A 141076-nucleotide genomic window follows, 5' to 3' on the forward strand; every position below is an offset into this window, starting at 1 on the left:
AACCTCTTCCTCCTGTAGACAAATTCATCTTAAATTATGGGATCATAGGACCACGTAAAGCCATGCTGGACTCACCATTTAAGGCAAAAAAGTATAAAGGCCTGTGGGACCTTTTATTTGTGTATACGGTGGCATTTAATCTGTTAAGAACTCACTAACCCAAACAACCTAGAAACCAGAATCCTATAAAGCTTAATAGAAATAAATACAACAATATATGTGGCTTTCTATTTTATTACAAAATCAACATTTGACAAAACTTGACTTACATCTCAAAATCATCACGCTGCAAAAAAAAAGAAAAACATTTAGTAACTTTTTTGATAAAACCAAATAGTATACTTACAAGTCCATTATATTCCAATACATGTCGTTTGATCTTAGAACTATCTACCCATGTAACAAAATCTTCAAGTGTCCTAGTAACTAGAAATGCAGGATCTTTAATTAATTCTGGTCCTACCCTTACATGACCTTGTTCTATTAATTTCGTAGCTCCTTTTATATTTTCTGACATTTTATCTAAAACAGGTAAAGCGTGAACAAATGTGAACTGAATATAATGCAATTACATAACTGTATTATTGTGGCATAGTCCACAAATCAATAAAAAATAGAGTAACCAATGCTACAAGGAAAATATCTAAGAGGAGGCCTTAAAGGAGAAATGCTAGAGTATGGAAACTTCAACGATTATAATATATAACTTTTGTGTACTGTTAAGATATTCTAACAAATTCTGTAGTCTCTGTACTTCCATATAGATATAAAACAGTAGACATGTATACAGGTGATATCTTATAATAATAATATATTAATATGAAAAATATACTTACTTCTTACCATTACTACTGCCAATCTGCGTCTGCAAAAGCAAGAAGCTGTTACTTTTTCTGCCAAACTTAAATCCCACCTGGTAGGAATGAGTCCCATAAGATACCTATAAAAACTATGTGAATACAAAGAAAATATTAAATCTATAAACTTACAATTTTTCCAACAATTGTGCACTACTTTCTGTCCTATATGGATGTTTGGGGTCTATTTCTTTTATTTTTCTAGCCACTTCTCTAATATTTCTTGATAATTTATTGTATCTAAAAAAATGATTTACGTATATTTAGTTCGCATTTTATTTCGACAACACTTACTTGGTATAATCTTCCCGTTTTTGAATGTGATATCTTTTTAGAACCTTTACTTCATGTAGATTGTTGTCAACTTCCCATGAAATAAAATCTACTTTCTTCAATAATTTCTGTTCATGATATTTAAGTTTTCGCACCATTTTTCTCTTGCAATTAAAAAATATTAAAAATGTGTTTTGCTCTAAATTAATCTAAACAAGTTGATAATTTATCTTAACATAACCTCATATTCTCTTCTTCCTTCAGTCCTTCAGTGTATTGATGGACCCTTTCTGCTTAGGGTTTGTATAATATATTTTACTCAGTACTGCATACGCGTTCAAAGGTACGTAAAAATTACATACGGTTGTTAGTTATTTTTTATTATGATATATTTATCATAGTTTTATTCTAAATAAAATAGCTTTTTAAAGCTATTTAATACTGTCTAAAGTATCTATTTTACTGCGTCCATCTGTTCTGGAAGCTTTATTCACCTAAAGATCTTTTATCACTGATGCAAGCTGATGGGAAAATATAGAAATCTACGTTTATATGAAATTAAGTGATATTGAGAAAGTATATAATGGGGTACCAGTGAGTATATGTAGATTATGAGATATACTTATGGCGAATAACAAATATAGATAAAGGTAGTGTTAGGACAGTGGAAGAGACTTATAAATCCATGTCAAATAAGGATTCTCTAAAAGTTGAGTGCTTAATCTTAATTTATTTTCATTAGTTCTGGATCAGATAACAGGGAAATATCTGTGTAACATTCCCTGGTGCTTAATTTATGCTGATTATCTGGTGTTAGTACGAAATTCTGAAAAGAAATAGTGCAACGGCTATAATAGTGTATGTAAGCTTTTAAAGAAAGTTTCATTCTATAGTAACTCATATTTTATAGTGCGCTTTTTTTAGCAATAATCTTCTTCAGTAATTGTTTCGAATATTTTTCCTCACGTCTAGTTCGCCGAGTATTCACTGCACCAATTTTTCTGTGTTGGTATTATTGATTTTTTCCTACCTATTTGTTAATGTTGGTACCCATGCGTAACAAATCTAATCCCTCCCACTAGCCGAAAAGAGGTTATTACCTTTTTTCTCAGCTAGCAAAACAGTTATTTGCTAAATATTTTAACGTTTTTTTAAATTAGTTTTGCTACCGCTGTACTAGTGCGCTGTATTAATTTTTGTACCGAATGAAAGTGTAGTGTTATTCTGTGATATTTTTGACTGATATAAGTTTTAGTTGACAGCTGTGGATATGACTAATAGGCGGTGTACCTATATAAAATTTATGTAGAAAATACCATAAATTATATAGTCCAATCAGATAGCAAACATTTTAGTAACTGAGTCATTTAGAGGTAAAAGTTTGATAATTATATAAAGAGTAATTGTCATAGCAGCTTCTAAGAAATGTGTTATTGGTGCTCTAGTTATACTTACCTTTTTAATTATGGCACTTGAAACAGGTTTTATGGTTTAGGAAAGAATATACAAATTGTCAAATAAATTTGAGTATAAAAGACAGTTTTAGCAAAAGAGCTTTTACTTCATTTGTTACTTATGTTACTAATTTGTTTTGTCAATCTTAGTGCAAAATGTTGATGTGAAGAAGCATAATAAAACACTGCAAAATGTCAAAAAATAACCTCAACGAGAATGGGTCTAGAAGTGTCTCCTCCAACAGTTTTAACAGCTTTTTATCTGATGGAGAGATCATAGAAAGTGGTTTAGAAGATATTCACATCTCAAGTAAAAATAACAGACCATCTTCTACATCCAAAGCTCATAAAGCCAAAAGAATTAGGTTCTACCACAATGGCAACAAATTCTTCAGTGGAGTTGTTATCCCTGTGGCCCCTGAAAGATATAGATCTTTTGATAGTTTAACAAATGAGTTGACAAACATTCTAACAAAAAGTGTCACTCTACCTAATGGGGTTAGAAATGTGTATTCCATGGAAGGAAAGAAGGTAAGTCACATTTTTTAGTACTATTATTGGTAACAGCATTGTATAGAGAACGAACAATATTTTGTCAACAAAAGTGAGTAGGTCAGTTATATACTGGTCAAAGAACTCTCTCAATAGAGAAATTACTATAATAAATAAAATGATTAACTTGATGTAGATATTTAAAATGTTTTGATTTCCTCTTTAATATAATCAAAAGTGATTTTTTAAAAAGAATATTTTAATAAAATTATCAATATTAATTTAACTAATTTGACAGTAATTTGAGTTGTTTGTTATGTATACTTCTTTTTTAAATGTGGTCACTTCATTTTGGTTTGCTATTATCAAAAAGCTTTTTAGTTCATCTGTTCAGCTACTACTGGGTTAGTTCTCTATAGTTAACCCTCACATTCCTCTTAAATTAGTAGTCCTGATCTATATTCTGTTTATTTTAAATTTTTCTCCAAGTTATAGCTGCAGTAGACTTTATTTTAGACTTGCCATCTTCTATTTTAATGATACCAATATTGATGATATTTATTCTGTTTAGTCCCTGCTGGTTATTAATTTTTTAAATTCTCACTGACCACTTCTCAAGTGCTGCCAACTTATATTATACAGAGATCAATAATTATGGAGCACCATAATTATAACTGATTATGTACATAGTAGCTCAGTCAGGATCACTTTAAGATTGTAATAATTCAGAGCTTAGATTTTTGTAGAAATATTTCCTGAGATGATTATAACTATATTTTAAACATGATACAGCTGAAAAACTTGTAGACAATTATTAGAAGAATATTTAGGGAATTAGTTAATTTTACAGCAGAGTTGAATGATACCTTTAAAATCATTTACAAAAGATGACCATTTTCTAGCTATTTACAAAAGCATTAAAAATGATCTTTTAGACACTACACTACAAGTTTGCAGAGATCAAATTTAATGTTATGTTTAAGCAAATCCCAAATCTAATAAAGGAAGAATTTGTGATAATGCAGTCAGTCATTATTAAGGAACTTTTTAATATGGAGGTGTACTAGACATCATTGGAGAAGCAAATAATTGGTGCTATGAATTTGTTTTAAGCACAATAACAATATTATACTGTTGACATAACAGCTGATTTTGTATAATGTCAGTGAAATTCATTGTAAAGCTGTCTACTACCATAATTAAATATAAGGAAATTTCATTAATGAAACAATTAATGTGATTAATGTCAGGTATATTCGTTTAGATATTGGGCGTTACACAAATATACCTTCACAGAGCATATTATACTGATCTGATTCCATGAAAATTTCTAGACTCTGTACCAGCTGTTAAAAGTCTGTCTGGGAATCCCACAGTATTGATTTATTTAAATACTTTAATTATAATATATACATAAATCACTCTGGAAATCCCACAATAATTATTTACTTAAAATTTAATATTTTCCTCAATATTTTATAATTAAAAAATGTAAAACAATATAACTCAACATAACTTAAAATCAGACTGGAAAGCTGACAATTTGTATTATCTGAACAATTTCATATTTTTCTTTACATGTTATTATTAAACCAATGATAGTTAACCTAACATAACCAAATCTAACCTAACTCTTGTAAAAAGCAGTAATTTTCTGTTAAAAGGAGGTAAGAATAAAATGTTAAAATGAATAAATTAAAAATCATAATTTTTCATAAGAAAACATATTTTGTATAACTATGGCAACACTGGTTAGAATTACCCTTCTTGACCATAAGAAACAGTTGTCATTCCTGTCATTTCTTGTAGTTTCATGGTAAATAATGGCAGTGGCTTTTAAAAATAAGACATTTTAAATGGAAATTACATAAAAAAGAATATTCACTATTACATTTTTTGGTATAGATATGTGCTCTCACCGCTTACATTACTAGTTTTACAATTGCCCTCGTATGTCCCCATTATGGGAACATCACATTTCTGTTATTCTTGTTTGTCACAGCTTTGCACCAAATATTTCCTATTTTATCTTTTTTAGGTATGTATGTATCTATCATCAAGTGGATAAATTAGGTGTGGGATAGTTTGGTTTATAAATCCCATCCTAGGTTAAGGCTGTATTCAGGGAGTATTTTTAAATTTCCGATTTAAGGTTGGTGAACCTTCTAGTTAACTCATGCTTTGGAACATATTTCCATAAAAACTTCTTGGTTGAACATTAAAAAAATCTGAGTTATTTGCTAACTTTTTAAAGCATGATTACCAGTGCAAAGGGTTTTGTACTAATCACTGTAAATAATGCAAATAGCATTTAAATGACAGCAAGTTCTAGATACTGGTGTCAAATTTGACTTGTCTATACTTGTTTTGCCCATCTTAGTGTTTCAAAACCTATAAATCAGCATAGCATTAATTACCAAGAAATTTACAATCAATTAAGATAAATTTTATGTGCAATTAAAACAGAATCATAAAATGTGTATCTTTCAAAACGAAATTTTCTAATTAAATTGCTTAATGAGAGAGCAAAACCACTAAAAATATTATGCAAACATTTATGTTTCAAATCTACAAGGTTACTGCTAAGTGAACACCTACTTAAAATAAATAAAAAGGAGATTTGCGATTAGGAATTTTATGAGTTAATTTTGCAAGGTACTCAGTAGTTTATGAAGCATGTAAATAAATAAAGAAAATCTAATCTCAAAGTGGAATGATGTTGAAAGCACTGCATCTTGGTGTATATACAACAAAAACTTGTTTTTATCAGATAAAACTAGTTTATTTACTTCTAGTAGGTTATATTTATGTGTAAACTTCTGTAAATATAATATCAATGACTTAATAGAATTCTAAAAAAGATGAAAAGATAAAAAATATTTCAAAAATAATTCAATTGTGGCTTAATACCATATAAACACAATTTAAAAAAAAAATTACTTAAAATCCAATAGCTGTTCATCATATTGAGTCTGGGGAGTACAAATACTAATGAAAAATTGTTTTTAATGCAAATTTGATTTGTTTTTATGTATTTTAGTGTACTATTTTTATATATTTTCTGGGTTTACTGCAATTTCTTGTTTATGATTGATCCATCTGTGTTCCAGGAATTGGGTTCATAAAATGATTTGCTTGTTAGTTCAGTTTAAGCTTCCACAACTTCCCCCTTTCAGCCAGTCCCTCAATTCATTGTTTCTTTACTTATAGTGCAGTGTACCACTGTTTTTAACTCAAATTTCCATCAAGACACATTGATTTTGATGAAATTTTGGAAGTAACCTCTATTTAAGCTTAACTTCAAAAGCTACCTTATGCCAAAGCATGCTTTTACCTTGGGGGGAGGGGGAATCCACCACAACTGTAAAAATGGTGAAAAAACACAATCCTAAAAAAAGTGATACAGTAGGCGGTACTGTAGAATAGCGCGAAGCTTCATACAGTACAGTATGAAGTTCGTACAGTTTTTTTCAGACGACATTGAACTTTTTTTTTTGTGAAATTTCATTCCAATTTTTTCCAATGATTTTCACTACATCTAAAACATTGGAATTGTTTCCAAAAGTCTTTAACAGAGAGTTCCTTGTTTTTTCTCTTAGCTTTACGCCAGCATGCAAATGATCGTCTGGTTTTGAACATTTTGATAAACTTTGAATGTTTAAATGACTTCTTGATTTCTTGGTTGAAATAAGCTGGTTGTATTAGGTAAAAATTCAACTTCACATGTCAAAACTAGTTAAAGTTGCAGAAGTATGATCTGGTAGGTTAAAAAGGGAAGCTGTCACACAATCTGGCAATTGAGCAATAAACTAATAGAGGTTTTAACTTATAATCACCAGTTGAATTGGCACCAACCATAACTGGCAAAGCCTGGAAAGGTTTTCTCCTCACATGCTATAAAAAAGTTCTTTTATGTATTTTCTTCCAAAAGAGGCCAGTCTCATCTACATTGAATACGGTTTGCTACCTTCATCTATCATTACTTTTAATTTCTCTGGATAAGAAGATGTAGCCTTTTTATCAGTACCTGCCGGCTCACCGCTTTCTGCAATGCTATGCCAATTACGATGACTTTTGAATCGGCTGAACCAACAGTTACTAGCTTTATACGCTTCATCTCAATCGATCTCCCCAGCATCTTCTTTCAATCTGTGTGTAATCGATTATCGAGAGATAACTCTCTCAAACAAGAGACGAATCGAGGAGATTTGAAAATCGCGTAACTCCGGGTTCGCGTAATTCGGCTGTACAAAGCAAAATCAGCTGTATGTCTTTAAAGATCTGTCATCAGCTATCACTCATATACCTCTTAGAATTTTAAAAAACTTGTATAAGATTTTTATGTGAAATCGATAATTTTTGCTCATATAGACTGGGATATTATGAGTTTACAGAAAACAGGCGACAGGAATGGGGTTGCTAAGAAGAGTTAAATGAGCTAAATATGTACGCTATAAACGGCAAGATAGCTGTCGAATAAAGATAAATGGAGACATACACATATTTACAGTATGGACAGTGAAAGATTACTCAAAAAATATTTACTTAATTACAATGAAAAAACTAAGTCGTGATATCCTTGTGAAGACGAAACAGACAAAGCTTAACCCTTAACTGGTCCGGCGTCGTCTGACAGACGATTCCATATTTTTAATTATATTTTATTGGAAATTGACACCGTCCACAGGCAAGTCCTTCTATCTAATCGTTAAACTATTGGAGCTTGACAAGTGGGTGTATTTGCCACAAGTTTCTCTCAGTTCCTAAAAAGTTATCGCAACAATTAGGTCGAGAGTAGTTCCTTAGACGACGCCGGACTGTTGGTGTGACTTTTTTGTGTGTCGTGCATTTTTAATAATTATGGCCAGGCCATCAAAACGAGTGCGTTTCGGCGATGACGATTATGAGACAACTCTTTTAAAGTGGCACAATGAGGAATGTGACAGTGACAGTGATGTAGACGATATTTCGGAAGACCATAACATTGAATCTGAACACGATACATGTTCGGAATTTTCTGATTCTGACGAGCCTGCAGATTGTGATGAATTAGCAGTAAGTGATAGTGACAAAACCTGTTTATGGTAAAAATCGACACAGGTAGTGTACGTCAGAAGTTATCCCCTCATCTAGAACACGTAAACACAACATTGTCATAAAAGTGCCAATTCTAAAAACAAAGGCAAAAATGCTCGGCGAGGCTGCGATACCCTTGTCTGTTTGGAATATGTTGTTTAGTAATAACATTCTACAACATATTGAGCATAATACAAACACAAAATTACGATCAATGCGTGAGAAATGTTCTGCTAGTTCTATCCATCATCTTAGAGAAATGGATGTTATTGAGTTAAGAGCATTTTTGGGACTCCTTGTTTACACTGCCATTTTCAACTCCAGTCACGAAAATATAGACAAAAGATGATCCAACTGCAGCTATTTCATTTATATTCAATACTTAAAATTGTCAAAGTGTATACGAACTTGGTCAATCTGCCACAATTGATGAAATTCTTGTAAGTTTTCGAGGTAAATGCCGGTTTAAAATGTACATGCCTAACAAACCGGCTAAATACGGACTCAAAATACAATGTCTTACGGATGCACCCAATGGTTATTTGTATAATGCTTATATCTACAGCGGAAAACACTCAGATGGATTTGGTATCAACGACGAGTACAAAAAATTCCTAAAGCCTACACAAGCTGTGTTGCGCTTAGCTGAACCGCTCTTTGGCAGCAACCGAAATATCACAGCTGATAATTGGTACTCTTCTATTCAATTAATGGATATTTTACGAACTAAAAACTTGACTTATGTGGGCACACTGAAAAAAAAAATAAGGCTGAAATACCTCCAACTTTTCTGCCCAACAGAAACAGCAGGTCAACAATTTATGCATTTAGGGAAAAATGTACCTTAATTTCTCATGTAGGAAAAGTGGGAACGGCTACAGTACTTATATCTTCAATGCATAGTAGACGTTATAGTGATCCCTCTACTGAAAAACCAGAAATTATTTCTTATTATAACGAGAATAAGGAAGGTGTAGATTCCCTAGATGAGAAATGCTCCAAAAGCACCTCAAGCCGTCGAACCCGAAGATGGCCCTTAACAACTTTTTTTTCGCATATTGGACATTTCTATAGCAAATTCATATATTCTACATAAGCGTTAAAAAAACAATCCAGTAATAAAAGAAAAAAGTGTTTTTGCTTTGGATTTGGCTATGCAGTTAGTGCAAGATCACATGAAAAGACGAATGACAATGACGAACATTCCGCGTCAATTACGTCTTACAATTAGCCAGATACTTGGAGTTCAAGAAGAACAAGAGGACAATCAGACGGATGTTCATATTTTAGAAAAACGCAAGATTTGCAGATTGTGTCCTAGTAGAAATCGCAGCATGATAAAATACCTGTCTTGCGTTGCAAAAAGCCTGTTTGTTTGGGATGTACAAAACCACTATGTAAAAATTGCATATAAAATTGGTAAAGTTTCACTGATGCTGGAAACAAACATTTTTGATCGATTTTTATTTTACCTAGTTTTTTGTTTAGTGTGCAGGTTGACCATTAATCCTAGGAATACATTTTTTTTCATAGTGTTTTTTATATATTTTTTTAATTACTTTACAAAACTATGTACCTTTTCACAAATATTTGTATGGATGTCAGTTTTATTTTAATATTTTTTTCATAACCCAAATAATGCCCAAATCTAATACGTTCACTTTTATATAAATATATCAGGGTATGTTTGTAACATTTTTTCTTAATAAAAAAATTATTTTTGAGTGTTGTTTTGCTTTCTTAAAAACAGTAGTTTCGCAGACTACGCCGGACCAGTTACGCTACTGCTACAGTACCGGACCAGTTAAGGGTTAACTCTATAGTGACGAACAAGAAGAAAAAGCAACAAACGATTTTTACACTTATATTTCTAGTCCTACATATAAACAAAATTGTCATAAAAATAGATTTATTTTAACAAACCATTTATAATTTTCCGCCAATTCGTTCCGCAGCAAACAATTTGTTCAGCTGTATATGCCCCCGTTAAAAATTTTGGTGAACCAGAGCACAAAACAATTACGGAGCACAAAAGAAAATATTTAATTAGAAAAACTCCAATATCATTTCTACAAAAACTATGTAGGTGAATGTCAAGCCGATTCTAATAATCGAGACAAATACTTTTTACTAGGTCAACTTTGGACGACGATCCTGCAATAACGAGCACTAATAATAATAGAAAAGGTTAGTTGAATATTCTTACAGGTTTTGGTTTTATTATGTGGAGAAAGTTGTAAACAACTTCATCGAATTTTTATTTGCGGTTTAAAAGAAGTAAACAATGCAATTATGTTGAAACTGTCGTTTTTATGAGTCTAAAACTTTCAGATTCAGACATGTTATATTTGTATAAACTAAAATGATAGCGAATAAAGTATTTAAGTACACATTAATTATTAAAATGCAACTGCATAAAAAGTCCTTGTACACAATATACTACAAAAACACGAAAAAGCCTGTATTTTTTAGTCAATTTCGATAAAGCCCCTCGTTTGTAAGGATCGCTTTATAACATTGTTTCAGATTGGAAACAAAAAGTGCAACAACACCAAAATAATTAAGTCGAGAAACCATAACTTCATCACTAGTTAAAAAATGTACAAATTCTACGAGATATCTGTTCAAGAAAATAAATCGGAAAGACATTTTTCAGTAATAAAACGTTTCTAGTCTCATATTTTTTATTACAGAGTATAATATATTTTTTAAATAGCCAATTAGAGTTTTGGAGTATACACCACCTGTGCCAGACATGCCAGATACGCCAGGCGCCAATGTCGGTAAGCATTGGATTTCAGAAACAGTTCTCAGAACTTCAGAACCAAATTTAGTCAGGATCAGAACTATCTGTCAGTTTTCATCTATCAACTGTCCAATTGTCTCCTTCGTCTGTTAAATCTTCTTCTTTTCCGTCTGCCAAATCGTCTTTTTTTCCGTAAAATTATCTCCGTTTGACAAAATGGTCTTCTTTTTCGTCCATAAAATCGTGTCTCGTCGGTCAAGTAGTTTTCTTTGCGTGTTACCTGTCATCTTTATACTTCCGTTATGACCAAACTATCGAGCAGACATCTTGTCGCGTCGGTTATATCTTTTAATATGCTTTACTTGTGGATGTGCCATGTTCATCATAATTTCATCATTTATCATAAACAGTGCGTATGACTTGGGAGGTCTATATAAACGCATAGGAGCAGCTGGAATGATGGGAGGGTATAAATAATGATCAACAATTAAGAAAAAGAATCAACCAGGAAGTCTACAAAGAAAACAAAGAGTCATACAATTAGATGGCTAGAGTATATTCAACGTACGATAGGAAAAAGATGTCCTGCCAAGTAGCATTAAAATGAACGTCTTTTCTCTACGCAAAGAGTTCAAAAGATAATTATTTAAACGGTGAATTGTAGATGTATTGTCGGAATAAAATTGTATTCCTAACATCCTCCAATAACTTTCAGTAAGTTTTGGATTTGAGGTTAATCTATTTTGCTATCGAAGAGAAGTCTCCTTACTTCTTGTTGCTTCATATACACCCACACACGCGCACGCATACACGTATACCATTTTCAATAAGCACTTTAATTATATAAACATTATATAACACACAATTATATTTTATGTCTGCACATAGTTTACCATGGAATGCAAAAGTGGTATCACCCTAAATACATATGGCAGTTACTTCAAAATTCGAGTGTTTCAGGGTTGTATTTTAAAAATCTGCCAATGGTGCATTTAAAAGACAACTCAATTTAGTAAATTGTGATACCTTTTGGAAATATCTTTGATATCAGATGTCTTATTGGTGTCTTATTATTGATAGATTTTGATTTTTTTTATGCGAATCATTTAGTTTTGCCCTTTTTCTTTTTCGAGATTTTCTGCAGAATGCTTGACTAAGACTGTAGAGTTTAGTTTGTTGGGTTTTACACTATGTTTGTGTGCAACAACCCTTCTATGTAGATATTGGTGTGTTTGCCCAATATATGTTGAATTGCAGTCTTTACAATTTATTTTATATGCTAAATTTTGAAAAATACTTACAAATCTTACTTTACTTTTACAAATCTCTCTCGGTCATCTTTCACTGTTTTAACCTATCAGCCAAACTGCTAAATCGTTAATGTCCTTGAGTACTACAGGAACAGACCAATAAAGAAGTCATCTTCATTTTAAAAGGAAATAAAAACTTAATTAGATGTGCCAAATACTAAGTCTGAAACATTAATATGAAAGATTTTATATTTCCTATTTAAATATAATTCTATAAAATGTAGGAAACGACTTTTTTAATATTGAGGCCATCATTTCAATCCCCCTTCTCAACTATTAAACAACCTATACCATAAACATGGTGTGAACACTGGATAAAAAAGGTCAATAACGTTAATACTCACTCGTTGTTATATACCTCAATTTTACTTGACAACTATAACGAGCGAGCTATTTTTATACCAAATGAGCGGAAACTAAAAATTGCGAAAATGAAAAACTTTAATTTAGGAAACGATCACAACACGTAAAATACATGTTACTTTTGCAGTACAGAACAACCTTGAGGGAACACGTTAGCTATTAATTGTTTAGTCAAATACCAAGGATATGAATCATGCATACCTAGAGCGAATATTTTTTAAACAAGAACTCTTCTACTTATTTCTGTTTCTAGGAATCAAAATTCGACCTTACAATAAAAAAACAAACGTTTTTAAATGAATAGGTATATTATTGTTTTTGTTTTGAATGCAACGATCGTGTCAGCTATTAAAATTTTAATTTACAGACAAACTATGTACGGATAAGTTAAATATTGTGTTTATATGGGATTAAGCCACAATTAATTGTAATGATCATTACATTTTTAACTAAAAAAATTTGACCTCCGGAAATCGTTAACGATTCCGGAGCATTCCTGTTCTTTTGATTTTGTTAAAGTCGATTTTTTGCTTCACTGACCAGGTTTGCTGTTGTATATCTCTTAATTACTCATACAAAACTTTTCAAAACACACAACATTTAACAGTTTGGTCCCCAGTTGATAATATATCAGGACCCTAGAAGTAAAGGGGTAGGTATAAGTGACAAAAAATAAATTTTGAGTAAACGGTGTTTAAAGTTGAGCCTTCACTGTAATTGCCATGATTTTTTAATTCTTAGTTTTTCTTCTTCAATTTAGAAACTGTAGGCATTATTATTTGTAACAAAGAATCATAACTTTATTGACTTTACTCATTTTGAAGCTATTTTTTGGTTGCTAAATAACACTTGTACCCTTTTACTTCTAAGAAATGTAGCACAAAGGTGAAAAATGTAAAAAGATCAAATTTATTTTTCACCATAACACTAAAGCTGGATTTATAGTATCGAAGAATTATAACTCAATTATGTATAAAGCTGGATTTATAGGTTGACGGACTGTAGATGTAGACGCACTGGAGACGTAACAAACGGGCTGTAAATATTATTTCAATTTATAAATCGACATCGACGGAGTGGAATTTTTGCGCATGAGTAGAAACAATGGCTAGAGTTGGTGACCATGATACTATAATATCCTTTTATTATTTATTATTATTTTATAAATTCTTAACGTCAATTGTAACAAATAATCAACAAAATCAAAATTCGAATATGTTGATAAACAATTTTACAAAATGGTGGGCGGGAGAGACAGTTCACTTTGGTTGACAGCACAAAATTCTTCCTTTTGATTGGCCAGACGCAAGTAACGCACTGTAAAAGATGAAAGTTGGCCAACTCTTCCGTTGCAGTGCGTTTCACTTACGTTCCGTCATGCGTTTACGTTCATTTATAAATAAGAGTGCACAAATGTCTATGTTGATCTTTTTCCAGTGCGTCTACGTTTACAGTCCGTCAAACTATAAATCCAGCTTTATACATAATTGAGTTATAATTCTTCGACATAGTGTCGTAATGGTGATCCAAATCGTCATTTTTGACCTCTGCTTCTTCTGTTTGCTAGTTTTCCAACTTGTTGATCATCATGTCGCAGATTTGTGAAAAGATTTGAATATTTAGCATACTTAATGAGAGGCCTTTTGTCAATTGGTACTGGCAAAAGATCGGGCAGAGTTTTTGCCAGCTCGAATGGGTTTCATACGTCATTTAGTCAAATTTCTTTAGGCCATAACACACATCTTTTGTTGTTCTTACGGCTTCTGCCTTACGCAAGTGAAAGAGTTTTTCTCTCTGAGCGTTTTCTTCTGCCGAATCATGATTTATTTTTATCTGAAATTTTTGACATTTATCACAGATGTCTGTACTTTACCTTTTGAAACTAAGGTTGAACTAAGTATTAAAAATATTCCTGTAAAAGCTTTCAGTTACAGGTTCTTCCTGTTTTTCTCTATTACAGAAATCACAATCAAGTTAGTACATTATTTTCAAATTACACTCCTGAGGAAGACTCTTTCGGAGTCTTATTTCTAGTGTAGTGGATTGTGTATCTAGGAAACTTATTAATATGCTCTTTTATGATTTCAATTACCCTTTCAGAAATTTTATTCGGGAGTGATTTTTTTCCTCTTTTGTTTATTCATGACACACCTGAGGAGACTTTTTTGCTTTCAACTACATTTTGTAAACGTTTAGTTTTTTTCTTTTTATAGGCTTATAATCGATCATGGATCGATTTAGAAAAGCTGTTTGGGAGATTCCAGTGCCCAATGCTAAATATTCTTTTAAAATTGAAATTATTTGTTATTGTGAAATAATATTGATACATTGTTTATTCCAACAATGATGATTTTCAATTTCTCGTAACTTTTTAGCTTTATGAGTATTGTTTTTTGTACATGTAAGCTTCACCTGAGTTTCTTGTTATTTTAGCCCTGTTTTTTTTCACTTATCTGGCCTCCGAATCCTTTTCTTGCCAGTCTGCTTTGGCGGTGGAAACGCATTAGCAGGTAAATCATCTATCACTGCATCTACCGCAAAAAAAACAAAGCGAACTCTTCTTAAAAACACTGTAGTTTATAATAACGTAAAAAGCAAGTGCATTTGTATCTCTTCTCTTCCAAGCACTACTCATAGTTGGCTTGGAGGCTAAGTAACTTGCCGCTAGAAAGTAGCACCTGTTAGACTTATCACTTAGATCTCTTTACCTCCAAATAGAATTAAAAATTTCCAGTTCAGCGATGCAGTTTTCTCAATATTTACAAAAATGATCTAGGATCCAGCCTGGATGTTTATTAGTCGATGTTGTTTGACTAGCAGATTGAGGACTTTTATTTATTTTGACGTTTGTGATGACTAGTCTGCATGACACATGACAAACACACAATTCGGCTTCAGGGATGCATTGGGTACTCGAGAGGCACTTTTTGCAATACATGTTCTCTTTCAAAGATATAGAGACGTGAATTGTGATATATATGTGTGTTTTGTTGATTACCAGAAAACGTTCGATAGAATAAAACATGACGAACTGATGAAAATATTAAATTCAATTGGTCTAGACAGCAGAGATCGCCGTATAATAAACAATATCTATTACGAACAAACTGCAGCTGTTAGAGTTGGGGATCAGTTAACAGACGACATAAAGATAAAAAGATGTGTGCGATAGGGATGTATATTGTCCCCATTATTGTTCAATACATATTCAGAGCACATTATGAACCTAGCGCTAACGGACATAGACGAGGGAATACTTATAAACGGAGAACGATTGAACAACATAAGATACGCTGATGATACTGTCATTTTTGCAGACAGTCTTGAAGGTCTGCAGACACTTGTCTCCAGGGTGGCAGAAGTAAGTAGCAGGTTTGGGCTTAATTTTAACATAAAAGAAACCAAATACATGATTATAAGCAAAAATAGGATACCAGCTGGTCAATTACTAGTTAACCAACAACCTATAACACAAATCACCAACTTTTGTTATCTGGGTGTAAACTTAAATGAACAGTGGGACCAATCGACGGAAATTAAGATAAGGATCGGGTAGACAAGATCAGCTTTCGTCAAAATGAAAAAAATGTTTAACAGCTACGATATAAAATTGGAAATAAAAGTTCGTTTACTAAAATGCTACGTATTCTCCGTTCTTTGGCGTGGAGTCATATACCTTAACTGCAGCATCACTGAAGAGACTCGCAGCATTTGAGATGTGGTGCTATAGACGCATGTTGGGGATTTCCTGGATAGACAGAGTTACCAACGAAGAAGTACTACATAGAATGGGTAAAGGGCGCGAACTAGTCGTAACCATAAAACGTCGCAATGGGCCATATAATGCGCAATGAACAACGATATGACCTACTTCGGACCATACTTCAAGGTAAAGTGCATGGGGAAAGAGGTCCAGGACGAAGAAGAATATCCTGGCTGCATAACCTGCGAAAATGGTTTAACTTAACCACTACCGGACTTTTCAGGGCAGCAGTCAACAAAGTCAGAATAGCCATGTTAGTGTCCAAAATCCGTAACGGATAGGTACCATAAGAAAAAGAAGTCTGCATCTTCATGGGCTACTGTTGTTGTTTGTGTGCTAGTTCAATATCAGCTTTTTAACTCCGAAATAGGCATATTCGGGTAGTACCCCAGGATGAAACAGGCTAATACCTGTTGCCCTAAATGCAGAAATGTCTTTAGCCATCTAAACATTACTAATGTACTCAGAGATCTCATTTTTATAAACAATCTACCCTAGAGGCATGCCACCTTCAAATTAACTTTATTTTTATTCTTCACTTTAAAAATTCATGCTATTAGACGTAAATAACCCAAGGATCGCAGCAGGAAACTAACGTTATCGTCTTCTCTTTTTCTGACGATGTGACGATACCTTGCAGCTTGATGCTAATTGGCCACACTATCATTCTTATACACACCATTCCTCCATCTCAATCTTTATCCATTTGTCCCTACAATTCTCTCAGATTTCTCTAATAGAATATGTCTACTGTCATAGACGCCAGTTCCATTATCCTTTATCCCAGTATTTTTTGGGGAACATTCATGTCTCATACTCAGATATTATATACAGGATGAGTCATAACTATTGGGACATAGACTAAGGACAGGTTATTTGGACCAAAATATGGCTATTGGGCCAAATATGCCTTAATAAAATTTTGCTGAGAAAAAAGATACAGGGTGTTAAAGTTAATTTTAGTTTTTCGTTTTTTGCTAATAGTTTCCCTGTATATTTATAAATTGCTATCAAAATTGGCACAGAGGCATAATCTTAGACAAGAAATAGTATTTTATTTACAATTTTACGTTTTGTCATAGAGGGCGCCACGTGGATCATTCCTAATGATCAAATTGGGTCTAAACTTTTTCTAATGAAACTTTTTAGTAATTTTTATTAGAAAATATGACGTAAACAACATTTTTACGTAAAATTGGTACTCTTGTTTAAACATGATAATTTCAACGGTTTTCGATAAAAACGCAGTCGAACTGCTTAGAGTCTTAAAAAAGGATTTCAAATATTATTTCATTTATGAAAAGTATGCTTTGGACTGTCAGATAATTGTTGTTGGTAAATGTCATTTGTTCAGAGTAAATTATTTTTGATGTGACAGTGTAGTGTAATGTTGCATTTTTTAAAAGTAATCATTACTTTTTTTTATTGAAATGCCCCGTTACAATCATTTTACTAATGAAGAAATGCGAGATATGATTTGCGTATACGCACAAGAAAATTTTTGCGGTCGCTCGGCAGCCAGAAGGTATGGAATGTTATACGCAAACAGAAGGCAACCAAATCACAAAACTTTTGCGAGATTATATCGTAGTTTAGGTGAAACTGGGTCATTTCACACTAAAAATCGGGGTGGTCGACCGAAACAAATCACACCTAATCAAGAAGACGAACTTTTAGTTCGAGTAGATGAAAATCCTGAAATAAGTTCACGACATCTATCAGCAGCAACAGGAGTACGTCAGTCGTCTATTGTTAGGATTCTAAAAAAAGAGAACCTCCATCCTTATCACTTCACTCCTGTTCAAAATTTACTTCCAACAGATCTTCCACGACGGTTACAGTTTTGCCAACGTATTCTGAATAAACATCGCAATGACAGACACTTTATTAAGAATATTATGTTCACCGACGAAACAACTTTTACCAGACGAGGGGTTTTTAATTGGCGAAATAGTGATTATTGGGAAGGAGAAAACCCGCATGCTATTAAAGCTAGACATTTTCAGCATGAGTTTAAATTGAATATTTGGTGTGGCATTATAGGCGACCAACTACTAGGGCCTTATGTTCTTCCTCCGAATTTAAATGGAGATTCTTATTTATTCTTTTTGGAAAATACTCTTAGTGATATTTTAGATGATCTGTCACTGGATGTAAGAAGAAAAATGTGGTTTATGCAGGATGGAGCGCCAACCTCATTTTTCATTAGCTGTTAGAAGTCATCTTAATAACGTATTTCCTCAACGATGGATTATCAGAGGCAGTGATTTTCAATGGCCACCAAGAAGTCCTGAGTACAACCCGCTAGATTTTTATTTTTGGGGACATATGAAGTCCTTAGTTTATGCCAATGAAATTAATACACGAGACGAACTTTGGAGATACATTCAAAATGCAGCTAATCTTATAAGGGGACAGAATAATATTTTTTTAACGTCCGAAAATCCTTTATAAAAAGAATTAGAAAAGGCATAGAAATCGGAGGAGACCAGAACATTTAGTTTGAGTTTTTGTGAGTTCTTTTAAGTTAAAGTGTGTTTAGTTTTGATTTTATCGGCAAAACGGAAACCTTACGTTAGTTGCAACTTTGTTTATTAGTTTGGTATTTGATAGTGGAATTGTAAATAAAATACTATTTCTTGTCTAAGATCATGCCTCTGTGCCAATTTTGATAGCAATTTATAAATATACAGGGAAACTATTATCAAAAAACGAAAAACAAAAATTATGTATCTTTTTTCTCAGCAACATTTTATTAAGGCATATTTGGCCCAATAGCCATATTTTGGTCCAAATAACCTGTCCTTAGTCTATGTCCCAATAGTTATGACTCACCCTGTATAGTGATTATAATAGTGTTCATCTAGCCTTTATTATTTTTCCTTAATTGATTTTTTTAATGACTTTATTGATTTTATGGAAAATGGCGATCCAGCATGCTTCTACAAAATCATCTTTCATTCTAATTCTAATTGTTAAAATTTTATTGCATATTTCACACATTCTATTAGGTATTCTTGTTATTACATGACTCAGTCGCCACTCCTATGATAAGAATTCCTGTTACTTTTATTTTGTATCCAGAAAAACTGAGGGGCATCCTTTAATAATTGTAATTAAAATTTTGATTTAACGATCAACGATGAACACCCAAACAATATAACATGAATTTAAAACAAACATAAATTAGGTAGCCATGCATACACTTGCCTTGAACTTGTATGTTTGTAATACCTTGAAAAATGTAGGTGTATGTGTTCTCGTATTTCTCTGACAATATTGATTCAACAATGTGGTCGTTGAACTGTGCCTATTGCTACAAATAAATCGAGAAAAAAAATAAATATGGGTAGGAAGGGTATTTACCGCTACGAAACATGACTGGAAGATAAGGGATTTACGCTCTAATGATTTGATCTGAAATTTTTTAACAGTTTCTGTTTTAGACGACTGGCTTGTGATATCAAAAAGTAGATATAATTTTATAAAAAGTTCAAATTTTAATGCCTCTCATTGCGGAACGTATTAAACTTGTTAAATTGAAAAAAGTGTAAGTACGCATTTCAAAGAAAATAGTAGAAAAATAGTACTTTGGCAACAGAAAAACATCTTCTTAAAGTGCCTATCCGTTCCGGATGTTGGCGATCATCACGGCTATCTTTACTTTGTTTATTGCAGCGCGGAACAGTTCAGTGGTAGTCGTGTTATACCACTTTCGTAAATTTTGAAGCCAGGAAATGCGTATTCTTCCCGGTCCTCTCTTACCATTTACCTTCCCTTGGAGAATCAGCTGGAGAAGGCCGTAACGTTCTTGATTTCTCATTACGTGTCCTAGATATTCCAACTTTTTAGTTTTGACGGTCATGAGAATTTCACATTCTTTCTCCATTCTACGCAGGACCTCCACATTAGTAACTCTGTCAACCCAGGATATACGTAAGATGCGCCTATAACACCACATTTCGAAAGCTTCGAGCCGATTCATAGATGCAACAGTCAGTGTCCACGCTTCCATTCCGTAGAGTAGAACTGTGAATATGTAGCAGTTTAATAGACGGCATTTTGTTTTTAAAACAGAAAAACATAAAAATAGTAAACAGTCTTGATGAAAACCTAAACAAAAGTTATAAATCTTCTTTTTCTTGTGGTCTTTCTCAGTAGTCTTCCTACTGATCGTGCTTCTATTAGGAACCGTCTCTTGCCGTCTTTACTACTCTATTTGTTGTCATTCGGCTTATATGATCGTTCCATTCTACTCTTCTATTTCTTACTCAGTTCTTGAAGTTCTCCACCTCGAATCTACGTCGTATATCTGTACTTCTGGCTCTCTCCCATAGTGTCCTATCATAAATTTTGACGTGACAACGTCTTAAATTAGGTTGTGGCTCGGAGTCACTCATGAAAAAGTGTAACGCCCGCTCACGTCTGTTACGATGAGTCACCGAACGAGAGAGAGGCCCGCCGGACCGGCGAATGCCTTGCGTCTCTCTCCCACTCAAACATGATCGGTCCGCTGGTGCGATGCTATTTCTCCTATCATCGTCCTATCCTCAACAAAATTACTCAAATAGAAATTAGTTAAGTTTAAGTTTACATGTACAATGTTTTAGTAAACAAAATATATTTCTATAGTTAAAATTTGTGCAATTCTTATTTTCATTCAATTCCTTGTTCCTATTGTGCAATTTAATAATATTTATATCAATAAATATTCTACCGAGAAAAAGACGTTGTCACGTAAAATCTTCGCCCGTAAAACTGACTTTACAGGCAAACCGATTTTTCTAAGTGTTTTTATCTCTTTGTAAATTCTGTCCCGATATTTTTATTTCTCGATATTGTTTCATTTAGGTAACATTTGTTAGATTTGTAAAGTCACAAAGACTAAACTGGCTTGGTCACCTAGAAAGAATGCCAGATAATCGAGATGTAAAAGTAGTTCAGAGATGGAAGCCCCAAGGAAACAGAACAAAAGGAAGGCCCCCTAAAAGATGGATAGACGTCGTAGGGAGGGATCTTAAAACCATGAACATCAGGCAGTGGCGAAGGAAAGTATCACAGGCCAAGAGTCACAAAGGGTTGTAGCGCCATTAGAAGAAGAAGAAGGGGGTAACATTTGCTCTATTCAGTTGATTTTCCACTTCTGTTTCGAGCTTTCCGTAGCTAGATAATGTGATGCCTAGATATTTTAACTCCATCACTTTTTCTGTTATCTGACCTTCCAGCTCCAATTTACATCTTAGTAAATTTGCTGTTATAACTATGCATGTTTTGTTGTTGTTGTGGTAAATATATAAATCTGTGGAATAGAAACAGGCCTGGAATCTGTGTATTCTAATACAAGCAGAAATTGAGGAGAGTGAAGCATATATGTAACAGAATTTACTGATGTTACGAGGTTATCATCGTATGCTAATATCGATGTCAATACATCGTTTACTAATAAGAAAATCAAAATAATATGGGTCCATAACATCATAAAAGTTCCCCTTACATTTCAATAAGTAATATGCGGTCCTTTACACTGAACCAGCTGTAACAATAGACATAATCACGATGTGTTTTATCGTATATAATACCATAAGAGAGAAAATTTTGCCGGCAATATTTTCGACTGGTATGAAAGTTTGTCGCCTGGCAATTTTGGCGAATTAAATTTTGACAGTTAAATCACGAGACGTCAGTCGAGGCGTGGATTTAAAAGAAACTGATAATAATGATGATGTGTTACCTGTACTCACTTATGGAGCGGGACTATTAATACTTACAAAAAGGTATTAAATAAGATTCGCGTGGCTCAGAGGGCTATGGAACGCCAGATGTTGGGTGTCTCTCTGAAAGATTGAATCCCAAACGAAGAAGTGCGTCGTAGAACAAAAATAACAGATGCTATCGAAAAAATCGCGTCGCTAAAGTGAAATTGGACAAGATATGTTGCCAGATTATCAGACAACCGATGGACAAAACCTATTGTCCAAGAGACCAAGACAAGAAACACTACAGAGCATAGGACGCCCATCAACAACCAGCTGGACTGACGATCTGAATCGTGTTAGCGGTAACTAGATGCAAGCTGCACACGATAGAGACATATGGAAAGAGCTGAGAGAGACCTATGTCCAGAAGTGGACGCATGCAGGTTAATGATGATCGTGATTGCGTTTTCAAATGATGCATAGATTTCGAAAACATGTGAAACAAGTAATATGGCATTTTTAAAGTTACTCTCTTTGTTTTCATATTATATTAAAAACTATAATAAATCAATCTTCTACAGCATTCTACACTATGATTTCTATGTAATATAATAAATTGTGAGACATCACAAAGTAAATGTATATCACATAAATAAATTCTTTGGTATTGTGTTACTGACTGGTTGAAACAGAGAAATCAGACAGGTTTTAAATTTCGCACAACTTCTGAACGAGCCAGACGGTTTAGTTCGGTTTTATTGTATGTATGTATTTATTTGATCTACTTACAATGTGAGATGCAAGTGACTCATCGTCATGGGTAGGCAGGTTGTTATACCCACGTTATTGCTGCTCGTTTGCGTGGTGATTTTTTTTTCGTATCGATATTTTTTAACTGTTAGTCCAATCAATAAGATCAAAAATAGGATGTTACCTCCGATTTCTATCTTTATCTTAATGCATCAATTTTGATGAAATTTTGGGAATATGCTCTACTGATCTCCTAATTATTCAAAGTCTACTGTATGCTTATTATTTTTTAGGCGTGAAAACTAACCCTTATACATATTGCCAAAATTGAATAAAACTATAATTGGTTTCAAATGAGTGTAGAGTAATAAATCATGAAGTGTCATAAAATTTGCCTGAATTTCGGTGTCGTCATGGGCGTAGGCAAATGGACGGATGTCAACTTCGTCGTCAAAAATTGATGTACCTCAAAATATCATATTTTGGATATTTTGTGATAACCAATTTTATTTAATTTTTCGATTAACTTATTCTTCAAACTCGTATTCCATTATATGGTCATTAAAGCTAATTACATTTTTATTTATAAAAACAAATTCACTTCCTTACTGAACGAATAAAAGCATTAGAAGAAACTGATAAGGGTATGACGCACCTCCTAATATTACTAAGAACTAAAATAAATCAACATGAAGACTAATAACGCGTAATGAGGTTTTACTTACACTTTCATTATAATCCCTCTTTTATTTTATTATTATCATTCGACATTCGAGTTAGTAATTGTTACTACACCAATTAAACGTACAGTAATATTGTGATATAGAAATAGTGAAAAAGTTATAAAATGGCGACATTTACTTCAAAGAAAAGAGGTGTAAAAAATTCTCCGCTATCTGTTTGTGAAAAAGTTATAATTTTAAATGTATATGATTGCATAAAACACGATCACCCTAGTTTGTCTGTGCAAGAAAGTGTTGAGCGATGTGCCCGAATGACTGGAATTGGACAGTCCACGATTTTTAAATTATTGCGAGAAAGAAAGATATCAGGCCAGTTAAGTCCATGCAAGAGAAAATCAGGAAGACCAATAAAAATCTTAGGTGAAGACACCAAACGTGACATTCGAAGAAAAGTTCATTCGTTTTATTTTAAAAAGGAAATACCCACCCTTGACAAAATACTAATGGAGATAAGCCAAGATAACGATATTCCTTTGATATCCAGAAAACTTTTATGGAAAACTTTAAAAAGTATGAATTTTTCCTGGGAAAAGCACAATCGAAAGGCACTATTACTGGAAAGTGATGAAATCATTTGCTGGAGACGAAAATATTTGAGAACTATAAAACAGTACCGCAGAGAGCACAAGAAAATTTTTTATCTTGATGAGACGTGGATAAACGAAGGTTATATAGTCCAAAAAATGTGGCAAGATAAAAATGTAACAAGTGCTCGCCAAGCTTTCATAGAAGGCCTTTCGACGGGTATTAAAGTGCCTTCGGGAAAAGGGAAGAGGCTTATAATTGCTCACATTGGAAGCGAAGAAGGATTTTTAAAAGAAGGTTTGTTAAGCTTTGAGTCGTGTCGGACGGGAGATTATCATGAGGACATGAATTCGGATGTCTTCGAAGACTACTTCGGGGAAATGTTAAAATTTCTTCCAGCTGATTCGGTCGTGGTTATGGATAATGCACGCTACCATTCAAGGCGCATAGAGAAGGTACCAACTTCAGCTTGGAGAAAGTAAGAAATTATTAACTGGCTGTCAAATAAAGGTATTCAGTTTGAGACGAATTCAATAAAGAAGGAACTACTAGCCGTAGTAAAACAACATAAATCTCGCTTCATAAAATATGCCGTAGAAGATGTAGCAGAAAAGTATAAAGTAACTGTGCTACGCCTACCGCCATATCATTGCGAATTAAATCCCATAGAACTTATATGGGCACAAGTTAAAGGATATGTTGCAAGGCACAATACCACATTTAAAATGAAAGATGTCAAGGTATTGTTTGATCAAGCCATTATGGAAATCACATCAGAAAACTGGCAAAAAGCAATCCAGCATGTTTTAAAAGAGGAAGATAAAATGTGGGAACTGGACAACTTGGTCGATCAGGTGGTTGACCCTATAATTATAACACCAGGGGATGATGACAGTTCTTCGGATGAAGACTATAGTGATGTAGAATTGTAATAACGTATCCAGTAAAGTTTTTGTAGTTTTTGTGAATAAATTGATTTAAACTCCCCACAAGTGTTTCAATATGTAAAGTTCATTCGTGTGTGTTTGTGAGTATTTCCCGATTTCGGTTCGTATATATTTTATTGTTACATTTTATATTTTTTTAATAACACTGTTCTGCTGTATTACATTTTTATTTCCTTTAATATGATTTTTAAGAATGCATATTCTTTTGTCAATTAACCCACTAGCGCGCCTCTGGCTCAGTGTTTATCTGTCGATAACAATGGACTAATCCCTTAAAACAGGGTGATACCTACCTGCTCTTTATGAAACGACAGAATTTTGCAATGCGGACGGAATTTATTGACGGATTATTGACGGATTACCCTGTAGCGCTTTTGAATACTTCATGAGATTTTATTACTCTACACTCATTAGAAATAGATTATAGTTGTAACGTAAATCAAAGTACTTTTTAGGCTTCAATAGCGTTTGATGAAGTTAAATAAAGGTCGTCTTTTCATTCTTTAACACGTTATTGTTATTGTTATTGATATTTTGTTGATATTGACATCAATTATCAACAAAAACATAATGCCGTAGAAAAAAATGTTTCTAAATGGCTTTAAAACTATTATAGTCCAGGGTGTGAGGCCGCTCCCGTAGGAAAAATGTTTCTGATTCGGTTTCTTTGTCTTTTCCTTTTTGTCATTTACAATAAAAATATCTTTTTGTAATTTTACATCCCTTAAAACTAAGCCCTTATGATGGACAATACACAAGTAGAGGAAAAAATGGTCTTTGCAGAAAAAAAAAATAAAATTTATACAAAAGATGTATAGAAAAATATGTTTGGTTTTTTACAATAACTCGTTTTTTTTGTTATATTACGTAATATTTGAACGACGCCTAAAGGCACATGTAATTCGGTTTGTTACGGCGACGTGACATCACGATTAATCTGGTGCATTAAAGAAATCATAAAGATTATTACATTTTTATCGGTTTGCCACACACTTTCAATATTAAACAATAATTACATAGGTTTTTAGCGGTTTCAGAAATCGTTGATCTAATTTATATTGGGTGACTACCATTTCCTGTTACACGAGATTTATATCTAATCAGTTACACTTTATCTAAACCATGCTATTATAAGGTTGTTAGATACGAAATCTGTTATATGATTCCGTTTTATAATTATCTTTACAAAACAACAAGTAAATACATATTTAAAAAATAAATCAACAAACCAATTCAACGGGGAAATGAAAGACCCAAAATAATTCTTGAATAAAACAAAAACCTGCAGAATACTATCAATTTTTACAACTGTTTGATTTCGGAAGTATTTTTCTCATTGTATACGAGGCTTGTTCAATCGAAACCCATGTGGTGCAGAAACAAATTATTGGCAAATATATCTACAAATAATTACTCCTACAATTAAGGCACATATCCCATTGTTTCACCAATCGATGTCTAGTCTGCTTAAAGAATTTTAGCTGTTGCTCGAAAAATTCTTTTACGGCATTTTGAATTTCTTCGTCCGACTGAAAACGATTGCTTTTTAACGCCTTCTCAGTGCCCGAAAATGTGAAAATGTTGAGAGTGGAGACACTAGTCTAACATAATGATGAATTATTGAAATTTCCATCCGTTTACCCCTCTTTCGGAGGATTTTACCAATTCCAATATTCTCACTCTTGCGCATTTTTTGATTGGCTACCCATTGGTGGCTTTACAGCAAAGGAGTATTCGAGATTTCAATCTAGGTCCTACTCAAAAGTTTCACTTAGTAACACAGATGATGCAATATTTTTTTAGTCAGTGATACAAAGGTGCTAACTGTAGATTCTATATATTAATAGGTGATGGATTCGACCGTGACTTAACCCGAGATGTCATTTTATTCCGAGCGCTCTATTTTGAAACTGTATTAGATTTTTTGAAGATCGCTGCTGGCCCTTCAGTGGCTATCATATCACTCCTTTTATTCTAGTCGAAACGCAAAGTACTTTTTGTTTGCAACACTCCTGTTTAAACAATTGTCAACAATTTGATTTGCTAAAAAGTGTTTGTTTTTAAAACTTCGACTTTTCTTATAAAAGAACTTGATTGGTGTATGTAGTGTCAAGAGCAACATGAAAAGCAGACATTTAGTGCTTACTTTTTTATATAGTTTCTACTTATTGCCTTGCTTGTACGTTTAGTAAACGACTAAAAGATTTCAGAGGAGAAAATAGCCTAATAACTCGCGACGCCCTTGTTTACTCTCCACGGCATTCTAGGGCGCCCCGACAAACACTTACGGAATCGATGATTATAAGAAGATAAGGCACATCCCTTTTCAGTGTCCTTATAGATATTCGATTTTCTGGAGAGTTAAAAATATAGCAAAAAAAAGAACAATATTTAGAAAGCTTTCTTTATACTTTCCACCGAAAATATCAATAATTATAATAACAAGGATCTGAAACGGTTTTCTTGTGGCATGTCTTAGTTAACTACTATGTTTATATGGGATTAAGCCACCATTGATTGCAATGAAAATTGCATTTTAACTACGTTTCGATTTCATTTTCAAAAAAGATTTTTTTTAAATGTGAAAAAAACGTATGTAACTAAACAACTTGTTAGCGGGTTATGTTTTTCCAAAACAGCCATGCTTTTGAACAGCCAGTTGAAAATCCTTTAATAGTACATTGGTGGTCGTAATCATCACACAATAACATGGAAATTTGACAACAGTGAGTAGAAGACCTTTTAAGATCTCTGTGTGTGTTGGTTTATATATGCATTCTGTTGATAGTGTGTGAAAAACTTCTCCAAAAAAGACCTACTCTAGAGAAAGATAGATAGATACGTTTATTGACAATTTTTACATAGTAAACACTACATATGTCATGTCACTATATAAATAAATCACTTATGTATACATAGGAAATAACTAAGAAATAATACAAGAACACATATAATATAACATATACAATGAAAAATAGAAATATAAAAATATAAAAGAAAAAACAATTCAGTTAGGTGTACAATAGTTTTCATAAAAACGACCATACTAGGAGCTCAAACACACAAATTCCTGTTTACTATTCGCTCCGTGCGTGACCATGGTAGGGGTACTTTGAAACGATGCCAGCGTGCGTAGCGGCGAAATATGACAAAATTGGACCTACATTTTTACGCATAAATTTTATCAAAAATGTGTGCAATAATAGCAAAAATAGTAAGTGTAGTTTTTATAGGTTCCCAAAGATTACATATAAATTAGAGAAAAGAAAAAGATGGATCCGTGCTATTAATATGAAAAAGTAAATATCACATAACCTCATTTTTATGCAATTGAAAAATTTAAATAATTTACCTTAAATGATATTTTATAAGGCTTCAAGCTAACTGCAGAGTGCCTGATGACTTTAGCTTTTATATCATAAATTTTACTATTACTGTTTTTAAATATATGCTCTTTCACGTGAAAAACTTGATTTGCCAGTACTAGATTTTTCCCTTTCTTTTCCGTTTATGGTTGAAAAGATATATTATGATGAATTTTGAGAAACCCAGTTTTTAATACTACATTTATTTTGTACATAAACTGAAAAAATATAATTAAAAAGTTAATTATTAATAATTGTCAATTTCGCATGTATTTAATAATGTCAAACATATGTCATATATTTAACCTGAAAATTGGCAGGTCCAAAACTGTCAGATGAAGGCGGTAGGTGTCGCGTCAGTCACGCACGGAGCGAATAGAAACAGTGTTCCAGCAAAAGAAATGTTTTGATAATTTATAAAATTGTAGAATTTATTGTCTTAATATCAATATTTTTGTTCGGGTTAACAAACAATTATACAGATTATAATCTATAGTATTATGTTGTGTAACACACAATCTGGAATATGGTATAATGATATGACTTTTGTTTCTTGTATTGTACTAATGTTGATCAGCATGTGTTTTTACATCTTCTATATATATTACAGTAGACTCTCTCTATAACGAGAACTGAAATGACAGACTAATTACCTCGTTATAAGCCGATCTCGTTATATCAAACAATCATAATACTGTGTATACATATGAATCTGTAGTTTTCTAAACCATTAACTTCCTATAGTGAAGCCATTCGGAGCAATATAAGATGCTAATAAATATTGTTTGAATGGCGTTTTTGAAAAAAAGTTATTTACTTTTATTGTCAATGAAATATATTAAAACAAAAGAGTTGTTTACTTTTATTATCAACGATATACCTACGTTAAACCAAAAAAGCTGTACCTATATTTTTTTCCAACTACATAATGTATAAATCGTATTTTCAAGGATAACATAAACTATTGCTTCTGCAATTTTAAAAACTCTGTTATTTTTAACTGCTTTAAATGGTCCAGTATCATTCTATCATATATTTTCTAAAGATGTGAAACAGTTGTATTTATTCATTGTAAAGAAGTATATTGCGGGCTGCAGTTAAGTTTATTGAGGGGCTGTTTGAAAAGGTATTTATTTATAGCCACGACCGGACTAAAAACGTAAAAAACACGTTTTTGGATCTTATTTTCTCTCGTTATAACCAAATTTGCCTCGCTATAGACGGTTATAGTTCAATAGAAATTTCACGGGGCATCTAATGTATCTCGTTATAAGCGATACCTCGTAATAACCGTGTTCGTTATAGAGGGAGTATACTGTATTATAAACAGTTAACAAACTTTCAAATATATTTATTGAAAGTAAAGGAAGAATACCATACTTTTTAAACAAGGGTTTGCAGCTGGCGCGATATTCTGCTGAGTCAATAATTCGGATTGCTGCTTTTTGGAAAGTGAACATTTTATATGCATAGGACGAGTTTCCCCAAAGAATTATGCAATATGTTAGGATACTATGAACTCTTCTATAATAAAGTGACCTAAGAATATCTCGACTCACAGAAGTAGCCAATCTGCGCATGGTAAAAATCTGTGAGGCGAACCTCTTACACAATCCTTCAATATGGTGCGACCAGTTCAACCTTGTATCCATAGTAACACCTAGTAACTTTACTGGTTCTGATGGTTTAACCCATCTATCGAAACTAAATACTATTGTCTTGGTTTTTGCTCCTTTAACTTAAGTTTGTTACAGTTAGGTTAGGGAGGCACAAATTATGGAAGGCACTGGGGAAAACAAATATAAATATAGAATTGATTGAAGCAGTAAAAATGTTGTACTACCAACAAACAACAAGAAATAAAACAGGAAATCTGATAACACCGGGATTCAAAGTGACTAAAGGACTAAGACAAGGATGCTGTATATCCCCAACATTATTCAAAATGTACCTCGAAGCAGCACTCAACAAATGGAAGAAAAAATGTACGAATATGGGCATACCTCTAATAGACTTAACTTTGTACACTCTCTGCTTTGCGGATGACCAGGTCATCATCGCACAGAGAGATGCCTTATTACTGTAAAAATTATAGTAGTCAACACATGAGAAATTTTTTAATTTGTGTATGCATTCTTTCACATCAGATGCTACTATTTGGACCATAAAGAACGAACTGGACCTTCTATTATAGGTAGCCTGGTAAGATAGTAGTTTATGTCATGCTCAGAGTTTCCTATTGATTTCGATATAATATCTACTATATTCGTAAAATATTGGTTAATCTCTTTTGGTGTTAAGTTCAGATTGAACGTAGTATTTTCCTTATAGGTTTCTTTTTTAACAATACTCCATATTGTCTTACTTTTGTTAGTGGATTTGTTTATTATGTTAGCATAAGCAGTACGTTTTTCAGCTTTTATTGCTTGCTTGTATTTTTGAAAATGCTAAAAGTGTTTGAAAGTGCTGTTCCAAAAATGTTCAAGAACTTCCTAAATATTTGACAAAGCAAGAAGAATTTGCTACAATTCCATTCGTGAAAGTTGTAGATAAAAATTTAATAGAAATATCTCAAGAAATACATAATTCTGCAGTACAGTATGTATATGGATATGGCAGTTAAGTTTTAACAAAGCTATCATGTACAAATTGCATAAATGTTATTGTTAATAATAATAGGCGAACGGTTTAGCCCTATAAACAGCATAAAGCGACTAATTTTTTTACATTTCTACATCACTAAACCTTTTTTATTCGATTCTATATATTTTTTCAAGTTCAAATGTATTTTTTTACATTTTTCCAAGAATGCCGGAAATTGTTATTAACAAATAACTCATAACAAAAAAACAATTTCCCGAATTGCTTTGATTAAAATTTTTATAAGTCGTTCTCATCGAAATAAATACTTTCTATCTTGGTAATTTTTCGAAAAAATTGTAAATGTAAATAAAAAAAATGTAAATATCATCGGTTATCAGGTATATTAATTAAAATCGTCAAAGAATATTTAAATCAGAATAAAGATAAAATCTATTTTAGAGATATGTTCATGTAATCAAAGTTTTTATTGATTTAATGTTACTTATCTTGGCTAATATTTTTATTAATAATCATACCTAATTAAAATCATGAATGTTTTCATGAAATCATTTTTTTCATACCTAATTAATTCAAGATAAAATACAATCTGATTTCAACGTGCCCGATTTCTTTCATGAGTTTAATTTTGATCACCTACCTTTTCGTAAAAAATATTTTTAATATATTACATTTATAATAAGTGTATTTTTCGTACTAATAACTATGTCTACGAGCCCCTTCCCATATCAGTTGGTCCAACGTTAGATTGATAAGAAAATTAAATTTTAGAAAACAAAAATAAAAGCGCAGCGTAAATTTTAGAAGTTTTAATGCATCCAACAATATTTTTGAATTTCCTAATTATAGAAAATATTTTATAACGTAATGAAAACTATCGATTAAACAGAATATAATAATAATAAATGAAAAAAAAACGCATAGAATATGTAATATTAAAAAAAAAGTACGTCAGGGCTGCATTTTATTTTATTTTTATTGAAAAAACATAACCCTGCTAACAACTCGTGTGGTTATATATATATATATATATATATATATATATATATATATATATATATATATAGTAAACTCTTAAATATTGGGGAAATCTGCAAGAAATACTCTAATGTGTATCAATTGTTTCGCCGAACGTTTTCGCCAAAGAGAATTAATTTGGCTTCTTCAGGGCTGAAAGAGAATAAATTATAATTAGCTACCATATATTATCTATTAAACATTATTGATCTTACCGTAACTTAGAATTGTAGAGTTAGAATATTAAAAAACTTTGCTAGTAACATAGTGGTGTTTTTTGTTACTATGTGCAAAAAAAGTTTTTTATAAGGATTGAAATGTATGGTAGCTTCGAACTTGACACGTAAAGGCTTACCCAAGGTTAATCGAAAAACCCAATGCAACTACATTTAAAAGGAGGTAATTCTTTGAATTGTCGGCAATAACTAAATTTTTGATTTTTAGATAGTTAAAAGTGAGGTTCTGTTTAAGCCAGAACGCAAGCGCTGACAACTCCATTATTAGTTCGTATGAATCTTTATGTCGTTAAGGTTCATTGGTAAAAAACGAATGAATTTAAATCCCAGTAAAGGGAAATATTATTTTGATTTTCTTTATTTAATTATATTATATTGTTCATGTATTATTGAATCTTATTGAGACGTATCTAAGAAAAGCAAGGGAATGTTATATATTTTTTGTTAATGAAAATTAATTATAAAGGTATGTTAGTTGTTAATGGATATATCAGTCAAGTTAGTAATCTGTGATATAGTATTGTTCTTGGTATCTGATTTAAGTAACAGGTGGTATATATCGCTTAGATTCTTGATGTCACTCTTAACATTAATGGAGAAATCGTTAAGGAAAATATAAGACATTTCAATGAACTCTCTTTTAGATTTATTGTTCTCACGGTGGAGAATTGTGGTGTTAGTATAGTCCATGAGATGACCAGTGGAATGGACATGTTTGGCTAATGCACAACGGTCAGGGTGAAGTCGAGAATCACTTTTGTGTAGTGTAATACGTGATTTCAATAATTGAGATGTTTGACCGATGTAGGAATTGTTGCAAGAGAGACATGGAATGTTGTAGACAATATTACTAAGCCTATCTATGGGAGTCTTATCTTTTATCTTAGAATAAAGATTATTAATTGTTAGGGCTGATCTACAAGCTACATTAAGTTTAATGTTGTTATTATTATTGCCAAAGCTATTTTCAACACTTTTCAGAATCCTTGTTAACCCCGGAGTGATATCTCTGAAATATGTATATGTATATGAAATATATAAAATATTTGTTTATAGGAGTATCCGAGACTGGGTTCCCATCCTATCTAAAAATCAAAATTTTAGTTATTGCCGACAATTCAAAGAATTACCTCCTTTTAAATGTAGTTGCATTGGGTTTTTCGATTAACCTTGGGTAAGCCTTTACGTGTCAAGTTCGAAGCATACATTTCAATCCTTATAAAAAACTTTTTTTGCACATAGTAACAAAAAACACCACTATGTTACTAGCAAAGTTTTTTAATATTCTAACTCTACAATTCTAAGTTACGGTAAGATCAATAATGTTTAATAGATAATATATGGTAGCTAATTATAATTTATTCTCTTTCAGCCCTGAAGAAGCCAAATTAATTCTCTTTGGCGAAAACGTTCGGTGAAACAATTGATACACATTAGAGTATTTCTTGCAGATTTCCCCAATATTTAAGAGTTTACTATTTAACTAATCTGCAAAGATTAAATTTCTTTTCTATATATATATATATATATATATATATATATATATATATATATATATATATATATTTAAATATATATTTTCCACATTATTTAAAATATTCTTTTTTGAGAACTACGTATTTCCGAAGTGAATGCATTTAAGATTTAAAATTCCATCGGAAAATTAACACGAATTAGTTCTATTCTTATTAATACAAATTTTAATTAAAACTGAATCCTAAGATACGATGAAATGTATTTTTGAACTAAATTTTTAAAGTCTTAAAACTTCGCTATAACGTCTGTTAAATCCCTTCTTACTGAATTTTTAACCAAATGCAGCTGGTTGCAGCCAACCGGCTCTCTGGGGAAATTTACAATTTGATAGTGCTCCAAATTGTCCAAGTCTCTAGTTACGTTTGAGAATTGTAAGTAATTCTGAGAAATATATTTGATATCTGTTATTGGATTTGATTTTAAATTCGTCCTTACATATATGGGCGTTTCTCTGCTATTTGGAAATTGTCTATACAAAACTGTCCTAAGCAAATTTTATTAAATGTTGAGAATGTTTGTTAATAAAATGAAGGGCAATAATAAATTAAATAGGTATATATGTATCCTTAAGAAGCCCACACATTTTCCTCTTGGTTTTTGAGTTATGGATAATTTTATGCGACAGGGGACTGTTGTAGCGATCCAGGAGAATGTTTTTATGGACAAAAACAATTATTTTACACAAGTTTATGACACTAAAGTCAGTTATAATTAAATTTAAAAAACAAAAAAACATTACTTCTGCTAATTATCACAACCTATAGTTTAGGTTGACATAATACTTTAAAAAATTTGTACTTTTGAATTAACTAAAGTAATTAATATTAATTATACGATGCCTTACAAAAAAAATCAGTGTTCACATTGTACTTCAGGAAAAAGCTTTAAATTAACTTCTTTCTCAAAAACCGGTACAGATATAGGAGAATAATAAAATAATCTTAGTCTTTTTAACCATAAATCTGGGTCTGGTAACTTTTGCAATATTTGGTTAAAACTGACATCAGAAATCTGCCGTAGAACTAAGAGGCAACCGCTATTTTGTTTAGTGCTACTACTGCGTCTGCTGGAGAACCCCGCGTCTTAGCCATTAGTTAAAACAGTCCCCTGGTAAGATTTTTTTGACTATTTTCAGAGTTTTAATAACGAAAATTTGTTTAAAATAAAATTGATTATTTAGTATGTAGCCACAGCTGTTTCTTTAATCTGATATATTTAAATTATTTTATTTTATTAAACAATAAAACAAAGTTATTTAAACATATCAGATTAAAGAAACAGCCGTGGTTACATACTAGATAATCAAATATTTTAAACAAATTGGCGTTATTAAAACTCTTAAAATAGTAAAAAAAAAGCTTCCAGTTCCACAATAGAACAAACTTCACACCCATTGGGTTCCGTTTCACGATCTAAATGTCCCGCTCCAATACAAAATCTAACTCAGCGCGCTTTTCAAATTTTAACAGATGACTGTTTGAAAATTTGAGGACAGCATTTGCACCTAGATCTTTTGATTTTAAAAATATAATGGTGATGTCTAAAGGTGCTTACCCGTTTTTTTATGTATCTGAGTATTTTTATGTATTTTTTATTCAGTTATTAACGACAAAAAAATAAATATAACAAGATTTGTAATTCTGTAAAAAGTACTAGGGGACTGTTTTGAGGTGTTTGAAGTTCATTTATTTAAATATTCCATTATTAAATTACTAAATATGCTGTAACGTACCAAGAATACCTAATAATACATCGTTATTGATACAAAAAATTTTAAAAATATTAACATTTATTACATAAAATTAGCTTGGGACAGGGATTTTCCATTTAGTGGAGAATTACCGACATTTAAACAGAGAGGGCTTGTAAATCGATTATAATCCATACTTAATTTTAAATATTTATGTTTAGGATAAAATAACGCGAAAAGGATATCAAAACGTGTTGTAGGAAATTCATGCTTTTATAGTTTACTAAGCGAAGAATTTGACAGAACATCACTACAAGTTACTGGCACAATAACAGCAATTGTGATCAAAAGTACAGCTGGTTCATAAAAAAACTGATACGACTCTAAGGCTCCAGTACATACCACTGAGGGAGGTGACAGTGAAGAGAACAAGCACTTTCTACCACCAGGCTAACGAAGATCCTTACGACCAGAGATATCCTCATCAAAAACAGGATACAGTGATTATACAGAGAGAAACATAGACTCATTGATCATCTAGTCAATCCAGGGGCTCTAGCCAGGTGGTTGATGAAGACAACTAAGCAGGGATGTAGGACTGCTTCCTAAAAAAAACTGATACGACTCTAAGGCTCCAGTACATACCACTGAGGGAGGTGACAGTAAAGAGAACAAGCACTTTCTACCACCAGGCTAACGAAGATCCTTCCGACCAGAGATATCCTCATCAAAAACAGGATCCAGTGATTATACAGAGAGAAACATAGACTCATTGATCATCTAGTCAATCCAGGGGGTCTAGCCAGGTGGTTGATGAAGACAACTAAGCAGGGATGTAGGGCTGCTTCCTAAAAAAAACTGATACGACTCTAAGGCTCCAGTACATACCACTGAGGGAGGTGACAGTAAAGAGAACAAGCACTTTCTACCACCAGGCTAACGAAGATCCTTCCGACCAGAGATATCCTCATCAAAAACAGGATACAGTGATTATACAGACAGAAACATAGATTCATTGATCATCTAGTCAATCCAGGGGGTCTAGCCAGGTGGTTGATGAAGACAACTAAGCAGGAATGTAGGGCTGCTTCCTAAAAAAAAACTGATACGACTCTAAGGCTCCAGTACATACCACTGAGGGAGGTGACAGTAAAGAGAACAAGCACTTTCTACCACCAGGCTAACGAAGATCCTTCCGACCAGAGATATCCTCATCAAAAACAGGATACAGTGATTATACAGAGAGAAACATAGACTCATTGATCATCTAGTCAATCCAGGGGGTCTAGCCAGGTGGTTGATGAAGACAACTAAGCAGGAATGTAGGGCTGCTTCCTAAAAAAAACTGATACCACTCTAAGGCTCCAGTACATACCACTGAGGAGGTGACAGTAAAGAGAACAAGCACTTTCTACCACCAGGCTAACGAAGATCCTTCCGACCAGAGATATCCTCATCAAAAATAGGATACAGTGATTATACAGAGAGAAACATAGACTCATTGATCATCTAGTCAATCCAGAGGGTCTAGCCAGGTGGTAGATGAAGACAACTAAGCAGGGATGTAGGGCTGCTTCCTAAAAAAACTGATACGACTCTTAAAGCGTATTTTGTAGAAAATTGAGCAGTGTATTTTGAAGGATAAATATTTATTATTTTTATACTGTCACTGCCAAATCTTAAAATTTGTCAGATAACTTATTCTGTTCAATCTCAAAAAATGGCTCCACATGTTAGCAAAGAACTAAAAGCAAGAATTGTAACGAAATTAGAAGATGGTTGGTCACTATCTGCCGTAGCGAACCATTTTAACGTAAGCAGAACAACAGTTTTTAATATTAATAAAAGATGGAGACAACAAGAAACTTTCGAAAGAAAGCAAAGCTCTTACACCACAACAGAAGCAATCAAGACTTATATTTGCTTTAAACCATCAGCTACAAAATCAAGATTTTTGGGACAGGGCAAGATTTACAGATGAGAACATTTTTCAATCTTCTAAAAAGGGCAAAATTTAGGTGTATAGACCAGATAATAATTGATTTAATCCCATATACGTTGGTCATTTTAGCGCCAATATATGGGAATGGCATGGCGTATTGATGACAGGTTTGTTGGGCAGACTTATCTGAATATTCTAGAAAACATCATGTTTCCCAGTGTAGAACAGTTGTATCCAGAAAATAATTTTATCCTCCAACAAGATAATTAATTGTCCTGTTCACACTGCAAATATAATAAACCAGTGGCTCAAGAATAACAACATCGAAACCTTACCATGGCCCAGCTACAGACCAGATTTAAACCCAATCGAGAATGTGTGGGGGGTTATTATAAAACGGTTGTATCGGCGTAATTTTATATCTCAAAACGCTGAAGAGCTGTGGCACGGTATACAACAGGTTTGGGAAGAGCTCTCTGAAGAAGACAATTTCATAGTTCCTTTCACGCAGATGGACCGAAGACTACAAGCTGTTATCAATGCTGATGGAGATACATATTACAAAATATTAATTTTATTTTTACATACCTAAATTTAGTATAGTTTTGGTCTTCCAGACCCCCGCGTTCTTTCGAGAGTTTCTTGTTCCCCCCATTTTTTATTAATAGAAAAACTGTGGTTTTTGCTTATGTTAAAATGTTTTGCTGCCTCTGATAGGGCCCAGTTATATTTTAATTTGGTTACAATTCTTGCTTTAATATATTGTTGAGTTAAGTCGTTTGTTTTATTCCTTAATAATAATAGAAATAATAACAATATATAATGTAATGTCAGATTAATTAAATACACTGCTTAAAATGATCAAATCTTACTAAGAGTCGTATCAGATTTTTCGGAACCAGCTGTACATATGAGAAAGTTGCTCAAACAATACAAAAATAGGGGAAGAGCCAATGGTATCTTTGGAAATATAGGCCAGTAAAAAAAAACTGAAAAAATCTTATACAGGTTTTGAAGATTTCCGAAGTGAAAATCGAAACGACAAAATGAACTTATTTTAAAGTACAATTTTGGCTTATTCCCAATAAAAATAGTAAATTAAAATAGTTTTATCATAAAAAAATAAACAACATTTTTTTGAAAGTTATATCTAATATTTATAATAAGTAGTTACAATCTTTTTTAATTGAATATTGTCGACATTTTAAAGCTGAGGAATGTGTTTTCGTTTGATTTAACAATATTATTAATTACAGTCAGTTGTTCGTATCGTTAATCATACGAATCGTATACAAAACAAACAAGTTTTCAATTTTAAAGTCAATTGTGCGTGTATTCTTGATATAATATGGTTTTCTAATAAAAATGAACAAAACACTTTATTTGTCAATAAAAAACATACAGGTTTAAAAATTGTCCCCCTACTGGTTCATATTGAAATATATTTTTCTACAATCGCCTGGAAAAACAGGATAGGAAAAAGGTAAACCCTGAGATCGACAAGTGTGATATTACTGTACTGAAGACTCTAGAAAAACTGCTCGTTAGATACATTAGGGGTGTTACATTGAATAAAATTTTTGATATATCAGGGACAGTATGCGTATAGAGCAGGATTTTCTATAGAAACCGCTCAGCAGCATCTCGAACAGAGGGTGGAGTACGTTCTGGAAAGCTAAGAGGTAATCCTGTGTGTATTTATCGATGTACTGTGAGCATTCGATACATTTTAGAAGCAATCACAAGAGTAATTAGGTTGACAGGAATATACGGAGCAAATGCTTATATGGCAAATCTAATGGCACGGTCAAAAGGATAACGCAACAGACTCTGACTGTAGTCACAGAAAGGATAAATCTAGGGCTTAATATACTATACTGTTCGAATAAATTGGGACAAACGAAAAAAAAAAACATTTTTGTCTAAAACCTTAGTTTTTAATCAGTACGTACCATAAGTAGACTGAAAAATCTATATATTAGTACGAAGTATTACCTCCTTTTAGCAGAAATGACCTCTCCAACACGTCTTGGCATTGACTCCACTAGTTTAGAGCACATCGCACATATTCTTAACTTCACCTTCACTTCATCTAACAAATCTTGATTTAAATCGCTGCACAAATAAAATGATTCATCAATGAAAATCTCCTTTTTCCAGTCCTCCATCATCGGTATTTTTTGTACTATACTAATCGTTTTTATCATTTTCTGTGTTAGAAATTGTTTTTTCTCCGCTTTTTTTTTCCTTCCGGCAATAAAATTGAGGTACTTACTTCAACACCATAATCCAATAAATCCCTTCTAAGGTCTGTGCTTGTCTTTCTTGGGTTTTATTTGCTATTTCATATTACAATTTTATCAGTTATTGGCGTCAGTGTTTTTCGTTTGCGCCCACATTTTCCTTTTCTTTTTGGAGACGACGATCGGGATTCGTAACATTCTTGAAACACTTGATTTTTTCACACCAAATGTAAAGCTATATTTCCTACAGTCATAGACGTATGTTCATTAAGAGTGAATATTTTATTACGCTAATAGGAGTAAGATCTACCTTGCACACAACTGAACTACTGACTCTAAAACCAATCAAATAAGTATAGGCGGTATAGGATAGTCAGTCCAGTTTGAGGTAGTTCGGGACATCACCGGTAATCACATACTAACTCGATCAGAAAAAATGTTTGTTCCGATTAATTCTGAACAGAAGTCCAAAATCATGAAATGTATCAAACTGAAGAATTTAGAGGGATTAGGTCATCTAAACCTGGATGGTACAAGTTTTATCCGATTAACCCCACACTAGCCCTCCTATATTAGCCTTACAATTATTGAGTGAATTTCTTCAAATGTTTTTAAAAAATGTTAACTACCTTCAGTTTTCTTAGAAATCGACAACATATTGATTTTTGGAGAAACATATATTTTTTTTCTTTTCAGGTGTGTAACATCGACGATCTCGAAGATGGAAAGGAGTACGTGGTGTGCGGCAAGGGCGAGATGTTCAAGAAAATCGAGTACACCAAAACGGACACCCTCCGATCCAAACGTCTTTCCAACACCAAGTTCACATTGAACAGTTATTCTAGTGTGCCTAGGATAGTGGTACCCGATTGTGTACGGCCGAAAATCGTCAATATTATACGAAATGGAATTAAACCCAGAAAGGTAAGTCTAGTTGACTATCTACTGTCTTAATCATTTCAGTTTTGTTTAACTTTTTTACTTGAAAAATATTATTTGCCTCAAACATAATTCAAATTATTTGCTTAAAACTTTTTTCGATCTGCTCTTGTCTAGTTTTTGTATATTTTAGCTTTTCTCTTATTGCTTATTATTTCTTTTATTAGTTACTTTGGCATACTTCTTCTATTTTCTACATTAATTCTTTTCTGAACTCTCGTTTTCTCGTATCATTGCTTTGAACCTACAATGTTTATTTGCACATTATATAGGATGTGGCAAAAGAAGCGGGACGGTCGAATATTTCGCAATATTTACATCGGATTAAAAAACAAAAACACGTGTTCAATATTTTACAAAAGTCTATTGAATGGCAGAAAACACAACTTTGAAATCTTAAATAGAAACCACCATTTTTTTATGTCAGATTTGGATTCCTTGTGCAAAAATAAGTAACTTTTATTTGAGACATTTTTTCGAATTATTGATAGATGGCGCTATAATAGGAAAAATACGATTTATCCTAATACCATAGGAAACTTATACAGAGTAGCGATAAAGTATGGAAACACGTTAATTTCTGTGAAACCGATGAATATATATTTATGAAATTGTAGGATCATAAATGATATGATCTGCATTTTTTTGAGAACATTTCAAATTTATGTGACGTCAGCGTTTAGCGTATCGCCGCCATCTTGATTTTTTTTTAAATAGCAATCTAGGCCGACTGATATATCACAGAAAAGCTTATTTTTTCCTCGTTTCAGCAATACCAAAAAAGTACCATATTATGAAACATTCTATTACATTGCAATTTTATTATTACATTTTTATTTTTCACTATTCTTAGTACACCACTGATAGATAGATAATCTAAAATTAAGTAGGCGTTGAAAAAATGTCAAAAAACATTTTGTATACAATAAAATGTCAAGTTTTAAATTAGTCTTACTTATATTTGATATCTGCAGTGTTTAAAAGTGATTTAAGAATAATGCGAAAATGATCAGAAAGAGGATGAATCAAGATATTAATGTTAATTGGTTATGGTGATAGAAAACGTACTTATGAAAAAGTAAGTCAACTCTTTAACAATTTAAATCTTGAAAGACCTCCTATAAATAGATAAACAGCTTCTAAAATTTTTAATAAATTTATCGAAACCGGTAATGTACGGGATCGCGCAAAATCTGGTAGACCAAAAACTACAACTAATGAAGATACCACTGTAAATGTCATTCTAGAGGTTCAAGAAAATTCTAAAACATCTACGTATGAACTATACAGAACACATAGTATTAGCAGGAAGACATTACAAACCATTTTACAGAAAAATAAGTTCCACCCTTATAAAATTCAAAACCACCAAGAATTAACAGAAGATGATTTTAATCGGAGATTAGAATTTTTCTGAAACCGTTTTAGAGAAAATTGATAGACAAAACGATTTTTTTAGATTATTTTGTATTTAGTGATGAAGCGTCATTCGTACCGCTTGAACGGTACTGTTAACAGACACAATTGCCGATATTGGTCAGATTCCAATCCACACTGGATGGATGAGACTCACCCACAACATCCACAAAAGGATAATGTGTGGGCTGGTTTAGTAAAAACCATTTGATAGGTACAGGCAATATTTGAATATCGTTTTTCCCCAAAGATGGATTGGGGGAAGAGGTGCAATAGAATGTCCGGCAAGATCTCCCGACTTAACACGTTCACGACGGCATTAAATTTGTCAGTAACATTTATTGACGTTACCAGATCCCTGTATCTGGTAACACTGTCTACTGTTCGGACGATACCAGACCTATGGGTCTGGTAAACATATCTATAAATAAATGGTTTCTGTGACTTTGTATTTGAAATTACCTTGAATCTAACACTGCCATCTCATAGTAAACACTCTAATCCATTTCTGGCAGACATAGCACCAGATTCCGATGTCCGGTAAAGTATTTACGGTATATAAAAAATATACTGATACTTATGTGGCAATTTGAAATATTTTACTTTTAAAAAATAAATAAAATGATCAATTTTTATTTGAAGTAATATTAAAGTGTACAAAAATATATAATAATTAAAATAGTAATTAATAATTAGATATGTCTATCATTAAAACAAGTTAAGCACAAAGCTGGTTTCTTTTCGCAATTTTCACAAAAAGTGTTTACTTTGGTCACCTTCTTGTCAGCTTCCTTACTTTTCATAGTCTGTCTCAACTTCTTGTAACAATCAACGCAATTTCGTCTACGTTTTCTACCAGGACCTTCTTCTCGTTGCAGACAATGTTTTCGTTTTGATAAGTTGGTTTCAGAAATACACTCATTTTGATTTGAAAGTTGTAATGCTAACTGTTCACGAAATGTTAGCATTGGTATCTTTTTTTCGATGTTTGTTTTATTATAGATAATCCAGCTGTTGATTATTGTAGCACCAAAGATTAGTTCGAAGACTACCTTACGATACCACTTAAGACCTTTTCGTAAGGAAGAATAATAAGCTGCCATTTGGTCACTGTAATCTACACCTTTTTTAGCTTTGTTGTAGTCTTGGATAACTTGCGGTTTAAAAATATATTCCACTGGTTCCTCCCTTGGTTTTGATCTCTTTTTCTTGCCCGTAGTGCAGAAATTTAGGGTATGCTCAGGTTTACTGGATAACATTAATACCGATCTCTTGTCTTGCCAACGGATTACCTTTATATTGTCCTTATTTTTGATGCCAATTATTTAATTTTTCTTTAGTTTCTTTTGAACTATTCCCTTTGGAATAACTTTCCGATTGCTTCTAAGAGTCCCACAATAAAAAGTTTGGCGATCTAATAGATCTTTTGCAAGAGGAATGCCCGAATAAAAGTTATCAGCATATAAAGTTCGTCTGGCATCTAACAAGCTATTCATTAAGGTCAGCACAACTTTCTGAGAATGGCTTTTGTTTATCATATTGTTTTCTTTTCCACAGTAAACCATCACTTTATATGTATATCCACTGACGGTACACAGTTTATATAATTTAACGCCATATTTATGGCGTTGTTTTTTATATATTGCCGCATACTCAAACGACCACGCCATGGTACCATACTTTCGTCTATGACTACATTCCGTCCTGGAGTCATGATTTTCATAAATCTGTCATTAAGTAAGTCTAAAACATGTCTGATTTTGTATAATTTATCGTTGCTTTCTAGTATACCGTCGTTATTTTGAAAATGTAGATACCGTAGAATTAACAAAAATCTGTCCCTAGTCATAACTGAGGAGATAAACTTATTGTTATAAAGGTCATTTTTGGACCAATATAATCGAATATTAGGCACCTTCACGAATCCCATGCAGATCACGATACTAAAGAATTTTTTAATTTCTTCTTTATTAGTCGGAACCCACTTACTGTTAGATTTTTGTTTGATACTATGTACACCAATTTCTTGTTCTGCATATCTATTGGTTTCTTGAACAATTAATTCCAAAATTTCATCTGTGACAAATAGACAAAAAATATCCAACGGGCTCATATTTTCACATTGAATATTTATTTTAGAATCTGTAGGATATTCATCAAAATCTAATTTATCTGTTTCCTGAATGTCAGTCCATACATCTTCCTCAGCATCACCTAAAAATAAAGATAATGAGAATCAAATTATAAGATTCATTTTTCTTCTTACCAATTTCTTTTTCCGATTCATAATTATCAGTTTCTATATCACTGGATACTTCTTCGTTCAAATATATGGATTCGTCCCCATCAGAATTGTCGCTATCTTCACTAGGAATGTATTCAGGATCTTCATCAGACAAGTTTTCAAATGGATCAGTATCAGATTCACTTTCAGTTTGTATCCAAGCATTTTGGTGCTTGTTTAGCACCATTTTAACCATTTTTTCGCCTCTAGACGACATTTTTATGGATTTTAATAAAAAAACAACAGACTTGTACAATGTTTACTATAACACTAATAACCAGATACGGAGTTCTGGTAAATCCCATAGCGTAAAAAATTTCTTTGTGGGACGTTACCAGGTGCTGGCATCTGGTAACTTAAAACAGAACTAAAATATAAAGCACATCATGACGATTCCGTAGGTACCTATATCATAGATCTCCAAATTTCAGTGCCGGTTGAACGTAAAGTTTATACCAGACCCATGTATCTGGTAGCGGCGTGAACGTGTTAACTCCACTTGATTGTTTTTATGGGGCTATCTTGAGGACCGGGTCTATGTAAACAGAGCAACTAATTTAAATGATTTTAATTATCGCATACGTCTTGAAATGTGGCAGTTTCTCCAGAAATGATCAATGATTATATTCGAAACAATGCAATGCAAAGATGGGTTGCATTGCATTGTTGCCGTGAAACAGACACTTTGGGCACTTTTTGTAAAAAAATGCATTTTTTTCCATTTTATTGTTACTTTTCAAAATTAATATAAATTGTTCAACAATTTCATATATTACGTTTTTTTAAGACTTGTTAAATACTACGCTAAAACTTAGAACTAATTTTTTTTTTCAACAACAGGGTTTTCGTAGTGAAAGATCGTGTACAGATGCAATATTCGTTATAAAGCAAATTACTGAGAAATCACTAGAGTATAATAGACCAGCATTTCTGTGTCTGATTGACCTAAAGAAAGCGTTTGACAGAGTAAGACTCAAAGATGTAATCCATCTTCTGTATAATAGAGAAGTTCCCCTAAATATTATAAAAACTATCGAAAACATCTACCAAAACAACAAAATGGAAGTCAGAATAGATGGACAACTTACAGAACCTCTAGCGGAATAGGCAGCGGAATAAGACAAGGGGATTCATTGAGCCCCATGCTCTTCAATTTGATCATGGATGAAATCATCAAAAGCGTTAACAAAGGAAGGGGATACAGAATGGGAAACAAAGAAATAAAAATACTCTGTCTGCCGCAATATTGATAGCCGAAGATGAAGATAGTCTGCAACGACTGGTCCACAGTTTTAACATAAGAGCAAAATAATTTAATATGACAATCTCAGAAAACTAAAACAATAGTAGTCAGCAAAGAACCAACCAGATGTAAAATAGAAATTGATTGCATCAGTATTGAATAAGTAATGGAAATAAAATACCTGGGAATTACACTGTCTAGTTATGCAGACCTGGACAAAGAAGTGAGGGATCAAGTACAAAAAGCAAATAGACTGGTAGAATGCTTTAATAACACTATATGGCGAAACAGAGACATTAAAACTGAGATGAAGTCAAGAATTTATAAAGCCAGTATAAGACCAATAATGACATATGCCTCAGAAACAAGACCCGATACAGCCACAACGCAAAGGTTACTGGAAACGGCAGAGATGAGATTACTGAGAAGAATTACAGTAAATACGCTAAGAGATCGAAAGAGAAGTGAAGACATTAGAAGAAAATGTAACGTACAGTGTATAAATGAATGGACACAAAATAGAAAATAAGAATAGAATAACCACATAAGCAGAATGGAGGAGACCCGTGTAGTCAAAAATAGCATAGCTGTGCTTTGTGCTCTCCAAATAAATTGGCAGGACCCTGATCTACCTAGCCTTTCGGCATACGACCGTTAGCGACTCCACTGCCCCTACGAGTCCGACACCAAAATGGAGGTGGCACGATGCATGCGCATCGCGGGGCTCCATCTCCCCCGTAGTACTTGTGTTGCGATTACCTCACCCATCCTTTATCCTGTCCCACGGGCGGACAGGTGACGCAGGCAGAGGAATTTCCACCTCGCACGTAGACAGGTCGCCGCCGAGGATCTCTCCTCTACCACTCTTAAATGTCCAGGCGGGTACGTGCCGAGACACCGACATCACGATTGGTGGTGTAAGGCCAAAAGAGGTGTGTACGGGCCCAGCTTGTTCAACCTCTCCTGGTTCTCTTGGAATGAGAGTAGAGTGGTCCCCGAGAGTCTCGTCTCGGATACTAGGAATGCATGATACTATAACTAACATAATAATGTTTGTTATAGTATCATGCTAGGAATGTAGACCGGTGACCGTGACGCCTAAACGTCTCGAGTGCGTTTCTACAGACCCGACACCTCAAGTGACGGCTCTCCACCTCTCAATTCCTACCCATTAGTCGCCTCTTACGACAGGCAGGGCCTTCTGACCTCGGCCGTATTCTTATCTCCGCGAGCCGAACGAAGAGTCAAAATAGCAAGAGATAAGTCACCAATCGGCACAAGAAGTATCAGACGACCGCGCAAAAGATGGAGTCACAACCTTCCATAGAGGTACTAATTCGCTAATGAACAAGCAGAATTGCTTATAAAGATAAAGAAGAAGATAGTTTTTTAAAATAATAAAAAAACAATTAAAAAGTATTGTAGAGTTTTTACACTTAGTGATTTTGTTAAACCTTTACACTTAGTGATTTTTTTGTTTTATTTTTGTTTAAAAAATAATTCGTAGAAAAAATATATTCCGCAATTTGTGTATCGAGACAATTACGAACTCTCAAATTACGGAACCTATTCATTCATTCATTGCCATAATTTTCTCACTTTTGGGACAGACTTTTTACCACACTTAGTGTCTCATATACTATTTTTTGTATCTCATATACTTCTAAATTCCTTTTTGATTATTTGAAATCTAGTTTAAAAGACCACTAACATTGAATTGACTCGAATCATTTTTAAAGAATCTTGTTATAGCATCCGCTAAGAAAATCTGAGTAACGGAATTCCCCTTGTGTCGGCGTTGTGATTTAGTTCAGTGGAAGATCGGCACTATTAATAGAAAACGAGATCATAGGAAGGTAAATAGATAATGAGATGGTTTCAGCGTTGATTTGGCCTAATTATCGATTATTTTTGTATACGAGGCGAAGGACACGAACGAGATGCTAAGAAGTTACATAAGACACTAAGAAGTTTTGAGAAACTTCATTTATGTTTTCGTTATGGTTAATTCTCAAGTAATCTCAGTTTACTAATGTAAAACTAATTATTTTTTTCGTTACTTTATCTAGATTTCCTGTTTTCTTTATTATTTTGTCAGTCTTTTTATTCTTATCTTATTTTTGTTATTTGCATATCTTTAATCAGATCAACAGCTGTATTAATTCCCTACTAGTATTACGATAGTTATATGCTTATTATACTTATAGTAATATCAACTCTTGAACGCTAATTGATTTCTGTCTAGACACGTATAGTATGTATAATTTTACTAAGTATATACCGTGTATGAAGACCGGTTTTCCATTTAATTCTGATAACTTTATTACTAGTGGATCAAGTAAGCGAAGATATCTATTACAACATTTTACTGCTCTATTGTGTCAATTTACTGCAATTTAACCTGTAATTTAACCTTGAACTTACATCTCCCACTCAAAATCCTTAATTGTTATGTGTTTTCTGTTCTTATGTATGGAGCAGAGGCATGGACACTCACTGATGCGTCTTGCAGACGGTTGCAGTCTTTCGAGATGTGGTGGTATCGTCGCATGCTCAGAATATCATATGTACGTCATATCACTAACGACGCAGTAATGCAACGTTTACAAAAAGAACCTGAAGTCTTGAAATCCATTAAAGAAAGAAAGTTAACATACTTCGGACATATAGTGAGAAATGAAAATAAATACAGAATACTACTATTGATATTAGAAGGGAAAATAGAAGGACATAGAGGACCAGGACGCCGCCGAATATCCTGGCTTAAGAATTTGAGACAGTGGACAGGTATGACCACCACAGACCTATTTCGAACAGCTGCTAATAAAATACGATGGGCCATTGTGGTAGCCAACATCCATAGAGGATAGGCACTAGAAGAAGAAGAAGATTGTGTCAATCAGCGCTGCTCGACAAGTTTAATTAAAAAAACAATTTGTTTAATTTCGTGTGATGCGTGAAAGTTATGCCATTACAAGAACATATTATTATTAAAAAAATAAGGTTCCATCCCATAAATATCATTGAAAAATGATTCATGTTATCTAAAAACTGTTATCGACAAAGAAATATGTACGAAGTCGGCGATATATGTGCAGATCTTATTACCATCAAAAATGAATACTTGCCATCAGATGTTACATTTTTGTTGATGGTTAAAAATTAAATTATCTGGCATTATATAATATCTTAGTGGGAATTACATAGTAGGTGAATGGTCAATCGGCATCTTATGTAAAATGTTATTTAAACTCAAACATCACCTGAAATATTAGTAAATAAAACTGATTATATTATGTTTATTTTTCTTTAGTAATCTTACTAAGACTTGTTTACACGAATAGAGTTGTGAGGAGAGTAGAGTAGCGAGTAGAGTCGACTCTACTCGCTACTCTACCAAAAATGGCTTGATACCGTTCACACGAGAAGAGTTACAAGTATAGTACTTATGCTAGTATACTGTGGAGTAGGTGTTTGTTTAGTACAAAATGAATTCAAGAAAAAGAAAATAGATTCAAAATTGTTTAGCTACTGTTGCAAATGCATTTGTAACTGAGGTCGCTTTGTAACAAAGAAAAGAGTGGATGAGAGAGTGGCTTAAAAGAAGGAATACACACGGGGCCTCAGCTCTTTTATCTTGATAAGAATACATTTTTTATTTCTTATTGTATTTTTTATTAACAAGTAATAAAAACCTGTAACTTGCCCGTGAGCCTTCAGTTTTCTTGTTTCTTTTTGCACCTTTCATGATTGCTTCCATAGGAGTGAACCATTTCACGTTCGGAACGTATACATCGGCTGAACCTGAACCCCATTTTTTTATTTTTGTATTTTTAAACACTCTTGATTATAAGTGCACCTTATATTCTTAATTTTTTGCTTAAGCTTGTTTACTCCAAAGCCCCCTTTTGCCATTCTTTCGACGATTTCATCCTCCGCAGCTTGCCTCATACTTTTATTTCTGTAGTGTACGTACACTACCTAAATTCCATAAACACTGGTATTCGCCATACATCTCTACGAGTTTTAAAGTGAAAGTGAAATGAAGTTCATCTTCGGTGAACTTCATTTTCACTATTTACACAAAACACAAGTCCAGACGGAATAACAGCGTCCCTATGCACTCTCCTACCTACTCTACTCTACCACAGTTTAACCACAAAGTTCTTTTTTATACTATGACTCTACCAGAATTGACCGCGTTCCATGGGTAGAGTGCGCAGGCGAGTGGATATTTTGGCGGTGGCGGTGGTGGTAGTAGAGGAGAATTACTTGGCCTTGGCCACATGTTGCTAGTCACTCTACTCTACCACGTACTATGCACTCTACTTGCTACTCTACTGCGCTGAGCGTTTTTACGGGTAGAGTTACTCTACTCTACCAAGTACTTGCATCATTACTCTACCCGTGTAAACGGGTCTTTGTAATTAATATTTATAGTCCATTCAAATGTTACATTTTTTATGCTTAGCGTGAAATTAAGTTCAAGTTTTTGGGGTCGTCGTCCTGGTCCCCTGGCCGCCTTCTTGGAAAAATAAGGGGAAAGGGTTTTCGCGCTGTAACTTTAATTCTTGTAATGCGAAGTTTTAATAGTACGAAGTAATTTTTATTGAACTAAATCGTTTTTAAAAATAGTCCCGAACGGCATAAACCTATTAAAATCTTGTGTAAGTATTCTCAGATTGACTTCGGCAACATTCTTCTTTTTCAAATAATCGACCAAACTTTGCGGTATGGCCTAGTTGATTTTGTCCCGTTTATCGATTGTTTTATGATTGTAAATTGCGATTTTGTGGAAAATATCGGTTTGATATACAATGAACAAAAAACAACAAGATCGTGCGATCATCGCGTGTTTTATCGTTTAGATTAAAACGTAGATTGCATGCCTGTCGGTTTTTCGCGACGGATGAAATATTACAGTTTTACAACTTGTTTTTTAATTCATGATAATAGATTATTACGTTTCTATTTTGCAATACTAATGTTTCTTTCCTTATATGGATGAGTTTGTCATATTTTAATTGAGTCTCCGTTTATAATGCTGTATAATAAATATAATATACAGTATAGTATAAGTAAGTACCGTTTTGGAATTAAAAAAAGACGTGCAAAGATATGGCAATAATTTTATTTTTACATGAAAGCCTGTACCTTAATCTACTTTTCTACATAATTTCCGTGAATATTGAGGCACTTGTCATAACGTGGCACCAGTTTTTAAATTCCCTCCTGATAAAATTCTGCCGCCTGACTTGTTAACCACTGCATCACAAATGTTTTGACTTCGTTATCGTCTTGAAGACGCTGACCGCCCAGGTGTTCCCATTTAAATGATTTGATGAGATCTTTGGTCTGATTAGCCATATGTGGACGGGCATTGTCATGCAGCAAAACGATACCCTTACTCAACTTGCCACGTCTTTTGTTCTGGATTGCACGACGCAGATTTTTCAATGTCTCACAATAAGACGCTGCATTGATTGTCTCATTACGAGGCAGAAACTCCACTAGCAATACTCCTTTTCTGTCCCAAAAAACTGTGCACATGATTTTCCGAGCAGAAATTGTTTGCCTAAACTTCACTCTTTTGGGTGATGATGAATGTCGCCATTACATGGATTGTTGTTTCGATTCTGGTGTGACGTAGGCCACCCATGTTTCGGCACCAGTAACAATTTGTTTTAAAAAATCTTCACCTTCACTGTGGTACCGCTCAAGGAAAGTCAATGCACTGCCTAAACATTGGGTTTTGTGCAAATCCTTCAACATTTTAGGAACCCAACGTGAACACAATTTCCGGGTAATTCAAGTTCTCGGTAACAATGCGATACAAAACACTACGAGAATACTGAGGAAAGCAGTCGGACGATGATGAAATTGTAAAGCGTCTGTTTTCTCTCACCTTTTCTTCCACTTTCTGCACCAAATTTTCATTAACGACCACTCCGTTCTTCATCATGCACATTTGTGCGGCCATCTTTAAATGCTCTCACCCATTTCCTTACCATTCCATCACTCATAATGTTTTGTCAACAATCATAAACTTTAACGATCTCACGATGAATATCGATCGGTTTTACGCCTTTAGCACTAAGAAATCGTATAACAGCCCGTACTTCACAATCAGCGTGACTCACGATTGTTGGAGGCATCTTAACACTGGAGTAAACAAGTATACAATGAAGAATCAGACTAATGGCGTCAGTGCGTAGACAAGAGATGTAGGTAACCAGCGCTCATGCGCGAAACGCCGACCGTAGCGCTGCGGCGGCGGAATCGCAAAACGGTACTTAAAAAACATCCCTCGTATTTTGTTCCTTTTCATTAATTTATATAAACCTTTTGTTCGTTTGTTCGTTTTGCATGGACTTACGAAGGTGACGTGAAAAGTTTTTCTATTGAGAAGTTAAAATTAAATTTTTTATTTTTAAAAACACATTTTTATCTAATTTGATGACTTTTCATGTTTCTTCAGTAACCGGAAGATATTGCTGACGTTCTATGTATAAGAAATTTAATACATATCCATTTACCTTCTTCTCCTTTTTGTGCTTTGAAATGTCCCTATATTTTTGATGTTACACCAGTCCCTTATGTTTCTTCAACTAGGCATGTTTTTTTTTCTTTCTGGGACTCATTGCTCTGTACCTTTTCTGGCAAAATTAGTCTGGGAAAATATTATTTGCTTACACTAAGGATATGGCTAAGATAGGAAATTTTTGTCGCCATGCTCACCATATCAACAACAGAAGAAATTAAAAATGTATGAATCCACTCAATATTTAAATATTCACTCAATCTAGCTTAAAAGCAGCTTTAGGCTATCTTCTTCTTCATGTGCCTTGTCCGTTCCGAACGTTGGCAATCAACATGGCTATTCTGACTTTGTTTACGGCAGATCTGAATAGTTCAGCAGATGACAATCCGAACCATTGCCGCAAGTTTTGGAGCCACGAGTGTCTTCTCCTCCCTGGACCCCTTCTGCTGTCTATTTTCCCTTGAACGATCAGTTGTAGTACTCTATATTTATTATGTCTCAAAACGTGACCCAAGTATTCCAACTTTCTTTTCTTTATACTTATTCCTACCTCTCTCTCTTTACCTATCCGGGGTAGTACTTCTTCGTTGGTCACGTGCTCAGTCCAGGATATACGTAATATACGTCGGTAAGCCCACATTTCGAAGGCCTCTACTTTTTTCATCAATGTTGCGGTCATTGCCCACGCCTCCATTCCATATAACAAAACCGGGAATACATAACATTTCAGAAGTCGAATTTTGAGAGGTAGGGTGAGGCTTTTAGAGGTGAAAATTTGCTTCATGCTAGTGAACGATGCTCTTGCCTTTTCTACTCTTATACGTATTTCCTTCGCTTGATCCCAATTTGAGTTAACTGTTGTTACCAAGTAGATGTACGAATCCACGTGTTCAATTCTTTCATTGTCTAATATTAGTTGCGGTGGTGGTTGTTGGGTTTTGCTTACTAACATCCATTTGGTTTTTGTGATATTTAGTCTGAGTCCGTATTGTGCACTTGTTTTTTGTATCTTACTCATTAGGCAACTCAGTTCCTCCATGTTACTTGCTAGAATCACAGTGTCATCAGCATACCTTATGTTATTAATTATTTCTCCATTTATCTTTATGCCTTCTGTGCTTTCCTCCAGCGCTGTCTTTAGGCTTTAGGCTATACCTGTTGTTTTTATACTTCTATTCATGTTTGACATTATGCGGTCTTGAAAGATACCAATGAGAATTTGGCAATGATTTTTCAAAAATTTAAAATGTGAAGATCGCCGTTAGCAAATGTGTGGAGGTTTGAAAAATTTGTGTAATGCTGCTTGGACAACAAGCTGGTTATACAAATTTTTATGTCTGGGACAGTCGAGACCGAAAAAAGCACTTGTAAATGGATGGGATTGGGAGTCAAGGATGTCAATTTTATGCAAAAAAACTTGCAAGTTACCCCCAGAAAAAATATCCTTCATAGCTAGTCCTTATGAAACATTTTAATTCTAATTAATTTTAACAAAAAAAGTATGTAATTTTAAGAACTCTTCAACCCTTTTACAGTAAAAATCAATATGTTATATTTAAAACCAATATGTTGCGATTCTTATCTATTTTGAAAGTTTTTTTTTACATTTTAGCCAACAAATATTTTTTGTATAAAAAATATAAAATGAATCTGTGATAAATCAATTTGTTCCCAGATTTCCAGGGTTTAAAATTGTTGCAAATTAAATTAATAATTCATACGAACATCCCAGAATTTTTCCAAAAGTACGTCCGTCAGAGTCTTAAAAGGCAATAAAATAAGATTCGGCTATTATTAACCCTTTCAGTCACTGAAAGACTTCAACCTAATAAGCATGCATTGTACTGTGACAATGATCTTTTACAAATTCTCATCCAAAAATCAATACTTGTTGCTGGTACTGCTAGGATCAATATATTTCCTAAACCACCTCTAACTGATGTAAAAGATTTTTCAAAAAACAAGAGTGGATCAACGGAATAAATTATCTCTTTAGATGGAATCATAGTAACCAGATGGTTGGATAACAAGCCAGTGATAATGGTTTCCAACTTCGTTGGGGTTGGTACAGAAGATGTTTGTAAAACGTTGGAATAAAAAAACAAAATGTTTCATTGAAGTCAGTCGATCCAAAGTTATACACAAGTATAATAAGTCCATGGGTGGCACAATTAAAACATGCTCTTATTCGACTTATTTTCCATGCAGTTGACATGGCCCTAACAAACTCTTGGTTAAAGTATAAACGAGTCGTGCATACTTTAGGAATTTCACAAAATGATATCATGGTGCCTTCTACACTTTAGGATGAAAGTTGGTGAAGCCCTTATAAAAGTCAACTCTTTCAAATAACCGAAAACGGGGAAGACCTTCAAGGGGAATACAGCTAGTTCAGTAGTAGCTGCAAAACGCTAAAACATTGAAATTAGACCTCTTACTGAGGTGCAATTTGATATTGTCGGACATTTTCCAGAGCACCTTTACCTTTAAGATGCAAAAACCATGGTTGTACAGGAAAATCAAGAAGGAAATGTGCAATGTCCATTTGTGCCTTCAAAAGGAAAGAAATTGATTTCTTACGTTTCATATGAGCCAGTTTTTTAGATTTAGGTACTTTTGAGTACAAATAAACCCATAATATATTTTTTATAATATACATGCTATATTTTTATTAATGGCAAAAAATGTTATATGAAGTGTTCTAAGTACATTTTAGGCAAAAAATATCTTTTCGTTTGCTGAAAAAAAAAAATGGTACTGAAAGGGTTAATAAGTAGGCTTACCATAATAATGAAACTCTTAACCGGGACAGTAAATGGTGGATAGGGTATAGTATAAAAAACGATTAAGCTGCTGCCAAAAAATTTTAATAATATCATACCTATTTTTTGTACCATTCATACTTCTCGCTTGTATGTACTTTCTTTAATAAAATGTTATTTTTTTTTTATTTTTTCGTAAAAGTCGTTACATGTCATGTTAAAGTTTAATTTACAGTATAGTAATGCTTGTACGGTAGACTCCAACATACGGCTTCTATCGTCCGACCAAATATGTTTCATCATCGAGAAGACACGCTCTAAAGGAGCGGAGGTGCCTGGTAAGCACAAAATATATTGCACCATTTTTACCAGGTTGGGTGTATCGATGAGTTGTTCATGAAAATGTTTAAATAGTAGAACCCATTTTTCAATATAATCAATTTGTATCGTCGTGGAATTCCATTCATCATTCTTTCATGCTATAAAAACTTTCGTAAGTGACAGCTCGTCAACAAGGTTGTCAGTATTAATATTTTGTCGATCGTCCGAACCGTGTATTTTGTTAATTGAAATTTATGAATATCCTGGCTACTACCAAGATTCTTTAATAATAATTGTTTCGCTCTTTGTGGTACAAAATTGCTGTCCATGCGTTCTTAAAGATTAGATTTCAATCGTCTTAATTCCAAAATAATGTCAGTCGCAATTACTTCACTTTTTTCCATGAGTAGTACAGTCTTGTTAAAATTGTTTAATTGTCCATGCACAAACCAAAAATATAACTCACCCGTTTCACTTTTAAAAAAATCTCGCATTGCACGTGGACGGTTATCTTGGGAAAGGAAATATGCTTTTAGTCCTTCGAATATATTTAGAATTTTCTCAATTGCCGGCAAAAGAGAAAGAAATTTGGTACTTCCATGTTGGATTAGGTTTTTATATTCCACATCTACACATTCACAGAATTCCTTCAACTGAGTTACTCGAACTGTGTAGATATGAAAATGTTTTTATATTGTGACAACTAGTGCTTCAATTTCGATTGGTAAACCACCCACAGCATTTTGAAGTGCATTGTGTACAGTGGGCCACATCCAATTCCTACAATATCTACACCGAGTTCTTGTTTAAGTCTTATGTAAACATTATTTTATCCTCTTCTATGCACACCTCCAAAATTTGTATTACAATTGTCGCCACAAAATGCAGCTACTTTTTTTGTAATGTCATGACGACGTAATGTTGAAATTACATTTTGAGTCAATATTTCCGATGTCTCACCCTGAACGGACTCAAAATTCAATAGTTTCACAAGTACACCTTCTAATGGTAAAAGGTATCTAACAATAAGCGGTGCCAGTTTGATGTGCTTTTTATTTGAGGTGTCGTTAGAAACACTTACGAAAAAAGCCTTCTGTAAGTCGGTGTGTAACTCTGACAAAGACAAAGGTGCCAACATATTTAAAATGATCGCTTCACATTTGGTTCTCGCAACCCCAAATTTTGATTCAAAAAATTTTGAAATCAATTTCGACGTACAATCAGATGTTTTGAAGCTTATATCATGCATTGCCGTGTGATAAGCGAATGTTGCCTCTTTAGCTGCAATAACTAAATCGTTTTGAATGGGATCATCATTTTTAAAAAAAATTTTGATAGAAGAAGTACTTGCAATCGCCGTTACACTAGTATTGTGTTTTGCACACTTTAAGTGATCTTTAATATCTGCTCGCCCACCGTGTGAAAATTCTGAAAAACATTGCTGGCATTTCATCCTGCTATTGTCACTACAAAGCTTTTTTATAAAAGGATAATTTTTTTTAAGTTCACTTGTGAATTTGCAATTTCTTTTCGGCATTTTAAATCAAACACAGCAATTAAATAAAACACGAAATATTTTCGTATTTTACCACCGTTCACAAAAAAACGAAATGTAATCGCACTGCAAATGATTAGGGTAAACTGAGATCTGTTTTTTTAATTCATTAATTCTTGATTTTTTTAATGATTGTATTCGTTCACGACTCACTGAAATAATGTGTTTGAGAGCGTAGGCGCAAAATTGCTTTTTAAATGCATTAATTTTTTTCGAATCCTGAGAAAACTAACAAATATTTTTGAAAAATTTAAACGCATAATAAGATATTACATTATTACCGAGGGCCGAAAGTCCCTTAGAATAAACAAAAAGTTTTTTTGAATGAGATATTTGAAATTAAAAATCACACTAAATTTTCTCTTCTTTTGACCCCTGTATCTTATTAAAATAAACATTATAGAAGTTTTCCTGGACTTTTGGCCCTCGGTACTAATGTAATCTTTCATTCTGCGTTTAAATTTTTCAAAAATACTTATTAGTTTACTCAGGATTCGAAAAAAATGAATGCATTTAAAAAGCATTGGCCCGAAATTTTGCGCCTACGTTCTTAAGAAATGTGATACGGTGAATTGCTGAATTGGTCATTTTGATGATTTCGAGAATTAAGCACGTCTTCTGTGGGAACCCTATTAAAATATCTTATCAATCAGATGTGCAGTCATCATTATTAGAATTGTTTATATACTACGAACGTGAATAATCTTATTTATTATCAGTAAATATGAATCCAGGAGGAAAAAAATCATTCGTGTGAAATCACTTAACAAAAATTCAAAATTACGACAGTTTTGTCAAACCGGGACAAAATGACAAACCGGCCGGGACTCCGGGACCGATGTCTAAAACCGGGACAATCCCGGTTAAACCGGGACTTATGGTAAGCCTATATAATAAGGGTTAGCTTTATATTCCTCAAAACCGGCGGGCACAGTAAAATCTTAAATTCGCAATATTTTTGGCTACAGAGTCTATTAAAATACTTATTTGATTTGAACCGCCTCTGCTGCAAATTTCCTTAAAATTATGATTTATTACACCGTCTAGATTGCGAAAAGCTTATAATTAATGTTAAAATGTCACTAATTTTATGATACTTTTTAAAGGCGAAATTTCCACAGCAAAAAACTAGGCTAGTAAAACATTTCTTATGCTAATACATATTTATTAGTTAAACTAATTTATTTTCTTCAATAAACGTATATTTACCTTAAAGCTGTGTTTATTTAATATGTTAAGAAACGAATATTCTAATATTGATATTGCTTTTACAGATTTCTCGACTGCTTCTCAATAAGAGAAATTCACCCAGTTTGGAACAAGTTCTTAGCGCCTTTTCTGAAATCGTTCAATTTGCCGTAAGGAGAGTGTACTCGTTATCAGGTCAGTCCGTCAACGATCTGTCGCAATTTTTCGACAATGACGACGTTTTCTTTATATACGGAAACGAGAAACCCCAGTCCACTGATTTCGAATTGGAATTTGAGGAAACCAAAGCCATACACTCGTATAAAAAGACGACTATACATAGAAATGGGTAAGTTACGCATGGCCTTATCACTAATTACTTGAAATATATTTAATTGTATTCACATATTAATGTTACTGGATGAAATTCCATTCAAAATACTGTTTCTTGACATTGCTCAGTAGATCTCATGTTCTTAGACACCCAATCTAACGTTGTAAATATAAAGATGTAAGTCTTTTGTGAAAATGGTGTTGAAAATATGTGGTTCTTTCGTGTAACAAACAATTTTTAGTGACCATGAACTGCAATCTGATGTTTTCTATTTATCGTTACACTTTAATACAGAAAAGTCACCGCATTATGTAACTACTAAAATTGCATGGTTTTTGGAGCATCTATTAGAACGATTTCTTTCCATATAAATTATTGTACATATAAACGTACTGTTCAATATAAACAGTGGCCCACCTAAAACATTCTACCCTGCTATTTGACAAGATTTATTACATTTTGTGAAAATGCTGAAACAAGTCGATATTTATTCCAATGTGAGCATAGTTTAAACGTAGTCATTTATAAACCTCTTCCCTTCCAGTTCAACAGTCCCTTATTTTTAAATGGGGAATAATATAATGTATAAATCATTAACGACGATTCGATGGAGTATTCGGCACCCAGGATTTTTCTTCTCCATTTTTGTGAGAAAGTATTAATTTACTGAAAGTATTACACTCGTTAAAAATTAAAAGCAACGCCTATGTTTCGCTAATGTGCCAAACTTTTCCCTTCGCAAAAACTACATTAAAACGAATTTTGCGATAGGAAACTTTGTTTCCGATTGCTGTTGGAAAACAGTTTATCGAATAGTCATAAATTGTGGTCCATCAAATTTCATACAATTGCAAAGCCACTTTCCATTTTGATAAATTTATGAAATAATTTCTTCTCTCTAAAATTATGAAACTTGTATTAAAAAAAAACGGATCAGGCGGGAATTAAAGCAGGAATAAACCTTATACTAGATAATGGAATGGAAATATCAAATTGTAGAAAATATAAATAAGCCGTTATAGAGAGAAACCTACACGAATATGTAGGTCTATTAAAAATTTTAAGTCGAGAAATTGAAGATTTAGGGTAACTTTTAATCCTCATAACTTTTTACACGGTGCATAGCTCCCTAGAAGCTGCACATAAATACAAAGTTTGAACCTATTTCGACAATTTACTATTGAAAAAAAAAAAATGGAAGAAACTTCCTTTTTCATTGAGTGAACAAGCAATAAACAAATAGCTTTTTCGCCCTTGCAGAATCACATCCACATAGCGGGCGAGTACGTGTTAATTACGTGTGTTAAAATTTCAATGACTGCGAATTTCCCCAATTATTTTATGTCACATATTTATCTTATCGAAAGTCTTCTTCGTTTTGTTCAATGCAGTAGTTCTTTAGGTTAGGCCACCGTCTACATCAGTTGTTTCCTGCAAAGGTTTTCTCTTTTTTGTCCGCACTAAGCGATTAACGAACAGCCTTAAATAATATGTAAATATAAGAGATTTAGTAAAAAAATAAATATGCTTTTTTTATTTTAGCGGGGGTCCTAAGCCTAAAATGCCTAAAAAGGAATTGAATCGAACCTATGAGTCTGAGGAGAGCTTATTAAAGAAATTAAGCGAAGAAACTAATTTAATTTTACCAGTTCCTCTTAAAAGTAAATACGTAGTAGGAAGGAAAGTTATTGGAGATGGTAAGTATGAGCTGATATTAATTTAATATGTGTCAATATTGCCGTTTTTTCTACTTTTATAAATAATGCATTGTCGATCCATCCATTTTCTCCAGCACAGTGTAGAGTAATAATCTTTTGTCCTTTATGGGATTGGATTGTATTGTATTTGAACATTTTTTATTTTTTTTTTACGGTATCATGAGTATCAAAGAAGGCCTCATCTAAACATACAATGTTTCATTTTATTTTTCTTTATATTGTTATAGTTCTTATATATTCGTTTCTTAAAGAATTTATTCTATTGCTTTCCATGAAAGCATGAAGCTTATCTACGGTTTTAGATATAAATTTTTTACCTTTGAGGAATAATCGAATAATCTTGCTGAACAAGAAAGAATGTCTTTTTAAATCAATTCACTTTGAAGACTTTCAGTTGGAAGAACATTCGCTGCGAGCATTTTGTATACTTTTCTTGCCACGGGTTCAATAATGTGACTCTCTGTGTTTATGAACTTTTCCACTATCCTTTTTCTTCTTCCTAAATGAAGATGTTCCTCCCATCTTTTTCTTATAGTGCCTATTCCAGACTCTATCTTAAACAAATGCTAATTATAACATCCATAATGTCACGACTTTAAAATTCCCTATATCCAGACTCGACGGCCTGACCTATTCATCAATTTAACACTTAACTTTTCGCTACGATATGGTCCTTCGAGCCGAAATATCTACGACTAATGATTTTTTTATATCAAGGATAAATTATTTCATATTCTAGTCATATGCAAGAGCTGTTGAGTAAGTGTTGAGATATAGAAACACTCACGGAGTAAACAAACTCTTTCTTTGTTTTTAATTATCTCTCGAAATTTGAAAATTCTCGTAGTGTATTTTAGTACTTACTGTTTCGTTATTACTTTTCTTATGTAAGTTTTTTTTAGGTAATTTTGCAATAGTGAGACTATGTCGAGACATCACCACAAACAAAGAATATGCTTTAAAAATAATAGATAAATCAAAATGTAAAGGAAAAGAGGACATGATAGAAAACGAAGTGAAGATTCTCAGGAAAGTGGATCACCCCAATATTATGTCGTTGGTAGCCGACGCAGATACCAAAAGTATTTTGTATTTAGTTTGTGAATACGTCACGGGTGGTGATTTATTCGACCAAATCACAATTGCTCAAAAATACTCAGAGGAGCAAGCAGCCTTAATGATTAACAATTTAGTATCAGCTTTAGCCTATTTACACAGTATAAATATAGTACATAGAGATGTTAAACCCGAAAATTTATTAGTAGAATTAGACGACGACAATAGAGTGAAATTATTAAAGTTAGGAGATTTTGGATTAGCCTGCGAAGTGACGAAGCCTTTATATACTGTGTGCGGAACTCCTACTTATGTCGCACCAGAAATTTTGGCCGAATCAGGCTATGGACTCAAGATCGACGTATGGGCTGCCGGCGTTATCCTTTATATACTCCTTTGCGGCTACCCCCCTTTCGTTAGTCAAGACAACGACCAAGAAAAGTTGTTCGACTGTATTTTATCGGGCCAATACGATTTCCCCGAAGAATATTGGCAAGACGTCTCGTCCTGCGCCAAGGAACTAATCCAAAATATGCTTCAACTCGACCCAGAACTCAGGTGAGTGTTTAACTACTTTATTTGTTATTTTAAGTGAAAATGTTGTAAATAAGTAATATTTAACGTCAGACATGGGAAAGTACGGTCCGAAGGCGAGACCTACGACACATCATTTTGAGTAACCCCTACACTTACACATACGACATAAAATGTATTTTCTGCGCAGATGTAATAGAATAACGGTTTCTTTCACATCGCGTTCTATGTACTGTATTATCGCATCTAATATTGACTAATTTGCGTCAGTGTAGTGCCGTTGTAGATATCTGTAGATCGGTAGCATAGCGATGTGGAGTAAAACGCGTGTGTTACTCGGCTAAGTTCGGAACGAATCGGGCGCTACCATTTTCGTTTTGTCTGATGGCACATTTGTAAGCGAAATTGAAATTTAGCAAGGATATATATGACTGTTAATACAATAGAGTTAAAACAACTTTTATGGTCCGAACATGTAATGAAAATGAAACGCAAAATATATGGCAAATAGAGCACAATTCGTCAAACCTTCCGTGTATGAATCATTATCAATAGACTGTTATAGCGTTCTTTCTGTTTTCCTATGTCTTCAGACACTCGGGCCGATACAAACTCATACAAGGAATGGAGAGAGGATGTGTCATGCTATTTCACACTTCAGTAGCCTACTTGGGACTGCATACCAAGTATACACACATGTGGCTTGAGAAGTAGAGAATTTTAATTACCGGATAAGATAATCCGTCTCCAAATTCTTAAGTACCATAACTAAAGAACGCATTTTTACCGTAAGACTTTTTTGGTTCTGTTTCAGATAATTTAATAAAAACCATAAACTTTTTCATTAAAAAAACCCAAAATTTTGTGTTTCTGCGTTTTATACACTTACCCGTATAAACAGTACGCCACTGACACACAGGAAACTTGTAGATATATCCTTTCTAATCGACACTTTAAGAAACAAATGCACCTTCCTGGTCTTTTATATATTCTGAGCTGTAACATTATTCAAATCATGAATGTGTTGCTTGTGTGAGTCCATTTCAAATAGGTAAAAGAAATAAAATTAGACTTACTCACAATCAATTTAATTTTACTACGAAAACGATCGGTTTCGCTTTCTAAACTTTCCAAAGCATCTTCAGGTCAAACGGTACAAAGTAAATTAGTGCATAGTATTAGTAGCGGTACAAAGTGCATAATAATTATTGTATATTGACATAATTACCATAATGGCAAATTATGGTAATTATGCCAATATTACATGTCTGTGTTTATTAATATGCATAAAATTGGTTTAGCAGACAAAGTGAAAACCCACAAATTGGTAAGAGATAATCTATTGAATTGCAATAAATTAGAAATAAACAAAATACTACTTACATGTCGGTACAAGAATTTTTAGATAATGATTCCTGATGCATAGTTCAAACTATCCTGTATTGCTGATAATGGGTGATCTTCGGTTAATGTTGTAACTGTCTGACAATTAACGAGGAAGTTTCTTGAGGGGAGAGATGTTAACAAATGAAATAGGAGTAAGGTATATATCATTGTTTGTTAAATGAAAGTGATGTTTTATATTATTTAAATTATTCAAGTTATTTATATTTATTCAAGAGATATATTTTAGAAATGTGTGTTAATTTATTGAAATTTTTTACAGTAAGAGGACAGTTATATGACAATGAATGAAATTAGTTGTACTATTTTGTGGGTGTGCAATTTCTTTGACTTGTAATTATCACATTTTTGATAAAAAAACTACGTTACTTTGTACCGTTTGACCTCAAGATGCTTTGCAAAGTTTAGAAAGCGAAACCGGTCGTTTTCGTAGTAAAATTAAATTGATTGTGAGTAAGTCTAATTTTATTTCTTTTACCTATTTGTAACATTATTGTTGATATTCCCTGTGCAATTAAAATTGGAATAAATATTATTTTTATCATTATTTATAAACACAAGAATACGTTAGAACTGAAAGAACTAATTTGTCATAATAAGTAAACAATCTTTTTTATTACAGGTTTTCAGCCGAAGACGTATTAGATCACCTGTGGCTTCAGCCCATCTCTACATAGGAAGAAATTATTTTTACACAGTTATTATATGTATATTTATTTTTTTATACCTGACATTGTCCCACACGAAGTGTACGCAGGCATTGATTTTTTAATTTTACGAAAGGGAGGGGAACGAACCAAAAATATTGGGATATTAAATTGAGTACTAAGTACTTTATTGTTTGTTGAATTACAAAATTATGAAATTGACAGTGGTACATGTCGGTAATTACCTCTAGTAGCAGTAAACCTATCGTTCATAATTCCGTACGATAATAGTGAGATTAATTCAAATAAGTCAACATGATAAATCACCAGCAACATTTTTGGCGCCCTCATGCGATTGTTTTAAAAAGTTTAAAGTCTGCTAAGTAGTGAGTGTATATATTAAGTATGATCAAATACTTATAATTTCTTTTAAGATCATCACAAAAACTCCAGATATCCACGGGGAACTTATATCAATTGAAAAATTCAAGAAAGTATCGAAACAAGATTTTATTAAATTCTATTTAAAACAAAAATTCTTTCAAATATATGAGTGTAGAATCAGTCGAGAAATAAAAACGTGTCATCCACTGTCAGTTTCTAAAACCAAAAAACTAGATACGTATTACTATTAACGTACTTCTTAAATGCCTACCTACACTACAGGAAATTTTCCTGCCACATGTACGACATTCCCAAAATAAAATTGGGTCATATACCGTTGCATTGTCTGCCTTTTAGATTCAGAGCATTTAATACAGTTAAACAAACTATATAGTTGAATACAGTAAAGCTAGAAATGAAAATAAGTACGGTCGATGTTCAGAATTAGCGGCGATGTGGTCAAAGTAGCGATAAAAAGACTGTTGCAATTAGTTAATGCATATCCGGTCTAGTTAGTATAAAAAACGTGGCTTTTTAAGACTGCTGAAGACGTTGTCACTTGTCAGAATTGTCACTTGTCAGTTATCATTGTTGAACAGCTATTTATGGATCCAGAATTGTCATTTGTATTCTAGCAAGTATTTTTTGTTCCAAGTTTTTCAGTTTAAACTATCCGTTTGTATTAAATTAAGATTTATTCAACGTATGAATGAATATTACTTAAATAAAGCCTTACCGAATCTTCACAAGTAATTCTTTGTTAATATTGTTAATCTTGTTAACTTTTAACGGTTATAAAATCAATGTATTATGTAAGATACACGTTTTATACACAGAACACATACACAAAACATTTTTAACTTTGTTAAATACTTTAATTTGGTTAATTTATTTTTGTTAATTTTGTAAACCTTTTTTTTATTTACAAATTCGCATCAACCCGAAGGTTATTAGCGAGAAGCAAATCTTTACAATATTAAATATTAGATATTTACAAAATTAATAGACTTTAAGTAATTTAGCATGTTTGTGAAGAAACAATGTACACCAAGTACTTTGTCTAGGTTTGTTGGGATACTGTAATTGCTTCTTCTTACTAAGAAAACTTGACAGTCTATAATATGTTTCACCGATAGCTCGACGTTACAATGCTCAGATTTTGGTTCGGATTCTTTTATGATTAAAAACTTATGTGTAGCACTGATATGACTTGATCTAAGACGGGTTGTTGTCACTTGATCTCGTCTTTTGGGGAAACATCTCCAAGGTTTAATGTTCGGTTTAATATTTCGAAAATTGGACACTGAAAATTGCCGCCGGTTTTGCTACTCAGTTAGGATACGTGATTTGGTAACACTTTGTAAACGTTGTTAACTTCGTTAATTTAAACTTTAAGTTAAAACCGTTATTAAACCCATAAAACCATTTTATCTGGTGCCAAAATTTCTTCTCTACAAACTTGTAGCATGCTCTAAAATATCATATTGTATATTTTCGTAAGTATTATTGGACACTGTGTCATTTTGTATAACATTTTTAGAGGTGTCGACTAACTCGGCGGTAAGTCAAATAATTCTCTAAATATTCCTCGAATTAGACACTTCAGTCTTATTGTGACTTCTAAGTTCTAATTCAGAATTATTTCAAAATTTATAATCTGTTCGATTGCCGTGTCAGAATCAATGCATCTTCATGAAGGTGGTATGGTGCAGATCTTTGATTCTCGTCCTCTACCATATAAAGTCCGTATCTGACGCTATATAAAACAAAAAATATACAAGGAACATAGTACGATAAATAATTGTCTCTCCACATATCCATTTTTTGTATTATCTTAAAGAAATGTCAAACAAAAACTCTTTTTCTGCCTTCTGTTGACTCACTCGAGGTAACTTTCATTCTGTCAAAGATCAACTGTTAAATTTCCAATTTCTATTTAAGAAGAATATGCGATAAACCATTTTTTAAATATTACTGATACTATCCTTCATTGTTACTTACCGACACTACACCTGCTCAAAATATAAACAGTCTATAATATAATACGAACATTGTAGGCACTAAATTCTGAGAAATGATAATCGAAATTTAACGATAACACGTCAGATAGTCATAGAATAAAGAGTTGTTAAAGTAGTCCACAATACACGTTGTATATAATTTTGCCTTCCAAAAAATTTTGCCGACGACGGTTTCTTTGACTATTTTAGCCTTCCATATTTGTCAAAACGCTATAAAAACCTGTTTCAGGTTACCTATAGTACTGGTTTACTTCACTGTCCTTCAGTAATAGTAACAACAAAGTCATTATCAATAAACAAGTTGTCGATAAACAATATAATGGGAATTTCCAAACAGTTAAAGAAGTGAAATTTCGTTTGGAATTTTATGCACAGACTAAAGCATCTAATGTTTTATGTTTTGTAAGATACTAACCACTTACGTTGCACCGTTTTGAAATACAAGATTGGCTTTAGGAGGTCAACCTAGCTAAAATATCTCTTCACCACCACAAAGACAATCATGGAGATCCCTACTCTTTCTACCTCTTCTCAGAGGTTGTTAGGCTAATACTTAAGACAAACAACGGTAGCAAGAACGATCAAAATGGAGATCAAAGCATAACACAAAACTTTAAACAAACATTTTATTCAATAAATAGGTAGACTTGTCTCTATGTTACAAAGTCCTGTACAATTTATTAAATGACGTTGAAATTTTTAATTATTTAATTTTTTTTGTCTGAAATATGGAAACCTTCAAATTATTGTATATCTGATTTTTATCTACCGGCAAATAAATAAATAATATAGCCCCCAATTAATATATTTGACAATTCCTGCTTAAAGAAATTCTACTTCTACAATGATATTGACAAGTGACAGAATCTTAAGGATTTTCTGTTTTAGGTGAATTGAATATACTATAACGGTCGCTGGTGATTGGTGAAAACCAAAGTTTGATTTCATTTTTGTGATGTTTTTATATGTATTTACAAAAGATATATTTATAAGAATAAATCGTTTGACGTGTGAGTGAAATTAATTGGAGAAATAAAACGATATTCGGAGCTTTATAGAATGGAAATTGTAAAATGTAGTGTGCTAACTAACCTGGCCCATAAGATTGTAGTCCTCGGTGTTTGTTTACTTAAATCTATTTGGTTATACGAAACGTTTAAACGAGTAAGATTTTTTTTACTCTACTTAAGTATGGAATTTAAACTGTAGTGTCACAATTCATAATTTCCAATGTAAGTATATATAAATATAAGGGTAGACAGTTCAGAGAACGAACTGGGTCTACCATTTCTTGGCCCTGTATGAACAAAAAACCATTTCTTGGTTTTCTCCATAATTTATTCCATTGACCCGTATATATAGGTGACACGTTTGTACCGCTCCCACTTTGGTGGGAAAATATGTACACATCTTGTTGGTCTTTGCATTTGAGTTTGTACATATCTATGCATATCTGGTGATAGGAAATACCTTGAAATCGCTATAGTACGCTGGTCTTAACGCACATGTTGCCTGGTTTTCCACTACTTACGTGGTAGCGGTACAAATGTATTACCTATATATACCGGCCAATAAAAGCCGTTGCCTTCTAGGGTTACTGGCTTTCTCTAGTCTCCCATTTATTCGACGTTTCTCTGAACTGTATCTATCCACACCCTTATTGATCGTCCTCCTTTTTTGTGTGTGTCTATGTGTCATTCACTGAGTTAACAAGTTTCTTATCAGCTATTCTTTTTGAAAAGTATTTCTTTCAATAATATTGCTGACACTGATGTTTCTTCAGCGCTTTTATTATTTCTTAGTTCATCTATTACCTTCCTTCTAAAATGTTAATTAATTCGCCTCTGAAATGTTCTTATAGTGTTTCTAGCTCAATTTTCAGTTGTTTTTTCTTTTGTTGACAAATTCATTGTGCTTCTTTCTTTTTTAATTGTTTGTTATTTCTGATTCTTTATATTTTTGCATTGTTTTCCTGGTTTAGGGATCGCCTGCATTTTTTTATTTTCTTAATTTTGATTCTCCTAAACTGTAGATCTGTCGTTTCTATCAAGTCTGTCTGAAGATACCCCAATTCTTTCTCTAGATCGTCAGAAATTGTTCTTTCCAATGTGTTATTTATTTCTTCCTCTATAATAGTTTTGCTACTAATATCCTTGGAGGTCTTCTTAAATATCTAATATTATTTATCTTTAATAATTAAGTAAGCATTATTACTATAAGAGTTTCTATCTAGTAATACCTTGTCCTAAGTGGTTTTTCCACTTGTTTTTTCCTTGTCCTAGAATTGAAAGATACTCCTAACTTGATCCGCTAATTGAAGGCTTTGATTTGACGGATATCTTAACCTGGTATAACACATATCTTACCTGGTATGACACCTATGTTTATTTTACTGAAGCGTGGTATAAATATGAAGCAAGTATGTTTTTTTGAGGCACTATTGATCAAACAAAAGGATAATTTATTTGACTTTAGGCGGATTATGTAAAAATAAACACTTTTCACTTTAAAATCTCATCTTAAAAATGAAAACAAAGTGTAAATTATTGCTTTTGTGACACTACGAGTTTTTATATATTTTAAAGGATATGAAATTTTTGAAATATGTGCAATCATTCGTTGAATTGAATTTTGTTTCGGTGAATATATTTCCCAGTTCATTTTTGAGTACTGTAATTAAAAAAGCTAATACTTAGTCTTAAATTTTCATGTCAATTTGAACATTTTGTTTGAAAGAAATTTAAGCGCGCTAAAAAAGCAATAACCATATTGTTATGTATACCAGTGAACTGTTTTTATAATTGTTGCGATAAAAAGGGAAACAATATTATGTGAAAATATAATTTTAACGCAAATGATGACGAATATACAAAATATGCCTATTTTTATGCACTTTACATTTATTTGGTACCAAAAACATCTCATTAACCTTTTACTGCCGTTTAAGAAGCATTTTATAAGCTAATTATATAATTGAAGAGGTTGGTAAAAGAATCGTATGTCTTTTGTTTAGAAAGAGGATGGTTAAAGGATATTTTTCTTGCTACGTAGTTTAAATAATGGTCATACTAATTCAGTGTGATTTAAATCTGGTTGCTATGTTGATAATCTTAAAGCCATGTTTATGTTACCTTAAAATAAAATTAATTGTTGGAGTTTTATAAAATTTTAATATATTTGTTTCAAAAGAAATATTTTTGGACATACATCAGTCTATTGCGCTTTTTTCCTTCTTTTCATACCGTGAGCTTACCTTTTTGAACATTTTGGTGAGGCCTATGTACTAACAAAACCATTAACTATGAAGGTAATTTGAGAATTTATTTTTAATTGGTAAATTTCATTCTGATAACATTGGTTATACATTGGGAATAACGCCAGTCTCTTTGTCAGAGTTAAAAATAACACTGCTCTACAAACTTTCTAGCATCTCGTTGTGGAATGAAAGGTTCAAAATTTCACCAACGTCAGGATTGTTAAACAATCGACTTGTTGTTGGTTTATGACTGGGGAATTTGATTATGTTATGTTTGGGCCCTCTTATAGATTTATTGATCATTAGAAGACAATACATATTATTTTATAAATTTTTCAAAGTCCTGTCTGGAATTTCGTATAAAAATATTAAAACATCAGCCAAAGTACATATTAAGACATGCTCAAAATGTGCAAAATGTAATTTATGGATAAAAATTGTGGCGGAAATGACGGAGGTTTCAAGTCCATCGATTCCTGATTGATTTTTTGACCCTAAAATAGAATTTCTTTATAAACAATTAAAACAAAACTAATTTAAAAACAAAACTAAATTTTAAAATTCTATATTAAATTAAAACAAAACTAAAAATTAAAAAAAATTATAGATACATGTATAATAAACAAGTAATAATCTCTAACCCCTCTATCAGCTCACTTCTTTTTTCTTTTTGTGGACGCCCATGACATTTGAGCCACCTTTTTAATCACATACAATTGTGAAGTACAAATAAGTAAAGTACCAGAACCGAGTTTTTCTAATTATCGATTAAATTGTGGAGATAGTACTGCGTTCCCAGCCATTGTTGTCAAAACAGTACGAAACTATTAATTTGCCGATGTTTCAACATGACGGCTGCGCTTGCGCTCGTCATCAAGAGTCGTGAAACAACAATATTATTTTACTATCACTGTACAACTATTAAACACTGTGAAATTTGAGTCTTCTTTCACTCGCCTCTTCAATTATTTGTTCTTTGGTTAATATACTGCATTTTTAACGAAAAATATTAAGTGTGGTACATTTTTATTTGTTGATTAATTAACATTAATCAATTCCTAATTTTGCTCTCCAGCAAATATGAACATAGGTATGTAACATTTGTGCTTTTACTGGTCGACTTTATGTAAAATAAAAATTTAAAGTTGAATTTGTTTGGTTACAAAGTTCAGAGCAACTAAATATTAGTAAGGCTAATATAAATGTTAAATTATGCTATTCCGATTTAATTGAAGGCTTTTTACTTTGTTCTTCGCACTTGGCACAATATATGTTTGTTTTACAATACAGTTTATTAGAAACTGTATTTTGCTTATGTACAAAATAGTCATATATGGCAAAGAAGTGTAGAGAAGCGGTTACTGAGTTATTAATCCAGAAGTTGTAACTTCAGCTTCGGTGGAGATAGGAGCAGCGGCTCTGTTATCTGATGTTTAATTTCTTCCTTGACTGTATCATCATGCATTTTCTGGTATCGAATCGATCATTTCGTGCTTTCTAGAACTGATTTTTGTAAGCTTTTATTACCATTTCTTGCTTCTTCTTCTTAGAGTGCCATATCCCTACGGAACGTCGGCGACTACCATGCTTATAATATTTTTATACTGATCTCGGTCTTGCGCTACGTGTAGCAATTGGTCCGCTGTCAAACCTGTCCAAATTCCTCAACCAAGAGAGTTTCTTCCGTCCTATCCATTTCTTTCCTTCGATTTTACCGTTAAGTTTATTTACTTGCCGTTTATATATACCGGTATATTTATATATACCGTTTATTTCTTGCTTAGTCATTTGATATTGACTTTTCCTCTCCTTCTGTCTGTTTCCCTATTTCCATTACTATTTTTGATGTTTTATCTGGATGCCTTCTCTATATATGTCTATCAATATATCAATTTGGATGCTTCTTTTGTTTCTCTTTGGTCGTTGACTACTGTTGTAATTTTCTTCTATGGGTCATTTCTAAATCTGTTTCATTTTGTCTTTTCTACAATTCTGAGATATCTTATTTCTAGCATACTATATTGTTGATACTCTGGCATCATCGTGTATTGAAATGCTCAATAAACCAGTTGCCAGTTTTGTCTTCTTCTCTCTCCTTCGGGACAATATATTTCCCCGCTATGTTTGCCTGTATATTCTCGTCATTAGTCAAAATTCTGTCTAGGTAGGGAATTATTCGGGACATTCTTACCCTTGCACTAAACATTACCCTTACAGTGAATCTTTGATTACTTTACTTTTGTTATTTTGATGTTGCTCAACTTAACCATGATTCATCTATTTCTACAGTCTTCCAGTAAAAAATTTAATTGTTAAAATTAATAATCTTTGTTCCTTATATAACACTGACAATTAATAGTCACTTGGCATATATTTAGTAAGTATGTTGTCTTAGCATAGAGTCTTAGCTTTGTTAGATGAGTTGCTTAGTCTGAGATTTCTTCGTTTTCCTAGATTTTTAGTAAATTGTCTGCATATTTGTACTTTTTTAAAAATTCTAAATTTATAAAACATTATATTAGTGTTTTAAATGAATTAATAATAAAATGGTCGTATATTTACTTTCAGATATTACTGTAAGTTTAATTATCAATAGGCTATCCACGAAGAAGTCCTAAGTATATGTTTTTAAAAGCATAAAGATCTAAACATATGTTTACATATAAAATAATTAAATTCAAACCATATTTTTGAAAAATTTCCACTATACTCGTATTTATTAATATGTAACATGATTTACAGCACTGTAAACTTTGACCTACCTCAAAACATTCTTTAACTCTTCCCTCTCGAGTCTGTAATCTCTCAAATCTTCCTTCATATCATACAAATATATCTGAGCTTAGGTCGAACAGTAAATTTACAGCGTCAGTTCCATCCATCCAAGGCCCACCCATCTTAGGCGGTTTATTTTGATGCCTGTAACAATATTTGCTTCACCAAAATGTCTTGAGTTTAATGAGCGGTGGGCGTATTATAGTTTTGTAAAGTTTTCAATTCTTTTGTCTTACTCTTAGTTGAGGGCTTAGGCCAAAATAACAGCCGTTAGTCATTCGTATTTAATTTGATTTGCTTTTATGTTTTTGTTTATTTACTAGTATGCCTCAACCTCAAAGGTTCATTATCGTACTAAAAATTAACATTTATCTAATACATTTATGCAACAACAATTTATGCCACTTAGTAAGGTATCTTGCAATTGATCTTGAAATATCTCTACACTGTATAGAGGACACTCCAGTAAAATATGGCCAATAGATATTGTCAGTGTGGCTTATTCTTAGTCCAGATATAATGATTTGAATATTTTTTATTTCCTTGGATCCATTGGTTTTGCGGTTCTCCAACGACACTAAGTATAGAATTCTTTCACTGAGTGATTGTTTTATTTCTTGATCGGTTTGATTTTAATTATTTACAACCCTGAGTTAATCAGTCAGTTTAATATTGAATTCCTAACTTACGTACCTTTACATTTGAAAAAATCACAGTATGGTTAAACATCACAGTCATTTATTAGTAAACATGCGGAACATTTTTCAAAAATATGGTTTGCATTTATTTCTTTTCATCAATAGCCTATCGTTTTCGTCTATCAACATACATGACTTGCAATATATTAGTATTAATTATATGCCCATTGACCTGTTATTATACGATTACTGAGCATTATTAATTGTCAAATCGTCTACTCAACTGTAATTAATTTTTAGAAAGACAAAAGTCATTACGCGTCAGTGAATAATGACTAACTGTTCTTTCTTTGTAACCGATAACGAAGTACTTGAATCTTTATATGTTAAGGTAAAGAATTTAAGTGTAGAAAGTATTATTTATTATAATATTTAAATATTTTTACGTACATTCAATGTAGGTTTTGTTTTTCTTTGTTTATATTATTTTATTTTTTTTTATAACACGTTAGAGACTAAAAGCTGTAAAGTTCAAGTAGAGTGTAAATATATTATTTAAGTAGACCGTTGTATTATTTTAGTATTCCCTTTATTAATCCTCATTTTGATTATACACTGCACTACTATACTGCTAGTGAATATAGCAGTGAAGTTCGTTCTCCTGATCGAACTTCAGGAATAAGTCCTGATGAATATTCCAGAAAGAAAGTCGAAAGCTCGGCGTAACTAAATTCGATGAGGTTCCACCCGGAAACTACGTACTTTTGTTATTCATTATTTTAATATATCTAAAGGCTTAGTTACACAACGTCGGTGACTTGTACGAGATATTAAATACAAATACTAGAAATGCTAAGTAGACATTCTAATGGTGGTTTTTAGTACCTATTCCATCTATCCAAGAGTCAATAGGAATCCATCCAACTCAATAGATGTAGTTCCCTTTCTTTTGTAGTGTAGCACCACATTTTTCGTTTAATATACTAATATCGATGAGGTCTCCTACAAAGAGTGAGGGCTGCTCATTTCAAAATGAATTCCAGACTTAGAAACAAAACCAATAGAGGCCTCGATGGCTCCAATCGTAGTCCTGCAGACGAACCTTCATCACAGCAAAGCAACTTCGATAAAACTTGCTCTTGCTATGAGAATGTTACAAAAGCACTTGGTTTACCAGGACCAGAAAAAAGGCCCTAGAGGCTTATATATAGCCTATCTGCTAAAGTCCCAGGATTTGTATAATAATAAAGAACACATTAAAATACGCCATTGATAAATTTCTATTCCATAGATGTAACGACGGTGAAGGCGTAACCGCAATCTTTCCATCAATCCCGCTACATGAGGATTAAATGCTATGTCTTCTTCTTCTTCCCTTTATAAGCAATTCTGCTTGTTCATTGTCGGATTAATACCTCTATGGAAGGTTTTCACCCCATCTTTTGCGCGGTCGTCCGATACTTCTGCTGATTGCTGACTCATCTCTTGCTATTTTTACGACACGGGTCTCGTCCATTCTGCTTATGTGGTTACTCCATTCTTTTTTTTTCCATTTAGTGTCCATTCATTTATACACTGTATGTTACATTTTCTTCTAATGTCTTCACTTCTCTTTCGATCTCTCAGCGTATTTCCTGTAATTCTTCTCAGTACTCTCATCTCTGCCGTTTCCAGTAGCCTTAGCGTTGTGGCTGTGTGGGGTCTTGTTTCTGAGGCATATGTCATTGGTCTTACACTGGCTTTATAAATCCTTGACTTCATCTCAGTGTTAATGAGTCTGTTAATAGTGTTATTAAGGCATCCTGCTAGTCTATTTGCTTTTTGTAATTGATCTCTCACTTCTTTGTCCAGGTCTCCATAGCTAGACAGTGTAATTCCCAGCAGGTATTTTATTTCCGTTACTTGTTCGATACTGATCCCATCAATTTCTATTTTACATAAGGTTGGTTCTTTGCTGACTACTATTGTTTTAGTTTTGTAAGCTAATGCTATGTATGGCATGGAAAGATGGACATTAAAAATATTGCCCATTAAGTTGGAGTCCTTTGAAATATGGACTGCACAGCATCCCCAAAGGAGAAACGTATGGTGTGGTATCCTCGGTGATCACATTATCGGACCCTTCTTTATCACTGAAAGTACTTAGGCAAGTGGTTGACCCTATTAGAAAAAAAAAAAAAACGGGTGTGGCTGTCCAGTGGGACTGCCGGTGGAAGTTACACTTCTATACACGCATTCGCCGTTACAAATTTATTTGGGAGTCAATCTGCACAATCATTACATATGTAATGTTATAGGTAAGACATAGCAGAAAGAGAAACAGAATTAATAACAACTTACTAACAATGAAGGATTGAATCAATATTTTGATGAAAATGTATATTTTCATTTTCATATATGTATGAAAGGAGTTGAATGCAAAATTTTTTTACACATACTCTGCAGTAAAATTCATTGTTTATTTTGTTATTAATATAATAATACAATACAAATTAAAATGCAATATCCATAAGTATTTAAAAATGACAATAATGTAATAACATTAATAAAAAAGTCCTCCCCGACTGGGAATCGAACCCCGGTCTCCCGTGTGACGGGCGGGGATACTGACTACTACACTACCGAGGACATAACACAAATGTATTTCAAAATTGACAGTTCTGGATCCTACAGTGATTTATTGAGATTATTATTTTGAAATACAAAAGAATAATATAATTATGAACATTTAATAAATAATACAAAACATATCACATAAATAATAATATTAATAAATATTTTAGTATATATGTATAATAATATACGTATATATATATATATATATATATATATATATATATATATATATATATATATATATATATATATAAATATATAACTGTTTTGGATGGGTTGGAGTCAATAAAAGGGCTCTTGGTTAACTATTTTTTTTAATTCTCGAGCTTTCAATTGTGTTTACAATTATTATCAAGAGCTAAAAAAGACAAAATACTTACAAGGTTGAACTAAAAAGAAAAAACAATTTTTGTTAACTTACCAAATAAAAATTAGTTTAGTAAGTAAAAATTACTGCTTACATGTTCAAAATATTTAATACAAAAATGCTTTAATCTAATAAATGTTTCTCCGAAAATTTTTTTATAATTTTGAAAACATTTTTTTAATACAAATATATATATATATATATATATATATATATATATATATATATATATATATATATATATATATATATATATCTTTATATAATATGTATAATATTAAATTATAATACAAAAGGAACATTTTTATATTCGAGAGAGGAAGAGAGAGAAAATATATCTTCTGTCTCTCTCTTACTCATTATCTTACATATGTAATGGTTTCACAGATTCACTCCCATACAAATTTGAAACGTGGAGCGCGCGTATAGAAGTATAACTTCAAAAAGTAGAAAATGATTTTAACCTTTCTGAAGATTTGGTTGTATGTCAACATGATGGAGCTCCTCCACACTTTGCTTTACCTATGCGACAATTTTTAGACGAAACGTTTCGCGGTCGTTGTCTAGGTAGAAGAGGGCAGATGATGGATTGGCCACCTAGGTCACCGAATTTAACACCCCTAGACTTCCTGTTAGAGGGGTATTTAAAAACAAAAATTTATGCTACTCCACCAGAATCTTTAGATGATTTACGACAAAGAATAGAGGATGAATGTCGACAATTAAAGGCAGACGTGTTAAGCAATGTCAGAGAAGAATTTCAAAATAGATTGTACCTACTATTGTATGTAAGTGAATGGCAGTCATTTTGAACAATTATTAAATTTTTGGTAGTGAAATGTTCATTCTAAATGTTTGTAATAAAATTGTTAAAACATAATTTTTTTAATCCAGGTTTCTTGCTTTTGTATTTATTTTTCTTATAAACTAATCACTTCAAGCATCATGTGTTATACATTTCTGAAATCAATACAAAGAGTAGAATCTAAATATTAAATAAAAAAAGGGGAAAGTAACTAAAAAAAGGGATGATACGGGGGGTGAGAGGGTGCATTTACCAGCAACCTTAAATATGATATATTGTCTTGCCCTTCAAATATTAATTAACGTGTTTTTGCGTTTTTCCAAAAAATTAAAAGTTCAAAAGTTATTTAAGGTGGATAGTTTCATCTGAAAAGCACTGTATGTGTTGGCGTGTGTGCAAGAACTATTCGTAAATTTGTTTAAATGAATGTTTAAATCAGTTCAATAGTTTTTCAGATTTTATTAAAAAAAGACTACAATTTCTAACCACTTTTGATAAAACATTATTAGGGAAGCATGAATTTAAAAGTGTAAAATTTACATTTCTTGTCCAGTATATCAAGATGTCCGTGTTTTTAATATAACAGCGTTAACCCTATTACTTAATTCTTTATTGTTTGTACTATATTATGGTCATAAACGTTACACATTTTTATAAACCGTTCTTACTTTCCTTGACCTGTCCTTTTAAGGAGAATAAAAACAATTATTCTTCAAATACATCGCAACTTGATCTTGTTGCGAACAGTGTCCTAAAAACGGTGAAAGAAATACGATGTAAGTAGATACACAAGTTTTTTATTTATTTATAAGATTTTCCCGATTAATTTAATCGAAAATAGCTAATTGATTATTTTAATGCCTGGGCATTATCTATTTCTAATAACGTCACAGTTAAGGAATATTTGACTTAATACGTAAATATTAAGGAAATTAAATACAAAAAAATGAATTCAAAGTGTATTTGATAGCTTGGTGTTATTTTTATCAAAATAATTAATAAAAAATGAAAAATGTGTTTTCTACTCGACAAAAAAACAATTATTTTCACTAGAATGCAAAAAAATTTAATTCCGGCCTGTATATCAAAAGCATTATCGTTTGTTTTGTTTTAAACTATACACACAATTTTTTGTAAACGTGCATTTTAATATTTTCAAAGTAAGTATTAAAAATACAGAAGCATAAAAACATAATTTTTATATAGAAGAGGCATAGAAAAACTAATTAAAATAAAAGAATGTAGGGTAAGGAAAGGTATATTGGTGATAAAAATGAAAAATACCAATAATATAGGAATTCGAAAACTAAGCAAGAAATAAGTTTTGCTTTATTACGTTACTTATTATTTGAAGTAAATGTTTAGAAGTGTTAATTTAACAAAAAATGATTAATAATGATAGTAAATGTCAAATTGACATACAAACTTATGTTAGGTAAGGTATATTGGTGATAGTGGTTAGAAAATTTGGTGATATTATGGAAATTGTATATTTAATCAGATATTTAAAAATTTTATTCCATACAACGATCACATCTATAATAAAGTTTTTCATCGGCGTCAGTATCTTCGATAGATATGCAAATCTCGTGGTATGGTGTCAAACAAGATGAGCACTGAATCCATTGGGCTCCATTTCTTTTCTTAACATCAATTGAATACAGGACTCCACATAAGCCACACTCCCAATCATCTATTTTACTTTTTTTTGCTTTTTGGACAGATTTGTGTGAAGTCGAGGGCTGTTGCTGAAGATTTTCTGTTACTGAAGTGTTTTCATTTGTCGGTGTTAAGCATTTCGCACTTGAGTCCCTTTTTCTTGACCTCTCTGGACGTTTTGAAGCTGTTGGTGTTTTCAAAATATGATCGACTGTGGCTTTAGGATTTAAAATAGAAGTTTCAGGGGCTGCGTCAGTTGAAACTGGAGAAGCAGGAGCTATGTCAGTTAAAGATGAAGGCCGTAATGCTTCTTTTGGAATAACATCTCCGTTTAAAGGACATATGCCTGTTTTTTAAAAGCATTCTCAATGTTTTTTTTTGTAAAGGCGCTTATGTAAGCTGGATTCAAAATGGAATGGAAGTTGCTACGATTTGGAGCATCCGTAGGATTATTGCTCATATAACGATTCATGCTATCGCGCCAGTAAGTCTTAAGTGGCTTGAATAGTCCCACGTCAAGTGGTTGCAATAGATGAGTTCAATGAGCTGGGAAAGTAAATAGGTAAACTTGATTATCTTTCGCTGTTTTCAAAACTTCAGCTCCAATGTGGGCAGAATGAGAGTCCATCAACAAGGCTACAGGACGTTCAGGCGGTATCGTACTGATAAAAAAATTTAACCATTCCAAAAACAATTCAGAATTGATCCATCCTTTAGGAGATAATTTTATTAATGCGTTGGGAAGGGCATCATTTTTAAGTGTATCATTCCATCTAACACCTTTAAAGATTACCATAGGAGGAATCCATGTTCTATCAGCACAAATGCATGCTAACATAGTTTGAGTTTGACCTCGTTCAGCGTAGGATCTTTTATAAATATACTTTTTACCAATGCCGGTAACAACTTTGGAAGGTTTCACTACATACGATAATCCAGTCTCATTGCAATTCCAAATTAAATTCGGTTTGTTTTTTATATTGAGTTTCGTAAGAACATCATTCAGTTTCGAAAAGAAAACTTTGATCATAAATGCATTAGCCATGGAAGCTCTGTAGGCCGAAAGATTTTCTGGCACACGAAGGCACAAGTTGTACCTACTTTTAAAACTATTCCACCACCATTTGCTTGCAATGCAGTTAGTTGACGACAAGTATTTCTCCCAACCATCCACTTTAGCAAGATCATAAGCATATTTTCTAATTTGATACACGGTTAGTCCAAAACCCAATTCTTGCATTTCTATAATATAATTGTAAAGCCTCAACTCTAAATCACATGACAATGCAAAAGGCCTCCCCAGTTTTCTTACCGACTCCTCTTCATTCGCTAGGTAACGTTTCAAAGTGCTCCATGGGACTTCTACTTCCTTTGCAGCTTTATATATAGTCTTGTATTGAGATGTGGTTGTATCGAAGGATATTAAAAATTCCATGGACTAGCAGAACTAGAAACGAAGAAGTTCTTCGAAGAATGGGACATCAACGAACTCTATTAAATATTATTAAGAGGCGTAAACTAGAATATCTTAGACATATAATCAGAGGACCAAGATATGAGTTCCTTCGGCTAATTCTCAACGGTAAAATCGAAGGAAAGAAATGGATAGGACGGAAGAAACTCTCTTGGTTGAGGAATTTGCAAAAATATTATAAGCATGGTAGTCGCCGACGTTCCGTAGGGATATGGCACTCTAAGAAAAATATAGTATTACCTTCATTTCTTACTAATCTGACAGCGTTTTGAAGTTGCTGTTGATTATATTTTCTATATTGACCCTCTTTTTCCATTGCCAATCTAAAGGTAAAAATTAAATAGGTTATTTGGTGATAAAACAAAGTTAACAGCTTTTAAAAATAAAATACATTTACGGATTCCTCAAAACAATACCTTTTGCATAGTATACTACACTTCTCTATTTTATTTTAAATAAAAGAACAAAATATATCCAAAGTTAACGTCTTAAAAGTTCTTGAAAAATGTGTGCAAAAACACTAAGAAATAACAACCGCAATTTAAGGAATAAAAACTTAACTTGGCTAAATCACGAATTCAATGCAGCTTTTATTGATAATTAGTTTATTGAATGGTTTTATAAAGTTTTATAAAGAAAACCGCAATTATTCCAATAAAAATGTAACCAAATATGTAACAGTCTTTCACATTCAATAAGAAATGACTCCACTATCGCACACGCACAATGGTCAAAACCATGGACGTATAAATAAAGAATATCTTTATTTATACGTCCATTATACGTCAATGGTCAAAACAGTCTGTTTACTAAACGCAGGTGCGCACATCGCTAAATCGGAATATATGTTTGTCCTGCTTACACTCGTGCATCGAGCAAAAAGACAAAAGAGGGAATGTAAAGGTAGTGAGGGCAAAAATATTGTTAGACAGGAAGTGCCATCTTGAGAGGCCAAATTAAACAAGGAAAGAGAGTCTTTCCTTGTTTAAGAAATCAAATTTAGTTGGGTTATGTTATTATTTGTCCCAACTGTCACATGAAATCTTATTTAGATTTCAAGAGCAAATAACTATAACAGACCTACAAATTATTTATCTCAGGTACAGAAAAAATACCCCTTTTATTAATGTACTGAGTCGGTGCAATTAAACAAACAATTTCCTCTGGATCGTACCAAATAATATAATCTGTCTCTGACCATCTTCAATGATATCCTATTTTTTCCATAGCTTTGATTTTGAATTTATCTTCTGTTATTTCTTCTATTACTCCGGAAAATGTTTCTGCTCGTAAATTACAATTAGTTACAATCAGTTTGTAGTCGCCCACCTTTAAATCCATAGAATTGTTAGCTTTCGACTTTTTAGTTCTTTCACCTGTTTTTCTGCCAGAACCAACATTTTTGTTTAAAATTTTATTGTCTTTTTTATTTGTTCCATCTATCTCTCCTTTTTGTTTTTCTTCATTCTCAATGTTTAGGTTTAATTTGACAGCTTTCAAAATTTTATTTTTCTGTTCTCTTGCCATCAGATTGTGCATTTTCTTCGTGATGTTAGGTGCTTTTTTCTTTTTCTTCAAGCAATTGTTTTTTTCCTTGCTTCCTTTTCATTTTTTTCAGCTTCTTCTCTTCTCTGGTACTTCATGAAATCATCAGCAATCGTTACTACAAGTGTTAATTTTTTGTAACCTTTCTTTTGGACGTTTAAGATATTTTTCTGGGGAAATAAAATGCATTTTTAAATGGCGTTGGAAATTTTGGAGGAGTGACAAAATAGGATTCAGCAGATTTAATAGGTTCAGAAATCATGAAATATTTTGGGCCGTGTAGCTTTGACAGGTCGGAATATAGCGACATCAAGCGGCTGCCTGATATGTATAGAATTTGGAATCAGTGCTACCAAAACAATTCCATTTTCACGACAAAACTCGCTCAATGCCAGCAATTAAAAATAACATGACAGCTTAATGTTTTTTTCGTTCAACCATTTATTAAAATAGTTTGCGACATACCTACTCATAAAGCGTTTCTGTATTCATTTATCCACTTTCATTGTATCCGATACCCCAACCTATTGGCATAGTTAGAACTAAATGTTTTGGTAGCCTTGTATAGGGTAACAAAACCATTGGTTGTGGGATATCTTCGCTAGCGGATATTATTGCTAATACGGTGAGACATTCTTTTTCGTCGTTATGTAGCAGTTCTGTTACAGTTTTAGACCCTCTTTTAACACTTGTTTGTCCTGTGGATTCATGAAAAAGGTTGTCTCGTTCTGTTTGATCTTTAAACACATCTATGATGCTATTTTGACTGAAATAATTATATACTTTCTTGAACCAATTTCTTATCTTTTCCTCTGTAACGAAGGAATGGCTAGCTGTCAGATTTTGCGATACACGAGGTCTTACTTCCGGATGCCGGGTTAGGAAATGTTAGTACCATCTATTTCCAGAAATTCCAGTCTTTAATTGATTGGATCACTTAAGATATTTAATGAGCACTGACTAGGCTTTAATAAGCTGATCGCAGGTCACAGAAAAATCAGCAACATTCAAAAACAATATCTATTTTACGATTAGTTTTTCCTCATCACTAGTTAAAACTGGTTGTCTTATAATATTTTCGTGCTTTCGTGCTCGTTCCTTTGCATTATTTTATCGTTTAATGTACTTTTTGGTATACCATACATCTTGGATGCTTTATAGGCAGACATGCCAGTTTTCATGTCAGTTAGGGTCCGATCCAGTAGCTCTTGTGAATATTTTTATCTTTGCATTGGCTTAGGCTTTTTAGTTCCAACCATAATTGTAAAAAAAAAATCAAGTGTGAATAATTGAGTCATTTGGTTTAGGCCCAATAGACCTGTTCTATATTTTAGAAAGTTTTATTAATAGTTGAATAAATAATCCAGCAATCAAAATTGCTTTGCAAGCTTTTTGGCAACCAATTTGGCCAAATTAACCAATTTGAAAATAGTTTAATTCTAAAAAAAAATAATGAAATAAAGATGCCGCTGGAATTGTAGATTTCCCCAACAGTTCGCGTTGTTAGATTTCGTTTTTGAGAATGAGTCACTCTCTTTAATACATCATTGTTGGACTATAGTATATTTCGCAATTTGTTAAGGCTATGGCTCCACGAGCGACAGATTGTCGCTAGCAGTAGCAGTAAAATGTAGCTTGATAAATCAAAACAACAGCAGTGATACCTACTGAGTGGCTCCACGCGCTGTAGATTGTCGCTTCGTTTCGAGATCGAGACGCGTCGTCAAGGTCGTGTCGCGTTCGAATAGATCCGGACCTATTTTTTAGCAGTAATTTGCAGCGCGTTTGTGGCTCCACTAGCAGTAATTTGTCGCTTGTAGCGGTAATTGCCATTTAATCGGATATTTTTGTTCTTGTTTGTTTATTTCTCTGTGTTTGTTAAGTTGTTTCTTTGTTTTTATAAATTATTTTAAAGTTTTTTCATACAATTTTGTGTCTCAAATCATAACAAAAAATTATAAGTTCTAAGAAAGAAATAAATCCAATATTTTCTTTATCGGTATTCTAGATAACAAAAATCAATGGATGTTTTTTTTTCAATACCAATTAATTGTATCAAACTGTACTTTATAATAGATGCCATTATTAAACAAGAAAAAGTTTAATAGAGAGCATAAACAGGTTTTATTGATTTCCCGAAAATCTATTTTTTGGATTTCCTTCTTCGAACTGGTGATTCATTTCTATATAAGTGGTTGTCTAATCATGTCATATAAATAAAATTTTAATAATTATTGTTTATAGTAAAATTTTATTATCCTTCAGTACTAATGTTTCGTTTTCGATAGCTTGGCTTGATTCATAAATAAAAGAATGCAACAAAAAAGATTTTATGTCGCATCAGAATTTTTTAAATTATTGTAACATAAAAAAGCTATAATAGATATTGGAAAAGGAAGATTCATTACATCAACCCAATATGATAAATGAATATAATCATGTATAGGATTATAAAATATGTAATTTGAAATATTACTTTAAGGTAGGTAATTGCTAATTTTTCTTCTGGACTTAGGCTATCACGCATTGATGTATCCTGTTTTTGTATGACATCGTCTATTTCACATAATAAAAAATTAAAAGAAGACACTGACATCCTGTAATATTCAAAAAACTTGTCAGGATATTCTTTTAATTTGTTGTGTAAAAGAAAAAAATTTCCCTTTATTTGTCTAGGCACTAGAATAGGGTGAATCCACCATTTCCGTTGTTTTTTAACCCTACGTCGACGGCACAATGCCAATATTAAAGCAACTTTTTGTTGAAAGGATAGATTATCCATACTATATTATTGTATTATCGGTGTGAATTTATTTTACTTATATATTTATTTTTTTATCTGCTATATACACGGACATTATATAAACGGACAAGATACCACTGATTGTAGCTGCGTCATATTAACGCTCATGGAGCCACTACAAGACCAAAACGCGGCGATATGCGCGCTGTAAACTGTCGCTCGTATAGCCATGATTTTACTGCTTTACTGCCGCCGTAATTTTACTGCTACTGCTAGCGACAATCTGTCGCTCGTGGAACAATAGCCTAACTGATTATTTCCTCCGTAGGTTTCTTGTCTTATTGGCTATTTTTATAACAAGTTTAGTAGCTAAATTTTACTGGTCAAGACGCCATCTCTACGCAGCTGCAGCCAAAATTCAGGGACCCAAAGGCTTACCGATAGTCGGTAACGCTCTCTCTTTCTTTTGTGACTCCGAAGGTAAAATTAAAAATACACCTTTTTAACGATTCTAATTATCAAGCACATTGATAACGTGTTTGTTTTTTGTAGATATTTTGGAGAAAATAAAAATAGTATTTGAACCAGTCAAACATGAACCGGTACGATTTTGGTTGGGTCCATATTTACTTATTGCCTTGAAAAATCCAGTTCATTTAGAGGTATTTATTGTTTTGGCTTTACTACATAATTGTATACAATTAAATTCATAGTACTAATATCTCAATCAAGTTATCTTGGCAAGACAAACTACTAATATATCCCCAGCTCTCGGTAGGCCGAGGTAGTAACAATTCTCGGGAGAATAATTAAAATCCCTATATGAACTCTAGGGAGTTTAGGAAGACCTAAATGCTCAATTTAGCAGAGAAAAACATCATAAAAGAGTAATAAGAAATGAAGAAGGCACCTCACACCAAAAAACAAATGATAATGGGAACAGAATATGTCAGAAAAAATGAACTTGAGATACTTAACAACAAAAATTGAACATAAAAAGATACATAAGATAACTTGGATATATTATTAAAAAACAAATAGTTCACATATCAGCTTCAAATGAAATATATATATAATATGATGAATAAAAGAACGTACAGGAGAGCCAGTGGCGCACCCAGAATTTGTCTGAGGGGGGGGGGGGTTTGAAATTTTTTTATGCTACCTCCATTTTGAGCTCCTAAAATTTGGGTTTTAGTTTAACTTTTTAACTTAAAGTACTAAAGGACCACTGTAAGGCTGACGACATTTTTGGAACTTATCTAGATCTTATCTATTGTTCTGAAGCTATTTTCTTGTGGCATTTTAAAGTAATTACTATTTGATGGGAATAAGCCACAATTGAAGGTTAAAATAAGTTTATTGACGTTTGACATTAATCCAACTTGTAAATACAATACATTTTGGAGATGGCTACCGCCGTATTCCCGTTCTCCTCCGCCAATCTTCCCGGTCCAAGGCATGCTCCTCCTTCAAATCTCTCGATTCCATTGCTCTTTTAATTCCTTCATTCCGTGAGCGTCGAAGTCTACCTCTTTTTTTTCTTCCAGGGGGCTTCCATTTGTAAAGTACTTGGGGCCAAAGTTCGTCAGGCATTCTCAATAGATGTCCAAACCATTTTGAACCCCTTCTTTCTATTCTGTCAATGACAGTTTCTGTAGCATTCATGTTATTTCTTATAGATTCGTTGGTCTTCCTTTCCTGCCTTGATGTTCTAGCACATCTTTTCAAATAATCCATTTCAACTGCCAACAATCTTCTCTTCAGGTCTGCAAAATAGTAATTAGATCTTATCTATGTCGTTGGTCCGGTTGGTGTTTCTCTTCTTCTTCTTTCTTTTTAATGACTGTTCGGATGTAATTGTGAACACTATTCCATCCCTCCGTATTTCCCGTCATCTTCACGATCGTCTCTCTTACAGTCATTGGGTTCATACCTATTTATTTATACATTCTGTTTCTCTCCACTGTACATCTATTACCCTCCAGCATTGTGTGAGTAACAATGTCGGAATATTCGCAGTATAGGCATTTATCTGTATCTGTCTTTCTGAACCTATGAAGATACGCCCTAAAACAGGGCAACATCTTCCTTGTTGTTCCACTCTTCTTGCCATCTTTCCATTGATATTTCCCTTTCTTCTTTTTTTTTTATAGCTGTTGTCAACTTTGTCTCTTTTCTACTGCTAACACATGCAGAGGAACACAACCCGTGATAATCCACAAGGCCGCCGCAGATACAGTCCTGTAGGCGTATGCTACTCGCAACAGACTGGTTCTGTCTACTTTTTCATAGGCCTAATATTAGGTATCTATATCTAAATATAATGAAAAATATTATTAATTATTGTGTATTTATACAATAATTATTGTGTTCTACATATTTAAAGTGGTAATTTAATTATTCAATTAACATTTTGGATTTTTTGTATTGTGTGTGAAAGACAAGTGACATTTTCCTACTATTTTTTATATGTTGTTTACTTTATATGGCCTGGGGGGGGTTTAACCCCCAAACCCCCCCCCCCACTGGGTGCGCCACAGAGGGGAGCGAACGCAGATACGGACCACCTAAATGGTAATAGCAACAATAAAGAATATGAAAGAGCAAAATCATACAATAGACGGAAAAGCTAACGACGTTGGAATCTAGAAGCTCTAAATAATCCAGAGGTTAAAAACAATCATCAACATGTACTTCACTTATTTCTATGCGCTTATTAAAAATAATTTAGTGTCCGTATATTGAATGAAAATATGAACCACTCAGTTGTGTGATGTTTCAAGTCTGTTTCTGTTGTTTCTTACCGAATTTCTGTCCTCAGCATATTTAAATATAATACATGTTTATGTTCCAATATCTGCAAAGCATATGATAAACTAGAGGGGGCTATCAAATTTACAAAAAACATCGAAATCAAGATCATTATTGGAAACTGGAGCCCAACATTGGAGATTAAAAAGTTGACACCATAGTAGAATCGTACGGACTAGGCCTCAAAATGATTTTCATGATTAGATTTTACCAATAAAAAAACATTTACTAACACCTGGTGCAAACTGGCAGGTTTAAACTAGGGACTAAGGCACTACTAAAGAGCACTCAAATAGATGATCAAGAGAAGATTTAAAAATGCCAGCCAGGTAAAAGTAAAAGTTAGTATATATGTAATTAAAAAAATGCAGAAAAGCAACTCCAAGATAGAGTAAACCGCGAACGTGCGGGTGATCACAAAAATGCAAACCCACGTATATGTTCACACTAAACTTCGTCCAAATACACCACTTTAGAAGAGATAATAGAAGATGGATGAAAAAACTTTACAAATTATCATAACAGAGGCAGATCAATTTAAATTCAAAAGAAAGAAGTAAAATAATCCTATAATGACCCCTTGAAATTCTACTGTAATATACTGTCTTATAATAAAGTTATTTTTAATATTGATAGAAGAATTATTTGTAGAAGATAATGTCATCGCAAAAATTCGCTTACAAGCACGATCTGTATGAATTTTTGGAAAAAATTGGAGGAGATGGATTAATCACAGCATCAGGTACGTATTATACGTATTTAATAGATTTTAACAGGTTGAAAATAGATTTTGATAGATAAATTAAACATACTCTTTTTATGGTGCTTTCGTACCATCTATATTAGTCTTAAATAATTTTTTTTCTAGTTTTGACGAGTAATATTTGTTTCCTTTTTTTGATATTGCCCCTCTAGTATTGCATCCTGAAGATATAAGGAATTTAAAACATAACAACAGGAATAAAGTATGTAAGGAAAATGTAGAAAAAGATTAAAAAATCGACTAAAAGACAAACTATTGTTTAAGTTTTTTTCTCAAGAAGTTTGCAAATATTGGTTGTAAAAGAAATTTTTCGATAAGAAAGTGGGTCGCTTTAAGATTTATATGCTGAAACATCGAGATGATTATAGATTGAGATCAAATTATAGGAAATTTGTTTAAGGAACATTTGATTAAATATGTCTAGAAGGATTAGGTAGACTATGAGTGGGAGGTTTATTATACAAATAACTGGAATATCATGGAATGTGACCTCTCATGGGAGAAGTAGTTTTTGATTTTTGTAGGGTGTCTTCAAACTGTTAAAATGCTTCTTCATCTGACAAAGTTAACTAATCATATACACATTTGTTGATTTTACATCATTGGCACGAAGAGAAATATTTCAATAAATATTTATTCTACATGAATATTACAACTATCGATTTTCTATGTGTTATCAATATGTTTTCTTTTTTTTTCTATATATGAGTTTTCCAGGTGAGTCTCTTGTCCATATGTAAGCCCAAGTACTTTACAGTATCTACTGTTGGAAGGGGAGCATTGTTAAGTAATATTTGAAGTGAATCGCTATTGCCTTTAGTGAATACTGTGGCTTGATTTAGATTCATTGAGTTTCATCTTCCACTACTTAGTCCATTTCTGGACCTTATATAAGTTTTCTTGGAGTTGTTCTGCTGCAACAACGGGATCTGAATGTGTGGCCATTATTGCGGTATCGTCCGCAAACAAGGCTATATGTATTTAATTGTCAGTAGGCATATCGGAGGTAAAGTATCTACCCAAAAACGCTACCTTGAGATGTAGACCGGTTATTTCGTCTTCATATTTCACCTGGAAATATCTTTTTTTTAGGTACCAGTATAGTATGTCATACACGTTCTGGTGTAGGTCCTTTTTTAGTTTATATAGTAGTCCCTGATGCCACACCTTGTCAAACGTTTGAGTCACATCGATGAATGCAGTTGAGCAATATTCTTATTTTCAAAAGAGTTTTTAATTAATTCTTGATGGATCTGTTTAATTGTTGAATGTTTGGTTCTAAATCCAAATTGGTGTGTCGATAGAAGTTCTTTTCTGCAATTCAGTAGTTCTTTCATAATTTCTCCAGTGATTAAGTCGTGCCCTGGAGCTTTTTTAGGTCTAGCTCTGTTTTTATAATGTAGTGTACCTCATTTGGTGTAATATGTTGTATGTGTTCATCTGATGGTGTTTTTAAATCAAGAAAGGCTATGATTTCGTCATCTGTATCTTCTCTTATTGAAAGAGGCTTACAAACTGTTTTAAACTGTGAAGCGAAATTTCTGCTTTCTCTTTATTTGTTTTTTCCTAACTTCCATTAGGTTTCCTTATAGGTGGGATATGTTCTTTGAGTTGCATTAATTTTTTAGTTGCTTTTCATAAGCTGTAATTTGTATCCTCTGTTGATGTTAGGTTTTCGAGATAGTTTTGGAAGCTATCGTTTTAATGCTTGATAGGTAGTCGCTTAAGGGTTTGGCTGCCCTATTATAGTTTGTTTTATCTGCAGATTGTCTTGTGTTTTGCCAGATATTTGAGGTGGCGTTTTTCTTTAATCTTCTCTCTTCTGTTTTGAGTTTTCACCAATGGTGCAGTTGATTCCCACAAGGGATAGTGTATTAATTCGGTAAATTTTTGAACTTGGTTTTCCAATTCTTGGTGTGACGGTTTAGGTTTGCACTATTTGAATTTATTTTACAAAATTTTGCCATTACTAATTTTCTGTTTGGCTGTTATTAAATTATTTTCAAAATTTGAATGTTATAAATGTGTATATATTTATAATTTTATACCTTAGGATTAAAACCGAAATATAAAATACATAGAAGACTACTACAGCCAATGTTTAATATGAACTTTGTAAAGAGTACTTTACCTATAATGAATGAACGGTTCAAACTTTGTATGGAAGAACTAGAAAAATTTGCTAATGAGAAAACTTTTGATATCGTCCATATTATGGAACCCTGCTCAATGGGTGTTATAGCAGGTAAGTATTCATTTTAGGGAGTGAATAGCGCCGTAATCCAGTAGTCAGAGATGAAAATATCATTGAATCTCTAAGAATCATACGAACAAGCTGAATGTCAATTTTGAGACCACAAAAAAGTTTGTCACTCCTACCCTCGGACTTCTCACTAAACACTCTAAAAAATGATTTAAATAATTTAAAACTGCTTGTTTTCGGTTGCACAAGTACGTTTTTCGAAATTACAAAACTTTAGCTACAAATTACTTCCAATGCTGTCGTCGTGAAAGCATTTCCAGTGACGTGAGATTGTTTGTAATGTGAATGTTTAAATAAAAACGTTTTTAGACATATTTGAAATGCATAATAATTATACCAAAACTCAAAATCAAAATTTTATGTTATAGGTTTGAAAGATTAGGTTCTAACAAGGGGTTAATGGAAGTGATAAATTTTATTAATTTTATAAGAATCGTACAAAATGGAAAAAATCACGCAACGTTTATTTATTTAACAGCTTTATAGAAACTGACTTCATTTGCAGCAAATGAAAAAGTTTTATACGAAAGCTGCTTTCTTCATCTTTAAAACACACTTTGATTTTGGTCGATAGGGACACTCTGATCACAAGATTTTTATTTTTTACCGTCGAGTTAATACAAATTTTATTTAACATTGATTTTGCGCGCGGCACTGACATTCAAAATCGCCGGTCACTTCAAGAGTTGTTTCTAAGAGAACGGTTTATTCTATAAAAAAAGTCCTAATTAACATTTTTGTTCAAAATGATCTCATCTGCATTTCTTGTTTTAAACATTTTTTTACAGCGTACAGATTCTTGCTAAATCGATGTTGTCCATTTTTCATCGTCTACGAGAGGTTTTAGGGGGAAGTCCGGGGGTATGAGTAGGAAACTTTTTGCATCTTTTTTGGAGTCCCAAAATTAACATTCTTATCAAAATTCAGATTTTTGGCTCTTTTTTAGAAATCAAATCTCTGAGGACTGGACTATTGTTATTAACAAAATTCGGGAATCCTCTATCAATTTTTAATGTAATATCCCACTTCAATGCCAATAATAGAACAAAAATAAAAGTAAAAAATGAATCACCGCGATGTCTTGTGTTTTCACTGGTATGTGTGCTTTCTGTTATTTTCTGATAAATCCTGGTAAATAACTTCGTTTTTCTGTGAGTTCTTATCCGTTCTTCGTTCTTTATTGGGTTTATTTTTTCCGTGAACAATCTTTTGTTCTTCCTTCTTTACAATAAGCAATATTAGCTGTTTTTCTTTGAATATTTTTTAGTTAACTTTTTTCTCTGTCTAATAATCTTTTTTGTTAATAATTTCTACTGGCTGCAGTATTTATTTAATTTTTGATGTGTCGGATCGTTTTTGCGCTGTATACATCATTATTGGTATAATCTTTAATCGAATCATCATGCAATCAAAGTCGACCGTCAAACATACGCCTACTCCAAATGTCTCACTCTATCTTGAGAAACCCTAATCCAGATTATGACCCATCTTTCCATGTTATCGATCAATCAGAGAGGTGCTCTTTCTCGACTGCTCCTGTCTTCTTTTGGTCACCTCTAGAATCTTTGTCCATGTCCCGTATGTCTTGAATATTCGTAAGTGGCCTATCCATTTCTACCTTAACTTTTTAAATGTGTTCACAGACAATAAATAAATACAATTTTTAAATTAATAATTTATCACGCTTTAAATAATGGTACTTTTTAAATTATCAAAATACAGACATCAATTTTTTAAAATAAGTATAAATATATTGGGTTTTGTATTTAATTTCTTGACGAAAATTAAACATTATTTTTAAAATTTCACCTTGTATTGTTCATAATAGACCCTACATGGAATCAGTGGCGCACCCAAAATTTGTCTTAGGGGGGGGGGGGGTTTGAATTTTTTTTATTCTACAACCATTTTGAGTCCCTAAAATTTGGGTTTTAGTTTAATTTAAAGTACCAAATGTAGAAGTGAGTAGTAGTGCCAAAGATTCAGGTATCTATTATCCTGCCTACCAACTAAAACCATCCTCTCTTACTTGTGCGCAGTTGACTGTCGCACGTACCATACTCCGAAAGTCGAGGGCTACTGTAAGGCTGACGACATTTTTGGAACACTACCTTCTCTTATCTATTGTTCTGAAGCTATTTTCTTGTGGCATCTTCAATAGATGTCCAAACCATTTGAACCTCTTCTTTCTATTCTGTCAATGACCATTTCTGTAGCATTCATGGTATTTCTTATAGATTCGTTGGTCTTCCTTTCCTGCCTTGATGTTCTAGCACTTTTTCTCAATAATTCATTTCAACTGCCAACAATCTTCTCTTCAGGTCTGCATTAATTGTCCATACTTCAGAGCCATAACAAAGAACTGATTCAATCATGGTTTGCCCTATTCTTTTTTTGTTCCTTTTGGAAATGTTGTGATCCCATCATAAGGAGTTTAGACCTTACAATTTTATCCTACAATTTTACGTCCCTGATTACTTCGTGTTTAATTTCGGTTTCTCCCAAGCCATTCTTAGCAATGAGTGGACCTAAATATTTAAATTTTTTCACTTGTTTGATCTCCACGTCCTCGTCTATCAACACTTCAAACCTTGCATCTGAGTTGATAAATTGTAACCTCCATTTTAAATATTCTCTCTATAGACGCTTTATCATAAATTCTAGATCATAAGAATTTTGAACTAGGATGACTTGGTCATCCGCAAAGTTCAGGGAGAACAGTACGTCATTTCCAATGGGGATTCCCATTGCCTGGCAGTGGTTTTTCCAATTTTGGAGGGCTGCCTCAATATATAAATTAAACAGTAAGGGTGACATACTCCATCCTGGTTTTGTATACTTCGGTGATTATTTCTAAAAGGTATGGACTAATGTCGAGTTGTTGTTAAGCCTTGTCACAATTTAAGTCTTGGAATATATTTTACGCCTTTTCTAGGTCGATAAAGGCTAGATGTACTTCGGTACCAAGCGCTATTTTTTTTTTCTCTTAATTGTTGGAGTATAAATAAGTTATCAGTGCAAGATCAAAGATCAAAAATTCAAACGCCAATAAACTTATTTTAACCTTTAATTGCGACTTATTCCCATTAAAATAGTGATTAGATCTTATCTCTGTCGTTAGCCCGGTTGGTGTTTCTCATCTTCTTCTTTCTTTTTAATGACTGCTCGGATGTAATACTATTCCATCTCTCCGTATTTTCCGTCATCTTCACGGTCATCTCTCATACAGTCACAGGGTTCATACCTATTTCTTTATACATTCTGTTTCTCTCCACTGTACATATATTACACTTCAGCATTGTGTGAGTAACAATGTCGGAATATTCGCAGTATAGGCATTTATCTGTATCTGTCTTTCTGAATCTATGAAGATACGCCCTAAAACAGACAATCTACCCAGTCCCTTAGGCTCGGGATCAGCATCTTTGTCCACTGAACAATATCTTCCTTGTTGTTCTACTCTTCTTGCCATCTTTCCATTGATGTTTCCCTTTTTTCTTTTTTTTATAGCTGTTGTCAAATGCTTTCTTCTCCCATAGAGATGACTCTTTTCTACTGCTAACACATGCAGAGGAACACAACCCGTGATAGTCCACAAGGCCGCCGCAGATGGCCTGTAGGCGCATGCTACTCGCAATAGACTCGTTTTTTCTACTTTTTCATAAGCCTAATATTAGGTATCTATATCTAAATATAATGAAAAATATTATTAATTATTGTATATTAACTATTGTGTATTTATACAATAATTACTGTGTTCTACATATTTAAAGTGGTAATTTAATTATTCAATCAACGTTTTGGATTTTTTGTATTGTGTGTGAAAGACAAGTTACATTTTCCTACTATTCTTTATATATTGTTTACTTTATATGCCCTGGGAGGGGGGGGGTTTAACCCCCAAACCTCCCCCCCCGGTTGCGCCACAGCATGGAATAGTTTATTGACATTAGCTCTTAGGCAAGGAAAGGGAAGGGACGCGTAATCGTATGGATTGACTGAAGCCAAATTGGCACCAGAACGGTTGCAAGGTCATATTTTATTTTTTCCGTAGATTAAGATTAATGGATATATGATCAATAAATAGATTTTTTTTTTTAATTTATAATTGAACACTGACATAATGATCACTGTTTGAACATGATTTTATCATAACAGATTTTTTAGTAGATCGATATAGTGTTTCAGTAAATCAGTAGATCTACTGAAAAATCAGTAGATCTGGTAACCCTGCGAGAGGTAGTAATCGGCAACGTACAGGCACCAAAACAGGGCGGTCACATCGAAAGTGGCTTCACTTTTCGAAGTTTTATTAAATGAGTGTTACCTGTCCTCTTTCTTTCCTTGTCTAAGCATTAGATTGTTAAGAATCTGTTACAAACATAAAAATATACCGGGTTTTTTATTAAAAATAAAGATGATCGACTATGCTACGCTTGCGTGAATCAATCCTGTACATTCAGTAGCGCACCTAGAATTTGCCTCTGGGGGGGGGGGGTTTTGGTTGGTCCCCAAATTTTTTTTTATGGTGTTACCTCCATTTTGAGTCCTTAAAATGTGTAAGTAATAGTGTCGGAATAGGGTCCTGGGGGGGTTTTAACCCCCAAAACCCCCCCCCCCTCGGTGCGCCACTGTGTACATTTAAATTTATCGTTAAAAAGCGCACACTTAAATTTAAATGTTGACGGGTCCTAGCGTTTTTATAATTTTATAAAATAAGGACACACGAAATTTTGTTCCATAAGTGGTTTGCATACTGTATAACCGTTGATTGAATAACCCAATCAACGGTATAACTGCAAAATTTCACCCTGTTCAAAAAGTGTATATTTATATTTAAAAGTTGAAGGATCTCAGCGTTTTTATATTTTTTAAAATAAGAACACAAACAGTTTCTATTCCATAGGTGGTTTCCACATTCATAATTTGTAAACTACTTTCTTTTAAACTTTTATTGTTCTTTTTCAGAAATTGTAATGGGACAAAAATTAAATAGTCAGAGTATATATAATATACAATTATCTCAAGTTATGTCCAAGTAAGTCGAAAATTCATCTGAAGTTTAAATATGTACATAATATATAAAACGATGATAATTCAGTTTTAAAATCTTTCCATTATTACGCAGGTTTACTTTATAATTTTTATAAATAATATTTCTTTTTATTTGACTTAAGTGTGTGGTATTTTTTAGGTTATTGTATTGTGGTTTCACAAGAATGGTAAAACTGTGGCTTCATAGTGATTTTATATACAACTTTCACCCCTTAAAGAAGGAACAAGACGATGCCTTGTCAACATTATATCATTTTATTAACGAGGTATATGCAAGAAAATAATTTTGTAATTTATAGTTAAAAGATAATTAAGATAATTATAGTAAATAATTAATAGAAATATTTTCTCGGGGGAGAAAAGACTGCTGACATGTCTTTCTGCTTCATATGCTCTGCAAGGGGCTTCGTGCAAAGAAGGTGAAGCTTATATCCATTTCTCTTCGGTCTTTGGGTATTTTAAGTAGCTAATCTTGAAGGCCTAGTTAATTTTTTACAATAAAACAAAAACAACTTTTTGTAGTAGAGTAAAAAGTCAGCCGTAGAGTCTAGGAAGTTCGCTGGGACAGAGCTCCGATAGGATAATAGTAATTTCTCTGTTCCCTCTTCCTTTTTAAAATTTTCGTCCTCACTACTCAAATCACTGGCCAGTATTTGATCATTCCTCACAGTATTACCTTGGCCATTATCACTAAGTTCAGAATAACTATCAGTATAATGATCAGTAATAATTGTTTTGGCGTCAGAAATATCATCATCACTGCCAAGTATTCAGCAATCTCCTCTAACTCTCCACTAGCTGGGTTAGTGGTTTCTTTTTATCTTTTAAATTGGTCATTATTCTTTAAAACCTATTAAAATACTACAACATTTAAGCGATGTACTCGGTATCGTAGGAGAATAGCTTTAAGGCGAGGTTGCCGCGTCTTTCCGTCTTTCTGAGAATTAAATAAACAGTTTGATTGGGGTCAAAATTGACCCCGTATCAATTAAGGATTAATTAACAAGGTTATGAAAAGATTTAGATTGTTAAAACATATTTTACTTTTTATTTACTAACAAAATATTTGTTACAACCAGATCAGTAACCTAGAATGTAATGTTGTTCTAATCAGTGAGCTCTGAGAGATAAACATAGGCGTAGATATTTATTGAATCCCTAGACTGATATCTTACCTATATTATTTTAGGCTATCACAGACTCTTGGGCGAGAAGAAAATTTAATAAGACTAACACATTTATACCTGTACTTGACATACTTACAGATATTGTAGAAAAAAATAGTAGAGTACTCAGTCGAGAAGATTTAGTCGATCATTTGATAAATATATTAAGTGCAGTAAGTAGTATAACGTATTTAAGTACTAAATATTAACAAATAATACACATCATATACCCCATTAGCATTTTATCTCCTATAGTAAAAAGTAGAGAGAGAGTTTTTAGCGTTTCACACGTCCGGGCCTTAAACTAAAATATTCGGCACCAAATTCAATATTAATATCCAATATTGGTTACTTACTTATTTAAAATATTCCGAATAAAAATATTGTGATAATTTAAAAGATAATACACCGTTTTAAACGATTGGAATATAGGGACAGACAGCTTTTTTAAATGTACCGAATATAGGGTGGCATCTCTTAACAACTTCAGAGGAAAAATGTACCAAATTAACCCGTTAACAAGTTTACACAGAGGGCATAGTTGAAAACACCAGGCCGGATTTACTCCAGAAAGATCAACAATTGACCAGATTTATTTAATAAAACAGATCCTCGAGAAAACATTAAAATTTAATATTGAAACCCATCACCTATTCGTGGACCTTAAGGCCGCATACAACAGTGTCACGAGAACAATACTATACCAATCAATGCGTGAGTTTGGTATACCAGGAAAACTTATCCGATTAACGAGAATGACAATGTCTTATTTAAAAACCAGTGTTAAGATATAGGGAGAGAATTCTCTATCCTTTGAGATAAAGAAGGAACTCAGATAAGGGGATGAACTGGTTTGCCTCCAATTTAACATTGCCTTGGAGAAGGTAATTCGAGACACACGAATTAGAGACTGATGGCATTGACCTAATAGGGCGTAGAAAGCGAGATGTTTAGCAATATTTCGTAGAATTGGAAATGGCGGCGAAATAGGTCGGCCTAGCCATCAACGAATACAAAACTAAGTACATGTTGGTTGCTATAGCAGGATCCCATAGCAAATAAGGAACGGGAAACAGTCTTTGGAAGTCATATCTTTAAACGTGTTGACAGCTTCACATATCTTGGTTCGCTGATGACTACTACCAACAAAACAAGCGAATAATTAGAGGAAGCCAGGATCCTCAAAGGATTGTCGAGCCAACGATCATAATGATGATGGGATAAAATGTACCAAAGAATGAAAATCAGTAAAAAATTAGGTTTTTCGGAAGGTAAACTGCCGAATCAGGAGCGATCACTGTACATTTACATCAAAACTAGTAGTGCCATGAGCCATGCCTTACTCGGGCCATGCATAATACTCGCCGTATTTTTCCTCTATCACTTCCATTGCTATTATAGTATATGCTATGGTGTACTTGTGGTTGTATAATTTAAAAAATGTTCTGTTTTAGTCCCAAGACCCGTTTTCCATAATTAGCTGTTTTTCTATTGTTTGTTTTGGAATGTACCCTGAATATCAGGTAAATATTTTTCTATTTCAAAAGTGGAATATCAATACGAAGTGGTATATGTAATCAATAAATTGTTATTATTTTGTAGGCTAAAGCTGTGGACGAAATAAAGAATGTAATTGGTGAAAAACCGAGAGAAATTACTTTAGAAGACATATATAAGCTTGAATATTTGGATATGTGCGTTAAAGATGTATTAAGATTATTTCCTATAGCACCAATAATTTTACGAAGGAGTATAGAAGATTATCATTTAGGTAATGACATTTACAGTACTTTTTTGACGTGACAACGTCTTAAATTAGGTTGTGGCTCGAAGTCATTCATGAAAAAGTGTAACGCCCGCTCACGTCTGTTACGATGAGTCACCGAACGAGAGAGAGGCCCGCCGGACCGGCGAATGCCTTGCGTCTCTCTCCCACTCAAACATGATCGGTCCGCTGCGCGCGCAGCACTAGAGAATTAGGCGCGTTGAATCGGTGCGTGCTTGTGTCTCTGTCTTTGTCGAGCGTTCTTGGCGTTGGAAAACCGAGAAAGCGTCATAATACAAGTTCACACGTGTGGTTAAAGTATCGTCAGCTGTGTCTGTAGTGAAAATGTGGAGTGCTTAGATTCGTCATTTACAACAACTACAACAATAAAGGTAAATAATTGTACACTAATATTTCATTATCGTAAACTATGATTGATTGATTAATTGTTAGATTGACACAAAAGTTGAGAAACTGAGTTTATAGGTTATGTCATACTATTGACAAATGTTGATAGTGTTAAGTAAATTATTAGTTTAAATCACTCTGCAATCAATCGTAATTCAGTCGATTGAGAAGAAACAGCGCGTTTCAACTGCAAACAACTATTGTGCAATTTAATAATATTCATATCAATAAATATTCTACCGAGAAAAAGACGTTGTCACGTAAAATCTTCGCCCGTAAAACCGACTTTACAGGCAACCGATTTTTTTTAAATCAGTTCTTCTATGAATATAACCAAATATCAATCTAAGAAAACACCAAGCTTTAAACTACTTAAAGTTTAAAGTTTTTATAACTAAATGTGGAAGTATATAAATTTATTCTGTTGATCAATTAATCATTAAACAATTTAAAAGAGAAAGAGATTAATACTGTCTTTTTGTGAAATTCCTTAAGTGTGGATATATTTTTTATTGCTTGATTTCTATAGCAGGGTGGTTTACTTGTCTTTTCCTATTAGTGTGCGACTTGAGATTTTATTTTTAATTATTATCAAATAATGTACTAGAGTACGCTTGTAGCGACCTCTATACGAAGAAACATGAAACCAAAACACATTGATGACGATTTAAGTCTTAGACAAGGAAAGAGAGGGGACGCGTAATCGTATGGAATTGAGTGAAGTCTAAACCGGCACCAGCAGGGTTGCCAGGTTATATTTTATTTCTTCAGTAGATTGAGAATAATGAATATTTGTCAATATGTCAACATGATTTTATCATTACATATTTTTTAGTAGATCGATATAGTGTTTCAGTAAATTAGTAAATTGAAGTTGAAATCAGTAGATTACTGAAAAATCAGTAGACCTGGGAACCCTGCCAGAGGTAGTAATGGGCAATGTACAGGCACCAAAACATGGCGGTCATGTCGAAACTTTAGATTTAAGTAAACTGTAAAATTCGAGTTTGTTAAAAACTACAAAACGATGTTAGGAATATCTTTATTTCGAGAATATATCAGTTAAAAAGTCCTGATGATCGAAAAATCATGAAATACTTATAGGGGATTGTGACACACGAATTAAAAAGCAAAAACCTTTTCTTTTTATTTGTTAAGTGTTGAATTTAATTGCTGGTAATGTTAGACAGTATTTTATGATTTTAGATAAATGGACAATTCCCAAAGGAGCAGCAATAGCAGTACCGATTTATTTTTTGCATAGAGATCCAGAATATTGGAAAAACCCTGATCATTTCTATCCTGATCATTTTCTGCCCGAATTTGTCCAGAAGAGGCATCCATACGCTTATATGCCCTTTAGCGCTGGCCCTAGAGGATGCATTGGTAAATATTAGCGAATTCAATAAATTAATATTTTTATTACTCTGCATAGCACCCAATCAACATATTGCCATCTGTACAGACTCCGTCGCCTCTATCCAGTCCATCAATAATCTATTCACTAATCACCTTCTTGTAGAAAAAATCCATGACACTTACCAAAACCTTATCATCCACGACATCCATATCACTATCATATGGATTCCCTCCCACATTGGGATTATGGGTAACGACAACGCCGATCGCTTTGCCAAAGAAGCTGAATATCCAATTGTACACTACGTAATATACAAATCGCCAGTGACCTAAAAACTAGTATAAAGAAACTCGTACGAAATTACCGACAGAATCATTGCAACCAATCCACTACACTTTTATATCAAATAGATCAGACGATTGGGCGGTTCGTTATCCCTGGTATACCTAGAAATGAGATGGTTGTTGCTAGAAGATTGCATATCGGTAACACCAGACTTACACATGGTCACCTAATGGATTCTTCACCTAAGCCAATCTGTCACTATTGCCAATCTCCACTAAGTGTTCTACACATCTTGTAGACTGCCCTCATTTTAATAAACGAAGTCAAGAACTGGACATGAAGGGCGACATCACAGATATATTATCGAACCAGAGCCAAGTCATCACAGCTATCCAGTTCCTGAAGCTAGAAAGCTTACTAAATAATATATAACTATAATATATTATAATATGTAATTGTACCTTATATATAATTGTATCCACGGTACCTCGTGCTAATGGCCGAAGCTGTCACAAGCACGTTAAATTAGATAAAAAAAAATATTTTTAACTTACTCTCTTCACGACTTATACTTTACATAATGCTGTAACTGTTATTGTATAGCATTATTTATGTATTGAAAAAAAGGATTCTTGTAAATTTTAACAGCGCATCATAAAGTCTTCAACAATTCGAAAACACTGAGGTTATCGTGAACATTTTTAACGGCAGGATTTTGATTGGAGGATCGAGGAGACAATATTTTCTTTATGAGAGGTCTTCATGTCAAAAGTAACCGGATACCGTAATTACTTTTATTGAGACAATTTGGCCTTTTTTCAATTTCTATGGCTTCTCCAATGACTTTTGGTTTATAGAAGCGGATGGGGGCTCTGGTTCTGGAGTTTTCAAAATCAATTTTGTGACCTTAAAAAGATAGTGTTGATCTACAGCTGAAATTGAATCGGAATTTCGAACAAAAATAAAAGTCTTTGGATTGAGATTGAGTGGCAGATTAATGTCTGTGGATACTCCTATTGATGTGATTTTCGCGGTAACCGTTTTGGATGAGGGCTTGATTTAAACTAGAGAGCTCAGCGGATCTACTTGCTTCATCGCAAAGGCGTATTGATCTGGAGACAAGGGTATTAATGACTGAATTAATTTTTGAAGGTGGATGATGAGAGTTGACATGCAAGTAACGATTGGTATGGGTAGGTTTTCGATAAACAGAATAACGGAAAGCTTGGGATTGGTTTTTCTTTAAAATATCGTCGAGAAGCGGAGGGAATGAATCAGTTGCCACCTCCATCGTGAACTGGATACTAGGATGTATACCATTCAGATGGGTTTGAAAATATACCAAAGCCCTGCCGTGGGGCCAAATGACGAATGTATCGTAAACATATCATAGCCAGCATTAGGAGCATTGATGTGGATAATGCTCGGGTCTCGAAATCTTCCTTCAAAGAAGACTTCGAACTGTATCCACAAATAAAACTTATGGACGTGTCCTCAACCAGGTGTTGGTGGCGTTACCAAAGCGAAGTACTCGACGAACACCTCTGAAATTAAACATCTTGCAATAGGCCACTTCGACGACTTTTTAAAAACATGTGGATTTTCGTACCGAATATAGGCCGGGCAATGATTAGAAGATCAATATAGACGTCTCAGGGTTGAATATTTTGCATGATTTTTCCGTGCTGGATTTATTGGTTTTAAGAAGACAGATTAACTCGCCTAGAACCCGTTATATAGTGTGGGTGTGCTATGTCCGTATTTCCTTGAGATGATTTACCTTCATCATACAAGCTCCTACCTAGTCTCAGTGAAAAATACAAAGAAAGTGATGATGATCAATGATTATCATAATGACTATAGGCTATTTATTAAGATGTGGTAGTTGACTATAGTAGTAAACAGGAATTTTATTCATTTTAATTATAACTTTTATACAGTTAATACAGTTTTATACAGTTATTAATAGTCACTCAATTTTATTTCAGGTAAAACACTAGCTAACATCGAGATAAGGCTTTTTATGGCAATGTTTTTACAAACATACGAAGTAGAAGCTGACGGAACTGTACCTCTTCTAAAATTGCGCGCTGACATATCGACCAGAGCCAAATTTGGATACAACTGTAGGATAAAAAAACGCAATTGGAATATCAGGCCGAAGTGAAAGTTATTTTTTATGTATTATTATTGCTAAGTAATAATATTGTATCTTTAATATTATTTTGTTCAATTTTAATAAAATATTATTCAGAACTAGTCTCACTCCATTTTATGTAGGTTTTTAAGATGTCCTGTGAAATAAATTCTATGACTTTTGAAGGATATGAAGGATACAACACTAGATCCATTTTCATAACTTTACAGGGGAGCAGTTTGAAACTTTTTTTCACCAACAAGTGGTATTGCTGCAGCTATTTATTGAGATATTAAAACAATATTTTAACAGAACATTCTATCTATTGTTATCTACATAATGCATTTGTTACAATTCAAAAACAAATTTTTTTCTGTGTTTTTTTAACCGTTTTAATGGCCATGGTGTTGTATCCCTCTAATAAAGTTATTTTAGTGTAAGACTTAGTTTGAGGTATTCAATAACAACTACAATACTATTTGTATTATTAGTATGCTTTAAGTTTTTATAAAAATCATGGCAAAATTTAGGAACAAATGGCAGTAATGCCAATAAATCATTATACTTTTGTTGTGATATAGGTATTGGACTTTGTGATACCAGTTGCAAATCTTTTGGCAATGTAAGGTGTCGCCTTCGAAACCTAACAAGGTCAATCTACTGATTTTCATCATGAAAATTACTTTTCTATGACAGAAGAACTTGTTGCTTGTTAATGTCTCCTTTTCTATTAATCAAAGGAGGATTTTGAGATGCTTTAATATCATACAAAGAACTAAAATTTTTAAAATCTTCTAATTCCATATTATGTACGGTATATTTCAATGAGTTTTGTCTGACTCTTCTATTGTTAAAATGTTTTTTTCTCTTTCGCTCTATCAGCGCATGGACAATGTCCGCCTCCATGTGGGTGTGATCCTTTAGGAGCAACTTCTGATTGATGATGATTCATTAAATTATCCACCTATTTCATTTAAATGAGTCAATTTACAGCAGGTAATTGGTTATTTACTTGACCAAATACTTAATGATATCGTCTATAATGCTTACTATGTTTTGTTGTCAACTAATTAAATCCAAGTGTGATTCATTGCGAGTGTTTGGTTTAAAGAATATTTTGAAGGTTGGACGTTTAAAATTACTGCTTTTTGTGATTAGTCGATAACGAGCCTGTCTTTAAAATGTATAAACTAGGTAAAAAAGGAAAATAGAAGCAGTTGTTTTATGATTTGTATATTAATTAAAATATTTGTATTGTTTGGTTGTATTTTCTAATATAATGTGAGTTTCGTTAATAGGAATTTCCATTCTGTTGTATATAATTTCGTTTTTATTAATTTCGGTACAGATATTTACCAGAGATTTACTTTGATAGTTATACCTAGAAGTTTGTAGTTTGTTTTTCTTAGATATTTCGAATCCTTACAGCTGTGTTTTTTATTAGAAAAGTTGTTTATCTTAGTAAAGTATAACCATATCAAGCAGTAATAACATTGGATTAGGATTATTAGTGTGTACTTTGCTAGTATAGTTATATGGCAACTCTATTTTATTGGATTATTTTTATCATAAATATTTTGGTTATTGATCTTTATTTAATGAAACAACAAATCCTGAAGATATTGTCGACAATCGAACTGATACTCTACCGAGGCTCATACAAGGATTGAATAAACTTCTGAGTGATACTTTTTTTACTTGTGGATACTTATTGAGTATCCAAAATAAACACATTATAATACCTAACAATTTTATTCTGATCGTACCAACCACTGTATGATTTCTTCTATCTAACTGCCAGGAATGACGGTATCTGCCCATTTCAGTAATGCAAAATCCAATTTCATTTTCACCACGAGTAGTTCATCATAAGTTTTGTCTATATAAGACTCATCTTCTTTATCAAAACACAAGGCATCTCTAATAATATGCTCTTCATTTAAAACATCATTGCTTGGTGTATTATTTGATTCTGAAATAAAACTAGGCTTATAATATAAGTTGTAGAATATATTTTATAATATTGCTAGTCTAAGGTTGGTACTAAATCACTACAAGTTTTTGAGGTTATGTTTTTTAACCCTTAACTGGTATGGCAGGGTCAAATTTGACCCTATTGGAAATTCTTTTGTAATTTTCGGAAAAACTAGGCGATATGGCAACATACCATTTGAGGTATTCTTTCAAGGCGTGCAACTGCTTCAGTTCCGCTATCAGTCGCCCGCAAGCAATTAGTGGCTCCACGTGAATATTGTGAATTGGGTCAGATTTGACCCTGCCATACCGTTAAAGGATAATTTCTCGTTTTCGGGTAAGAAGCACAATACTGTTATTTTTCCAGAAAAAAATACAATTTTGTTTGTTCTTTCAATTTAGAGTTGTGATCGAAGTATAATATGTCGAACGTGCGTGACAAAAGGGCGCCTTTGACACAAAAGGAAATTGAACATATTGCTGAAACTTTATGGGATACCGACAACGACCTTTCCGATGCAGAGACGATTGTTAGTGATCACGATACGGATAGTGACTACAATGCTGATAGTGAGAGTGAAGATGAAGCTGTTGATGGCAGTGATAGGCACTCTGTCGAAGAAGTTAGCTTATCTGTTGAAAGTGAAATTGTTGGGGATGAAAGTGGCTATTTCTACGGAAAAAATAGAAAAAAGTGGGCGAAAACGCCACCTGCGTCTAGCCGTACTCGCGTCACCAACATAGTGTCGCATATTCCTGGCCTTTCGGGACCATGTCGGACCAATAAGCCAACTACACCCTTGCAGGCGCTCAGTTTTTTTCTCGATGGATACATTATAAATGAAGTTATCGCAAGAACGAATGAGAAAATAACTGAACTGCAGGCAACCTATGGCGATCAGGCCTTGTCATGTCAGTTTATTAATCATGTCGATGAAGTAGAAATGCGAGCATTTCTCGGTCTTCTCTATCTAGCTGGAGTGTTCAAGTCGAGTCACGAGGACATAAATTCGCTTTTTGCAACAGATGGAACAGGTCGTGACATTTTTCGTGCAACAATGACTCTAAAGAGATTCAGTTTCCTGCTAACAGCCTTAAGATTTGACAATCCAGCCACTAGACGACAACGTATTGAAGACGGAGATAAACTTGCTGCAATTTCAAATTTGTTTTACAGATTTATTGGAAACTGTAAGATAAACTATTCTTGTGGGGAATACGTAACCGTGGACGAAATGTTGGTTGGATTTCGGGGAAAGTGTAGGTTCCGTATGTTTATAAAAAGCAAGCCTGTGAAATACGGACTAAAAATATTGTGTTTGTGTGACGCTCGTACACATTATTTGATCAATGCTTTTGTATATACGGGCAAAGATGAAAATAGGGCAAATCCAAAGAAGCTATCTATTCCAACCCAAACTGTGCTAACTTTGATTGAACCAATAGCAAATTCGAACCGTAATATTACAGGGGACAATTGGTTCACGTCACTAGAGCTGGTTGAAGAATTGCAACGCCAAAACTTGACATACGTAGGTACTATTAGACGGAATAAAAGGGAGTTACCTAAAGAGTTCCTAGCTAGTAAGCAACGTGAACCACTTTCCTCGCTTTTTGGATTTACTAAGGATATAACAATTGCGTCATACGTTCCAAAAAGAAATCGCTCAGTTTGCATGATGTCTACAATGCACCATAATAACATGGTCGAAGAAGGAGCAAAGAAATTACCAGACATCATCTCCTTTTATAACCTAACGAAAGTTGGCGTTGATGTACTGGACCAAATTTGTGCCAATTACAAAGTAGGAAGACGTACTCGGCGTTGGCCTCTAACTTTGTGGTACCGAATGATGGACATCTCCGCCGCAAATGCAGGCATAATTTATAATGCTGCTAATCCAAATAATGAGATGGTTCGTAACCGTTTCCTTATTGATTTAGGGAGAGAAATGATCAACGAACACTTAGTTCGAAGAAGTCAAATGAAAAACATTCCTCGGGAATTGAAGGTAACCATAAGGCGAATCAGCAATATCCCAGATGAGGCCCCACGAAGCATAGATAACCCTCAACGTCGACAACCTAAGCGTGCCAGATGCTTCTTATGCCCTTACAGTGACAACAAACATCCAATTGTATGTGACGAGTGTAGCAGGCATATTTGCAAAGACCATTGCAAAACGTCCAACATGTGTACAAATTGCTCCGAACAATAAAATACTGCGCAAAATGTAGTTGTCAGAATTTTTGTTTATTATGTTTTTTCATGTTTTTAAGTATTTTTCCCTAGGTTTAGGTTTGTTTTGATTAAAACAATTCCGTTTAAAATTATTTTTAATTTTTTCTCTATTTTTTTTTACAGATAAGAAAAGCCATGTTAATTTTTATAAGTTTAGCCAGAAGTAGGCCAGATATTATTAAAAAGTATATGTAAACATTATTATTTATAATAAAAAGGATTTATATTCGATCTGAATGAAAATTTTTCTGTTTTCTATTTGCTGCATGCAAAAAAAGGCACAGGGTCAAATCTGACCCCGCCATACTTTAAGTGTAATTTTAAATCACCATACCAGTTAAGGGTTAAAAATAATAAGCAAAAAGGTAGCTTACCTGTAAATGCAATAGAAGAATTCGCAGAACTTTTCAGTAGTTCAAGAATCTTTCTTCCACGAGAATTATGGTACATTATTCTTATTATTAGTAACAAACAACAGTAAACACACCATAAATGGCAAAAGTACTATTATTAGATCATTAACAGTCTATCTGTTGTCATAGAGATACGCAACACTATGTGCGGGGTTAATTCACATGTGTAGAGGAATAAAACAGTTCACATGGTGTTCTATCCCTCTAAGTGAAAATGGACTTAGTATTCTTATAAGTCACTATTTCAATTAGCAAATGGTTTAGGACCTAGTACTCTATTCCTTTAAATAAAGTGATGAAAGTTAATTATTAGTGAAAAAAAAAATGTCAAAATTTAAAAAAAAAATGGACATAGTGTTGTATCCCTCTGAGCTGCAGATATTATGTATTATATAGGCGATAGTCTTTTTATTTCTTGAATGGTTTTATAGATTTTTCCTGCTGAATACACTGTTCTTTTTTTACATTTTATGTACCTATATTTATTGTTCTTCTCAAAAGTCTTAGGATTCTCCACAAAGAAACTAAGTTCCTGTATACCATGTATCACAAAAAATTTTTAAGTAAAAATCCTTTATAAAAGGTATATAAATTAAAAACCCAAACGGGCTATGTCATGAAGACATAACGTTTTCGGAAACCATGTTTCATCATCAGTGTCTAGGTGTACATGTTTTGAGCCACTAAATATCAGGGTAAAAACCCGTTAAAATTTATCTGTTACAATTTGGTTTACATTATTTGTTATTATATTTATGATGTTAAAGTTACCAGTGGATTTGGTAACATGGCAACGTACGACTCCATATGAAGTTGCTGGTCCTGAGACGAAGTGTCTACGAGGACTTAATGATAGCAACTGTTGCTGTTTACTGTTGATGTTTACTCCTCTAAAAGACCTAACATCTAATAAGTTAGATCAGTGTCTTGCATCGATGATTATATGATTTATTTGGTTAATCGTTCCATTATCAGATTTTCAAGTTCCCTTATGTATACCTTTTTGGTGAAATCGTGTCCCAGCTATTAGCATGTTCTTAGACATCGCAAAGTTTATGATTCTGAGACCGTTATCATAAGAGTTTACATGTAGGCTCTCTTTTTCGATGGTGGGCGAAAATATATTCTCTCTTCCGACTTTGGCATTCTTCTTCTTAAAGTGCCTATCCGTTCCGGATGTTGGCGATCATCACGGCTAACTTTACTTTGTTTATTGCAGCGCGGAACAGTTCAGTGGTAGTCGTGTTATACCACTTTTGTAAATTTTGAAGCCAAGAAATGCGTCTTCTTCCCGGTCCACTCTTACCATTTACCTTCCCTTGGAGAATCAGCTGGAGAAGGCAGTAACGTTCTTGATTTCTCATTACATGTCCTAGATATTCCAACTTTTTAGTTTTGACAGTCATGAGAATTTCACATTCTTTCCCCATTCTACGCAGGACCTTCACATTAGTAACTCTGTCAACCCTAGTCTTTGGCATTAGTCTCCTGCTATTATTTTGATGCCATTTTTTGGACACTCATCGTACTCTCGGTCTAGTGCCTCATATAACATGTTTTTTTTATCATCCTCTTTTCTTCCGTTGGAGCATGCATGCTAATAATGCTAATATTAGTGAACTTCCCTTTAAGTCTTATTCGACATATCCTAAGATCAATAGCTTTGGCATCGATTACAGTATGTTTGACATTGCTGCTTACAATAAATCCGGTACCAAATTCGTGTCGGGTGGGATGTCCACTGTAGTAAATATTGCAGTTATTTTTTTCCAGGATGCCTGAGCTAGTCCACCTTATTTCATGTAAAACAATGATTTCTGCATTGGTTTTATTCATTTCTGGTATGAGCAGAGCCGTGGTTCCAGGCTAATAAAGGTGTCTTACGTTTCACATGCAAATTTTTAAACCATTATCCTTATTTCGTTTGCGAGTTCATCGTAGGTTAGACAGTCCGGTTTCTTTCTTTGTTAATTGTTAATTGGTAATAGTTAATTTCTCATATATTTTCAAATGTAACCTTATAAATGTGTTTTAACTAATCACTATCACTTATCAACTATTCCACCACAGCTGTTGGTCAATTAGCTTATTCCAGTAATCACTAGGTCGGTACCAGTCGGTTTAATACCAAAGTGCACAGGATGATCGAAATCACTACATGAGTAAGAGCTGTTGTCATTTGAATTGGTACTATTTATCGTAATTTTTATACATTCACAGTATCATTTTGATAAAAAAACTATAGGGATTTAAAACTGTATTTTTTATTAATTCGCATTTATATATATATATATATATATATATATATATATATATATATATATATATATATATATATATATATATAGTATATAATGTACATCCTTTGCAGATCTATTGTACCTCCCTTTATCGTTAAATCTCCTCATCTAGTTCGGTTTTCTTGATGAAGTTCCACATCCTTAAGTTGTAGTGGTCTCTTCATACGTCTTTACAGTGGCAGTATACGTGAAGTTTAGTTATCTAACCATTCTGGTACATTAACTGAATGAATTGCAATTTATCGTCATCCAAAGCATTGAAAATATTGTCAGAAAATACCAATAAGAACCATTTTAAATAGATGTCATTTATTATTTGTAAGTCATAAGAACAAAAGGTTTAATTTCTATTAATAAATGAGTCCTTACTTTAATGGCAATAAAATGGTAGACAATTGAAACCAAATCGGTTTAACATGCTGTTACGATGTAATTCTAACATTGGAAGACGAGAATAATGTTCAACCTTTATTCAAATTGTAAGGGAAATTCTTGAAAATGAAAAGTTGTAGATAACGCGAATCGTTCGAAATCCATATTTGAAATATCACATTCTATCTGTAATATAAGATTCAATAAAGATTCTGTAAGGTGCCACGCAGTTTTGATAAAAACCAAAATAAAAAGCAACAAACAAACGTTTAATGAATTAAATTTCCAGATTTGAGACGTTCCAAATGGATTTTACGTTTTAAACATAAAAAAGAAGGATTCACAGGAAAAAGTTCAGTCTCTGAAACTGCTGACTGATGCCATTTGTACTGAAGACTACAAAACTACTTGATGGGGGCATTAAGGAAGGTGTATTGGTTGAAAGTGCGATACCTTAGCGATAACATGCATTTAAAGTAGGATTTTCTACGAAACTGCCACTACATCATCGCGTACAGAGGGTGAAGTACGTTCAATTAGGGAGCAAATAATTGCAATATAGAGGGAGCATTCGACAAAACCTTCTACTAAGTAATCATAAGGATAATTCTATGAAAAGGAATAGACATAGTAACTGCAGCTGGATCGACTGCATACTGAAGGATTTTTCCACTGGATAATTCTTCACTGGATATCCACAATACAATAGCGCAGCGCTACTGGAATATCCAGAAGATATGAAGAAATAAGTCTACAGAATTTTGCAATCATGAAATTTACCAGGAAACGTAAATGGATTAAGTCCTCTAAAATGAAATGATACAAATTTAAATTTGGTGAGATATATGATAGATACAGGAATTAACAGTAGTAATGGAAACATTTTTATCCACTAAAAGAATATACCTCTACATTCCAGTCAGATATTTATGTAATATTGCATTGTGGAAGATAAATTTTCATAGAAGCTTTTGAACTCATTATTCAAGATATTCAAGCGGCTATGAGAGCTCTTAGGAACTCTAATGTAGTCTTTGGACTAGTGTGGAAATGCCTACATAGCTGGTGGAACGTAATACTGTTATACTGGTATGAATTCCAAGCTATTGAGGAATTCACAGCAATTAGAGAGCTGATGAGCTTGTTAGAAGAGGATCAGTACAAAATACCTAAGTCTAGAGCCGGCTTTCTTAATGCCAAAATACTACCCACGACTGGAAAAAAGCTTGGATCTCTTATCGGAAAGGTATACCCAATCAAGCACATGGTCAAATATAAATTGGACGGATATTCGCTAATACTGTTGAAGTACTGCAGAAAACATGCAAGAATCAGCTCAGAATCATGGTAGGCTTCCTTACTGTACATGCTTTAGTCAAGAGGCACCAAAAAGAGGTATACAATGACATTATTTCGTGAAGTGGGAAGACAACTTGAAACAGACAACCATATTTTGAATGACAGTACAGCAGTAGCTCGTTGACATCAAAAACTTTTTGGAGACTACCAAAAGAGTACAAAAATGTTTTGTAGTCATCCATTAAACCTGTACAAGCTCGTACAAGGCTCCAGATTTCTGAAGAAAATATTTTGAATAGACAGATTCCAGAAAAAAACTTGTCGTCAACTGATGACTCTTCCAACATTCTGGGCATAAGGTGAAATTAAAATAAAATAAGCAATAATATCTAGCAATATTACTGCATCCTTAGAAAGCATAGATATCAGGTTTTAACTAATCAGGTCAAGTTGACTGATAGGAATTTAATACGCCAAACATGGGACTTAAGTAGCTATAAGATTAAAATATTTGTCATCATTCTGAAGACAGTAATAAATAAATTAGAAATAATAAATTAGATCACCAATCGTGCCTCATCCAGATTCGTATATGATAAAATCTCAGGAAAACTTCACACACCAGCATATTAACACTATTTAAAAATGTGTCTTGCAAGCCTCAACGACCTTCGGACAATGCAATTTAGCAAAATGCAAATAGGCTGGGTTTGTATTAATTGGTATTTGCCATTTTTCACTTAACTTGTTCCACGTATGCAATACGTAAGTATTTTTTGTGGAATTAATAACTTCCTTCAAATACTCTTCCTTAAAATATTTCTGCCACTGTGGGTAAGATATGGGGTAAAATGTCTCGATTGGATACAATTTAAGTCCAGTACAATTTTTCTTTAGCATTTCAGATGCTATTGTGACATTACAGCTTTCTTTCATTACTCTAAAACAGAAAAAAATAAGGTTTTAATTTGTTTTTAATAAAAATCTCGTTGGGAAAGAACCACAGTTTTAAAATAAATAACGTTTTGGATTTCAGTTCACAAGTCAATGATTTCCTTTGTGTGTTTTTGCACCAAGGTTTTATATAATACAAAGATTTCCCTTGTATAATTAATTTAAGTATGTTGTATCTTTCGTTACGCATAACGTGCCCCAGGTATTGCAGCTTTCGTGTCTTGATGGTTTCCAATATTTCCATTCTTTGTTGACTCTTCTCATGAGTTCGTTGTTTGTTACATGCTCGGTCCATGATATCTTCAGGATTCTTCTATACACCCACAGTTCAAATTCGTCCAACTTTTTAGTAGTTGACACTTTAAGTGTCCATGCTTCTATCCCGCAAAGCAGATTCGAGAAAATATAACACCTTGCCAGCCTAACTTTCAAGTCTAATTTCAGTTTTCTTGCACAAAGTACCTTTCTCCTCTTATTGAAGTTTGTTCGTGCTTTCTTTATTTGAACTTTGATTTCTTTGGAGTAATCGTTTGTGTGATTAATTATTGTTCCAAAATAATTGTAGTTTTCAACTTGTTCTAAAGTTTTACTGTTAATTGTCAGGCTTTTATTATTATTTTGGGTTTTTTGATATCCTCATAAATTTAGTTTTCTTGATGTTTATTGATAATCCAATTCTTCTCCATACTCAACATCTTGTTCATTAGCTTTTGGAGGTCTTGAAGGTTGTCTATGATGTTTCTTCCTCAAGAGCTCTTAATTTCTTCAGAGTATGCATTGAATAGTAGTGGTGACAATACACACACCTGTCGCACTCCTCTTTTAATTTATAATATAGATTTGATATAATTCGAAGGTCATTGTATTGTAATTGTTATGCTTTGAGGACGTCCATTAGCTCTTTGTGGCGGACTTTATCTAAAGCCTTGTTGTAATCTACGAAACAAATCTACATATCTTGGTTGACATCCAAGCATCTCTGGATTAGTATGTTGAATGCAAAGAGAGATTCATCAGAGACAGAGAGATTGTCTCTCTGTTATAGACAATCTGTGAAGTGGCAAATTCAAATTAAGCCTTCTTGTATTATATTCATGATTGGGAAGCAGGTGACAATACAAAGAAAATTTTTTAAAAAGAAACATAATACATTTAAATATATAGATGGCTGGGAAAGTAAGTATATTGAGTGATTTGAATCGGCCTCTACAGGATTCTCCCGCCTTCAAGTCTAAGATCACACGGACTGCCTTTTTTTGGACTATAAAGACAGTTGAGCTATCTACTGCAGCACCCCAGAAGATTACCCCATATCGCATAATAGAATAAAAGTTTGCATAATATACTGATAGTAAAATCCCCTGGTCTAGATAGCTCTTTAACACCCTTAATGAGTAGCAGGCTGTATTCAGTTTTTTTGTCGTATTTTGTATTTGTTCCCCCCAATTCAGATTCTGGTCAATATGAATACCAAGAAATTTAACTGATCTAGCAGGTTCCGTGTTTTGTGATAGAAAATTAATTATATCTAGAAACTGCTCTCGTGGTTGGCTGGTTCTAAAGTAGACAAAAACTGTCTTATCGGTATTAAGCAACAACCGATTTCCACTGAACCACTGTTCAGGCTTGCTTAGAATTTGCTCTGCCACTGTGACGAGTGTTTCTAAAGTTTTTTCCCAGAAAAGCACATTTGAGTCATCAGCGAAATTTACAAGGTTTGAGGAACTACTAACCACCACATTTGGAAGGTCGTTTATGTAGACCAAAAAGAGAAGACGCCCCAGGACACTTGCCTGTGGTATGCCTAATTTTAAATTGATAGGATCAGAGTAAACCATACATCCCCTTTTCTCCAGGCATACCTTTTGCGACCTATCTGTGAGAAATGATTTTATCCATTTTAATGCCGGTCCCTGTATTCCATAAAGATGTAATTTTTGTAATAAAAGAACATGATCTAGGCTATCGAAAGCCTTAGATAGGTCCAAAAAAGCACCTAGTGTTTTCATCTTTGCCTCCAGGTTTTCTAAAATTTTTGATATAAAATCATAAGTAGCTGTCTCAATAGATCTCCCTGCGAGAAAACCATGCTGTGAACTACTAAATAAGTTGTTTGTAGTGAAAAAGTTTTGTAGTCTGAAATATATTGCTTTTTCGAATATTTTTGAGAATGATGGAAAAAGGCTTATTGGTCTATAATTCTCCATCTAAGTAACATCACCTGTTTTATGTAGTGGCTTCACAATTGCCAGTTTTAAACTTTGAGGAAATTTACCTTGCCTGAAATAAGCATTAACTATAAAAGAAAGAGGAAGAGAAATCTCTGATGAAACATATTTAATTAAGTTGGTTGATATTTCATCATAACCAGAGCTATGCTTGTTTTTAAGTTATTTATTATGTGACTTATTTCTTTCTCTGAAACGGGAGTTAAAAACATGCAATGATTAGTTTGTTCGATAATAATTTGAAAATTTTTTACATGCTTTATTTTCTTTACAGCTTCTCGTGCTGCATTTGCCATAAATTTATTTATTTCGTAAAAAAGCACCTGAGGATCACCCTCTAAACAGAAATTACCTTGATTTTTGGAATTACCCTCAATCTCTTTTACCAATTGCCAAGCCATTTTAGTTTTATTTTCGCTATTTTCAATTCGTTCTTTATAACAATTTTTTCGAGATTTCGATATTTGCGTTTTTCTGTCCTGTAAATATCTTTATAATCAACATTATTGGTAGACAGTGTAAACAAAACATCAAGCCTAGATTTACAAAGTTTTATATCATCATTTTTAAAGTACTTTTGTGATTTTTTTTATTTGCTGAATTTATCTCTTTGAGTGGAAAACATTGTATAAAAATTTTCTGAACTATACTCATAAAAGCATCCCACTGATTATGTACATCTAATGTCTCAAAAACAGATACCCAGTCTACATTACCTAACATGAATTTAAAAAAAAACGTTTATTTTCCTTGCTAAATATTCGTTTTTTTATTATATTTGACTCAAATTAATGTAATTCAAATTTTACCTTTTGAGCAGTATGATCAGATGTATGAGGATTGAATACCAGAGAATCAAATATGTCAAGATTTGTAAAAATATTATCTATACAGGATTTTTTGTTACCTTGTATGCGTGTATAGTCTTTGATGGAAGGTTTAATATCAAAGGAACTCAAAAACATTTTTAAGAGGACACTTTAAGAGGACATCCATGTACTCATTTTCTATTATTTTAAGGATTCCATTTCTGGTGTTCTTTAGTGCATAAAATATTTCTTTGTAATTTATAAACTTGTTTCTCTGTCCTCTAAAGATTTGTCTTGTAGGTTTCCTCTTTCGACCACGAAGAGCTCTTCCATATATTCTTTCCATGGTTCTAGCTATACTTCGCGATGTGGACAACGTAAATTACCCACGTCGCGGAGTGAGCATTTTATTCGGACATGGACCGAAGCGAAATACCCAGAACGCGTTGTGGGTAAACGAAATTACTCAATTGCCGAAATAAACACGTTTACCAAAACCATAATATCCACAACCCGACGTGAGTAATCTATTTGACCCACGTCGGATTGTGGGTATTTGTAATGATATTGAACATCTTCCAGGTTAGTTAAACCTATTCTAACTCGAATGCATCATTCTAATAAACACCGATAAGTCAAAAATACGCATTTAAGGTTGCCTCGTTGACAATTTTTTTCATTTATTCTTGGGTGAGCTGTCGTTATCTTTTTACTTTACGTAATACTATTTCGTGGTAATCTCTATAATTTTTATTCTTTCAAAGAATTGCTCGATAGGGAGACAAAGTTGACTCACTTTACCGATAAATTTTTGAATTTGTTGTAGGAAATTTCGTAATGTACGATAATAAAATAATTATCTTTTTAATTATTATCTTCTTAATTGTATCATCGCCTCACTCTTACATAAAACGAATAAATAAAGTAATATCAGTTTTGATTGCTAAAAATTGAAGAATCATTCATCATACATACACTCAATTACAATAGATGGTTTATTCGCAAGGGATAATTATGTAATTAGATAAGTTAATAGTAACTTACATGCAATATTATTATGATGACTATGTAAAATGTTTATTGGAAATTCACAAAGAAATTAGGTCATATGTCAAAAACAAACTGAGAAGCATATCAAGCAGACCTGGAATATTATTTAGGCCGGTTAAGGGACGATAACGCATACACTGGATCTAGAGATATTGCCGCCGAACAATTTAAAGATGTTGTCATATAAGTGAAGACAACTATACAATGGAGATAGTGAGGAATCTTAACAGGAAAGCATTCTGATGGAATGACAACCTTGCAAGTTGACGAAATTTTATTTTATCCAAAAGTTCAGGTGAGTGTAGGGATTTTCGCAGAACTCTGACTGAATATAATAAGAAACTGAAAAGGACAAAAAAATAATCGTGAAGAAGGTATTGGGAGAAGAACAGGCTGCAGAAATGTCAATGTTCCATAAAGTAAGTTCTCTCAAAAAATCTCAGATAAGTATCGCTTCACATAAAAGGAGCCAAGTGAATACAGTCATAATGGTGAAGATACCCTAACAGATAACAGAAGATAACAGAATTGTTCAGGCTGCACTTTCTTGAGTCCAAAACACAACTGAAAAGGAGATAAAAAAACAGCCAGAAAACTACAGAGGTATAAATTTGTTAAATACTATTCTAAAACTTAGAACTGAAATTTTACAACTGCTAATAAATCAGAGGACAAATTTAGCAGATGAACAACAGGGTTTTCGTAATGGAAGATCGTTGTTGTATTCTTTTACTTATCTCTCTAAGTTCATGATGTTCGTTGCTTCTATTACTTTGCATTTTTCTCCTATCTTCCATTAATACTTGTGTTTTACTCTATATGTAATACTCTATAGCTTCTATTATAATGTCATTAAAGGTATTGACATTTTTGTCTGTATTCTTATATCTTTCGAGAATGCTGTTGATGTGTTCTTCAAATGCATTTATATTAGTAGGCTCTGTCCAGTTAGCTATAGACTTCTTTTTGATACGGTTCTATCGACGGTTTCACCATTCTGTAATCGCTACCTGTTGAAAACTGGTTCAGGAGTATACCATCTTTAAAAATTGCCTCTTATCAGTGATCAAATTCGATCTCGTTCCTAGTTTTTCCATTCGTGCTCTGCCACATCTAGTATTGAATCATATACTAGGGAAAGTACAACTACATGGTAACATTCTCTAGAGCCTAGTTTATGGTAAGGATGTAGCTTTAGTAGGATATACCGAAAACTCCCCCAGAAAAGACTTACAACTTAGCAGGACAAAACACAGTATTTAGAATACGTATTTAAATCTAAAAATACTACACACACAGATCTGTACATTTTTCTACTTACGAAGAAATTATATCTGGTCCATTACGTCCCCAATATACACCACTGAAATCATTTTTTAGTTTATTCACGCACTTGTCAGCTAAACTATGTCCGAAACCATCCGATTCAAAGCTAACAACACCTGCTGCTACTTCTTTCTCACTCTGTATACCTGCATAATTTAACGGTAGATCCTGTAAGGATTTTATCACTACCACATCCAAATCTAAATAAATACCACCATATTTCCAGAGTGTTACATACCTGAAAAAAATTTTTTGTTATTTTCTAAGCTCTTAAAATAAAATATTGTAACGAAATAGTCCATCTCCGATGCATGGTATGCGCCACAATGCTTAGAAGGATGATTCTCGAATACACAACGAACGATTCTCTTCGAACGAATTAGAGGTGGACTACGCCAGAATATTCTAGTACATAATAACTTTTGTATATAAGCATACCTTCTAGAAGTTAAAGTTTAGTTGATAAGATATTACCGAACTGTAAACTTAAAAATTAATATATTTATATAAATTCGAACCGCTCGTTTTATTGAAACGCTACAATATTTAAAACGTGTGTTTAAAGTGTTTTTTTTTGTTGATTGCCGAGTTATTACTTGAATCCAGCAGGGGATATGACTCGGTATCAGGGCCGTTCCTAGGGTATTTGCCGTCCGGACGCGAGAGTAATTTGGCCGCCCTCCCCAAACCCAACTTTCCCAGTAAGTTTATAAGCATTTGTAAATCAAAAAGTAAAAATAACTTAAGTTAAAAAAAATGTAAGAAGCATTGCAGAGTTTATTTATTAACGAATAAATAGATAAATATAAATACTGGACAGGATGTTAACATATCTATATAACAGGCTAGGACGACAATTTACACCGTTTGTCCAGTAAGGTAACTACGCCATCTAGGAACGAAATCTGAACTACTGCATCTGACATTTCATTTAATCATATTTTGTTCTTAAAACCACACGTTTAATTAATAACACTAATAATATTAATTACATTTTAATATAATTATTACTATGATTAATTTTTTCGCAAAATTGCCAAAAATATTGGTTGAAGAAATTTTAAAATAAGATTTAATAAACAAAATAATTTAAAGCTTTATCTTAGTTTAGATTTAAACATCTATAGCCACCTAAGAAAGGAATGTCCAATAGGATATTTCTGTCAGATAATAAATTTTGCGCTTCTCTTCTCTATAAGTCCTTTTCTATTGAATATGTTCTCGTCACCACACCACCACCAATGTCGTCTCTGAATAATAAAAAGGGCGTTTCTTCCCCTGCGTTGATTTTGAAAATTAATTTTTTTTACTATTCTATAAAATGTGGTTTTCCTCAAATTTGGCAAGTCAGAATCATCGTTCACCACCTTTAAAACCCCATCCACGGTGGGTATTTTATTTCTCATAAAAAAATTCCTTAATCACCGTAAATACACTTCGATCACAAACTCCACCTTTACTTGCCACTTTTTTTACAATATCTCCAACCACTAACCTGGAATTTTCTATTGTTTCTTATTTAAATACATTTCAAATTATTTCTTTTATTTTAACGCTAAGAAAATTTCTTGTAGTTCGTTTTCGAGGACTCCATGTATTTTCAACTAATTTATCAGCATAATCAGTGGACGACATTTTTGTTTTCAACAATAGTAATCACGTATACAGTTTAAAGACGTTATATAGATAAAAATAAATACTTAAGTAGTTTTAAAACGCACAACAAATAATTATTACTAGTTCAATATTAACAGCATAAACATAAATTGTCATTTAACCACAAAAGACAAAAACATTACTAACAAATCCATTTAAAATACACTTCAATACCAAAATACTAAATCTGGTCCGAAGCTGTATCAGTTTCCGACGACGTCGAGTAGCAATTTCCCAGCAAAATAGAGATGGTCATTTCGTTTAGTTTTTGAATATTCTCAGACAATCATTACTTTCATCTTCTTCTTCCTATGCCGTCCCCATTAACGGAGGTTGGCGACCACATTTTTAAAAGCTTCTCTGTCTTTTGCAACGTGGAATAATTCGTCTACAGTCATGTTTGTCTAGTCTCGAATATTTCGCAGCCATGACTTCCTCTTTCTACCTATTCCCTTTTTGCCATCGACTCTACCCTGCATGATGACCTGCAGAAGACTATATTTATTATTTCTTAGTATGTGTCCAAGGTATGCAGTCTTGCGTACTTTTATCGATACTTTCATAACCGTTTAAATTATTTATTAATTTAATTATTATGATTATTTTTTTCATTAACTATGTATTCAGTGTTTACAATAATTTATATTCGCTCCGTGCGTGACTATGGTAGGGATACCTTGAAACGATGCCAGCGTGCGTAGCGGCGAAATATGACAAAATTGGACCTTTTTACGCATAAATTTTATCAAAAATGGGTGCAAACACATGTTGCGTATTTAATTGTGCTAATAATAGCAAAAATAGTGAGTGTAGCTTTTATAGGTTTCCAAAGATTATATATAAATTAGAGAAAAGAAAAAGATGGATTCGTGCTATTAATATGAAAAAGTAAATATCACATAATTTCATTTTTATGCAATTGAAATAGGAAAAATTTAAATAATTTATCTTAAATGATATTTCATAAGGCTTTAAGCTAACTGCAGAGTGCCTGATGACTTTAGCTTTTATATCATAATTTTTACTATTATTGTTTGTAATTACATGTTCCTCCACATGCAAAAACTTGATTTGCCAGTACTAGATTTTTCCCTTTCTTTTCCGTTTGGGGTTGAAAAGATAAAGTTGATGAATTTTTAGAAACAAAGTCTTTAATACTAAATTTATTTTGTACATAAACTGAAAAAATGTAATTAAAAAAGTAATTATTAATACTTGTCAATTTCGTATCTATTTAGTGATTAACCTCAAATTGGGAGCTCCAAAACTGTCAGATGAAGGCGGTAGATGTCGCGTCAGTCACGCACGGAGCGAATATGTACTGTGCAATAAAAACTAATAATCGAGAAAAGAGAAAAAGTGATAAAGTGATCTTAATAATATACTGTTACTATCAGAACGGGGAGATACATTTTGAACATTGTTAAGAATTAAAATACAATTTTATCGTTGTTTACACACCCTGCATTGCTTATTGAAATTTAGTATAGTTGCAATTACAATATCTTTTCTTATATTCAATTTTTCTACTATAATCATATATTTATGTTTTTATAATTTTTATAATTAGTTTTTTCTTATTTGCCGCCTGATTGCCCCGCACCCCTTGCACCCCAGGTCCCTGCTTGGTATAATCTTTTGGATTGAGGAGCATCTTGGCAACCTTTTGTATCATAAAAGTTTATACGTTCATCACAAAAAATAGATAAGAAAGTAATGTCTTACCTCAAAACGTCACTTGCATGTGACACAACATATGAAGATTTCTCAATCTTTCCGGAAGTCCACAATGTCTCGACTGGCGTCCCTTTGACGTAGTTTCCGTAATTCAAATGTAGAATATGCACATTTTTATAGCTTAGTAAACTTCTTAAAAAATAATCTGATTCATTTCCTTCAAATTTAAATATCCCCGGCGAAGCATACAGTAAATATACATCAAAATCTGGATTCATTTTGGCTGCACTTTCCACAGCGCACGCCTGTCGTGAATTAATGACTATTTTGCCGTGCTCAAATGAGTTGCATGATGTCTCATGGAAGAATATAGACTTCCCTGGTCTTGGATTAAAGTTTAGAATATTAGGCAGAGATTCTTCGTTTTCTCGATAACAATGAATAGGTGTCTTTGGAGGTGCTGAAGTTGTAGATGTAATTTTAATAGTAGTTTCTATGAGTTTCGCTGTTTTTACAAACGAATTAAGCGTACATAAGGACTCAAATTTTTTAATTAAATATGAGTTGGTATTGCTGAAAATAACTAGCATCATGCTAGCTGTTACAAGCAGTAATGCTACCAGCGTGCATAATAACATTCGGCCGTGTCGGTAGATAAGCATATTGAGTAATCGTCCACATTAACTTTTCTAAATATCTACAATTAAAAATAAAAAATTATGAGTACATAATAAACAATTGTTTTTCTAATGAAAAAAGTAGTTTTAAAAGCTTTATTTGCACCACAAATTTACTGGAAATCTCATGGACTTCTAGTTTGTATTGACATTAATTTTAAACATATAAAGAAAAAAAGTAGAGAATGTCATATACTCCAAAAAGAATATTACGCATAAAATTAATCACACAACATAAATTTGGACTTGAGTATTAAAAGAGCTAAACTCATTTTGGTTATTTTCTAGTTTACTACACGAATAATCTAAACTGTTGGTGTTGTACAAAAAAGTATGGTATATCATACGCTGGACAATCAAGGACACAATATTTCATAAAACATTATTGATTTTAAAATTTTTACAATGTGTGATATTTGATACAACATTGCTCGGGATGAAGTCCTAAATTACGAAAACGAATTTGGTCAGCAACATGTTTTAAAGATTTGGACGTAGGGGAGAGGTAGGTACAGTGAGACGGTCGGAACACTGAGACAAACGCGGTAGAGCTTACCACGTTCGGTATTATAAGGTAGAACTAAACGAACATGCCTATTACCACCTTAAAGTGAAGCAAACAAGAAACCATTAAGATTCAACAAGAAATGTTTTAGTTATCGCTGGTCATTTGAAGTGAGTGTATCGTAGTAAATATACCGTATCCACGTTGCCGCTGTTTTCACGAAAATTGAAGTTTCTTAGACAAGGTAGGTTATTCTAACTACAAAGTAAACCATTTTACGAAACAATTAAATTAAAACAAACGATTTTTGTACATATTTTATTAGTTTTTTTCATATATTTTTATTAACGATTTTTTAAGGAACAGTGAGACAACACAGCAGATGGAACAGTGAGACGCGTCTCACTGTTCCTTTACTGTCTCACTGTTCTGTTATAGTTGTATAAGCCAGGTCATTTGCAAAATAATTTCTCTTACAGAACGAAGATGCCAAGAAAAAATAAAACAGATCGGAAAATAGGAAGATTCTCTGAAGATATGATGAAACAGGCTGTTGAATTAGTACAAGGTGGCACTTCTATACGGCAAGCAGCACGAATAAAAGGAGTATCTTTCCAAACAGTCCACAGATATGTTAAAAAATATCAACAAGATGAGAACGTCCGTTTATGTCCTAATTACAAAGTAAAACAAATTTTTACTATCGAACAGGAGAACGACTTGTGCGAATATATAATTAAATGTTCTAAAATGTTTTATGGCCTATCAAGAGAAGATACCCGAAAACTGTCATATGAAGCCGCAGTCTACAATAACATAGTGGTTCCAGCAAACTGGCATACTTCAAAAATCGCTTCACTTGCCTGGATGAAAGGATTTCACAAACGTCATTCCAATAATTTATCCCTCCGGACCCCAGAAGGTTGTAGTCGTGCAAGGGCAACCGTTTCAATAAATTTAATGTTGAAATGTTTTTCAGTAAACTTGAAACCGTTTTACAGCGTTTCCCTGTGTTTAGAGATGGTAGTCGCATCTTTAATTTAGATGAGACAGGAACCGTTACCGTTCAAAAGTCTCAAAAAGTATTTGCAGAAAGAGGTATACGACAGGTTAGTAAAGCCACAAGTGGCGAACGTGGAACACTCGTTACAACATGCTGTATTGTTGGAGCATCTGGAGTAGCTATTCCTCCTGCTCTGGTATTCCCAAGAGTACACTTTAAAGATTTTATGATAAATGGGTCGCCTCCTGGAACTTTAGGACTAGCTTCAAAAACAGGTTGGATGAATACAGAGTGCTTTGTGCAAGTTGTTAGGCATTTTATTAAGCACACTGGTAGTACTAGAGAAAACCCTTCTTTATTGCTAATGGATAATCATCAAAGTCATTTATCGATTGAGGCAATCGATTTATGTAAAAATAATGGCGTTACAATCCTGACTATACCGCCACACTGCACGAACAGATTACAGCCGTTGGACGTAGGTTTATTTAAGCCATTTCAGACTTTCTACAATGCTGCAGTAGATGCATGGATGATGAACCATCCCGGTCAGACATTTACAATTTACAACGTAGCAGCCTGTGTGGGCACAGCATATCCACGAGCAATGACGCCAGTTAACATCGCAAGGGCTTTTCGAAAATCTGGAATATTTCCATTCGATCAGCATGTCTTCGCTGAAGAAGATTTTTTGTAAAGTTTTGTGACAGATAGGCCGCTTGTTGTAGTTGAAGCTGCTGCTGAAAAGATAAGTGAATCTCCAGATGTAGAAAATCCAGGTCCAAGTCATACTGCTACTACTACTAAAACCTTTGTTAGTCCAACAGTTTTTAAGGGTTATCCTAAAGCTCCGACAAGAAAATCTGTAGAGGGCAACAAAAGACGCAAAGGAAGGACGATGATAGCTACGGATACCCCGGAAAAAATGAAGCTGATTAAATCTAAAGAAAAAACACCAAAACAGAAAAAAGTAGCACGGCGCGTATTAGATAGTGATTCTGACGAGCAAGACGAAAATGAGATGGAACTACAAGATTTCAGCGGAGGGGAGGATTTTATTGGTGAAGATCCAGAACGAATTATTTTCGAAGATCTTGATCGCTGTCCAAATGATGGGAATTATGTGCTCGTTGAATTCAACTCTAAGCAAAAGACATATTATGTAGGCTGCCTCAAATAAAAGAAAATGATTTTAAAATATCGTTTTTGCGAAAAAGCGCTAAATGTGAAAATAGGTTCTTCTTTCCAGTTGTCCCAGATGTCTCACATGTATTAAAAAGAGACATTAAAATGATTTTGCCGCCCCCTTTAATGCAAGGGTTAACCAAGCGCCAAAGTTCGCTTTTAAAATTTGAATTAAACTTTGATAGTCTTAACGTCAAATAATGTTAATTGTTACGTCTCAGTGTTCCCACATTGAAAGGAACAGTGAGACATTTACTAATTTTTAATTTTTATATTTTTGAGGTTTTAACATTAATTTTTATGAGAAAACGACATGATTTTTCAGTTCTTATTTATATACCAAATATCATTGTACAATATAAGTTTAAAGTAGCATTTAATAAAAAAGTTATTAGCATTGAAATTTTTTCGTCTCAGTGTTCCTACCACTCCCCTACTCCATGTGAAATTGGAATATCTGGAGCTATCAGCAGGGCCTTCACAATTCGCCTGTAAAATTCTAATAAAGAAATTGCTTCAATGTTGCGGTAAAGAAGCCACTTGTTTACTATTGCCACGTTTAAGCAAAATTTAAAGTACACTTTGAGATAGTGTACCTCGGCCAATACTTTGAAAAGTGTAATTGAACTGGTCTTCCTCATCACTTCCAGCATCATCTCTGTCAGAATCATTTCCGACATTTGGATAATGCAACGTGAGTTGAACTCCATTACACTGGTCAATTTCCTGAACCAGAGTATTGTCATATTCTAAACTCTCATGTATTTTTAACAATTCCTCCTCATCTTTGAGATTATTGGGATCATATTTTTTCGTCACTTTGTCTAAAATAGACACAAACAATATTAATTAGTTACCACGATTGCCCAGCGTATTATATATCATACGTAAGAATCAAAGACCTTCGAAATACTCACCAGTATAAATTTCAATACTATTTATATCACTATTTGATATTTAGAAGCCTTACTAGTTGAACACTACAAAAGATTTTTTAAAATAAGTCAAAAAAGTCTTACAAAGTCTCCCAAAATGCAACCGGTGAACTATAATATAACCTAAGAAAACTTAAGACAACAAAACTAATCACCCTTTACCGCCAAGCGGTTATAAATTTCTAATGTTATAATAAACGGTTACCTTCTAACATCTACTCTGTAACCTGTATCGGAAAAACAACTAATATTTACTTTTTTTCTGACTATTAGATGGCGAAATATGTAGCAGTTTCTCGCGTATTACATAAAATACGGTGGACATTAATTGTCTAAATAGGGCTGGTTCAAAATGATTAGGAGAGGTAATAAAGGGTTATACAGATAATAGCCAAATCAAGTTTATCAAAAAGTCTTACCAATATTGCTGTTATACACACTCGCGGTATTTATAGGCTTACATTCGCGATATTCACTCGCGGTTGTTTCTCGTACGGGGAAGCGATTTTTACAAACATGTGGTAGTAACACTAAGATGGAAGAGATAGAGTACATTTGCCTCTGTTGTCTAAAAGAGGATTCGCGGTATTAGACAGAGGGCTGTGAAAACGTCCGTTCCCATTAAACCCAGATAGGAGAGAGAGAGAGAGAGAGAGAGAGTCTGTTGCTAGCGACAGTCAACAGTCGAGAGAGAGAGAGAGAGAGAGAGAGAGAGAGAGAGAGAGAGAGAGAGAGAGACCGAAAAGGCCCTTCTATTCGGTACGAACGTCAAGATCAGAGATCGCGTTTTTCTGTTTGCTATTTTAAAACTATCTGTATATTTAAATGGGTAGGGTTAAAGTGGAATTAGGAATTATTACTAAGGATTGTATTAAGGTAATGGTAATGATATTAGGTCGCCTATTAAAAAAAAAGAGTTTATTTCATAATTTTACCTGTATAATTCTCTGTATATGGGCCGATATAATACTTCTTATTTAATGTGGAAAAACTACACTGAGGTCAATTTAAGTGGAACGCTATAAATTTTGTGCAATATTTTTTAATGAAAATCGCTATATCAATAAAATGACCTCTAGTGTTTTATCAAATATTAATTAAACTATTGTTACTTATATTAACATAAAAATAAATTATTTATTTTTATGTTAATTATATTTATTAAGATAAATATTTATTAATTTTATTGAGAAATTAACACTGATGTAAGAAATTATAAAATTTTATAAACTATTGTACTTAAAAATAAATAAAAGATATTTAAAAATTCGGAAATTCTGTATTTTTCAATATTGAAATAATAATCTGTTATATAAATTTTAAAAATTTGGTATTTCAAGAAATTCATTTTTAGATTTTTCTAAGAGTTATACTATTAAAACTACATAAATAAAATGTGTGATATAAAATTTATGTTATAACTTTTACTCCAGTCGCCAGAGACAAAAATGACACTGCATCTCTAAAGATCATATGAAGAAGCTGAATTTTTCTGAGAATGTCAATTTTGGGAGCCCAAAAAGATGCAAAAAAGTTTGCCACTTTTTTTCCTGAGCTTCCCCTTAAAACAATAATCATAGGAGGGAAAATAGAAAATATCACATAATGACGGTATTAGATTTTTGTTTCGATACAGGGCAGCGATAGCCGCTTATAAGTATTTCGACCTCTTTAGGTCTCCTCAGAACGGTATAGCCATTGCTCTACAGAGCTGACAAGCCTAGGGAAGGCTTTCGATAGGTTGGACCACTCAATTTTACTGGAGAAATTGGAAATATATGGTATAAGGGGACTAGCTGATCAGTAGATAAAATCTTACTTAACGTATTACGTAAGCAAAAAGTAGACCCAATTAGTCAAGTCCGCCTCCGAGGAGGGTTCTCTTACTGTAGACAGCTTACAGGGCAGTATTATAGGCCCTTTATTATTTGTTTTTTTTTATGTTAATGATCTTGCTATAAACATTGTAAAAAATAGGAACAATATTCACCTAATAAACTGTGCTGATGACACAGATATATTAATCTTAGGATCGTCTTTGAATAACCTTCTAGATATTGCCAATGATACTTTGGAGGAGGCTCAGATGTGGTTCAATATGAACAGACTTAAAGTAAATAAGGAGAAAACAAATTATATGATTTTTAAAACTAAAATGAACAGCAGTATTATACCAAGTAGTGTTGAGATAAAAGACGAGGAAGTATTTTTAGTAGATAACACCAAATTTCTAGGTATACATATAGACCAGAATTTAGACTTTTAAACGCAGGTTGGTAAATTATCTGCTAAGCTAACATCAGTTTGTTACTCTTTTAGAGTAATATCATATTTAGATGTCATCTCAAAACGAGCTCTCTATTTTGCAAACTTCCATTCACATGTAACACTTGGGATAATTTTCTGGGAAGGAAGCACCAAAGCTGAACAAGTTTTTATTATTCAGAAAAAAGTGGTTAGGATACTGCTTGGTTTGAAATTTAGAGATTCCTGGAAGGGAAAATTAAAAGAATTAGGTGTAATGACTGTATCTGGAACATATATTTATGAGTGCCCGGTATTTATCTACAAAAATAGACATATATTTGAAGTAAACAGCATAAAGCATAACTTTAATACACGAAGCCACAGTATCAACTACAATATGCCTGCGCATAGACTTTCTATCACAGAGAGGTTTGCGATGTATGCATGTGTACAATTTTATAATAAATTGCCGGATGTGATTAAAATGGAAAACAATTTTAACAGCTTTAAGCAATATGTAAGCGATCTTTTAATAGATCTTGAATCATATTCGGTAAATGAATATTTAGTGAGATAGATAAAGATTGGAAGAAACAAAACTTGTTTTTTGTTGTTTTATTCAATACATGTCATTTAAATTTTTTTATCTTGTTTATGTGTAAGTATTTTAATTGTATATTTTTATTAATTTTGTATCTTTTTTATATATTTTTATTGCTTTTGTATATCTTGTACTATTTTTTATTCTGTTTATAAGTACTTTCATTGTATATTTTTATTACTTTTGTATTTCTTGTATTGACACTATTCACTTTAATTGGAGTCATTTAAATCGTGTATTTTTTGTCAACCGATTCTTGTGAATAAAGATATTTCTATTCTATTCTATATATCGAATATTCATTCTAATTTTGTTACAGAATATATTATTCGATAAAGGACAATGTAGATTGCTAAACATATACCGCGTGATATAATTAAACATTACTATTTTGTTCCCATCTAGTATCCATCTCCGATCTTTCTCATATTATTTTTGTCTTATTTTACTTCCGTTCTCGTCACTTTGTATCTTTCCCGTTATTGCCCTTATTTTATTTTCTGTTCTTTCTCGTACTTACTAGGTTTCACTAATACTTTAAAAATAATGTGATTCTTCAAAACTTCAAAAGTTTCTTTCTCACTCGTGAATCTCTTGTAGTCTAGCTCTGTTGAATCCCGACTAAGACACCTTCATCAGAATGAAGCCCTGACCCTAGTATCCTTATTTGTGTAGCCGTTTTGCCAATGCTCAGAGCACTTTCTATCTTCCATTGGGTACACTTCTCCCTGGCCCAACCGTGGTAGCTATTTCCATTGTTACCCAATTAAGTGACATTTATTTCGCCACAAACTCTCATTTTAAAGGATTTTCTATGCTTTTCCAGTAAAATTGTTCGACTTTTTCATATAATTAGCCGGTCTCCACCTTTAGTATTTCAAATAAAATAGCGATCTTACATTGTTTATATATAGTTTAATAGTTTGCAAATTTTGTGTATTACATATTTTTATCACCAAATTTATTAAAAACAGATGTTAGATACATGTACCAAAGAGTATCACGAAAAAGGCTGGTCTGGCTTTTGCCAATTTCTCTGGTGTAGTTTTGTTGGCATTAATTTCAAGCCGATAGATAGTTTTAAAAGGACTCACCTTGTTTAATACGCCAGTTTTGTAAATATCCCACCGCACTGTAGTGAAAACCGTAGAAACAAGTCACAAGATCCTTGCCGACTCTGACTAAATATGGTATGTATATGGAAAATAATATTTCAGAGATTATTTTGTTGACGACTTCATTGTAATTGCTGTATTTCAAGATAATTTAAATACAATAAGTCGAAAACAACTAAATGCATGTGTTTATGCACCACAAATTAGAATTTTATAGTTTAAGGAAGTTTATTTTGTAATATCATATTTGTTCAACATACAGTGTGTGTCGTTGTAAAAGCCATATTTTGTTTTCGTTCCAGATTTAATAGTTTCTTCGGAGTTATAGGTATATTTGTTCTACTACTCAGCCACTCTTCACGATTTATTCTCCTACTTCTAAAAATAGAGGCTCCCAACATTCCCTTTTTTTTAAATACTATTTAATTATCTAAAATTCCAAAAAATAATGATTATGCTAATTTTACGGTAAAGCTAGCATAGCCATAGCTATATCTCGGTAATGAAAATGGTTACAGGGTCTTGGCGACATATTTTATTACTACTTAGTTGCTGTTGATTAGTATATTAATCAATTCCCAAAAACTACCGCATTATCCCCTAGCACAATACATATCTCCAAAAAAACCGAGATATCGGCCAAAAAGCGAATCGTAAGGAATCGATCCAGATAAGTAAAAACATTATTTACTCAAACGCGATATTGCGGTATTACATACATCTAAATTCTACGTTTTATCTTCATTATCCACTGCATTGCTGCTTATGTTCGGCAGCACACGGTGTGAGGGATGCTTTAAATTAGCAAAAATTGAACAATAAAATCGTAGCTGCCAAATTATATTAATATTGTAACTTAAGAGAAATATTTTCTGGTCTATACAAAAATGAGAGGTAAATGATACATTATTTTTTATTAACTGAATCAACACTAGTTCGCCAGGGATAAGATTTGCATTGAAGGATATTGGGAAACATTTAGCAATTAAGTTAAACATTATTCAAGAAAATTTAATTAGCAAAACAATATGACGTTAAGAGAGGTTCAGTAATCATTATTTTTGGGAAACGGTTGCAGTCATAAAGTGTTTCTGGGCATAAAATTTCAGCAATAAATTAGCAAATAATTCACAGCAGTTCACTTTTCTGCTTTCAACTTTTTTGAACGATATCTTGGTTTTTACGGGAGTGTGTTTTGAGTTAGGGCATAATGGAGTAGTTTACCCCTTTTTCTTGCTGAGATATAGCTATGGCTATGCTAGCTTTGCTGTTAAGTTAGTATGCCCAAGGTTTCTCGGAAACGGCTACAGCAATAAATGTTTTTTTTTCGTAATAAATACACAATAAATATACTAATATATCTTCTTCTTCTTAGTCATTAACCTGATGCAGGTATCGTGATATCATGAAGCTATTAGCTAAATTTCCCAATGTTCCTCCACGTTTTTCTATCTTCTGCCATTCTAGCACATTCTGACAATGGAGCGCCAATGGTAGCAACAATATGGTCCGTGTATCGTGTGGGAGATCTACCTCTATTTCTTTTGCCTTCTACTTTTCCCTGGATGGTAAGTTTTTCAAGACCATTTCTTCGAAGCACATGTCCAAAATAGCTTATTATTTGTTCTGATATTTGTGTTCTTAGTCTTTTCTTTATGTTTAGCTGGTCCAGTATGGATTCATTTGTTCTTCGGGCCACCCATGGTATTCTCAGCATTCGTCTCCAGCAGTACATCTCAAATACATCTATGTTCTTTTTGTCTTTCTCAGTAAGGGTCCAGCATTCCGATGCATAAGTAAAAACTGGAAAAACTAGACTTCTTACTAGTCTCATTTTTGTATCGGTAGTTATTTCATGGCTTTTCCAAATTTTCGTTAATTTTGCCATAGCGCTTTTTGCGATTGCTAACCGCCGCTTTATTTCTTCAGTACAGCCTCCTTTGTTGGTTATTAATGAGCCCAGATACACAAATTTATCAACAACAGCGATATTGTTTATCATGACCAGATGATTTTGATTGTTGTTAGCTCTGTCAATTATCATGATTCTCGTTTTATCTCTGTTTATTTTAAGGCCCATCGTTAAGCTTACGTCTTCTATCGGTTGTAGCAGGTGAATCAATTCAGCTTCAGAACTAGCGAGGATAGTAGTATCATCTGCATATCTCAAGTTGCAAATCTTCTTCCCGCCAATGGTGATGCCACCGTTTCAGTCCTCAGTAGCTTTCCGCATTATCCATTCACCATAGATGTTAAATAGAATTGGGCTTAGTATGCAGCCTTGTCTCACGCCCTTTGTGACCCTGAAACTATCGGTAAGTTCCTCATTTATTCTAACTCTGGCATAATTGTTATTGTACAGGCTTTTAATTAGCAGTATCAGATGATTGGGGACTCCCATTTCAGCCAAAACCTGCCACATTTTACTCCAGTTGACCAAATCGAAAGCTTTACTGTAATCTATGAAGCACAAATATGTTGTGATGTTGAATTCTCTGGATTTTTCTACAATATGCCGTACGTTTAAAATTTGTTCTCTAGTACCACGTCCGGGGACGAAACCTGCTTGTTCCTCCGCAATGTTAGGTAGTAAAAAGGGCTTTATCCTCTCGAGAATTATGTGTAAGAGTATCTTACTGCAATGCGCAATTAGAGCAATTGTGCGATAGTTGCTACATAAATCTTTCGCTCCCTTTTTATGTATGGGAATATATAGTGATTGTGTCCAGTCCCCAGGCCATTTACCTGTCTCCCACACTCTTTGACAAATTTGATGTATTATATCCACTCCAGCGTCATCTAGGGCCCAAATCATTTCAATAGGTATGTTATCTGGACCGGCAGCTTTCTGACTTTTTTGCCTCATAATTGCTGCTTCAACTTCACTTTTGAGTACGTCAGGTTCCGTCGCAAAACTGGCATCTTCTTGTTGTGATGGGGCGTCTGTGCTTTCCTCCATCATCAGTCGTCCACAGTATTCTTTCCATCTGTGTAAAATATCTTTTTTAGAAGTGAGTAGAGTTCCGTTATCATCTTTGATAGCAAGGTAGTTTGGTGTAAAGGAACGTGTTATCTGCTTTATTTTTTTAAACATGTCTCTCGTCTCAGTTTTGGTTTTATGCCCTTCTATTTCCATGCAGATTTTGTTCAAGTGTGTATTCTTGTCCTTTTTGCAGAGTCGTTTTATTTGACCGTTCAGCGCTTTATAGGCCTCTTTATCACTTTCACTGTTCAGTCCTGTGGCTTTTAAGCACTTCTTCTCCTGTATTTTAGTCCACGTGGAGTCTGTTATCCATTGTTTCCTTCTTTCTTCTCTATCACTCTTAATGTTTTTCGCAGCATTATGCAATATGGATTTTGTTTTTGTCCATATGCTATTTGAGGACTCTTCTGGATTTAATGATTGTTTGAGGTCACATAGCTTTTGCTTTGCGGCTTTTTTGTACGGATCGTTATATCTTAGATGCCATTTAGTTGTTGTATTTCCTGTTTTTGGACTGTTTCTTAACTTCATGCGGAATTCAGCTGATAAAAATTGATGGTCGCTATTACAATCTTTTCCTGGATAGGTCTTAACATCCTTAACAGCGCTCCTCCAACGGGTTTTTACCAGTATAAAATCTATATACTAATATATACTAACATATAATATATGCTAACTTTTTTCATCGTCATTTTTTAGGTAGGCAGTCAACAATTATTTCAAGCGTGAATAACTACCGAGAATATTAACTTACCAAGAAAAGTCTGTGTAACATTTTTTGCTATAACATCGATTTTGCTATAAAATCGGTTACTTAAAGATAAAATATTTTCACCCCCAAGAAGGGGTGGCACACACCCCTGGAGTAAAAGGACACATCAGTACTATATAACTTCTTCTTTGACATGTTTTCTATGGACGCTTCAAATTTCACGTGAATGGCTGCTGTTTTTTAGAATTAAATAAAAAAATTATTTTTTCAATTATTTAAACAAATTATGTATAAAGTTTCATTTAGAACATCTAAAAATAAACTTAAAAAAAACTTTCAAGAAAAAAAAAAAAAGAAAAAAAACTAATTTTTTGGTAATTTGAACGATTTAGTATAAGTTTAAACAATGATCTCGTAGAATTAAACCAATAATTTCATTTGTTTCATCTAAACTTTATTTGGAAAATGTCCCAATTTGAATCCCAATACAATATAATTTGTTTTATTTTGACTCTGATAAAAATTGATAAAAGTAGAAGAGACCAATATAAATTAATAAACAAGAAAATAAAAAGAAAACGGAATTTAGAAAAATTACAATTTAAATAATGTTAATTTACTCACCTCTAATTATTCGGTAAAAACCTATTACTTTAACCAACGTTTTCAGAATATTTAAAATAAATTTTGTTATCTAAACACGAATTCTAAAAATTTTCGTAACAATTAAAACTAAATTTCGTGGTGTTACCTTCACTACTTCGTTATGGAGGTTATAATACAACTATGAATGTACTTTTACGACATCAGATAAGAAAGGTATAGCAAAATCGTATCGGACTGATAAAAGTCTGTGTATCCCGGAGAACCGTGCTTAATGTTTACATGTATACGGGGTGGATAAAAAAGACGTGGATAAAAAACTTTAAGGAGTCCAAACTGCCATTCAGATAACTATAATATGGAGCGGTGTTCTTTAGGCAGAAGCCAGTTGTAGTAAATAGCACAGTAAACTCTAATTTCACTATTTGGGTGAGTGATTCATCGTTTGAATGCGTAGAAGTGGGGAAAGACGTATGAAAATCCAGTGGTGTACACTCACTTTTATTTTAACGTTAATTCTATTATATTGTTTAAATATTATTGTTCAAAATAAGCCACAATATATTTATCTGCAGGTTTTTACTGAAGTTTCCATCTCTATATCCAAAGGCCGTTTTCAAAGATACAAATTATAGTTATATTTATTTAATTTGATTCTTATTATATATTTATATATTCTTATATTATTTTCTTTTTTTTTTCTTAACTTTAAAAACGGTCTCTGTACTAGAGATCGAAACGTCAGTAAAATAAACATGTAAATAGATGTATTGTGGCTTATTTCCAACATTCTCCGTAAAAATACGGAATGCCACAAGCAAAAAGCCACAGAAAAATAAATATTGCTATCATTTGTATATTTGAAAACGATCTCTTTATATAGAGATCGAAACGTCAGTAAATTAAACATTTCAATTAAATATATTGTTACTTATTCCCAACATTATTTCTAAATATACAGAACGGCAAGCAAAAAGCCATAGAAAAATAAATATTACTATCACTTGTATATTTGAAAACGATCTCTTTATATAGAGATTGAAACATCAGTAAATTAAACCTATAAATAAATTTTTTGAGGCTTATTCCATAAAGTCTCCTAAAAATACAGAATGCCACAAACAAAAAGCTATAAAAAACAAGTAATTTTGCAGAAAGCTTACTGATGCCACCGGGCTGTCGCGGAAGTTACGCTAAAACGTCTTTTGACGTGACCCTCCTTAAAGAGTTACACAATAAAAATTTTTTAAAACAAATTTTAAGACAGTTTCCACACCACCCCAGAGGTATGTCTTGTGGCGCGTTACTTTTTTTTAAATGGGTGTTCGCCAAGAGCCATATTGTACCATTAAATAAAATAAACAAAACACTTACACGGTATGAAACAAAACAAAATAAAATCCTATAAAACAAAATAAAATTCTATGAAAACAAAATAAAAATAATTTTTGATGTAACAAAACATTGTACTATTCTATTTAAACACAAACACTATACACACTTACTATGTTCTTCTCGTTTTTTTTTTGTTTTTGGTTTTTTTATGCTGATGTTCCTAATAAACTATTAGAAAATATTATTCGCTATCTAAATCTGAAGATGCAGTGCTGCTATCGCTGTCATTATCTTCACCTGGTGTAATTATAATTGGCTCTAGTAAAACTTTGACATGAGTGTCAAGTTCCCACATACGATGTTCTTCTTTAATTATGTGGCCTATACATTTAGCCCATTCCTCTGGAGTTACATGGAGGATTGCTTGAATCAAAAGTTTGTTAACTTCGTTTAATTTGAACGTTTTGTTATTGCGTGCTACTTCTCGTTTCACTTGCGCCCAGATAAGTTCAATGGGATTAAGTTTGCAATGATAAAGTGGTAGACGCAGAACTTTGACATCCTAATCTTTTGAAGTTTCATCTACAGCATATTTAAGATATTCACATTTCCTTAACCGTGCAATGTCAAGTAGATGAATTTTGAGCATTGATTCTTCGTATGCATTCCCCTTTTCTGTAAGCCATTCTTGAATTCTCCCTTTCCGCCATGCCGTCGTCGGTAATTGTTCTAGTCTGCGGCTATGATATGGCGCATTGTCCATAACAACCACAGACCCAGATTCCAATTTTGGTAAGATTCTCTTAAACCAGCGCTCAAATACTTCGGAAGTCATTTCTTCATGATAATCACCTCTTTTTTTTGACTCAAATTGAAGCAAACCATCATCAAGGAACCCTGTATCACTTCCTATATGGGTGATGATTAAACGCCGTCCCTTTCCTGATGGAGCTTTTATTCCTGTAGACCAGCCTTCTATAAATGCTTCGCGTTTACTTTTGACATTTAAATCTTGCCAAACTTTTCCAACTGTATGACCTTCGTTAATCCAAGTTTCATCCAAATAATATATTTTGCGTCCAGTGTTGCGAATTTTTCGTATTTCTTCTAAATATTTTCTTCTCTACAGAATAATTTCATTTTTTTCTAATGGCATACTTTTTCTGTTGCGTTTTACATATCGAAAGTTCATTTCGCGCATGGTCCTGGTTAAGACTCTACATGATATCTTGTATACACTACACTCCGAAAATAAAATGAATGAATTTTTCGACGTATAATATTCCTTGTCTCGTCATCCAAAACAATGCTTTTCCTACCTCTAGTTTTACTTTTTCTTGCTTTTTATTTTCCGATGTATTTTTAAGTACACGAAAAATACAGCTAACGGATACTTTTGTTAAACTGCTACAAATGTCGACCGCTTGGCTAACATTTACTGCCATTTTTCTGCCGACAATTCCTTCATAAACGTTTCGTATCATTACCTTCTCTTCGGACGTTAACATTTTCCGTCTCTTTTGCGGCTTTTCATTTTTGGAATCAACATCAGAATTTTGCTGTCTTCTCTTGGAACAAATCGGGTTTTCGTCCATTGTATTTCAATAATCACAGAATATAACTAAAAATTTACTATAAAACGACAAACTATAACACTCTTATTATCAATAACACGTTTTATCAATACTACAATACAGTATTGATAAAACAGTATTGACAGCAATAAGTTTACAAACTTATCACATTAAATATACTCATAAAATGCAACACATGCACTACCCATAGAAACGCCAATATAAATGAATCATAGTTGATGTCTTGATGGACATTTCTTCGGCGAAAAAATAATAAAAACTAGCTTTACGGCTGTCTGAGTCGGAATTGAAAAACGGAGTTTCCTCGCTAATTCCAACGTTGCCAAACAATTGAAAAATAATGTTTTAAAATATCGATTTTTATTTTATAAATTTAAATATCTAACGATACGGAACATATAAATAAAATTTATTTAATTACAATTTTGTGCTTAATTTTTACTATTGAAAAAATCATGTTTATTGGTATTTTTATGACGGTAATAATCGCTGCGTGGAAGAATACAGGTTTTATATGACCATAATTACTACTTGTGAACAAGAATTGGCTACACTGTACGACAACTCCTGGTCAGTTTTTCTATAGAGAAGCACAAATAAATATACTACTTATATATTGTGTAATTTCTTATGAGAAAACGCAAATTGCAATTGAGAAAACGGGTAGTTTTCGAAGGCCGCTGTGTACATTTAAATTAGAGGATATTCGGCGTTTAAACTATGAAATCACTCTTCTAAATTGAGTATTTCTACTATAGTAGAGTATATTTCAACTGTAGTGGCGGAACAGTAAAGCCTCACCAAACAAATCAGTGGCATTCCAAAAAATACTTATGATTTAAATCAAATTGTTAAAGATAGATACACACAATTTATTAAAAAAATGATATTAGATTATATTTTTGGCAATATTTTACTACATTTTAATACATATTATGATAATATAGCACATACATATATTTTCTGTATGTAAATCCATAGATACGTATTGCAGATTACAGTATTAATAAATATTAATTACAAAGATTGTTTTAACTTTAAAACCTTTATTATTTATATTATTACTCACTTAAACGTCACAAAGTTAAATAGAAGAATATACGAAATGATTGTAATAAAGTAAAAAAATAATACATACTGAACAGTTTGGAAAACTTTTATTCAAATAGGCTATAGTCGGTTCGCTATATTTACGCGGGTTTCGGATTAAAAATTTTATTGTAAGTACCCAGTTTTAATTACCTGCTCTTTGGGGAAATATCAACTGGTCAAATGAAATGAAAAATAATCCATAACTTTTTTTAATTAAATAATAATGGAAAATCTTTTATATAATTGACAGTATAATAAGGAGAATTACTTCATTAATGGAGTCTAATGTGGCTAATATAAACCTAATAATAATTTTATATTACACTTCACACAGAAAATATGGTCTATGTATATTTGTTCCATGGAGAGAATTTCTAATGAAAAATAAAAAAATTTAACTTGCCAACAAAAATGAAAATCAGTCATTACCATCAAAAATATCATAATCGTCATCATCATCACTGTCATCACCATTAATTGTTATTATGATTGGACTTATTTCGTTTATTTTATTTTCACGAGTCCACCAATCTTCTATTAGTTTCTCGCACTTGAATATACAGTTGCACCACACTTCTGGAGTTACAATTGAAAGTGCCTTTCGCCAAGTTTCCCGAACTGCGTCGTCGCTATAACCGTTAGGCCCAATATGGTTGTCATAATATTGTTTTACTATTCCCCATATATATTCGATGGGATTAAACTGGCAATGATACGGTGGCAGACGTAAAACTTGATGACCGTAACTTTCAATAATCTGATCCACAACAAAGGTTTTCGGTTTTGCGTTGATATTTGCCAAGCGTAATAATTCTGATTTTAAAATATGTTGTGTAAATGGTATATGTTCCTTTGTCACCCATTCTTTAATTTTATTAACAGTCCAAGAATTCGTTGGACTTTTGTTTAATACTTCAGAATGGTAAGGTGCATTGTCTAAAATAATTACGCTGGGCTCACTTAAACCTGGGAGAAGTTTTTCATGTAACCATTTTACAAACATTTCTGTGTTCATATTATCGTGATAGTCACTTGATTTTGATTTAGATGAAAATATTAAATCAGCACCTTCGATAAAACCCGATTTCCCTCCTGCATGTAAAATTATGTGTCGCTTCCCTTCTCCATCAGTATGTTTGATAGACTTTACGTTATCATATTGCCATATTCTGTTGGTTGCACCCCTAGAAAATATCCATGTTTCGTCTAAATATATAAAATTTGCCCTTTCTTCTTTTAATTTAGAATATTTTCTTAGAAAGTTAATTCTTTTATGCACAACAGAACTTCTTTCACAAAGGGCTTTTCTGTTATCCTCCTTTTGAAATTTGAAACCAAAATTATGTATCACTTGCCATAGACTTGTTCTGCCAATTTCGTCAAATTTTCTATCTTTTAATTCCGAGAGAATTGTATTTAAGGTCACATATTCCTTGTTGGCTCGCATTCGATAAATGGTATCACGAATTTCAATTTTTTTTCCATCTGGAATATCTTTCGTTTGCAATGATAGGCGAGTTTTTAGGTGATCTTATTTCGGTCGTTCATTATTGCGATTTTGTAATACTCCTCTTAGTTTGGTTTCACTAATTCCTAGAGCATCACATACGCGTTGTTGAACAGACATTACCGATTTTAAAGGACCGCCATTTTCTTTTTCATCCATAAAATACTTATGTACACTACAAATTAGACTATCTACATCTAACACACGTCTAGGCATTTTTAAATATTTCCACCAAACATACTATGTCAACACTGGCAAAGAATCAATTCAACTGCAATATTGTAACAAATTTATACCTACCCTAAGAAAAAAACTCAGCTTCAGAGTCTTAGAAAATTCGCAGAGCCCTTCGAGCAAAGTGCTCTAGGGAGCTACCCTAGACGGGTAAAACCATACTGACTTGAGATCCGAAAATGTCCCATATTTAAAGACAAATTAACTTTTATATGAAACTTTTTCATTTCTCAACCAATTAAATTTAATTATAAGTTCCAGAAGTAAGGGCGATGCACATCGAGGTGCGTGATTGGTGGCACCTGATGACATCCCCCCTGCTTTGGAGACTCTGAGGCTGATAAAAAAAGCTGATTTTATTAAAAAACTTAAGAAAACAATTTTTTTTACAATTCACATATAGGAAAGAAAAAATGCATAAAATATTTTAAAAATGGATATGTCCATATTGTCAAATTTACTTAGAGTTCTCTAACACACACTACACTCGCGTAGTACGCACTTGCACTGCACAAAACACTCACAGGCGGTGGTCGGTGTTGTTGACAGCATCTGCAGGTCCATCCTCGGTGATGTGCTCGTTCTACGGCGGCTTCGTCCTCTCTAGCTATACGTTTTCCATCTGCATGTCGCCGGTGTGTCGTAGGCGAGTTTGCCTGAACCTCTGTGGTGACTCTGGACCACATAATGGTAGGGCAGGCAGTGACTGGCTACTCCGGGGACATCCATCGCATCCGGTACTTAGCATCAAGTAGGCTGGCTCGTCGGAGATATGGCACATCGACGGTTTCAGGGCTGCAGAAGGTGGATATCGGCATGTTAGTTTGTGTACCAACATCCGATGCTTCTCCCCGCTGTTTTCTTGAGTGGTTTTGATGCAGGCGTCGTGTTGGAACTTTTGCGATTTTAGATCGCTGGAGCATGAGAACTCTGACATCTCGGAGTCGTGGTAGAGTTCGTTAAATGGTTGGGCGCCATGTCGTCTCCGGTGTAATTAATAAACGTATGGTTGGGCGCCATGTCGTCTCCGGTGTAATTAATAAACGTATGAAAAGTTGATAGAATCTTGGTGCAAGTTTCCATGTTTATTAATGTCTCTAACTATTGCGCAATATGTTGCAATATTGCGTAGTTAGCCGGTACGCTCTTATTGTGGCATTGTCTTGAAAAAGACAATGCCTTTATGGTTTATTTACTGTTGTAGAAATAAAACACAGGTTTTCTAAGAAGAAAAAAACTCAGCTTCAGAGTCTTAGAAAATTCGCAAAGCCCTTCGAGCAAAGTGCTCTAGGGAGCTACCCTAGACGGGTAAAACCATACTGACTTGAGATCCGAAAATGTCCCATATTTAAAGACAAATTAACTTTTATATGAAACTTTTTCATTTCTCAACCAATTAAATTTAATTATAAGTTCCAGAAGGAAGGGCGATGCACATCGAGGTGCGTGATTGGTGGCACCTGATGACGTCATCAACATATACAATTGACTTACCTTCGCTTCTGTAATATTTAATTTTGTTCAAATATTTAATACGTAGAGCACGACTACCATTCCGTTTAATTAATAAATCGTCGATTATCTTTTGTTTTCTTCCATTTAAATTCCAAATCTTTCACAATTCTGTAGAGAGAACTTACACTTCCAGTCCACTCGTACACCTCTTCAAGCCTTTTCTGCAAAAGCTTCAATAATACACAACAACGTTCAGTCTCATGAAAACGATGAATGACATTTCTAATGAACTGTTTGTCATACTCCCTCAAGTCTGTCACGGTTGCTTTCCTTTAGCAAGTGTTGTAGCTGAAAATTTTAATGTATTACTTGACTCTGAGTTTGTTAACATACTCGCTTGTTGAATGATCATTTCTACTGTACGTAAAGATACTCCAGTAGCTTCACTCACACGTTGTTTAATACTGGTTCAATTATCTTCAGGAAATAGTATTTGCATATATTTAAATACATTGTAAACTATTCCTTTGGATTCTGGTGTCAATCTGATCTGTTTACTTGTACTACACTTAACCATCTCCATTCTACAAAATAGTTCTAATACGCGTGGTAACACCTTTCTTGTTGAGACTCGACAACATAATGGGACTAAATTACGAACTCGTTTGAAATACAGTGACTAGAAATTCTCGGAAATAATTATTGTCAGTTCTTTGTATGTTCTTAACGAGTCGTTAAGGAGTCATTAATAATAACTTTATAATTACGGTTTTAAGGTAACTGCTCAAATTAGAAATTAGAAATTATAGAGTATCAATTATTAAAGATGGTATTATAACAAACATTATAACAAACAAATATTATAACTCCATTTATTATTTATTGTATCTGATCTTGTATCTTGTATCTGATCATCCAAGTTCTGAGATTTAGACTAAGGTCTTGTAAAAAGTGCCTTCAAGCGCACGAATGTTTTTATCGCTCGTTCAATCCCAACTCCCTATGTATATATATATGTATATATATATATGTTAATTATTTTAATAAATTTACAGTTTTCTCCTGAAGAAGTCACAAAATCGTGACGAAATATTGAGACTGAACAAATAGAGTTTTATTTCCTGAC

General features: G+C 33.1%; 4 protein-coding genes across 5 annotated transcripts; 2 read left to right on the forward strand and 2 right to left on the reverse strand.

Moving 5' to 3' along the window:
• Positions 1–216: 216 nt before the first annotated feature.
• LOC140438511 (U3 small nucleolar ribonucleoprotein protein IMP3) lies at positions 217–1394 on the reverse strand. Its single transcript, XM_072528171.1, has 5 exons — positions 1152–1394; positions 990–1097; positions 837–940; positions 347–522; positions 217–286 (listed from the first exon to the last, which is right to left on the reverse strand). Exons 1-5 carry the CDS (start codon positions 1286–1288, stop codon positions 266–268), a joined length of 546 nt encoding a protein of 181 aa, XP_072384272.1. The 5' UTR covers positions 1289–1394; the 3' UTR covers positions 217–265.
• A 789-nt stretch (positions 1395–2183) lies between these two features.
• Positions 2184–73205, forward strand: LOC140440207 (serine/threonine-protein kinase GA29083). Its single transcript, XM_072530551.1, has 7 exons — positions 2184–2503; positions 2735–3115; positions 40322–40549; positions 57961–58223; positions 59751–59905; positions 60829–61540; positions 63543–73205. Exons 2-7 carry the CDS (start codon positions 2777–2779, stop codon positions 63595–63597), a joined length of 1752 nt encoding a protein of 583 aa, XP_072386652.1. The 5' UTR covers positions 2184–2503; positions 2735–2776; the 3' UTR covers positions 63598–73205.
• Positions 73206–77197: 3992 nt separating this feature from the next.
• On the forward strand, positions 77198–101988 carry LOC140438512 (cytochrome P450 4V2-like). The gene is made up of 12 exons (XM_072528173.1): positions 77198–77205; positions 84179–84330; positions 84403–84512; positions 87316–87406; positions 89481–89672; positions 94659–94728; positions 94885–95011; positions 95935–96084; positions 97366–97434; positions 97514–97682; positions 99291–99470; positions 101718–101988. Coding segments are annotated over exons 1-12 (1491 nt in total). The 5' UTR covers positions 77198–77203; the 3' UTR covers positions 101897–101988.
• A 6861-nt stretch (positions 101989–108849) lies between these two features.
• On the reverse strand, positions 108850–132977 carry LOC140440208 (lactosylceramide 4-alpha-galactosyltransferase-like). 2 transcript variants are annotated; one of them, XM_072530553.1, is made up of 5 exons: positions 132754–132977; positions 124454–124516; positions 120215–120863; positions 116829–117071; positions 108850–111406 (listed from the first exon to the last, which is right to left on the reverse strand). In XM_072530553.1, exons 3-5 carry the CDS (start codon positions 120826–120828, stop codon positions 111106–111108), a joined length of 1158 nt encoding a protein of 385 aa, XP_072386654.1. In that variant the 5' UTR covers positions 120829–120863; positions 124454–124516; positions 132754–132977; the 3' UTR covers positions 108850–111105. The 2 variants fall into 2 exon arrangements, with proteins under 2 accessions (XP_072386654.1, XP_072386653.1); XM_072530552.1 differs by lacking the exon at positions 124454–124516 and having other exon boundaries at positions 132754–132975.
• Between the last annotated feature and the right edge of the window lie 8099 nt (positions 132978–141076).

This window comes from Diabrotica undecimpunctata, chromosome 4 (assembly GCF_040954645.1).
Source record: "Diabrotica undecimpunctata isolate CICGRU chromosome 4, icDiaUnde3, whole genome shotgun sequence".
NCBI classification, from domain to species: domain Eukaryota; kingdom Metazoa; phylum Arthropoda; class Insecta; order Coleoptera; family Chrysomelidae; genus Diabrotica; species Diabrotica undecimpunctata.

What these genes read in the sequence shown, in the direction of transcription:
- LOC140438511 (XM_072528171.1), bottom strand. Translation starts at nt 1,288, where the DNA reads ATGGTGCGAAAACTTAAATATCATGAACAGAAATTATTGAAGAAAGTA. An exon ending in GCACAATTGTTGGAAAAATT is followed by an intron (nt 941 to 989) that starts GTAAGTTTATAG and finishes TAGTTTTTATAG; the next exon opens with GTATCTTATGGGACTCATTC. An exon ending in TATTGGAATATAATGGACTT is followed by an intron (nt 287 to 346) that starts GTAAGTATACTA and finishes TTTTTTTTGCAG; the next exon opens with CGTGATGATTTTGAGATGTA.
- LOC140440207 (XM_072530551.1), top strand. Translation starts at nt 2,777, where the DNA reads ATGTCAAAAAATAACCTCAACGAGAATGGGTCTAGAAGTGTCTCCTCC. An exon ending in ATGGAATTAAACCCAGAAAG is followed by an intron (nt 40,550 to 57,960) that starts GTAAGTCTAGTT and finishes TTGCTTTTACAG; the next exon opens with ATTTCTCGACTGCTTCTCAA. An exon ending in AAGGAAAGTTATTGGAGATG is followed by an intron (nt 59,906 to 60,828) that starts GTAAGTATGAGC and finishes AGTTTTTTTTAG; the next exon opens with GTAATTTTGCAATAGTGAGA.
- LOC140438512 (XM_072528173.1), top strand. An exon ending in TGGATTAATCACAGCATCAG is followed by an intron (nt 87,407 to 89,480) that starts GTACGTATTATA and finishes TTTATACCTTAG; the next exon opens with GATTAAAACCGAAATATAAA. An exon ending in TGGCCCTAGAGGATGCATTG is followed by an intron (nt 99,471 to 101,717) that starts GTAAATATTAGC and finishes ATTTTATTTCAG; the next exon opens with GTAAAACACTAGCTAACATC.
- LOC140440208 (XM_072530553.1), bottom strand. Translation starts at nt 120,828, where the DNA reads ATGCTTATCTACCGACACGGCCGAATGTTATTATGCACGCTGGTAGCA. An exon ending in CATGCAAGTGACGTTTTGAG is followed by an intron (nt 117,072 to 120,214) that starts GTAAGACATTAC and finishes AATTTTTTTCAG; the next exon opens with GTATGTAACACTCTGGAAAT. An exon ending in GGACCAGATATAATTTCTTC is followed by an intron (nt 111,407 to 116,828) that starts GTAAGTAGAAAA and finishes TTTCTGTTTTAG; the next exon opens with AGTAATGAAAGAAAGCTGTA.